Source organism: Gopherus evgoodei, unplaced genomic scaffold, assembly GCF_007399415.2.
Source record: "Gopherus evgoodei ecotype Sinaloan lineage unplaced genomic scaffold, rGopEvg1_v1.p scaffold_79_arrow_ctg1, whole genome shotgun sequence".
In the NCBI taxonomy this organism is placed as follows: Eukaryota; Metazoa; Chordata; order Testudines; family Testudinidae; genus Gopherus; species Gopherus evgoodei.
In genome coordinates, this window is record NW_022060100.1 from 106,309 (window position 1) to 249,428 (window position 143,120).

At 49.2% G+C, this 143,120-nt stretch overlaps 2 protein-coding genes, 1 long non-coding RNA gene and 2 other non-coding genes across 5 annotated transcripts; 4 read left to right on the forward strand and 1 right to left on the reverse strand.

Annotated features, from left to right (window-relative positions):
- Positions 1-3,250: 3,250 nt before the first annotated feature.
- Positions 3,251-3,332, forward strand: TRNAS-GCU. Its single transcript has one exon. It is a non-coding gene; the product is annotated as a tRNA-Ser (tRNA).
- Positions 3,333-12,778: 9,446 nt separating this feature from the next.
- On the forward strand, positions 12,779-12,850 carry TRNAC-GCA. The gene has a single exon. It is a non-coding gene; the product is annotated as a tRNA-Cys (tRNA).
- Positions 12,851-14,062: 1,212 nt separating this feature from the next.
- On the reverse strand, positions 14,063-84,105 carry LOC115643949 (zinc finger protein 879-like). Its single transcript, XM_030547971.1, has 10 exons — positions 83,991-84,105; positions 82,610-82,684; positions 64,666-64,775; positions 58,610-58,736; positions 46,829-46,942; positions 45,117-46,469; positions 33,357-33,445; positions 26,226-26,569; positions 16,895-17,022; positions 14,063-16,526 (listed from the first exon to the last, which is right to left on the reverse strand). The coding sequence occupies exons 3-10, from the start codon at positions 64,744-64,746 to the stop codon at positions 15,655-15,657; spliced, it is 3,108 nt and encodes a 1,035-aa protein (XP_030403831.1). The 5' UTR covers positions 64,747-64,775; positions 82,610-82,684; positions 83,991-84,105; the 3' UTR covers positions 14,063-15,654.
- Positions 84,106-85,189: 1,084 nt separating this feature from the next.
- LOC115643948 lies at positions 85,190-111,086 on the forward strand. The gene is made up of 4 exons (XR_003998406.1): positions 85,190-85,278; positions 86,325-86,441; positions 104,125-104,213; positions 111,048-111,086. It is a non-coding gene; the product is annotated as an uncharacterized LOC115643948 (long non-coding RNA).
- Positions 111,087-139,599: 28,513 nt separating this feature from the next.
- LOC115643950 (gastrula zinc finger protein XlCGF8.2DB-like) lies at positions 139,600-141,895 on the forward strand. The gene is made up of 3 exons (XM_030547972.1): positions 139,600-139,643; positions 140,052-140,569; positions 140,735-141,895. Exons 2-3 carry the CDS (start codon positions 140,060-140,062, stop codon positions 141,218-141,220), a joined length of 996 nt encoding a protein of 331 aa, XP_030403832.1. The 5' UTR covers positions 139,600-139,643; positions 140,052-140,059; the 3' UTR covers positions 141,221-141,895.
- Positions 141,896-143,120: the final 1,225 nt, after the last annotated feature.

The window sequence follows — 143,120 nt, forward strand, 5'->3', positions numbered from 1 at the left end:
GCTGTTGAATTTTTGTGCCTTATTTGTAATATGAATTTGTCTCTTTTCACTTTTCAGCCATTGGGTCTTGTTATGCCTTTCTCTGCTCGATTAAAGAGCCCTTTAATACCCAGTCTTTTCTCTCCCTGAAAGCACTTCAACATTTCAGTGAAGTCACCTTTCAATCTTCTTTCGATAAGCTAAACAGGTTGAGCTCTTTCACTACTCACTAGAAGGCATTTTTCTCCAGCCCTCAGAACATTTGGTGGTTCTTAGCTGCCCCAGCAGAGCAGTTTGCAGGAACCACTGGAGTGGTTCATGGAATGGCTGGTGGAGTGGAGCGGCTCAGACTCCCTGCTTTCAAGAGGGGAAGTATTGCCTCCTAGAGACACCTCGACGGGTGGTGTGTAATTGTCCCAGGTCACTGGGTGGAGGCTCGAGCCAGTTTTGTATTGTGTTATTGAAGCAGAATCCCTAGATACTGAACCCAGCCCTTGTTTCTGCCAACTCAGAGGGGCAGAAGGGTTACAGGAATTTATCACACAACCCTCCCTGTTCCCCAGAGTCCCATGGGGAGAATCTAGGGAAGGGAGAGTCATTCCTCGCCTGCACTCCCAGAAGAGCTGCTAGGACTCCTTCCTGCCAGCTACTCACCCCTGGATTCACCCTCAGCTCCTGGGATCTTTCTGCTCCAAAGGCTCCAGAGTCCGAGGATGGGGAGGGCGTCACTGCACAGTCTGAAACACAAGGGAGGTTTCTGGAATTGAAGGAAGGAGCAGAAAATGGAGAGGAAAGAAACATAGAGAGAAAAAGCCTCCTCTCTCTCCCCTCCCTGTCCCAGCAAGAAATGTTACCAAGGACCAGGATTAGGGGAAATGGTGCCCTGGATAAAACTTAGTCTTTGGCAGTTCACCATCGCCCCTGGACGATACCCCTCCCCCTTTCCCCCCTAGCTCCGGCACTCCCAACCCTTGCATCTCCTTCACCCCCACTCCTGCTGCCTCCTGTGCCCTAAACCCTACACTGTGTCCCCTTTGCCCTTAACTCCCACACTCCCCTCCTGTGACCCCAGCCACTGCCCCTCTCATGCACTCCTTCACCCCTAACCCCTGTGCTCCCTCCTGTGCCCCCAGCTACTGCTCTTCTCATGCACTCCCTTCACCCCTAACCCCTGCGCCCCTCCTGTGACCCCAGCCACTGCCCTTCTGCCCCCTCCTGTGCCCCCAGCCACTGCCCCTCTCCTGCACCCCCTTCACTCCTAACCCCTGTGCCCCCAGCTACTGCCCTTCTCATGCACTCCCTTCACCCCAACCTCTGCGCCCCTCCTGTGACCCCAGCCACTGCCCTTCTGCCCCCTCCTGTGCCCCCAGCCACTGCCCCTCTCCTGCACCCCCTTCACCCCTAACCCCTGCGCCCCTTCTGTGATCCCAGCCACTGCCCTTCTGCCCCCTCCTGTGTCCCCAGCCACTGCCCTTTTCCTTCCCCCTATCCCCCTCCTGTGCCCCAACCCCTGCCCTTCTCCTGCTCCCCCTCCACCCCTAACCCTTGTGCCCCTCCTGTGCCCCCAGCCACTGCCCCTCTCCTGCACCCCCTTCACCTCAACCACTGCACCCCCTTCACCCCTGCACCCCCTCCTTTGTTCCCAACCCCTGCACCCCCTCCTGCACCCACGTGCGGACAGTGACCTGTGTGCATGGAGCAGCTAGCATTGCTCCTCCCTGGGATGCTGCTCCTCTGGGTACCCCTAGAAGCTGTGGGGGTGGGGGTGTGTGAGAAGTGACATCCTCTGAGCTCCCTGCATCCAGGTCACTTTCCTCAGCTGGGCGGCGTAAGGGGAGGGCAGAGAGCAGCAGCAGCTTCTGATGCTCCCCTCACAGCACAGCCCAGGTGGGGAAAGTGACCAGGACGCATGGAGCACATAGTGTTGCTCCTCGCTCCCCCACAACCCTCTATGGGCCCATGGAGGAGCATTGGGCAGGGGAGAGCAGTGAGCACCTTTGCACTGCCACACGGTGCCCTTTGACTCCCTGGAGCCCTGGGCTGCTGCTGGGGGGCCCCACCCCTAGTGCTGGCCAGGCTCCCCAGCACGAACAGCAGAGAACACAGGGAGACTGGCCACACACTGAGCAGTGGTAGTCTGGGCGGCTCGTAATGGAGGTTGGGGGGGCTCAGCCTCCCCAAACCTTGCTTTTCCAAGGGGACAGTGGGGCCCATGACTAGGGGCCCTGGCCAAATTAGGGCCCCCTGCAAAATCTCCCCTATGTCAGCCCCAGGGCTAGAGGAGCTCCCTTTCTCTGCTATGGCCCAGGGGCTGCAACATGAGCACAGAGCTTACTGGTCTCAGGGCCACGGTGGTGCAGGGATAAAGGAGTGACGGTGGGGCCAGTGGGGGAAGGGGTGGAACAGATGTGACAGTGGATGGGCCGTGGGCGGAAGGTGGTGGAGCCACAGACAGAAGGTGGGGGCATGGTTCCGGTGCTGGGGCCCCCACACTTCTTCTCCCTTTCCCTGGGCTTTGGCATCACTAGCCCCTGCTTAGTGAGTAGGGTTCAGTGGTCCCCAAAATGTGGGGAGTGACTCTTAGGGGGACACAGAGGAACATGCATGGGGGCACCTCAGGGCCTGAGCCAGCTCCTGTGGAGGGTAGGAAGAGAGCAACACTCAACCCCACTCTGTCCCAGCTCTTCCCGAACCCCACCCTCAGCCTGGGTCCCTGGCTCCCAGCCAGGTGTCAACCCCTTTACTGCTGTTCACACCCCTCTCCCCAGCAAGCAACAGCCCCACTCCTCCCAGCCCTGGTTCTTGACCATGGCTTCCGAGGGGCCACAGCCATGGCTAAGAGGACACAATGTGAAATGTTTGGGGACCACTGTTTTACGTTGACGTCCTCAATCACTTCTCTGCAGTCCAATAAAAGCTATTCCTCAACCACCTCCCCGTCCATCAGGACGGACTAGGTATGTTCTGCTGCCCTTCACTCATACAGGAAGGAGAATAACATTTCATTCCACTCAATCCTAAAGTGATTTGTAACCCACCACCATCCCAAACTGGTCATTTTGGGGAAGCAGCCCCATCGTGCTGCATAGCTAGGCAGAGTAGATGTGTCTATGCAAACACGGTCTGTCCCTGAAGTCTTTCCCCAGCTCCTCACTAGATGTGAGGGGGGAGCTCATTCAGATCCTGCTTATGCTTAGTACTGGGCAACTCCTTAGTGTCCCTAAGTCTGCCGGCCTTAGATTTCTCTTCCTGTCCCTTTTGTTACAGCTCAGATGAGGTGGCTGAGTGGTTAAGGTGATGGACTGCTAATCCATTGTGCTCTGTATGCATGGGTTCGAACTCCATCCTCACCGGATGCATTTAGTCTTGACTCTTCCTTTATAGACAACCATCTCCCCACTTGGTACAATAACAGACCCAACAATGTTGCTTCTTGCAAACAAAAACCTTCTCAGAAACTCCAACACCCACCCCCCGGCTTTAAATAAAATGTCTAAATCCCAGATTTCTAAAAAATGTCTCTAGTTCTGTATTTCGTAGTTTTTATCTTAAAAGCTAATGTTTCCTCAAGCTGAATAAGGCAACGCTTCAAAGGAAAATGTTAGAAATGGTAGGGGAGAAATAGGAAAGGAAAAAGCCCCTTTTCTCAGGAGATACAAACTCGACTCCCTCCTGTCTCTATCACCAGTGGATTTTGCCTCCCTCCTTCTGAGGTGTAAATAAAATAAAGAGGAGACAAGGTGGTTTGGCACAAACAAAGGTAAGTGTAGTCAGGGTAAAGGTACAGAAAGCTGGGAGAACAGGGGAAAATGCAAACTTAATGAATACAATGAAACAGTGACTGGGTTTGGGAGCTTAACGCTCAGGCCCATAAACCCTCCCTTGGAAACTAGAAAACACTAAACAATGCCCCAACACAGAAACCTTTCCCCACTGTTCAGGTGCTGGCTCTGCGCCCAGGACCTTCCACTCTCTGGCTTATTTAGAGCCGTTGAGGAGGAGAACTGGGGAGTCCAGATGGTGGCTGGGTTTCAGTGCTAGCAGGGAGGCCCTCTGGGATGCTGGACACCCAGGAATGCAGGATGGCAGGAATAGGGGTGACAGGCTTCCTGTTCCTCAGTCTCACGGCGGGACTGAGGAGGTTCTTCACTCTCCTGCTTGGGAGCACTGTGAAGACCTGACCATGGACGGGTGACTCAGAGATTCCCTCCTTCCTCATCACTGCACAACTGTTTGCTTTTGTCTGAGCCAGGCAGAGTTTATCTTCATCATGTTCTATCCATCCACTTCTCAAAGTGTTATGTGGTGAAGCATTCTCCGTTGTCTGTGCTTGGAGATGATGCTTTGACTTCTTTAATGCTATGTCAGAGTTGCTATGAGTGGAGATGAAAGTGTCAAAGACCTGGGAGAGGAATTCAAATGGATCCCAAACACAGTGTGATCATTGGGAGTTTAAATCCCAGGTGCCATCTATTGGCAAAGCCACTTCTAACAAGGTGGCTGTTTTGTCCCCCATTATGGCACAAGTTTGAAATATGGGCAGCATAGAGTCAATATTCATAACATCAACTACAAAACTGATACACATCTAGAGAGAGCTTCATTATAATCAGCCAATCATAAGCTCTCCCTAGACCCCTTCCACGACAACCTTTCTACAGTATTGGCTGCAAATATAGAATAGTGGTCGCAACAGTGATCTATACAGTTACAGATTATGTCAATAACACCACAGGAAATGACAAGGCATCAGTGAGACTGATATTGGCATAGCCTCCAGTTTTGGTGTCCTCATTTGAAAAAGATGTTGTGAAATTGTAGCTAGGGCAGCAAAAAGCCACCAAAAGTTCTGAGGGCTGGAGAAAAATACCTTCTAGTGAGCTATTGAAAGAGCTCAACCTGTTTAGCTTATGAAAAGAAGATTGAAAGGTGACTTCGTTGAAGTGCCTTAATGGAGAGAAAAGATTGGGTATTAAAGGGCTCTTGAGTCTAGCAGAGAAAGGTATAACACCCAATGTCTGGAAGGTGAAAAGAGACAAATTCCTATTACAACTAAGGCACAAATAGTCAACAGCGAGGATGATTCACCACAGGAACAAGCTACCAAGGAAAGTGGTGGATTGTCCATCTCCTGATGTCATTTAATGAAGACTAGATGTCTTTCTGGAATGTGTTTGCCCCAAAAGTAGCTCTTGTGTCATACAGGAGGCCTGTGATATGCAGGGGGTCAGATTAGATGCTCTAATGGTCTCTTCTGACCATAAAGTTGACTAATTTCTAAAAAACTGAGTGTAGCATTGGGAGCAACATCTGATGTTTTCCTGTCTAGCCAGCTTGCTACCTGGAACGAATGCTCCTTGAGTGGGGTGATCCAAAGGGAGTAGCTCAAACTTCCAAAGGGCCTGGCCAAGGGCAGGACATTGGCACAGCAAGGGATGGGTGTGGCAGTGACATCACAAAGGCCTTTTGCAGGACCTCAGACTATTGGTCAAAGGTGGTGGGGAGGTGGTGACCTCACAGAGATGCTGACATCAGCCAGGCAGGACAGGGGCAAGGGGCCAGGGAAACCTCAGAGACCGTTGTGGCTTTGCTTCATCAAGTCTCCTTCTCCAGGTCTCTCTTTGAGCACTGAGAGAGTATTTGGGTTCACGGACGTGAGCGCCAGGAGGAACATCTTTTGAGTTTTCTCCTTCCCTTGTAGTGATTTTACTAGAAAACAGCCATCCCTGTTTAGAAGGTAAGAGGCTCCTGGAGGTTTGAAACCTGTTCAGTCTGATCCATCTGGTGAGAATTGAATTCGAGGCATGGAAAACACGAGCTTAAGGAGGCAGAATTTTATTCTGCACCTGGGATTTTGTCCCTTAGAATCACTGGGGACGTTAGGGTTTCACCTTTTCCTCCCTCTCTCCTTTCTCTTTGTCTCTTGCTTCCTTTATCCTTTCTCCTATTCCATTCCCAACAACAGGAAAGGAGTGTGTGTGTGTGTGTGTGTTAGTTACAGGGAAGTGCTTTGCAGCTCCCCCTGTGGAAGGTTCAGCCAAAAATGTGGGGCTGAAATAGTGCTCCGGCAGTGATCCCCACCAATGACCTGGGCCATCCTTTGGGCTCTCTAGTGAGAACCCTCAGCCTCATGTCCTCAGTCTCTACCCTGACTGGCTGAGCAGGGGGTTATTGACAGGGAGGAGACTCAGGTCCTTGTTGTTCTCTTTTAAGACCAGGGAAATAAGTCAGAACCAGTTCTATGTTTGATGAATTTTGCTGCTTCTCTGCATTAATTGTCTCTGAGCAGTTCATGATTCTCTCTAACATTGCAGTTCTCCTCAAATACTTGCTGAATAATTACTGTGGACTGTTGTTGGTCTGGAGCTCATCTGAGAGCACTTTATGCAGGTCATTCAATGTCTGAAATTCAAGATCCGATGGTTAGTTTGAAAATCAGGGCTCTTGGGTCCTATTCCCAACTCTGCCACTGCCTGGCTGTGTGACCTAAGACAAGTCAATTCTCCTTTCTCAGACATAGCTTCTCCCTCTTTCAAGTAGGGATAATAATGATCTGCTCCTACCTAGCTCAACACACTCACTCTTCTCCAACACACACACTGTCTCTCCCCACACACAAACAGTCTCTACCCCGCCATGCACACTGCAGTTGAAAAGCAGCTGGTAATCTAGTAAGATGCAGGTTTCTCTATCCCACCATTCCATGGGCATCATGTGATGCTGTACCAGCCCTTGAGGCATTGCAAACCCTTCCCAAAACACCCTGCAGCCAGTTGCACAGTAGGATATTACCCACAGTGCACTGCTCTCTGTTGCCATCCAAGAACTGCTAGCAAAAATGTGCTCTGGTGACACAAGGGGCATAGGGAGGACATTCAATAACTGTTTAGTTAAAACACTTTAACTAAAGCAGCAATACCAGTGAGTTGGTGGCTCTTTTCTTTCCTCACCCTGGAGTAAACTCATCTTTTTATTCCATTCTTGATATTTCATGGGATAACAACAGACAACCAAAAAAAGAGGTGGGCAGGGCAGGTCTCGGGGAAGGGCAGAGAGGTGTGAGTGATGGGCAGGGTGGTCTCAGGAGAGGGGCAGAGAGGTGTGGCTGGTTGGCAGGGTAGGTTGCAGGGATAGGTCAGAGGTGGCGATGGCAGCTGGGGGGCAGAGCTTGTGGTAGGGAGTGTAAAGGCACAAGCAGAGGGCAGGAAGGCCTTGGGGGAGGAGAGGAGCGAGTGAAAGATGGACCAGCAGTTCTCAGCCAAAGAGGAAGAGCGGGGGTGGGAAGTGGCCAAACAGGAGCAAGGGGGGAGCACAGGTGGTCCCTCAGAGAGAGGACAAAGGTGGGGGGGAAGTGCCATGGTCTGGGTACCAATGGGTCCCCCACTTCTAGGGAGCTTCCAGTGCTCACACCCAGCCTCCCCAAATGCAAGAGTCATGGGCCACCTATTCTCTGGGTCTTCACTAACCAAGCCCCTCCCCAAGCTATGTTGATGGGAGAAGCCCTCCTGTTGACACAGCGCTATCTGCACCGGGATTAGGCTGATATAACTGCATTGCTTGGGGAGATAAGTTTTTTACACCCCTGAGTAATGTAGTTACACCGATCTAATTTTGTACTGTAGACCTGTCCAAAGAACCTTGGGAGTAAAACTTCACCTGCTTCTCTGCTTTACTGAATCCAAACACAAACAAAGCTTGTCAAGCCCAGATGGAGGTTGGCAGAGAGTCAGGTGTGTGCAGACATGAGCCCTTCAGCAACTGTAGGCATCAGGCTTAGCTGGCTAAAATCAATGTTTTGTATACAGGAGATCCTGGGTTCAAGTTCCACTGGTATCTTCCTGAGTTGATTTTGGGGCACCTGGTGTTGGCTACTGTCAGAAGACAAGATTCAGAGCTAGATGGACCTTCGGTCTAGCCTAGTGTGGTTTTTATTATGGTTTAAATTACACTCACAGGCAATGAGGATAGAGGTACTGAAAGTTTGGGAGTTAGGAGCTGATAGGTTAGTGGTCCAGTCCCCTCACAGACGACTCCCTCCCTCTGGGACAGGAGCAGATCTGAGCTCTCACATCAAATGCTCATTGTGGCTGCCAGAATCTGTGGGCAGCTCGTTTAGTTTATGCCGAGGGTTGAGTCCTGTTTTGTGCACCATGTGAGAGAATGAAAATCCTAAACCGTCCTTTGAAATAACGAATGCAGCAGGACGTGTTTCTGTCCCTGCCCCAAAGCAGACAGACCAATGGAGAACTGCCATGAGTCCAGGGTAATACTCCACTGCGGTTTTACCATTTCCACTTGCTAAACTCCCTCCCAACCTGCTGGGCTCCTAGGACAGGGTACTGAGCCTGAGCCGAGACACGGACACTGCAACTTTACAGCCCAAGCCGCATGACCCTGATTAATCCCAAACGGGCCAGTCGTGGGTGTTTCGTTGCACTGGAGACGTATCCTAATGTTATGTCTACACTGTGATTGACACACTCAGGGCACTTGTCTCAAAGCCCAGGCAGCTGACTCAGGCTTATGGGGTTTGGTCTGCAAGACTATAAAATTACAGTGCAGACATTGGAGCTTAAGCCCACCTTTGAGACCTCACGAGGGGTGAGGGTTTCTGAACCCAGGCTTCAGTGTGAACACAAATATCTGCACCACAGTTTTTAACCCAACCTGATGTGTTGTAATTGATTTAAAATCTAGATCCAAACAGTTACCACGTTGGCAGACGGAGAAATGTCAGGGAGTTGAGTGAAAGGCCACTGCAAGCTCAGCTAATTATGCAGCATGACTTATGGCCCATCTAACAAGCTCCTCAAACAATAACTCCCAATTTTCATTCACATTGTTCTGTTTAGTGTTTTCTCCAAAACACTTTCACTGATCATTTTGGTCAGCTTTGGAAAGTTAGCCCTTTCAGTGCACCAAATATAGATATTGCTGGTGGGGACTGCCCTCTATTGGTCATAAGAACAGCCATACTGGATAGGACCAATGGTCCAGCCAGCCCAGAATCCTATCCTCCCACAGTGGCCAATGCCAGGTGCCTGCAAGGGAATCATCAAGTGATCCATCCCTTTGCCCATTCCCAGCTTCTGGCAAACAGAGGGTAGGGACACTTCAAGAGCATGGTTTTGTATCCCTGCCCATCCTGGCTAACAGCCAATGATGGACCCGTCCTCCATCAACTTATCTAGTTCTTTGTTGGACCCTCTTATAGTCTTGACCCTCACAACATCCTCTAACAGTTTCCCCAGGTTGACTGTGTGTTGGGTGAAGAAATACTTCCTTTGGTTTGTTTTAAACCTGCTGCCTATTCATTTCATCGGGTGACCCCTAGTTCTTATCCTATGAGGAGTAAATAGCACTTCCTTACAGATCCAGACTAACACGGCTACCCCTCTGATACTTCCTTATTTACTTTCTCCAAAACCATTATCATTTTATAGACCTCTATCCTAGCCCCCCCTTAGTCATCTCTTTTCCAAGCTGAAAACTCCCCTCAGTCTTATTAATCTCACCTCACATGGAAGCTGTTCAAAGACCCCTAATCATTTTGGTTTCCCTTTTCTGTACCTTTCCCAATTCCGATATCTTTTTGAGATGCGAGAGGGATCAGCTCCAGTATTCAAGATGTGGGCACACCATAGATTTATAGACAGGCAATATTATATTTGTGTCTTGGTATTCATCCCTTTCCTAACGACTTCCCAACATTTTGTTCGCTTTTTTGACTGCCGATGCACATTGAGTAGATGTTTTCAGAGAAGTATCCACAGTGACTCCAAGATCTCTTTCTTAAGTTGAAGAGCTCATTTAGACCCCTTCAGTTTAAATGTAGAGTTGGGATCATCTTTTCCCATGTGCATCACTTTGCATTGATCCACATTGATTTTTATCTGCCTTTTTGCTGCCCAGTCACTCACTTTGGTAAGATCCCTTTGTCACACTTTGCACTCTCTTTCGGACGTAACTAACTTGAGTTGGTTTGTATCATCTGCAAATGTTGTCACCTCACTGTTTACTCCTTTTTCCAGATCACTTAGGAGTATGTTTAACAGTGCTGGTCCCAGCACAGACCCCAGGGGGACACCACTGTTTACCTTTCTCCATTCTGAAAAATCAGACCATTTTTTTCTTGCCTTTGAACCAGTTACCTATCCCAGGGAGGACCTTCCATCTTATCTCATTTTGCTTCAGATCCTTTGGGGAGAGACTGTCAAAGGTTTTCTGAAAATTTAAGTGTACTATTGTCATGGTATAATTCCCCACTCTGAACCTTAGCATCCAAAAGATGGGGTACCAGCATGAATTCCTCTAAGCTCAATTACCAGCTTAGTAATTGTAGCACTGCCACCAACCAGGAATTCCAGTGCCTGGTACACTCTGGTCCCCACAAAACCTTGCCTGGGGAACCCCAAGACCCAGATCCTCTGGATCTTAACACAAGGAAAGTAAACCCTTTCCCCCACTGTTGCCTCTCCCAGGCTTCCCCTCTCTGGGTCACCTTGGAAGATCACTGTGATTCAAACTCCTTGAATCACAAAACAGAGAGGAAAATTCACCTTCCCCCCTCCTTCTCTTTCCCCCTCCCAGACTCTCCCTGAGAGAAATTAATCCTAACACAGAGAGAAATTAACCTCTCTCTCCCCCTTCCCTCCTTTCTTCCCACCAAGTCCCTGGTGAATCCAGACCCAGTCCTCTGGGGTCTCACCAGAATAAAAAAAACAAATAATCAGGTTCTTAAACAAGAAAAGCTTTTAATTAAAGAGAGAAAAACAGTAAAAATTAGTTTTGTAAATTTAAAATGGAACAGTTACAGGGTCTTTCAGCTATAGACACTGGGAATACCCTCCCAGCCTAAGTATACAAGTACAAATTAAAATCTTTTCAGAAAAATACACATTTGAACTCCTCCCAGCCAAATACATATTTTCAAATAAAGAAAACAAACATAAGCCTAACTCGCTTTATCTACCTAGTACTCACTATTTCAAACTTATAAGAGCCTGTATCAGAGAGATTGGAGAGAGACCTGGTCGCACATCTGGTTCCTCTGAGCCCTCAGAGTGAACAACAACCAAATTCTAACAGCACACACAAAAACTTCCCTCCCTCAAGATTTGGAAGTATCCTGTCCCCTGATTGGTCCTCTGGTCAGGTGACAGCCAGGCTCACAGATTTTGTTAACCCTTTACAGGCAAAAGAGATATGAAGTACTTCTGTTTTATTAACTCTTACTTACCTGTTTATGACAACTATATCCACGGGCTCACCTTTATCCACATGCTTGTTGACTCTCTCAAAGAATTATAGTAGATTCATGAGGCATGATTTTCCTTTACAAAAACCATGTTCATTCTTCCCCAATGTAAGAGGTGGCAGACTCACCTGGTGGCACCTCCTGCTGGTTATCTTGGGAATTAGCTCTCCAGCCATCAAAGTACCCTCTGCAGGCAGGTGATCTCCCTTACCACAGCTGCCCCCCTGTCCCTCCCAGGGTCCCGGTGCCCCTTTTACCCTGGCAGCACCCTCACAGTTCTGGGTCTCCCCCTCTCACGGGAACTCCCACCCACTATCCCCACTTCACCTCAGTCTTGGCTACTGCCAAGTCTTCATCTAGCCCCCATTCACTGGGCCAGACTGCAGTATGAGCCACTCTCAACAGGTAAAGGGTTTTGGACCTGCCACCTCTGCTTCCCCATGGGCTGCCCCATTGCAACCCTGCACCTATTCAGCCTATAGTCAGGCCTACAGCCTGGGGCTTTCCAGGCCAGAGCTCCCAGCTCCTCTGGCCCTTCCCCAGCCCTGCTCCCAAGCTAGATGTCTTGCTTAGGTCCCTGCAGCCAAGCCCTTCTCTCACTACAAGCAGAAGGAGACTGACTGGACTTCTGGCTTACAGCCTCTTATAGGGGCCAGTTGGGCCTGATTGGAGTATGGCCACAGCTGAGCCTATTTTCCTCAGTCAGCCCAGGCTTCTTGCCCCAGCCACAGCCCTCTCCTGGGCTGTTTCAACCCCCGTAGGGCAGGAGCGAGTAACCACCCCGCTACATCCAACAAAGTCCGTTTACCTATATGTCTAATAATTGGGCTCTACAATTTCATACAATGTGCCTGGTACTGAAGTTAGCCTTAGTGGCCTGTAATTGCCAGCAGCCTCTCTGGAGCCTTTGTTATACACTGCTCCAGCCAGGGACTAACGGCAACCCCAGACTTTCCCTTTCTCCCTTCTGGGAAATCAAGTTCAAGTTCTACAAGGAGCTAAAGAAGCCTCAACCCTGTATCTGAATTCATGTCACATATCTTACTACCCGACACAAACAAATGTCATTTCAATCCCAGGTGAGTCCACTTCAGTCATTCCTCAGCCCCATTCCTTCACTCTCCTGCCTTAGCTTAAAGCATTGCACCATCCTGTGGGCATTTCATGTCCCTCCTCAGTTTCACATACAGACACAATTTCCTTTGCCGTTCAATGAACAGCAAAACCTTTCTGTGTCTCTAGTCTGAGCCAGGGCATTCAATTCCATTGAAACCTTCTCTCCTGCAATGGCAACGGTCAGACAGAGGGGACATGGCCACCTTCAGCCCTGAGAGTGAGATCTCACTCTCCTCTTTCTTCAAGCTGCTGCTGTTATTCCATAAAACATGGACCATGGAATAAAAAGCTGAGTTTCCTCCAGGGTGAGGAAAGAAAGGAGCCACCAACTCCCCAAAAAATTCTCTGTGCCCCAGAGATAACCTGCCCCTGCTATTGGAATCACTGATGTGTTTCAGCTACAATGGGGAAAGTATCTGCTCTCACAGGGGTATAGCTCAGTGGTAGAGTGTTTGACTGCAGATCAAGGGGTCCTTGCTTCAAATCCAAGTGCCCTCTAATAAGCCTCTTATTTTTTTTATTTTTATTTTTGAAAAAAGGGAAAACATTTTCATTTCCATTATCCATTATGTTCAAGAGCTCCACTATATGGGGATGCTTGAAATGAATGTAAACACAACATTTCACTGTCCAAATGCATAAAAACCTAGCAAACCTGTCCATCAGCTGAAATCAGTTCCAATCCTCTAAGTGTCGACTTTATGTTTTCATCAATTAAACAAAGGGATCATAGGAATGTACATTTGCAGATTCCTCTTCTCCACGGCTGTGCTGTGCAGAAGAACAAGAACCACGTCCAGTTGGGGTTCAGGAGTCTGACGAGCAAAGGCAACTTGGTGCGGGCTAAAGTCACCAGTACCTTGGCTCCTTCACATTCAATCAGCAGCTGGGCCCCCAAGACAAGTCATGAGAAGAAGACAGTGGCTGTGAGCAGGAAAATACCCACCAAGAAGCTGGCTAAAGCTCTCAAGATCCTCAGGAAGGTCACCATGCTCATGTCTAGAATGTACCGACTGCAGCGGGGACCAAAAAGGCAGAGAAAAGCGCTCAAAAGTTCTAAGCTGCCAAGCCCCAGAAGGTGATCAAAATCCTACTTAAAATCAAGACAGAATAAGGCTAAGGTCATCTCCAAAGCCAGAGCTAAGAAGGTAACACTCAGAAAGAAGTGAAGAGATTTCCATTGGGATGACTCCTGCTCCCCTAATGGATCTTTTATGAATCACCATGGACCACCTGAAGAGATCAAAGTCCTGCAGGACAAACAGCCCCACAGACAGTACAATGAAGTGGTGGCAGTGGGGGGGAGTGTTTCTCTTCCAGAGGGGAAGTGCTGTGTTTTGTGTAACACCTGCCAGGTGAGTGATGCACTGACAGGGCAGCTGCCTACAGCTCCCATATGAGCTCATTCTTTTCGATCTGCTTCTGCTGTTATTTCAGAGCCAGCACTAGTGGGAGTGTGTCCTTGTCACTTCACCAGCTGTAGAATAGGCTCTGTCTGCACCCCAGCTCTGATTAATCCCACTTTTTAATGTATTCCTACTGCAATACTCTCCCAGTTCTCTGCCTCATTCTAACATTCCCATCAGAGACTGACTATGGGGAGGAATGGACTAATTTGCGTGACATTCAGTAAGTTGCCATAGTATGTGACTGAAACCTCTGCTGGAGGAGGGCAGAGCCTGTTATACACATAAAATAGCTAAGCTTTACCAAACTACCTGCTGCACATTCAAACCTTCCTGTACACACACAATAGAAACTGGGGCTCTGAGAAATGGCAATTTTCCTTTAACACAGATCATTGTCTTCTGTTCTTCCAGAGGTATTGAAATAGAAGCACATTACCTTTCAACAGCTGCTATTTCATGAACTGCAGCAGAGCCTCTGCCAATTTATCACCCATAGAGCTGATTGTTTCTAACTGCAGGGTTAGCCAGACCATTCAGTAACATTATCGTTCTGTTTACAAAGCCTTTGGTTAGTGACAAATCATGAGACTTATCCCTTCCTGCTGTAGTTCCACTGACTCCAGTGTTCTCTTTCCCCAGTTCTGGTTCCAAGAAAACAAACAAATTAAAACAAGCTTCAGAACTAACATGCTGTGGGAAAGTGGAAATGTTGATAGCTCAAATAATTCAGTTTCTTCTGCATCTTGTGTGTGTCTATCTGCTTTGTGTGTGTGACCAGTGGGGCTTTTTGTTTGTTCCTGGCAGGTTCAACCATGTCAGATTTGTCTGTGGGGAGGGGCCAGAGAAGAGACACCTTCCAGGTTGGGGTTGGGTAAAGAAATAACAACCTTGTCCCATAAAAAACAAAAAATGTTACAGAAACAATGGTAGGAACAGTGCTAGAGAAACTGGTAAATAATCACAATGCCCAGGCTTGAAGTAATCGGAAATACAGAATTCAAAAAGCAAAGCTCAGGGGAGATTTGGGGTTTATTCTCTGAGCTTCGCCATGTGCTATAGCACAGGGATCACTTTTGGAAGTCTACCATCCCACAACTGGGGAAAGGAAAAGGATTCTTAGGTTCTACCACAGATTGAAGGAGGAGAGTGATGGGGAATAAGGGACTCCCTCTGACTTACCCTAACTACGTCTGTTGTTACGAGTTAAATGTCTTTTTCCCCCTATCCCTGCTCTTTGTTATAGTTCAATATATTTTAAGTGCGGAAAATGATAATAAAAATATCTGCTCCCCAGCACAACCTGAAGCAACATCAGAGCAACTGGGAATGAAACAATTTGTTCCCAAAGAGAGAACTCGATGACTAACAATTGCATTGAAATGGGGGAACAAGATAACCGTGATGCTCAGGGTTAGTTTAGACTAGGAACAGTGATGGAGTTTAGGTCAGGTCAAGGGGAAAACTAATGCCAACCACTGCACTTGGACTGCATCTGCACTACAATTTTTACATGAAGATCACTAACTTGCAAAAGCAGCAAAGAATCCTGTGGCACCTTATAGACTAACTTGAGCAGCCAACGCCATGTACAGTCCTAGTGGATGGAAGGCACAGGTAGTTTTTGCCTCAGTGTAGGTTGTTGGGATCAAACTTCTCTCTCCCCCACCTGGAGCTGATGAACATTCCTGGCAGGAGGGACACACACTCCTATGACTCAAAAGGAAAGGAGTTGATAGAAAAGATCATAGGACTGACCCCAAAGAAGGATGAGCTGCAAAAGGCAGAAGGCGGCAACTTATCTGGTGGAGTTGAGAGACCACGGTGAAGATGATGCAAAAATCACTATGTGGGAATTAGCAAATGTGATTTTTTTTTTTAATTCTTTAGCCAACCCTAGTCATGGGATTTATTACAATTCTCTCTCATGTGGATTTTCTGATGTCTAGTGAGCCTTGAGCAATGACTGAACCTTTTCCCACACTCAGAGCATGTGCAGGGGCTTCTCTCTGTGTGGATTCGCTGATGTTTGATAAGGTTTGAGTTCTGATTGAAGCTTTTCCCGCACTCAGAGCACGTGTAAGGCGTCTCCCCTGTGTGGATTCTCTGATGTCTCATAAGGGCAGAGCTCTGACTAAAGATTTTCCCACACTCAGCACACGAATAAGGCGTCTCTCCTGTGTGGATTCTCTGATGTATAATGAGGTGTGAGCGCTGACTGAAGATTTTCCCGCACTCTGAGCATGTGTAGGGCTTCTCTCCTTTGTGAATTCTCTGGTGTGTGTTAAGGTTTGAGCTCCGATTGAAGCATTTCCCACACTCCGAGCATCCATAAGGTTTCTCACCTGTGTGGATTGTCTGATGTCTGATAAGGGCACAGCTTCGATTGAAGCATTTCCCACACTCAGTGCATGCATAAGGTTTCTCACCTGTGTGGATTCTCTGATGTCTGATAAGGGTAGAGCTCTGATTGAAGCTTTTCCCGCACTCATGGCATGTGTAGCGTGTCTCTTCCAAGTTGATTCTGTTGCTTATTACAAGGTCTGAGAGGCTACTGAAGTTTTCCTCTGGCCTACCCTGAGTCTCACAGGCTTTTGTTTTTTCTCGGAGTGCACAACTCCAGGAAACATTCCCTTTGGATCTTCCTGATAAAGTTCTATGTGGTTCTTCTTGCTCAGCATCTTCCTGATGGGATTTCTCCTCCTCATTCTGATTTACCATCCCATCACCTGATGGGAGACAGAGAGATTCCAGACATAGATCATTACCTGCACCGGAAAGAAAGAAAATCTCAGAGAGAGGAATGGAAAAAGGGATGAACAATCCAAAATATGTGTGGGAGAGATCAAACTATCAGGAGCTGATTTTCCCCAAACCCTTCCCCAGAGAAGAGAGGAAGGGATCAATTTTGGTCTGCATCTCACGAGAACACTCAGGGGAAAGTGAGATCGGGGAGCGACCTGCTGCCAGTTGTCAGTCAGAATAGGTTGGAAGCCATGAGTGACATCTGCCATAATGATTCCACATCTGGAGGGAACAATTCTGAACGTGTAGAGCTCCTAGGGTCTTTGTAGGGCATCCCAAATGTTTCCTGCATTCCCACACAGTTGTTGAGTTGGTTTAACCACGTCCTCACCTTTGCAGGCAGCTCTTCGAAGCATTTCCTTCTCAGAGCCCTGGAGGTCTGGGACCCACGGTTCTTCCTCTCCTTCCAGCTGTGAGATCACATCAGGTTTGGAAACTGGAAAACCTACTACAGGCAAAGAAAACCAGGGAGGTCAGTGGAATTTGTGGGATACTTGTCACAAAGAATAGTCCATGGTTTTAACTCCCAGCTCATTGTTAAGCAGTAACATCCCAAGGCCAGCTTCCTTGGCTCAAAGAGGCAGCAGAGTTATTATGATTTTAAATCATATTCATTACATTAGTGTTAAGGAGCAACTAACAGTGGGTCCCCATTGTGCTAGGTAAAGTACAAAGAGAGAATAGTAGATGGCCCATGCCCTGAAGAATTTACAATCTAAATACACAAGACAGACACAGAATGGGGGAAGGGATAGAACCCACTGTTAGAATAGAGATATTCAGGCCTGCCTGTCAAGCCTATAGTTTAAGAACGTAGGTGTATTTTTATCACTTAGCTACTTACAGGAGTATGAAAACAAAGAATCAAAATCACTGTTTGTATTTGTAAGGGCCTTCTCTTACTGTGACAGTCTGAGGCCTTATTCTTACAGTAAGGCCTTTGGCTAAGCAGCAGGGGCAGCCATAAGCTGAGAAGCCAAGGGTAACATCCTCACATCCCAAACTGGTCACACTGAAATAAGGTGCTATTGGGCTGTTAGGAAGTTGATCCTGTCCTGATAGTGCCCATCACCACCAGATAAAGAAACAGATCTTAAGATGGTTAGAGAAAACTTAGTCTGAAAGCCTGTTTGGCAAGAAATCACTTCTCAATGCTTGTGGTTGTGAAACCGTCATTTTTGTATTCTTTTACCTTCATGGCCACCACTTTTACAATGTTAATCAGTCTGGTTCTCTAATTGTTTTTGTCTGCTGTATAATTAATTTTGCTATGTTTAAGTTAATTAGGGTAGTGGGATACAATTATGTTGGTGCCACTAGGTAGAAATCTTCTTGCTTGAGGCCTGTGTGAACCAAAGTACCTCCATGTTAAAAGCCTTTGTGTTAGCCTCACTAAACTTTTGTAACCTTCTGTATTAATGTGCTGACTGTAACCAGTGTTATGAACTGACTGCTAAACAATAAGGCCGTAGTTAGCAAGACCAGTTAGTACTAGATATTGCTTATGCTAGATAAGACAAATGAAAAACAGATGTTATGGCCAAGGCCATATGCATGAGAAAGTAGCTTACACAATGGAAAAGTACAAAAAGAAAGATACAAGGGTGGGGATATAAATACTGGTGCACCGCCTGCATGTGGGCGTGCAGGATTTGAGATTGTTATTTCTCCCTTGCACCTTATTTGAGCTCATATAAACTTGTGTTTTGCTTCTCCACCCTGGTGTGTTTATTGGTGCGGCACACTGGGCGATGAACCCCACCCCGCTGTTGCTTGGCCTTGGGCACTTTGTGCCGGCAACAGTTCTTGGCGCCCAATGGTGGGCTTGAGGCTGAAAATTAGCCTTGCCCGGATCCCTCTTGGTGTCAATGGATTGCGGCGATGACCGACGCCCAGTGCACACCGGTGACTTCATCGGGGGCCTCGGCAGAGATGCAGTTCGACCGACCCCGAAGGGCACAACGGAGCAACGTGCTCGAGTAGCGGAGAAGCAGTTGAGGGCGATGGTGAGGAACCGGTCCCTTGGACAAGGTAGGAACAGTCCAGTAGTGTGGACTTTTGCCTGAGGCTGGGGAGGCCCAGTCATTGTAATTCGAGGCTGGGGATGCCCAGTCGTTGTAATTCCCATTAGACGATAGAGTGTCATATAATGGGTCAAGGGCATGGTATGGGGCGCCAGGGAAGGTGTACACCCTTAGAATGCATTCTAGTGAATTGGAAGGTGTTTGGCTCGGATCCAATAACTAAGAATAAACTGAAAAAGTTCTGTACAGTAGACTGGCCTCAATATCAACTAGAAGAGCAGAAAAGGTGGCCACCGGAAGGATCACTTAATTATAACACGATCCTCCAATTACTCCTGTTTTCTCAGTGAACGGGTAGCTTCTGAAGCTGTTTGTATGAAGAGCTCTTGTAAAAAAATCCCCCACCATAGCTCCTGTTCTTCCCCCGTCTGGCAGAGTGCAAGGATTCAAAAGCAGGTTAGGGATAGTGCAGAAACAAAGAAGGGAGCTGTCTAGAAAAGGGAGACCCTATGTCCTAGTGCACTCTCTCCATGTTGAAGCTAAAAAGCAAGATCAGATGCAAAATGGTACTGGGGGCCAGTGTGAGTGACTGTTACCGGAAGATGCCCAGAGTACTCTGTGAAGCAAAAGCTCGTGACCAGGACTACTCTAACACAAGCCCGGTAATTAGTGGATCTTTAGGAGATCCGACCCATGGTGGGCTGACTTGGCCTGGCATCGTCCGGTGAGGAAGCTATCTGGATCTAGGAGTGTGTGTACCACCCACCTTCCCTCCCCCTTTCCTTTCCGTGTGGGCTACTGACAGTCTGATCATCTCACTGGATGCAATCAGAGTAAGCGGCGCCGTCTCCCAGAGACTAGCCGACGCTCTTTCCTGAAGGGAGGTGTAGGAGGGTCGTGGTCATCCTTGTTAGCCTCTCCTGTGTGAGTACCCTATAGAGAGAGATCCTTAGTTTATGTGCCGCTAGCGCAGACAGAGCACCCTCCCTGTGTGTGTAAGTGGAAAATGGGTGGGAGACAGTCTAAACATTCCACCTCACCCCCTAAGGGTACCCCCGCATATTACATGTATGTACATTATGGTTCAACAACCTGCAGGTATTTAGAGAATTGGAATATTTACACACGTGAAAATCCATCTAAACAATGCCCACTAGGAGGTACTTCAATCTAGATAAGATCATACATCTAAGAGGAGCGTTTAATCACCAAAAAGCCCTGACAAAGCATGAGCAAATTTGTCTATTGAGGAAAGGAACGGGTTAATTTGAAATTCAGCTTGGCCCAGGTATAAAAAGAAAGTTGCTCTGCATTCAAGGTCAAGAATCAGTGCAGACTATGCTAAGTACAAAGAAAAACTGCTGTCGGCCCCAGCTGGCTGTGAAGGAAAAAATATAGACAGAGGCGAACCAAATGCAATACAAGTTACAGAACTGAAATTACATTTGCAAAGCTTAACTGTCCAGTAAAATCCAACAGTGTGCCTTTGTGACCCTGGAGCCAGTGTGGCTTGGTGACATCGAAGAAGCCACAGGCAGCCGACCTGGACTGGAATCTCTGAAAGAGACGCCGCAGGAAATTCCAGGCTGTAAGAGAACAGCCCTCCCAAGAGCAGAAGCATGTTGAAAATTCTGGACAAGCTGTATACAGAATAATCTCCCGTCCACCTCTCCCCCTTCTCTGAACATTATACACAGAAGTGGCCAGTCTAAACGTTCGTATGTGAGTATGAAAGGAGCTTAGGGCTTGGGGGATTAATGTTTTCCTGAGTGATGTGGGAGTGTTCCCAACACTCTCTGTTGTTGTTGTATTATTTTATTAATGAAGCTTTAAAATTCAGTTATATGGTGTGTTTTCTTTATCTTCCTCCAACGATCCTATAGTGTCAGTCTGATCACCTGACACGAGGGATAGACTGGTAACAAAAATTTGTCACAGTTTGGTAAGCAATTAAGAAGGGGGAAGCCCTGCAAAATTTACACCATCTATTTGTTTTGCCCTTATTATTTTATCTTTGCTCTGCTTGGTACTGTTGGTGTTATATGTTGAAAACTGCATGATTAAAAGTGAGTCCTAATAGAATAAAAAAATGCTATCTGGTTCTGGTTCTGTTTTGTTTAACCGGTTACTGTTGTTTTTCTGCTCTGTTCATTTGGGCGTTAGGAGTGTGGGTGAAACTGAACCTCTCGTTCGTAATTCCTCGAAGTGGAAGCCATGCGTGCGAGGAAGCTCTGAGGTCAAATTGAGATCCTTCTGTCCCGTCCCCTGTAGTGGTCAGTGTATAGAAGTGGGAAAGCCTGGCTTAGACTGTAAGTTCCTCTGCTCTGTGTAATTCTCTTTTCTGTTTAAGTGTCAGCAGACAGATGGATGGGTCTCTGGGTAAACCCTCTAAAGGGGTCTGGATTATATCTTAAGTAAATGGCCTTTGCCCAATGTGCCATGTGTTTTTGTCCAGGTGACAAGCCTCATGAGGGAGGACTTGGGTAGTCTTGTAAGTAAGAATGTTTAAGGGAAGAGTACAGGAGGGGTGGGGGCTAGTTAAAAAGCCCACCCTCCTAGCTAAACTGGTAGTGGAACAAGTTGGTGCCCATGGAAGGGACGGTTCAGCAAAAAAAGCAGGATTGGGTCCAGGTGGGCAGGCAACAGACAGGGAGATTGGAAAACAGATTGGAAAACTTTAAGGGTGTAGTGGAAGGAAGGAGTCAGTAAGTGTAAGCATGGGGATTTCAAATACCCAGGACCTTCTTGAAATGGTAAGTTAAGTTAATAAAAGTGGCTGTTGGAAAACAAGCAAGTAATTTAAGGGAAAGTAAGAAGTTAACTGTAGTTGCTGAAGGGAACAGCAGTTGAACTTTGTAAAAATGCTAAAGAAGAAAGTTCTTGGTGTCTGTAAAATCTTTGTAAACAAATTTAGGCAAAGAAATTAATGGATTGCAATCATTTCATTTGGCTATGAACAATTTAGTTGAATTAGCTAAAGAATGTATACAGTGTTATGTAATTAAAAACCTGGGCTGCCTATGAAACAAATACAAGAAAATATAAGGTCATTCCTCTGTTTCGCCTGAAGTCAACAAGGGTATTTGTATATTTTAAGCAATGATTGTCTGCCCAGAAGGGGTAGACCTCTGTTTTTTTTTTGTCTTTCAAATAATCAAAGAAAACTAATGCCAGCTCAACAGCATTCTACGTACCATGTATTTACTGGCACAATAGGAATTATGTTCTGTGTCCTATGTTCTGTCTTGTAGAGTTTTGTCTTGTGGCTGGAATTGTTGTGTTTAATAATTTCATAGAATAGTCTATTTTAAAATCAAACAAAAAGGTTAAATTAAAATGCAAATACTTGTTTTGTTCAACTTGGAATACAAAGTGTTTGAATAAATCAGAAAAATGTAATATACTAAAGTTTAATGCATTTCCTTAAGTAAAAAAAAAAAAAAATCATTGGCCAAATTGTTAATTGCAAAAATTGTTGTTAAAATTTGCATACCAACAGTCTTTGAAAGCAAAGACATGAAAAGTTAACCCACTCCCCATATTGTACATGGGATCTTTCTGGCTACCTCAGATTTCTAGCCAGAACTGGGGAAGGTGGGAAGCTATTGGACTAAAGGTTAAATTAAATAAACTCCTCGAAGTGGGTGTGCTTGTTCTAGCTTGTTGCTCCAAAGTTCTGTAATAAGGTTATTTTAATAAAAGGGTGTATGTGGCATGTATTAAATAATAAAACTAATGTACTGTATAATGACAATGTGTAGGTGTTCATTGTTGGAGAAAAGGTGTATAAGTAAAAAGTAAAAGTTCCCTTTGCAGGTTAAAAAAAGCCAAAAAAAAAAAAAAAGGACAAAAACCAAAATAAGTTAACTGAAAAAAATAATTAGTTAGCAAGCTCAGGCTATAAATAAAACACTAACTCCATTCAAGGACACTGCTCACAGTTAAGACTTGGCTAACAACCAGAAAAAGAAGGGCTTAAATTTGCCCACGTAGCTATAAAATCTGCAAAACACTGCCAGGCACTAATAAAATGCGTTAGGTTTCTTTTCTCACAGGTAAGCAAGTGCTATCCAAAAACCCTAGCAGCTCTGCCATTCCTTGGAACCAGGAAACTAAATTGATGTAAAGGTCCATCAACAAAAAGCTGCTTTGGCTCCATGCTAAAAAGGCCCTTATTAAGCCCTGCTGACTACCAACACTGCTGTGAAGTGCCAAAGGCTGACTTCTTGGACCCATGATTCTCACTGCAAAAAGACCCCTCCACCTTGGGAGAATTCTCCTATTAATGTTTAGCCTATTTCTCCTTCTAGCTCCACTGTGCCTTCTAGATAGTAGGGAAAAAGTACAAGGTAAAGTGCTAGTAACCTCTCCCTTGTCCACTAACAGACCTACTGTGCCTTTAAATTTTTCTAAAAAAATCAAAACCATTACAGGGTAATGTGCTGGTAACCTCTCCCCTGTAGAATACTAAACCACGACTGTTTTGAAAAAAAAAAAAAAGAAACACTCAAAAATTGCCTAAGTCCAGAAATTCCTGACTAAAAAGAACATTAAAAACTAACCCTGTTAAAAAAAAAAATTATACACTGGCGGGAGAACATTTGTGAAACCTGTGCTTGGGAATGTGGTTTAATTGAAGCTTGGGGTTTATTCTACAGGCTGTGCCCTGTGTCCTGAAAAATAACTAATAATATAACCCTCCCCCCCATGCTATTAATGTCAATGCATTTTAAAAGTACCTGAGAATAGTTAAATAACAGGTGTATTATAGTACTACATCAAGAAAAATGGTATTAAATATCACTAAGGCTGGAAGGGCATTGCAGTGGGATCTAGTATGTTTAGAAATTCGGAATTTCCTGAATAACCAGCTGATGGCCATTCGAAGTAATCTTAAGTAACAGACTTGGCCCACTGCCCTTACAGACACATCAAAAATACCATCTAATCTGTAATCATAAAGACATACGTGGACACTTTCTGGGTGAAAGTGTGGCTTCACAGGGCGGGGTGTCCACTTGTATAGGAAATAAAGGCTGTACTTACGTCCCAGAAAACACACAGAATATTAACAAGCACATCCTGTCAGCCAAACAGACTTTTAAACAGTAAAAGGCCCAGGAAAGAAAACCCACTATTTCTAATTTCCTCTGGGACTGGTTACCCAACCTGGGAGGACTAAGGGGAGGTATTGTTCGCCTCCTGCTCACTGGTGTGGTGTTGTGTATCGTTACTCTCCCCTTGCTTGCTTGCTGTAAAGCACTCCAGCTCCCTAGAGCTTAATTGCTTTTTGTCCTTAAAGTATAAAAAAACTCAGCCAAAAGTTTGTTGAGTGTTCTCAAAGAAGGAAGTTGTTGGTGTCACTAGGCATAACCCTAGGTAACTCGGGAGGGTGGAAAATCACGAGTGCCGATGAAGCCCTCCTGCTCAGGCCTCAATGAACCAATGTTCCTCCATGTTAAACACTTTGTGTAACCTAGTGTAACCTAATATGTTAAAAGCTGTAAAATGTAATGTCAGCAGTTAGTTTTCTGATTGTAACAGCCAGTTCCCTGCTGTAACACACTGGAGCTAAATTGAAGCAAGTTTCAAGGCCGCTTTTAGACACAGCATACATGTCTCTGCAGCAGAAAGAGAGAGAGGAAGGGAAAAGACAAAGGAGTGTGTGAGAAAAGATTGCTGCAGCCAGACAGAAAAGGGAGGGAAAACGGGGAATTGTTAGTCAGCAAAAAAAGTTCTCATGGAATATAAAGGAACAGACTGCTTGTTTTAGCTGTGCTTGATTTGAGGCGTCAGCCTCCCTGCACCGCTTTAAAATCTCAAACTTTGCTTGCTTCTCCACCCTGGTGTGTTTATTGGCGCTACGCACTCTGGGCAACGAACCACTGTTGCTTGCCTCGGGCATCCTCTGTGCCTGCAACACTCCCACAGACTGCTCTCCTTCCCTGGGCCTTTCATCCTCTGCAACAGCGCAGTGGCTGTCTGACCGGAGGTGGGAGAAATCTACAAGTGTCCCGGAAAGCCTCATCAACATACCTCCCTGCCTCCCTTAGTGTCTCCAGTTCCACCATCCTGGCCTCCAAAGCCTCCATGCGGTCTCTGAGGGCCAGGAGTTCCTTGCACCAAATGCACACATACGCCACCTGCCCACAGGGCAGGTAATCACACATGCTACGTTGAGAGCAATAAACAGGATAGCCCCCACTCTCCTGCTGGGCTTCTGCCTGCATTCTCTCTTACAGCTACCTAGGTTAACAACAGGGTTGGTGTTTCAATCAAGAAGTTTGTATTATAGCTTAAATATTTTAAAGAATGGGAAGAGAACCTCGCCCTCTTCCAAACTCCCTCATGAAACTCCTCGTTAGCAGTCCTGTTTGCAAAGCTTCCTGGTCGCTTGCTCACTAAGCACTCCCCTATCACATACCACCTCACCCCCTGCTGTGAGCCACCCAGGGTAGGGGGCTGGGAGCACCCCCAGGACCCCAGCCTTGATTCCTGCACCCCCTCCCACATACCCAGCCCTCACACCCCATGCTCTGACTCCTGCACTCCTCCACACTTCCTCAAACCCACCAAATATGGGAGCTCCTGCACACACACCCCCACATTGCCATCTGCATCCCTCGCATCAAATGGGAGCTGCCCGAAGTAAGCACTCCACACTTAAATGTCCTGCCCCAACCCTGAGCCCCCTCCTGCATCCTAAAACCTGGCCAGATGCTGTACCCCAATCTCCAGCCTGCTCCTGCACCCTCCCTCCCAGGCCCTGCAACCCCTCTCACACCTCCAGCCCTTTCTCTTTCACTGCTCTCAAAAACACTTCAGTTCCCTGCCCTCTCTGATTCCTGTAACCACCCATAACCCCTCCCCTCTCCAGCCCCATGCCCCTCACACACCTCCGAACCCTGACTCCTGCACCCCTCCAAGAAGCCTCCGGCTAACCCTGATTCCTGCCCCCCCCACATCCCACTCTGCATTGCTTGCATGAAACAGGAGCTGTCCCACGTAAGTGCTCCACACCCCAACCACCTGTCCCAGCCCTGAGCCCCCTCCCACACGTTAACTCCTGGCCAGACCTTGCATCCCAATGTTTAATTTTTTTTTTTTTTTTATAAAGGGCTCTTATCCAGAGCGCTTTACAATAGTTAGCTAACAGTACAAACAATATTTGGAAAGATCATTAAGTGATGCAATGAGACGCTCAGCGATTTTCAAGTGGTCTGTGGAAAACTCAGACCACAAAAACAATCAAGGGACCTCACTTTAGCCTCATTTACTTCCTATTACTTATAGGAGGAGGAGGAAGAAAAAAAAGAAAAATAGGGGTGGGAGGGAAATGAGAGAATGTTCTTTTTCTTGCCTGTGTCCCAAGGAGGGATCCCTAAAATGGAGCTGAGCAAAGGGCCCCACTAACGCTAAATCCGCCACTGAGCTTCCTTCTCTGGATACCCCCAGCCAGTATTCAAGGACACATGGACAGTCTGTTTGATAAGAAACCCTGGACCAGCAGCTCTGACTCCAGCAGCCTGCTTGTTACACCCCAAGCACATTCAGGTCTGGGTGCAGAAGGCTCAGGGTTTGAGAGGTCAGGGGTAGGAAGCTTCTGCTGATTATGCCTCACCTAATCCTCAGTTTTACTTGAGCAAACAGGAGATATTTGACGCTGTGCGATATGGCTCCTGTGCTCTGTTCCCAAAAGTGTTCTGCAGTAAGGGAGGGTCTCTGGTAGCGTGTGTGTCACTAGCATATTGGGGTGATGCTGAAACAGGGCAGAATAGAGGTGGCATTGTGTGGCTGGCATGAACCATCTCTCTTCTTTTCCCATTCCAAGAACTGAGGGGAGAGTAACCCTTACCCAGCGAGGTCACATTCTCATAGTTCTCCTGCATGACATCCCAGTAGAGGGCTCTCTGAGTGGGGTCCAATACAGCCCGCTCTTCCCTGGTGAAATACACAGCCACCTCCTCGAAGGTCACCGGCCTCTGAAAAAGCAAGAGTCCAACACTCAGTACCTGCTGCCCCATTCACAGTCCCCCTGTACATGGGGGACAGGAGCCAAACAGAAACTCTGGGTGGACTGCAGTCAGAGTCCCACTCCCACCCTGCTCAGAGCATCCAGTAAACACCAGGGGGAGGGAACAAAGAGAGAGCCCCTCCTCTCTCTCAGCAGAGCCATCACACACCTACTAGCCACAGACTGATTCAGGAGATGGAGCCCTTAGCAGAGTCCAGAGACAGCTCCCTGGTAGGATGACCAACTCCCTCCCCATTCTGAAGAGCTGGATCTGAAGGAAGGGGAATCTCCCTAAGCCTCACAGGTGGGTGCCCCCTTCATATCTCACAGTAGCCGCTGGTTAGTCAGGTCGGGCTCCAGCACTATGAGTCTGGTCAGTTGTCCCAGGACCATGGAGCTGCATTATTTTCTGCTCCACAAAGAGAAAGTTATTCATCTTGCAGTAACTGAGGTTCTTCGAGATGTGTCCCGCTGTGGGTGCTCCACTCTAGGTGACGGTGCACCCCGGGGCTGTCGATCGGAGATTTTTGGTAGCAGTGCCTGGCTGGGGCGCACGCACCCAGATGGTATCTCCTGTCTAGTTGGAATCTTCTTGAGTGTGTGCACCCCACACCCTCCTCAGTTCCTTCTCTACCGTGGAGCATCATACAAGTACTCCAAAGTAGAGGGGAGGAGGGCGGGGAGTGGAGCACCCACAGGGACACACATCTCGAAGAACCTCAGTTACTGCAAGGTAACTTTCTCTTCTTCTTCGAGTGCTGTCCCTGTGGGTTCTCCACTCTAGGTGAATGTGTAGCAGTACCGACTAAGGTTGGTGGGACTTTGGAGATGCGGCAGGGAGTATTGAAGATAGTACTGTATGGCCTACTTTTGCATCTATCGTGGTGTCTTGCATGAGAGCATAGTGTTTTGCAAACGTGTGTTCAGATGACCATGTAGCCGCCTTGCAGATATCAGGAATGGGAACATTGTGTAAAAAGGCAATGGATGCCGACATGGCTCTAGCGGAATGAGTTCTAATGTTATCGGGCAGTTGAAGATTCTTCGCACGGTAACAGGATCTGATGCAGTCAGAGATCCACTTGGATGGACGTTGTTTAGAGACAGTTGTGCCCTTTGATCTTTTGGCAATGGAAATGAAGAGTCGTGGAGACTTGCAAAATGGTTTAGTCCGTTCTAAATAAAAGGCAATTGCTCTCCTCACATCGAGAGTATACAGGGTTGCTTCCTGCGGAGTTTTGTGAGATTTGGAATAGAAAGTAGGTAAGTATATAGGTTGGTTGAGGTGGAAGGTTGACACCACCTTAGGAAGAAATTTAGGATGTGGTCTCAAAAAGTGACAATCCTTGGAGAAGATTGTCTAGGGAGGGTGGGCCATGAGGGCACTCATTTCACCAACTCTCCTCGCTGACGTTATGGCAACTAGGAAAGGCACCTTCATGGACATATGGAGGTGAGAGGAGGTAGCCAACGGCTCAAATGGAGGTTTCATGAAGGCATGAAGTACGAGGTTAAGATTCCATGTAGGCACTGTTGGATGAATTTCAGGGTAAAGATTTTGCAGGGCAGCGAGAAGCGTTTAATGGTGGGGTGTGTAAAGAGTGAGTACCCATCCAATTAGTCACAGAAGGTGGTAAGCACCGCCAGGTGCACTTTGATGGAGCTGATCGAGAGTCCGTCTTGTTTTAGTTTCAGGAGGTACTCTAGAATGTTAGGGAGGGTCACATTATTGGGTGCTAAATGGTTATGCGAGCACCAAAGAGCGAAACATCTCCACTTCTGAAGGTAGGTTTTATGAGTGGAGTCTCTCCTACTGTGCAAGAGGACATGTTGGACCTGCTCGGAACAGGCTAGTTCATGGGTTTGGAACCATGAAGGAACCAGGCTGTGAGGTGGAGCTTTTGGAGCTGGGGGTGAAAGACTTGTCCGTTGTCCTGGTAAAGGAGGTCTGGTCTGTTGGGGAGAGCCCATGGGTGACGGGAGGACATGCGGAGAAGGTGGGGGTACCATGTCTGTCTCGGCCAAGCCGGGGCAATAAGGATGAACTGGGCCTTGTCGTCCGCAACCTTCTGAAGAACTCTGTGTAGTAGAGGGATAGGTCAGAAGGCGTACAGGAGGCAGTTATTCCATGGGATGATGAATGCATCCCCTAAGGATGCAGTCCCGAGTCCCGTCCTGGAGCAAAACGGAGGGCATTTCCGGTTTCGAGTCATGGCAAAGAGATCTATGGATGGCCTGCCCCAGTGGGAGAAGAGCTTTTTGGAGTACTGTGGGGTGCAGTTCCCATTCGCGTTCCATCGAGAAGTGTCTGCTGAGTGTGTCGGCAGTCGTGTTGTGACAGCCTTGTAGGTAGGAAGTGATGATCTGTATTCAATGTCGTATGCACCAATTCCATAGTCGAATGACTTCCATGCAGAAGGAATGTGATCGGGCTCTTCCTTGTCTGTTTATGTAATACATACATGCTATGTTGTGTGTTAAGACTCGCAGGTATTTTTTCTTTATGAGGGGAAGAAAGCAACGGCATGCTCTCCTCACTGCTCTGAGCTCTAAAAGATTTATGTGTAGATGTGTCTCTGATGCAGACCACTGGCCTTGTGCCCTGTGTTCCCCTAGATGCACTCCCCAACCAATCAGGGAAGCGTCCGTGGTGAGCATGAGCGTTGGGGATCGTTGCTGGAAGGAAACCCCTGTGCAGAGGTTTTCTGGACTTGTCCACCATTGTAGGGAAGTTATAACGTGAGGTGGAGGAGTTAGCAACATCCCTAAGGGATGTCTGCTGGGTTTGAAACTGGAGTTGAGCCAGCCCTGAAGGCATCTCATATGTAGCCTGGTGTGTTGAACCACGAAGGTGGTACCTGCCATGTGACCAAGGAGCTGTAGGCAGTTTCTTGCTTGTGTCCTGGGACGAATAGAGAGCGTACGTATGAGCTGCGTGATAGCGAGGAACCTGTTGTATGGGAGCGAGGCCCTGCTCTGGGTTGAGTCGAGATGAGCTCCAATGAATTCGATCTGTTGCGTAGGTATCAGGGTAGATTTTTGAATGTTTATTTGGAGGCCTAGGCTGTGAAAAATGGAGATGGCGAAGCACGTGGTTTGAAGTGTCTCGCCATAGGAGTCGCACCTCATGAGGTAATCGTCCAGGTAGGGGAAAAGTGTGACCTCGTGTTTGCGGAGGTGAGCCACAATCACGGCTAGGGTCTTGGAAAAAACTTTTGGAGCTGTGGAGAGTCCGAAAGGGAGAACTCTGTATTGGAAGTGATCCTGACCGATTGTGAATCGTAGGAAGCGTCTGTGAGCTGGATGTATTGATATATGGAAGTAAGCATCTTGTAGGTTGAGGGCTGTGAACCAGTCCCCTTGATCCAATGCAGATATTATTGTGCCCAATGTGACCATCTTGAATCTTTGTGTCCTCACAAATTGTTCAGTTGGCGTAGGTCTAGTATAGGCCTTCATCCCCCGGTTTTCTTCTGCGTTAGAAAGTAATGGGAGTAGAACCCTGTCCCTTGATGTTGCGCCGGCACAGGTTCCACTGTGCCTAGTTGCAGAAGGTGTGCCACTTCTGTGTGAAGTAACTGTTCGTGAGAGGGGTCCCTGAAGAGGGACGGGGAAGGGGAAAAGGTAGGAGGGTAGGATATGAACGGGATGGAGTAACCGGTCCGAACTATTTCAAGGACCCAATGGTCCTGTGTAATCCGCTGCCAAGCATGTTGGAAATACTGGAGGCGGTGGCCAAATGGACAAGTAAGTGGTGGAATCAAGGGGTGGCCGTGCAGACCCTCGACCAAAGCTTCAAAACTGTTGTTTATTGCCTGGTGGACGGAAGGTGGTGGCTTGATTTTGATTTTGTCTGCGTTTGGGAGGTCTAGTACAATTCCTAGTTGCGTCATATGGTCTGGATTGAGGGCGATAGTACTGATATGTGCGTGGTCTTTGGTATGGTTGGCATAGTTGTCTCCTGGGAAGTGATGGGTGAATGCCCAGGGTGCGCAGTGTCGCTCTCAAATCTTTCATGGTGTGGAGGAGTTGATCAGTTTTTTTCGAAAAAAGAGTTTGACCTTATCAAAGGGGAGGTCCTCCACTTTGGTCTGGAGTTCTTTAGGAATGCCTGATGCAGAGAGCCATGAGGATCTGCGCATAACCACAGCAGTTGCAGTGGTACAGGCTACTGTGTCTGCCGTGTCTAAGGACGCTTGTAGGGCCGTTCTGGAGATCAGTTGTCCCTCAGACAGGATTGATCTGAAGTCTGCTCTTCTGTCCTCTGGGATGTATGAGGCAAATTCGAGAAGCTTATTATAATTATCAAAATCATAGCTGGCGAGGAGAGCAGAATAGTTTGCAATCCTGAATTGTAGTGTAGAGGATGTATAAACCTTGCGGCCCAGGGCATCAAGGCGTCTAATGTCCTTGTCTTGTGGGGTTGGTCGATATTGTGACTGTTTAGTTCACTGTGTAACTGCATCAATGACAAGAGAGTTCGGTGGTGGATGAGAAAACAGGAAGTCTGCGTCCTTTGCAGGAACATAGTATGTACGTTCAATCTCCTTATAAGTTGGTACTAGAAAAGCTGAGGTTTGTCAGAAGATGTCAGCTGACTCCATGAGTGCTTCATTTATAGGGAGCGCGATTTTCGAGGGCGCAGACAGTTGAAGAATTTTAAGGAGTTTCTGCTGATTCTCCTGAACCTCTTCTAAGGGGATATCCTGACTGACTGCAACTCTCATGAAAAGCTCTTGAAATTGTTTGCAGTCGTTTACGGACTGTGGAGGTGGAGGGAGGATGGCTTCATCTGAGGCTAATGGAGAGTTAGGGTTAGGCGAGTCAGGATATGGTGCATAGCTCCCGGACTCTGGAGGGGGCTCAGGCACCCTGGAAGTGGATGGAGGAGGAGATTGAGGCACTGAAGGAAGATGATTGGTAGGAGGATTCTGCCACGGGTACCACTGAGGCCAAGGCATGGGGTAGGAGAACCCAGGCACTGTCCACGGGGGGGAAACATAGGGAAACTGAGGCTGCTGAGCTTGAACCATGATCTGAGGTGGTAAAGGTGCCTGTGGAGGAGAAGCAGGAGGGGAGAACTCCGCTTGCTGCTGTAGCTCAAGGTCACCATCGGTGAAAGCCAGTTCAGGTGGAGAAAGTGGCAGGTCAAGAAAGTAGTCCTCTGTGTCTGGGAGCGGAGAGTGAGGCTCAGGTTGCACTAGAAGGTCACTTTGAGTGAGAAGCTGTTGTTCCTGGTCTCCAGGCTGATCTAAGCTTGCTCTCTGCTCTGGTTCTTTAGTAGGAGAGAGTGGCAGAGTGTCCTGCTGTGTTGAGCCTAGAGGTGCCCTGCAGGGGGTCTGCAGCTAGTGTGCGGGCAGAAGAGTGGGTGGGTGCTGACCCTCTTCGCGGTGCCGAGGCTGACCGCGCTGTCGGCACCGCAGCTATTTTCGTCGCTAAGGCAGAGCGCGCTGGCGGCACCATGGCCACTTTTATCGCTGAAACTGACCAGGCTGTAAGTGCTGCGGCCGTTTTGGGTGTTGGAGCCGAACGCACTGCCGGCACCGCGGCTGTTGCCGGTGCTGAGGAGGAACATGGTGCCGGTGCTGTAGCCTTCGTCAGTGCCGAAGAGAAGTGAGTTGTCCATGCCACAGTCGTTTGTGGCACTGAGGGGACTGAGTCAGTAGGTGCCTTCCCCGCGCGGGAGGTCTGGTCCCTGCCTCTAAGCTCTGTCAGAGCAGTTCCTGAGGCATTAGGAGAGGCTGAAACAGCTGTCTTTCGGGCTGTCAGCACAGAGGGTAGGGATCTCGCCGGAGACCCCCTACCCTTGTTAGAGTCTCGTCTGTGAGACTGTTGAGCTTCTTGCCTCCGCTCCAGGGAGGGTGAAGCCACGCTCCCCACCAGTTCCGATCTGGCTGGGCAGCGTGTGGGGAGCGGGTTCTTCCTTTCCCGTCTCCGACAGTGGCTGCAGGGATTTTTCCATCAGATGATCTTGAGGCGCATATCCCTGTCACGAGGAGCTCTTGACTTGAGGTTCGCACAACGGAAGCACTTCGCGGGGATGTTGGTGTCCCCGAGGCACTTCACACAATGAGAGTGGCCATCTGAGCGTGGCATGGAGTCCTGACAGGAGATGCGTCTTTTGAAACCTGAATGTCCTGGCATTACGAGTTAGAGAAGAGACAATCAATGGGAGACAAGCCTGAGGGTTTTTGTTTTTTTTAACAAAGTAACTAACTATGTAACTATACTAAAGGAAGGGAAACAACTGCGAAGTAATTATTAATTACTTCCCAATGTTCTTTGTTACTGTTTCCTATAGAGATCAGGAAAGAGAAAGTAGCACTGCCCTGAGTCCCGTCTTCAGCAGAGGACGGTTGAGAAGGAACTGAGGAGGGTGTGGGGCGCAAGCACTCAGGAAGATTCCAACCAGATGGGAGGTACCATCTGGGTGCATGTGCCCCAACCAGGCACTGCTACTGAAAATCTCTGATCGACAGCGCCGGGACGCACTGTCACCTAGAGTGGAGCACCCACAGGGACAGCACTCAAAGAAGAACTAGAGCATTTCCACTGCCGAACCTCATGGGTCTGTTCCTAGAATCTAGGCCACTTATTAAATAACTCCCAGCAGGTTTAGCACACCCGTCCTCCTCCCTTTCTCCACCCTGTGCATTTCCTGCAAACCAGACTGTGCAAACCTTCCCATCTCCTGTGTATTTGCTGTCCTGCTCCCTCCTGGAGGAACCCACCAGCAACCCCCTGATAATACCTACCTGAACTGGCTCCTCTGCAGCCATTTCTCTCCCCTGTCCAACAAGAGGATGGGATGAACTGGAGTGAAACATGGACATTATTCCGCAGCCTGGTAGGGTGAGAAGGGCAGTTGTGGAGCTTTCAGAACAGGCTTTAATTCATTTCACAGCATGATTCCCCCAGGCCCTTTCCATGCAGACAGACACCCTAGAGTCTGCCACGCTGAGAAAAGACTTCATCTCTTTGTACAGTGTAGACCTGGCCTCTTCTGCCAGGCTAAACCCACAGAGACATGTTTAACCTCCCTTCTCCCTCCTCCCATCCCATAACAAAGTCTCTGAACACAAGGCTAGAAAAAAGCAGAACCAAAGGAGTCACTGTGGGGGATTCCCTCAGACACTGACCCCACGGCAGCCACACCCCAGCAGGGGGAATATGGAGTCAGGAACTGGATTTTCCTCTGTCTGGTTCTCATCTTTTCTACAGGAAAGTGACTCTATCCAGATTGCAGCAATACATGTTTCTGGGCAGATCAGAGATCTGGAAATCTCTCTCCAAACTCTTCTCTCTCATTGCCCCTTTCAATCTCTGCTACCAGACGGGCAGGCAGAGGGGATGGGAAAAGGAGAAAGAAAGTCCCATTCCTGGGTAGTTTGCTCCCCCCATGGCTGGATTTGCTCCTGCAATTGCTAATTGGATGAGAAATGAGGGGGGTCTGTTTGTGCAGAGTCATTTTAAGGCCAGACCCCAGCATTGTCCCTTCGTTCCTTTCATTTACTTATAGACTCAGACTCATAGGTCAGAAGGGACCAATATGATCATCTAGTCTGACCTCCTGCACAAGGCAGGCCACAGAACCCTACCCATCCACTTTTATAACAACCCCTAACCCAGGACTGAGTTATTGAAATCCTCAAAATTGGTTTGAAGACCTCAAGCTGCAGAGAATCCACCAGCAAGCGACCCATGCCCCATGCTGCAGGGGAAGGCGAAAAACCTCCAGGGCCCCTGCCAATCTGCCCTGGAGGAAAATTCCTTCCCGACCCCAAATATGGCGATCAGCTAAACCCTGAGCATGTGGGCAAGATTCACCAGCCAGCACCCAAGAAGGAATTCTCTGCAGTAACTCAGTTCCCATCCCATCCAACATCTCCCCGCAGACCATTGAGCAGACCTATCTGGTGATAATCCGAGATCAATTGCCCAAATTAAACTATCCTATCATAATATCCCCTCCATATACTTATCAAGCTTAGTCTTAAAGCCAGATAAGTCTTTTGCCCCCACTACTTCCCTCGGAAGGTTGTTCCAGAACTTCACTCCCCTAATGGTTAGAAACCTTCGTCTAATTTCAAGTTTAAACTTCCTAATATCCAGTTTGTACCCATTCATCCTCGTGCCTACATTAGTGCTAAACTTAAATAGTTCCTTCTCCCTCCCTAACGTTAACCCCCCTGATATATTTATATAGAGCAAGCATATCCCCCCGCAGCCTTCTTTTGGCCAGGCTAAACAAGCCAAGCTCTTTGAGTCTCCTTTCATAAGGCAGTTTTTCCATTCCTCAGATCATCCTAGTAGCCCATCTCTGGACCTGTTCCAGTTTGAATTCATCCTTCTTGAACATGGGACACCAGAACTGCACACAATATTCCAGATGAGGTCTCACCAGCGCCTTATATAACGGTACTAACACCTCCTTATCCTTGCTGGAAATACCTCGCCTGATGCATCCTAAAATAGCATTTGCTTTTTTAACAGCCGTATCACATTGGCGATTCATAGTCATCCTGCTATCAACCAATACCCCAAGGTCCTTCTCCTCCTCTGTCGCTTCCAACTGATGCATCCCCAATGTATAACTAAAATTCTTATTATTAATCCCTAAGTGCATGACCTTGCACTTTTCACTATTGTATTTCATCCTATTACTATTACTCCAGTTTACAAGGTGGTCCAGATCTTCCTGAATAGTATCCCTGTCCTTCTCCGTGTTAGCAATTCCCCCCAGCTTTGTGTCATCCGCAAACTTTATTAGCACATTCCCGCTCTTTGTGCCAAGGTCAGTAATAAAAAGGTTGAATAAGATCGGTCCCAAAACCGATCCTTGAGGGACTCCACTAGCGATCTCCTTCCAGCCTGACAGTTCACCCTTCAATACGACCCGCTGGAGTCTCCCCTTTAACCAGTTCCTTATCCACCTTACAACTTTCATATTCATCCCCATCTTTTCCAATTTAACTAGCAGTTCCCCATGTGGAACCGTGTCAAACGCCTTACTGAAATCGAGGTAAATTAAATCAACCACATTTCCTTTAAGTAATCCGTCACCTTCTCAAAGAAGGAGATCAGATTGGTTTGGCACAATCTACCTTTAGTAAATCCATGTTGCAGTTTGTCCCAATTACCATTGACCTCTATGTCCTTAACTACATTCTCCCTTAAAATTTTTTCCAAGACCTTACATATTACAGACGTCAAGCTAACAGGCCTATAATTACCCGGATCACTTTTATTCCCTTTCTTAAAAATAGGAACTACATTAGCAATTCTCCAGTCATACGGCACAACCCCCGAGTTTATCGATTGCTTAAAAATTCTCGCTAACGGGCTTGCAATTTCACGCGCCAGTTCCTTTAATATCCTCGGATGGAGATTGTCCGGGCCTCCGATTTTGTCCCATTAAGCTGTTCAAGTTTGGTCTCTACCTCAGTTGCGGTAATATCCACCTCCATATCCACATTCCCGTTTATCATCCCTCCATCATCGCTAAACTCCTCACTAGCCTTATTAAAAACTGAGGCAAAGTACTTATTTAGATATTGGGCCATGCGTAAGTTATCCTTAACCTCCATTCCATCCTCAGTGTATACCGGCCCCACTTCTTTCTTTGTTTTCTTCTTATTTATGTGGCTGTAGAACCTTTTACTATTGGTTTTGATTCCCTTTGCAAGGTCCAGTTCAATGCGGCTTTTAGCCTTCCTCACTTTATCCCTACATGTTCTGACCTCACCAAGGTAGCTTCCCTTGCTAATCCCACCTTTCTTCCACTCCCTGTAAGCGTTCTGCTTTTTCCTAATCCCCTCTCTGAGTTGCTTGCTCATCCATCTTGGCCTACAGCTCCTGCCCACGGTTTTTTTCCCCTTTCTTGGGATGCAGGCTTCCAACAATTTCCGCAGCTGCAACTTAAAGTAATTCCAGGCCTCCTGCGCATTTAAATCCACAAGTTCCTCCGTCCAATCCACTTCCCTAACTAATTTCCTTAACTCTTTAAAATTAGCCCTCGAGAAGTCGAAAACCCTAATCACAGATGTACATTTGTTTATCCTTCCATCTAGTTTGAACTGAATCAGCTCATGATCACTCGAACCAAGGTTGTCCCCTACCACCATTTCTTCTATGAGGTCCTCACTGCTCACCAAAATCAAATCTAAAATGGCATCCCCTCTCGTAGGTACTTCTACTACTTGATGAAGAAATCCATCCGCTATCACATCCAGAAAAATCTGACCCCTATTATTCTTGCAAGCACTCATCCTTCAGTCTATATCCGGGAAGTTGAAGTCTCCCATAATCACACATTTCCCCTTTATGTTTACTTCATTAAAGACATTAAAGAGGTCTCTATCCATATCCAAATCAGATCCCGGTGGTCTATAGCACACCCCAAGCACTATCTCAGGGGAAGCTCTAGTTGCTTTTTTACCCAGTGTGATTTTTGCCCAGACAGACTCTGTCTTATCCATTCCATTGCTTCTTATTTCATTACAGTTAATCTCATCATTGATGTACAAGGCTACTCCACCACCTTTGCCTTTCTTCCTGTCTTTTCTAAACAGCACATCGCCTTCAATACCTGTACTCCAGTCATGAGTACTATTCCACCAGGTTTCTGTTATCCCTATAATATCCGGTTTCACTTCCTGCACCAGTAGCTCCAGTTCCTCCATCTTGTTACCTAGGCTCCTCACATTAGTGTACAGACATTTTAATTTTTGGCATTTGGCGTCAGTGACATTCTTTCCCCCGTCGTGCACAGACCTTCTACCACCAGCATCACCCGTTAGTCTGGTTTCTACTCCACTATTCCTCCTTGGATCAATTCTTTGGTCCGCAAGGGTATCCCCTCTCACTTTGTTTACTTCCCTCTCCAGGTTATATTCCAGCGTGGAGATCTCCTGAACATCTCCCAACCATCTCCCCGAACTTCCTAGTTTAAAGCTCTCTTGATGAGGTCGGCGAGCCTCCATCCTAGAATTCTATTTCCCTCCTTACTTAGATGAAGTCCATCCTGAGTGAACAGCTGTCTATATGTAAACGCTTCCCAATGACTGTACATCCCAAAGCCTTCCTTATAACACCAATGCCTGAGCCATCTGTTGATCGCCATAATCTTGTCACTCCTTCGTCACCCTGCTCTAGGAACCGACAGAATCCCACTGAAGATCACCTGAGCCTCGATTTCTTTGAGCATCTTCCCCAGTCTGACATAGTCCTCCTTGATACAGTCCAGCGAGTAACTAGCCGTATCATTCGTTCCCACATGAAGGACAATCAATGGATTCTTTCCCGCTCCCGCTAGGATCCTATTCAGCCTCAGGTCCACATCCTGTATCTTAGCCCCTGGCAGACAGCACACCCTTCTGTTCTCCCGATCAGGTCTAGTTACAGGCCTGTCTATTCTTCTCAGTAAAGAGTCTCCAGTCATGTAGACTTGCCTTTTCCTGGCAACAGTGTGATTCTCCGGTCTATCCCCCACACCAGCTGGCCGCAAGTCCTCTCGATTTGTATTCGCCCTTACAATCCTCCTAGGGCTCATACATGGTGTTGCCTCCATTGACTCCTCCCCTCCTTCTGCAGGACTAGTTGCTCATCTCTTTTTCCTTGCCCTCTCTCCTTCAGCAGCCTGCTGTGCTCCATCTTCATTTTCCAACTCAGCAAACCTGTTCCTGAGTTCTATTTCTCCATCGCTGGCCCGTCTTTTCCTCTGCCTGGTTCTCCTAGTCACATGCTTGCACCGTCCACTTTCCTCACCCAGCAGCCCCTCCTCAGAGTTCTTTGGTCCTGCTTCTATCCGCTCGTCTGAGCTTATCCCCTGTGTCTCATCATGTCTGTGTTCCATCATCTACTCAAACCCCCTTCTAAACTCAGCCAGAGTTTCCACCTGCATCTCCAGTTCTCTTATCTTTTCTTCTAGCAGCTCTATCAGGCGGCACTTCATGCAGACAAAACTCCTTTCAGGTGCCCCCTCCAGGACCATGTACATGCCACAGCTACCGCATCCGGTCATCCTCAGTGTGTCTCTTCCTGCTGCCTCTGCCTCAATCATACTCTTCCAACTCTGTGCCTGGCAATCCATGCCTCACACCGCACCACAGGCCACCAACAAGCACGGGGCTGCTGGCAGACCCCTGCCCCTTCCCTTGTCTGACTTCCTGGTTTCTCTGCCTTGGTCTCCCCTGTAACCTCCTCCAACAGAACTCCCACTGAAACTCCCGTTAGCAGCTCTGTTCGCTGGCTCCTGTGCCGCTGCAGCTGTCTGTGGAATGTCTGGCTCAGAATTTAGTATTAACAGGGCCCAGGGCTGCCCTAGGGGGCTAGGACAGCTGGAGAAAGTCATCCCCTGGGCCAGGCAGAGAACAAGCTTTAATTAAGGTAACTTCCCAGCACACAACCCCACTGGGGGAGCAGCAGCTTCCGAGCCTGGTCTCCCAGATCACAATGGAGGCTGCAGCATCTGACCCAGGAAGCTGAACCCCAATATCCTGAGTAGAGAGGGATAGAGCGTTTGAGCAGCTTCCCTTCTTTAGCTCTCCGGGCAGAGCAGCTAATGAGAGCCCCTCCTCACAGAGAGAATTGCTAACCTCATTTGCCCCACTGTCTATCCAGAGTCACTCCTTGTCTTTCCATACAGTGACTCTGGATTAGTATTGGTCTCAGTGAAACCAGATTTCAGAAATGAGTCCAGAATGCTGTGGAAGAGACCATCATGTGGCAGTGCTGACCCCCTTCCCACCTCCCTCACCCCTCCAGATCGAGAACAAGGACTGGGGGCACAAATTTTCTAAACGGAACCAAAAGTTCCTGCAGTTTTCAAAAGAGGAGAAAAGCAAAATCTGTGACTTCACACTAACAGTGTTTGATAAGTGGATAGAAAGTTATCACAGTGACAGGGCATGTGACTGGGGAATGGGCAGTGCTTGGAGCCAGGACTTTGGCACAAGTTGATCAGAGAGAAGGATCATGGTTAGTAGAAGTTCCCACAGCCAATGGCCCACCAGATATTCCTTGGGACCCAACTCCCAGAGTCCCTGGCCAGGGAACCCAGATACCCCTCAAAGCCCCACCAGCCAGCGAATCCCCACCAGACCATGACTGTCAGGTTGAGAATCCCAAAGGGTTCCCCCCACCAAGAGCCCACAGCAGCCAGAGACCCACCTACTGGGAACTCAGTTCCTCACTGCCTGCCTAGGACCCCCCTCCACACCACCACCAGCAGGATCTGCCATGCCATTTGTCTGAGACCCCCTCCTCCACCCAGCAGGACCCCTTGATGCTTTACACTGGGACCCCTCACTCTGATTGCCTGGCATCCCCTAACCTAGCGCTGGGGACACTCTCCCCCAGCTCTGAGCACTGTGCATGGCAACAATCCAAGGAGCCAGCTGGGGAAGCCCAAACAGAGCCCCTGGCACAGCACCAGGCTCCCTCTAAGCCCGTCCCGTCTCCCCAAGAGACACCCACCCCTGCTGTTCTGCAGCCTCCAGCGATACCCACCTCCAGGAACCATAGCCTCAGAGATGGGCACATCACAACCACCTCCCCAAAACCCCAAACCTCCACAACACACCAACCTGACTAGGGTACCCCCTGCCCAGCCACCCAGAGGCCTCCCCCTACCACAATGCCTCTTCAGCTGCAATCTCCCCACACAGACACCTTCTCCACCTCTTCAAGTGTTACCTCACAGAGTGTGAGAAGTGGATAGAAAGTTAACACCACCCCCTGATGGCCAGTCACACAGGCAGAGGGAGCCCTGGGGGATGCCTCTTTAACAGGACAATGGAAGGCCTGGAAGGCAAGAAAAGTAAGAAATGTCGGTGGTCTGTCACTAGCAAATAATGGTCACCATGGATCCACCCCAGAGGTGGCTACATCTTAGCACAGGAGGAATCCACCCCTCACACAGACCCTTTGTCATGGGGTTTGGGATACTTCCGGACCCCGCTGCACTCAGAGCGATGACCTCATCCTGTGCCAGCTGGAGAAAAGAAAAGGGTCCAATCAACTCTGCTGTTACCAGCTGGGAACCACTGATCCCCAAACAGAGGGAGACCTCTGGCTTTGATGTGTATTAAAGATGTGGCTGGTCTCTTTCATTGGCAAACATTTTAACAGAGATAAAGGGGGGAAGAAATGGTTCTCAAAGGAGAGGGGAAAGATCAACACTGGGAAATTTAACACGCTGCAACCTCCAAGATGGAGAATAATTCAGGGCAACAGGTTTTCTCCAAGAAAAGAGAAATTGCTGGGATTGAGGAACATGAATTTGTATCGGGGGTGAGAGGCAAGTGGCACAAACAGGGACAGGATTCAATTAACTCCCCCCACTCGCCACATCCCACCCCCGGGAATTTCCTGGCAGCACAGAGACAGTTCAACGCCCCGCCGCGCCCCACTGACCTTCCGCCACCCGCAACTCCGACTTCTCCCCCACACATGGTGCTCTGCAGGCAGCCCAAAGCCCTTTGAATCCCGGCCCACAGCCGCTGATTGCCCCCCTACCCAGACCCCTGCCCCAACTGCCCCCCAGGACCCCTACCCCCTAACACCGCTGGTCCTTGTCCCCTAATACCCCTCTGTTGGGACCCCTGCCCCTAACTTCCCCTTGGAATCCCAGCCCCTAGCTAAGCCTCCCTTCTCCTTGTCCCCAACTGCCTCCTCATGAGACCCCCCCCAACTTCCCCCCAGGACCCCACCCGCTACCTGTCCCGATAAACCCTTGGGACTTCTGTGCCTATCCAGCTGCTGCCTGTCTCTTGACTGCCGTCCTGAAACCTCTACCCCTTCTCCAACCCCCAGCCCCCTTACCATGCCACTCAGACAAGCGTGTCTGGCTCCGCGCAACTCCAGACACATTGCTGCCATGCTTCCCAGCGGAGCCCACAGCCGCACCACCCCCCGCAGCACCTGCCTTCCAGATTTGAACACCTGAAAATTCAGGAGTGCTTAAGCTCAGTTTGGGCAGCTGTTACTTCATTTCTCCCAAATCAAATATACTGATCCACTGTAACCTGCCGTAGAAAAAGTAGGAGAAAATTGAGCAAGAAATGATTATTACAGGGGTCGGCAACCTATGGCGTGGGAGCCAATTTTTGATGGCACGCGGCTGCCTGCTGGGACTCCACGTGTCATTAAAAATCCTGCCGATGCGGCAAGCCCCGGGGTCCGCGGTCTCACGCCAGAGCTCTGGCCGAGCGCAGCAAGCCGCCGGCCCCTCTCCTGCCTTCCCCCAGAGGCCTGCCGCCACCCGCTGGGGCTGTGCGCTGCTGCGGGACAGCGTTTGGCTCCGTGGGGAGGGAAAGATGCTCCCCGCTCATCTGGAGCCCTGCTGCCACGCGTACAGCACTCTGATGGACAGGGCAGAGCAGGGCTGTGTGCGGGGGAGTGGTGGCGGTGGCAGGGCACCAGCTGAGCGAGAAGCCTCATGGTAAGGGGGCAGGCTCCGGGACTTGGCGGGGGGTTAGCTAAGGGGTGGGGGCAGTCAAGGGACAGGGAGCAGGGTGGGTGGGATCCCACAGGGTGGTTAGGGGTGGGGGTCTCTGGAGGGGGCAGTCAGGAAGCAGGGGGGTTGGATGGGGCATGGGAGTCCTGGGGTCTGTTTGGGGGATGGATAGGGGTCAGGGCAGTCAGGGGATAGGGAGCAAGGAGGGTCCTGGGGGAGCAGTTAGGGTGGGGGGTCTCTGGGGGTGGTGGTCAGGAGACAAAAAGCTGGGGGGGTTGGACGAGTCGGGAGTTCTGGGGGGGCTGTCAGGAGGCAGGGGTGTGGAGAGGCGTTGAGGTAGGCAGGGACCGGGGGGGTGTATGGGTCCAGAGTCCTGGGGGTCCTGTCACGGGATGCAGAGAGATTAGATAGGCATGAGAGTCCAGGGGGGTCTGTCTGGGTGTGGATAAAGGTTGGGGCAGTCAGGGGACAGGTAGGGAGTAGGGTCTAGGGGGGCAGTCAGGAGATATGGGGCAGGGAGGCTTAAATGGGGGTGGGGTACCAGGAGGGAGTAGCCAGGACAAGGAGTGGGGGATTGGGGTTTTGGGGGGCAGTCACTCAGCCCTCTGCCCTGAGCCCTGATCCCCCCCCACACCCTCAGGCCCCTGCCTTGAGCCCTGTACCCCCAGCCCTCTGTAGACTTCTTGACCCCCCCATGACCCCAGCCCTGACTGGCACCCCCACACATACCCAGTCCCCCTACCCTGAAACCAGCATCCCGCTCACATGCCCCCAGCCCTCTGCCCTGACTCTTGCACCCCCCCCATTCCCAGCCCCGCCCCCACATCCCATGCACCCCACACCACCCCCACTCCCACCATGAGCACCAAATGGGAGTCACATTCCCACCTGCACTGTGCCGAGTCTTCATCTACTCACTCTCATTTAGGGGTTCGCGTGCTGGTCATACTTTGTAATGTGTTTTAGAAGGTCTCTCTCTACAAGTCTATACATTATATAACTAAACTAGTGTTGTATCGTAAAATAAAAGTTTTCAAAATGTTTAAGAAGCTTCATTTAAAATTAAATTAAAATGTTGATCTTATGCCACTGGCCCGCTCAGTCCCCTGCTGGTCTGGGGTTCTGTTCACCTCGGCCGGCAGTGGGTTGAGTGGGGCCTGCGGCCAGGACCCCAGCTGGGAAGTATATGGCAGACAGAATCCCAGACCGGCAGCAGGCTGCGTAGGGCTGGTGGCTGGGACCCCAGACTGGCAGTGGGCTGAGTCGGACCAGCAGCTGGGACCCGAAACTGGCAGCGGGCTGTGCGGTGCCAGCACCCGGGACCCCAGATCGGCAGTGGGCTGCGTGGGGCCAGCAGCCAGGACCCCAGCTGGCAAGGGTCTTGCAGCCAGAACCCTAGACCGGCAGCAGGCTGCGTGGGGCTGGTGTCCGGGACCCCAGACCGGCAGTGGGGTGAGCAGGGTCAGCAGCCGGGACCCCAGACTGGCAGCAGGCTGTGCGGGGCCGGCAGCCGGGACCCCAAAATGGCTGAGCTGCTCAGTGGTTCCATCCGCCAGCTCCTGTCAGCCGGGATCCCCGCTGCTGGACCCGCTCAGCCTGGTGCCTGTCTGGGGTCCCAGCTCTGTCCACATACATTGGGGACCTACCTTCTCCCTGGTTCTGGCCCATTCTCTTCCTCTCTCTGCACTGAGCTGAGAGTAGGAGTGGATCGAGCACAGGGCTAGGGGTGAAGGGTCTGGCCAGGAGCTAGAATGAAGGAGGGGGACTCAGGGTTGGGGCAGCAGGTTTGGGTGTGGGGCACTCACCTGGGAAGCTCCCATGTGGTGTGAGGGGTGCAGGTGGGAAACGTGAGTGGTGGTGCAGGGGCTCCCGTTTGGTGCTTGGGGGGTAGGGTGGGGATGTGCAGGGTGCATGGGATGTGGGGGAGGGGCTGGGGATGTGGGGGGGGTGCAAGAGTCAGGGCAGAGGACTGGGGGCATGAGGGGGTGCAGGTGTCAGAGTAGGGGAGCTGGGTATGTGTGGGGGTGCCAGTCAGGGCTGAGGTCATGGGAGGGGATAAAGGAGTCTACAGAGGGCTGGGTGGTACAGGGCTTAGGACAGGGGCTTGTGGAGATGCAGGGCTCAGGGCAGAGGGATGAGTGTGTGGAGAAGGGGTCTGTGGAGAAGGGGTCAGGGCTCAGGGCAGAGGGCTGACTACCCCCCAGAATCCCCAACTCCCCCACTCCTTGCCCTGACTACCCCGTCCTGGGACCCCTGCCCCTTATCCCCTGACTGCCCTCCTAGTACCCTACCCCCCTACCTGTCTCCTGACTGCCCAAAACCTTATCCACACCCCCACACCCAGATAGACCCCCTGGACTCCCACGCCTTTCTAACTGCTCCCCGCCCCCTGACAGGACCCTCAGAACTCTGGACCCATACAACCCTCCCGCTCCCTGCCTGCCCCAACCCCTTTCCACACCCCTGCCTTCTGACAGGACCCCCTAGAACTCCCCACTCATCCAACCCCCCACAGCTCCTTGTCTCCTGACCACCCCCTCCAGAGAACCCCCCCCACCCTAACTGCTCCCCCAGAACCCACCCTTCTCCCTGTCCCTTGACTGCCCCCACCCCTTAGCCAACCCCCCCCCACTGGCCCCGGACCTAGGGGAAGGCGGGGCAGGTGGCAGCGGCTTGCTGAGCTTGGGCTGGCACTCCGGCCTGGGATTGCAGACCCCGCAGCTTGCCGTGTCAGCAGGATTTTTAATGGCACGTGGAGTCCCAGCAGGAAGCCGTGTGCCATTAAACATTGGCTCGCGTGCCATCTTTGGCACACGTGCCATAGGTTGCCGACCTCTGAAATAAAGTATCATCTCCCCACCCTCAACCTTCCTTTTTGGCCCACCGCTGATTTGGCGGGGTGGCGCTGGGGAAGGAGAGTTTGTTTCCGCAGGGCTGGGTAGCCCTGGGTCGGGGTGTTTCTACAGGGCTGGGAGATTTCGGCCCCCAGCTGTTTTCTTTGGAGTAATGTGGCCCTCGCCGCTTTACGAATTGTGCAGGCTGGCGTAAGGTTTCTCACCTATGTCGATTCTCTGATGTTTGATAAGGTGTGAGCGCTGATTGAAGCTTTTCCCACACTCAGAGCATGTGTAGGGCTTCTCCCTTGTGTGGATTCTCCAATGTGTGACTAGGGCAGAACTCTGACTGAAGCTTTTCCCACACTCAGAGCAAGTGTAGGGCGTCTCTCCTGTGTGGATTCTCTGATGTGTGATAAGGTGTGAGCGCTGTTTGAAGCTTTTCCTGCACTCAGTGCAGGTGTAGGGCTTCTCTCTTGTGTGGTTTCTCCGATGTCTGATAAGCTTTGAGTGCTCACTAAAGCCTTTCCCGCACTCAGAGCATGTGTAGGGCGTCTCTCCTCTGTGGATTTTCCAGTGTGTGGTAAGTTCTGAGCGCTGTTTGAAGCTTTTCCCGCACTGAGTGCACTTGTAGGGCTTCTCGCCTGTGTGGATTCTCTGATGTGTGATAAGGTTTGAGCGCTGATTGACGCTTTTCCCGCATTCAGAGCACGTGTAGGGCGTCTCTCCTGTGTGGATTCTCCAATGTGTGATAAGGTTTGAGCGCTGTTTGAAGATTTTCCCACACTCAGTACATGTATAAGGCATCTCTCCTGTGTGGATTCTTTGATGTGTGATAAGGCGTGAGAGGTATTTGAAGCTTTTCCCGCACTCAGAGCACGTATAGGGCTTCTCCCTGGTGTGGATTCTCCGATGTCTGATAAGCTTTGAGTGCTCACTAAAGCCTTTCCCGCACTCCGTGCACGTGTAGGGCATCTCTCCCATGTGTGTTCTCTGATGTGTGATAAGGTTTGAGCGCTGTTTGAAGCTTTTCTCGCACTCAGTGCACGTGTAGGGCTTTTCACCTGTGTGGATTCTCTGGTGTGTGATAAGGTTTGAACGCTGATTGAAGCTTTTCCTGCACTCAGAGCATGTGTAGGGCTTCTCCCTCGTGTGGATTCTCTGATGTCTGATAAGGTTTGAGTGCTCACTAAAGCCTTTTCCGCACTCAGCGCATGCATAGGGCGTCTCCCCTGTGTGGATTCTCTGATGTCTGATAAGGTATGAACGCCAATTGAAGCGTTTCCCACACTCATGGCATGTGTAACGTGTGTCTTCCGAGTTGATTCTCTCACTTGAAATAAGGTCTGAGAAGCTACTGAAGTTTTCCTCTGGCCTCTGCTCAGTCTCACAGGCTTTTGCTTTTTCTGGGTGTGCACAAATCCTGGAAACATTCCCTTTGCATCTTCCCAATAATGTCCCATGTGCTTCTACTTCCTCAGAATCTTCCTGCTGGGGTTTCTCCTCCTTGTTATCACTCACCATCCCATTACCTGATGGGAGACAGAGAGAATCCAGACATAGATCACTCCCTGCCCCTGGGAGAAGAAATGTCAGAGAGAGGAATGGAAAAAGGGATGAACAATCCAAAATGTGTGGGAGAGATCAAACCTATCTGGAGCTGATTTTCCCTAAGCTCCTCCCCAGAGGAGAGAGGAAGGGATCGGTTTTGGTCTGCATCTCACCAGAACTCTAAGGGGAAAGCGAGATTAGGGAGGGACCGGCTGCCAGTTGTTAGTCAGAATACGTGGGAAGCCATGAGTGACATCTACCTAATGATTCCACATCTGCAGAGAACAATCCTGAACTTGGCAGAGCTTAAAAAGTATTTGTAGGGCATCTCAAATGTTTCCTGTATTCACAGACAGTTCTTGAGTTAGTTTAACCACTTCCTCACCTGTGTAGGCAGCTCTTGGGAGCACTTCTTTCTCAGAGACTTGGAGATCTGGGACCCACGGCTCTGCCCCTCTTTCCAGCTGCAAAATGACATTAGGTTTGGAAACTGGAAACTCTATTCAGGGCAAAGAAAAGAAAGGAGGTCAGTGGAATTGGTGGGATACTTGTTACAAAATATATTCCATCCTTTAAGCCCGGCTCATTTTTAAGCAGTAACATCCCAAGGCCAGCTTCCTTGGCTCAAAGTGACAGATGAGTAATTATTATTCAAAAATCATCTCCATTATCTTAGTGCCTAGGTACCAACTAACAGTGGGTCCCCTCTGTGCTAGGCAAAATACAAACAGAGAATAGTAGATGTCCCACGCTCTGAAGAATTTACAATCTAAATAGACAAGACAGACACAGAATGGAGGAAGGGGTGGAACCCACTGTTAGAATGGAGATATTCAGGCCTGCCTGTAAAGCCTAGACTTTAAGAAGAGAAAGTTACTCACCTTGCAGTAACTGAAGTTCTTCGAGATGTGTCTCCCTGTGGGTGTTCCACTCTAGGTGACGGTGCGTCCCGGCGCCGTTGATCGGAGATTTTCGGTAGCAGTGCCTGGTTGGGGCACACGCACCCAGATGGTATCTCCCGTCTAGTTGGTATCTTCCTGAGTGCGTGCGCCCCACACCCTCCTCAGTTCCTTCTCTACCGTGGAGCATCAAACGAGTACTCCAAAGTAGAGGGGAGGAGAGCGGGGAGTGGAGCACCCACAGGGACACACATCTCGAAGAACTTCAGTTACTGCAAGGTGAGTAACTTTCTCTTCTTCTTCGAGTGCTGTCCCTGTAGGTGCTCCACTCTAGGTGAATGTGTAGCAGTACCCACTAAGGTTGGTGGGACTTTGGAGATGTGGCAGGGCGTACTGAAGATAGTACTGTATGGCCTACTATTGCATCTGCCGTGGTGTCTTGCATGAGAGCACAGTGTTTTGCAAATGTGTGTTCAGATGACCATGTAGCCACCTTGCAGAGATCAGGAATGGAACGTTGTGTAAGAAGGGAATGGATGCCGACATGGCTCTAGTGGAATGAGTTCTAATGTTATCGGGCGGTTGAAGGTTCTTCGCACGGTAGCAGGATCTGATGCAGTCAGAAATCCACTTGGATAGACATTGTTTAGAGATAGCCATGCCTCTTGATCTTTCGGCAATGGAAATGAAGAGTCGTGGAGACTTGCAAAATGGTTTAGTCCGTTCTAAATAAAAGGCAATTGCTCTCCTCACATCGAGAGTATGCAGGGTTGCTTCCTGCGGAGTTTTGTGAGGTTTGGGATAGAAAGTAGGTAAGTATATAGGTAGGCTGAGGTGGAAGGTTGACACCACCTTAGGAAGAAATTTAGGATGTGGTCTCAAAAAGTGACAATCCTTGGAGAAGATTGTCTAGGGAGGGTGGGCCATGAGGGCACTCATTTCACCAACTCTCCTCGCTGACGTTATGGCAACTAGGAAAGGCACCTTCATGGACATATGGAGGTGAGAGGAGGTAGCTAACGGCTCAAATGGAGGTCTCATGAGGGCATGAAGTACGAGGTTAAGATTCCATGTAGGCACTGTTGGATGAATTTCAGGGTAAAGATTTTGCAGGCCAGCGAGAAAGCATTTAATGGTGGGGTGTGTAAAGAGTGAGTACCCATCCAATAGGTCATGGAAGGTGGTAAGCGCCGTCAGGTGCACCTTGATGGAACTGATCGAGAGTTCGTCTTGTTTTAGTTTCAGGAGGTAGTCTAGAATGTTAAGGAGGGTCACATTATTGGGTGCTAAATGGTTATGTGAGCACCAAAGAGCGAAACATCTCCACTTCTGAAGGTAGGTTTTACGAGTGGAGTCTCTCCTACTGTGCAAGAGGACATGTTGGACCTGCTCGGAACAGGCTAGTTCATGGATTTGGAACCATGAAGGAACCAGGCTGTGAGGTGTAACTTCTGGAGCTGGGGGTGAAGGACTTGTCCGTTGTCCTGATAAAGGAGGTCTGGTCTGTTGGGGAGAGCCCATGGGTGACGGGAAAACATGCGGAGAAGGTGGGGGTACCATGCGTGTCTCCGCCACGCCGGGGCAATAAAGATGACCTGGGCCTTGTCATCCGCGATCTTCTGAAGAACCCTGTGTAGTAGAGGGATAGCTGGGAAGGTGTACAGGAGATAGTTGTTCCATGGGATGAGGAATGCATCCCCTAAGGATGCAATCCCGGGTCCCGTCCTGGAGCAAAACGGAGGGCATTTCCGATTTCGAGTCATGGCAAAGAGATCTATGGATGGCATGCCCCAGTGGGAGAAGAGCTGTTGGAGTACTGCGGGGTGCAGTTCCCATTCGTGTTCCATCGAGAAGTGTCTGCTGAGTGCGTCAGCAGTCGTGTTGTGACAGCCTTGTAGGTAGGAAGCGATGATCTGTATTCGATGTCATATGCACCAATTCCATAGTCGAATGGCTTCCATGCAGAGGGAATGTGATCGTGTTCCCCCTTGTCTGTTTATGTAATACATATATGCTATGTTGTGTGTTAAGACTCGCAGGTATTTGTTCTTTATGAGGGGAAGAAAGTGAAGGCACACTCTCCTCACTGCTCTGAGCTCTAAGAGATTTATGTGTAGATGTGTCTCTGATGCAGACCACTGGCCTTGTGCCCTGTGTTCCCCTAGATGCGCTCCCCACCAATCAGGGAAGCGTCCGTGGTGAGCATGAGCGTTGGGGATTGTTGCTGGAAGGAAACCCCTGTGCAGAGGTTTTCTGGACTTGTCCACCATTGTAGGGAAGTTATAACGTAAGGTGGAGGAGTTAGCAGCATCCCTAAGGGATGTCTGCTGGGTTTGAAACTGGAGTTGAGCCAGCCCTGGAGGCATCGCATATGTAGCCTGGCATGTTGAACCACGAAGGTGGTAGCTGCCATCTGACCAAGGAGTTGTAAGCAAATTCTCGCTTGCGTCCTGGGACGAATAGAGCGCGTACATATGAGTTGCGTGATAGCGAGGAATCTGTTGTATGGGAGCGAGGTCCTGCTCTGGGTTGAGTCGAGATGAGCTCCAATGAATTCAGTCTGTTGCGTAGGTATCAGGGTAGATATTTGAATGTTTATTTGGAGGCCTAGGCTGTGAAAAATGGAAGTGGCGAAGTGTGTGGCTTGAAGTGTCTCTCCATAGGAGTCGCCCCTGATGAGGCAATCATCCAGGTAGGGGAAAAGTGTGACCTCGTGTTTGCGGAGGTGAGCCACAACCACGGCTAGGGTCTTGGAAAAAACTCTTGGAGCTGTGGAGAGTCTGAAAGGGAGAACTCTGTATTGGAAGTGATCCTGACCGATTGTGAATCATAGGAAGCGTCTGTGAGCTGGATGTATTGATATATGGAAGTAAGCATCTTGTAGGTCGAGGGCTGTGAACCAGTCTCCTTGATCCAATGCAGGAATTATTGTGCCCAATGTGACCATCTTGAATCTTTGTGTCCTCACAAATTTGTTCAGTCAGCGTAGGTCTAGTATAGGCCTCCATCCCCCGGTTTTCTTCTGCGTTAGAAAGTAATGGGAGTAGAACCCTGTGCCTTGGTGTTGCGCCGGCACAGGTTTCACTGCGCTTAGTTGCAGGTGTGCCACTTCTGTGTGAAGTAACTGTTCGTGAGAGGGGTCCCTGAAGAGGGACGGGGAAGGGGAAAGGGTAGGAGGGTAGGATATGAACGGGATGGAGTAACCGGTCCGAACTATTTCAAGGACCCAATGGTCCTGTGTAATCCGCTGCCAAGCATGTTGGAAATACTCGAGGCGGTGTCCCTCAGACATGATTGATTTGAAGTCTGCTCTTCTGTCCTCTGGGATCTATGAGGCAAATTCGAGAAGCTTATTATAATTGTCAAAATCATAGCTGGCGAGGAGAGCAGAATAGTTTGCAATCCTGAACTGTAGTGTAGAGGATGTATAAACCTTGCGGCCCAGGACATCAAGGCATCTAAGGTCCTTGTCTTGTGAGGCTGGTCGATATTGTGACTGTTTAGTTCGCTGTGTAACTGCATCAATGACAAGACAGTTTGGTGGTGGATGAGAAAATAGGAAGTCTGCGTCCTTTGCAAGAACGTAATATTTACGTTTAATCTTCTTACAAGTTGGTACTAGAGAAGCTGGGGTTTGCCAGAGGGTGTCAGATGCCTCCATGAGTGCGTCATTTATAGGGAGCGGGATTTTCGAGGGCGCAGACCGTTGAAGAATTTTGAGGAGATTGTGCTGCTTCTCCCGACCTCTTCTAAGGGGATATCCTGACTGATTGCAACTCTCCCTGAAAAGCTCTTGAAATTGTTTGCAGTCGTCCACGGACTGTGAAGGTGGAGGGAGGATGGCTTCATCTGAGGCTAATGGAGAGTTAGGGTTAGGTGAGTCAGGATATGGTGCTTAGCTCCCGGACTCTGGAGGGGACTCAGGCACCCTGGAAGTGGATGGAGGAGGAGATTGAGGCACCGAAGGAAGATGATTGGTAGGAGGATTCTGCCACGGGTACCACTGAGGCCAAGGCAGAGTAGGAGAACCCAGGCATCGCCCACGGGGGGGGGGGGGCAACACAGGGAAACTGAGGCTGTTGGGCTTGAGCCGTGACCTGAGGTGGTAAAGGTGCCTGTGGAGGAGAAGCAGGAGGGGAGAACTCCGCTTGCTGCTGTAGCTCAAGGTCACCGTCGGTGAAAGCCAGTTCAGGTGGAGAAATTGGCAAGTCAAGAAAGGAGTCCTCTGTGTCTGGGAGCGGAGAGTGAGGCTCAGGTGGCACTAGAAGGTCACTTTGAGTGAGAAGCTGCTGTTCCTGCTCTCTAGGCTGATCTAAGCTTGCTCTCTGCTCTAGTTCTTTAGTAGGAGAGAGTGGCAGAGTGTCCTGTTGTGTTGAGCCTAGAGGTGCCCTGCAGGGGGTCTGCAGCTGGTGTACGGGCAAGACGAGTGGCTGGGTGCCGACCCTCTTCGTGGTGCCGAGGCTAATCGCGCTGTCGGCACTGCAGCTATTTTTGTCGCTGAAGCAGAGCGTGCCGGCAGCACCGCGGCTGCTTTTAGCGCGGAAACTGACCAGGCTGTCAGTGCCGCGGCCGTTCTGGGTGTTGGAGCCGAATGCGCTGCCGGCACCGCGGCCGTTGCCGGAGCTGAGGAATAACGTGGTGCCGGTGCTGTAGCCTTCCTCGGTGCCGAAGAGGAGTGAGGTGTCAGCGCCGCAGTCGTTTGCGGCGCTGAGGGGACCGAGTCAGTAGGTGCCTTCCCCGCACAGGAGGTCTAGTCTCTGCCTCTAAGCTCTGTCAGAGCAGTTCCTGAGGCATTAGGAGAGGCTGAAACAGCTGTCTTTCAGGCTGTCAGCACAGGGGGTAGGGATCTCGCCGGAGACCCCCTACCCTTGTTAGAGTCTCGTCTGTGAGACTGTTGAGCTTCTTGCCTCCGCTCCAGGGAGGGTGAAGCAACGCTTCCCCACCGGTTCCGATCTGGCTGGGGAGTGTGTGGGAGCGGGTTCTACCCTTCCCATCTCTGACAGTGGCTGCAGGGATTTTTCCATCATGATGATCTTGAGGTGCAGATCCCTGTCACGGTGAGCTCTTGACGTGAGGCTCGCACAATGGAGGCACTTCGCGGGGATGTGGGTGTCCCCGAGGCACTTCACACAATGAGTGTGGCATAGAGTCCTGACAGGAGATACATCTTTTGAAACCTGAAGGTCCTGGCATTATGAGTTAGAGAAGTGAGTCTCAATGGGAGACAACTTTGAGGTTTTTTGTTTTTTTTTAAGCAAAATAACCTATGTAACTATACTAAAGGAAGGGAAACAACTGGGAAGTAATTAATAATTATTTCTATGTTCTTTGTTAGTGTTTCCTATAGATATCAGGGAAGAGAAGATAGCACTGCCCCGAGTCCCGTCTTCAGACGAGAACAGTTGAGAAGGAACTGAGGAAGGTGTGGGGCGCATGCACTCAGGAAGATTCCAACTAGACGGGAGATACCATCTGGGTGCGTGCACCCCAACCAGGCACTGCTACCGAAAATCTCCAACCAACGGCGCCGGGACGCACCGTCACCTAGAGTGGAGCACCCACAGAGACAGCACTTGAAGAAGAACTTACAAGTATTTTTATCACTTAGCTAGTTACAGGAGTATGAAAATAAACAATCAAAATCTCAGTCCGCCTGCATGTGGGCCTTCTCTCACTAGATTAGTCTGAGGATTTGATCTTAGGCTAAGGCAGTGGTCCCCAAGCTTTTCTGTCTGGCGGGCACCGGAAAATAAACCACCAAGGACTGTGGCCAGAGGACAAGCATCCGCTGAAATGCCGCCGAGAAGCGGCAACATCAAGAGGCATCGCTGCCGAAATGCTACTGATTTTTGGCTTCATTTCGGTGGCAAAGCCTCTTGATGATGCTGCTTCTCAGTGGCATTTTGGCAGATGCTTGTCTGCTGGCCACTACGTGGGTGCACACAGATGCCCTCCTGGGCGCCATGGCACCCACGAACACCACGTTAGAGACCCCTGGGCTAAGGCCTTTGGCTAAGCAGCAGAGGCAGCCATAAGCTGGGAAGCGAACAGTCACATCCTCACATCCCAAACCAGTCACATTGGAATAAGGTGCTATTGGGCTCTTAGGAATACGATCCTGTCCAGATAGTGCCCATCACCAACAGATAAAGAAACAGATCTTAAGATGGATAAAGGGAAACTTAGTTTGACAGCATCCGGTCTGGCAAGATCTCACTTATCAATGGCTCTGGCTGTGTAACCCTCATTTCTGTATTGTTCTATCTTTATAGCCCCCATTTTTCTCTTGTTTATGTGTCTGGTTCTCTAATTGTTTCTCTCTTCCGTACAATTTATTGTTCTAGGTGTAGCTGAGAATATTACTATATAAACGGGTCAAACAGCAGGGGGAAGGGAAATTGGAATCACGTTTGTTAAATGGGCGGAACGGGAACAGGGACATAGGCAAGGTTCTACGGTGTCAGAGCTGGAAAGGGGCACGGGGTAAATGCTCCGTGGCATCACAGATGGGCAGGGAGACACAGGGTAAATGGTCTGTGGCATCAGAGCTGGGAAGGGGAACGTGATGGGTTGGGTCACAGAAACCCCTCGGGACTGCCACTTGATGTGCTGAGACTACCTCTGAGCCCATTTTCCCTGCCAGCTTGGGACTTCAGTACTGTCTTGTTGAGCCAGACACGCCAGCCTGCTGCAACACAGACACAGGTCTGAACCATGTCCCCCCAAAGCTGCAGACTTAACTGAAAACAGTTTAAGAAGTGCTCCTCTCTCCAGCAGGTACCAAGTTCCAATGGGATCCAAACCCCAAACAACTCTGTTTTACTCTGTATAAAGCTTATACAGGGTAAATTCATAAAGTATCCACCTTCTATAACACTAACAGAGAGATATGCACAGCTGTCTGCTCCCCCAGCTACCAATTACTTGCTCTGGGTTAATTAATAAGCAAAAGCGATTTCATTAAATATAAAAAGCAGAATTCAAGTGGTTCAAGTAATAACAGACAGAACAAAATAAATTACCAAGGGAAATCAAACAAAAACACGCAAATCTAAACCTAATACAGTAGGAACTGAATACAGATGATAATCTCACCCTCAGAGATGTTCCAATAAGCTTCTTTCACAGACTAGACTCCTTTCTAGTCTGGGACCAATCCTTTCCCTTGGTACAGTCCTTATTCTAGCTCGGCTGGTAGCTAGGGGATTTCTCATGACTGCAGCCCCTTTTGTTCTCTTCAACCCCTTTATACACCTTTGGCACAAGGCGTGAATCTTTTTTCTCTTTGGTCCCTGCCTCCTTCTAAATGGAAAAGCACCAGGTTTAAGATGGATTCCAGTACCAGGCGACATGGTCACATGTCCTGTGAGGCCCCTTCTTCCCGGTCTGACTCACAGGCAGGCTTGCAAGTAAACGGAGCAATTGTCCTAGCTGATGGGAGCCATCAAGATTGTAAACTTACATTAATGGCCCACACTTTGCATAACTACAGTAGGAGGTCAGACTTACATTTTATAGTCCTACTTTCAGCTATACGAATGATATATTCATACAGCTAGGATGAACACACTTAGTAGATTATAAGCTTTGTAATGATACCTTACAAGAGACCTTTTGCATGATACACATTCCAGTTATATTATATTCACACTTATTAGCATATTTTCATGAAATCATACTGAGCGCAACGTCACAGGGGACATGGGGTAAACACTCTGCGACGTCACAGCAGGGAATGGAACACTATGGAACGGTCTCTATTGACAAATAGAGATAAGCCCAACTGGTGTGAAGGGCTTTGGAATATGCTTGCTTGGAAACTAACCCCAATAAACATCCCATTCTCTGCCTTTCAGACTTCTGGTCATTTGCTGCTTGCTGTCTGCGTGACAAGAACCAGGAAAGCGGGAGGGTGAAGGGAAAACACTAATAAAACTGACATGACCTGATAACTAAGAAGTAAATCTTTAAGGAAGGTTTTAATACACTTTGGAACAGATCAGGGATTCCCAAGTGGACTGATGAGGGGCTGATGGTAAATACACATTTAGATCCTTTTCCTGTTTTATATCTTATTCCCATAAGGCTTAACCTCTGGCACTGTCATGGATCCATAGGATCTGGGCAATGTCCTGGCTTTTAAACAGTCCTTGGGAGGTGCCCCTTGTGTGCGCCAGACTCCCAAGGGGTTCCACTCTTCCACAAGGACAGGCCATGTAGCTTCAACACCTGAGACTGAGCCTCTGGCTTCAACACTCCCATTTCAACCTGCGAGCTCTGCTGGCAGGTCCAGCTGAACTACACTTCTGTTCAGAGACAGTTCCTCAGTCATGCTTCAATGCACCTCAGAAAGTTCTTGCTGTGACACTGGGCAGACTTTTAAAATATAGCAAGGTTTATTAGTCAACCGACACACAGCACTGGAAAGTCTTTTCATTAGCACAGAGAAGCAAAGACAACAATATAGTCCATACTGACCAATGCCCTTGAGCTAAGCTGCTGTAGAAAACTGTTTTGTTTCCTCTCACTTTGCCTGTCCATTTGTCTTCGCTCCAGTAGAGCTCCCTGCATCTGCAAGCCCAGATTTTCCTCTTCCCAAGAACATAACAAGCCCATGGATGCTTCACTCAGCTAAGTGGAGATCCTCCCATGGACAGGTGACAATTATTTCCTTGTCTCTGTTGGGCATTCCACTGATGTAAGTTGGTCCCAGACAGTCCTTAATGATCCAGTCATATCACCCCATGACAACTATGTGACAACACACCTCACGTCTCCTGCTCTTTATAATCATAGCAATACCAATCACAGCAGGAAACTGAGGTGTGTATTGGCATCATACAAGTATCACCAAAATTCCCACCTCTATCTCACACACACTACTCATAGCCCCTGGAGAGAAAGCAAAGTACAGGAACTGGATGTTAGTCCAGCAAAACACAGTAGAGGACAAGCTGCAATCCTCACACACTGGTCAAAAAGGAGAGGCATGTGGGTCCCTGCCCATAGACAGGGGCTGGCTAGAGGCCTGATACCTGAGGGGCCATTCCTTTAGCAGACCATGGAGGCAGGTCAAAGGCTTAGCTACCTCTGACTGTGACATTGCAAAAGCACATTTTGGGGAATTAGGAAATCCAGTGACTCAGGTGTAATGGGAGGGAGAATTAAACTCCCCCAGTATGTGGAGGCTGGGGAATTAAACACTAAAACTCAGGAGCAACAGCCCCTAATTCTTCTGGAAAAGGTGACTGTAAGAAACAAGAACTGGGCCACACAACATCAGGAGGGACAGGCTCAGAGATCCAAAGAGCCTGGAGGGAAGACAGCTTGTGGCTGCTGCAGATGGGGAAAGAAGGACACAAGACTCTCTCCAAACTCTCACTCCCGTTGACCCTGACCTGATTTTATCATCTATGTCATTTGGGTAATTTTATGCTCGCTAGAGGTAAACATTATCTGAGTATTGCTTATTAGCTTGGAACATGCGTGGAGGGGCAAGGAGGTGAACATAGATAAATGGGTTATTAAGCTTGCTACAGTTAAGGGCCTTGTATTAGGTGGAGGCTTTGTGGAAGAAATTATGCTGAAGTCTGGGATTTACCTGAACAGGCCTAAGGAGAGAATCCCAGGTCAGATATTTTGCATCTTCATTTTGACAGACTAAGGAGTAACTACAAACAGGTGCAATATGCCACAGGATTCTGAAAGAAGGAGGTTTGGGGCAGGCTTTAGCAATTAGGTTGCTATGCGCTATCTCAGCAGTTGGACGCATTTATATATTGGAATTATTAATAACTAAGTGATGTAAATTATGAGTATTAAGGCTTGATGCTAAATGATTAACTACCCAAAGGCCACATAGGGGTTGGGGCAGCTATTGACATTCCTGTAATCAGAGTAGAGGAGCAGATATGGTATACAGCCAACCTATTACCATAAGGAAGTGGATAAATTACCTCTCCTTGTGACCATTTTTTTCATTTTGTCGGGTCCCTGAGACAGTGAAAACTGAAGCAGGGCCTCCCTTGCCCCTCGATCTTTGTTTCCACCTTGAAAGTATGCACAGTGCAAGACCCTCTTTACTATACTGATCTTAGTCTAATTGTTACGTGTATTGATCCTTGCCTATGATTTAAATTATAACTGTCTGTATGAAATCAAGTTTCTGTCTGTTTCACCAAATTCCATCTTCTCAATTAACTTTGAGGAGCCATGTACAAGGGCAAGTTGTACCCCAACATGTAATCTTATAGGTGCAAAAATTGTACAGGCTACACTACCACCCTGGGATATCATCAACATTTGCGCCTGGGCAGTGGCAGTGCTATAGGAGGGAGGAATGCAACAAGGACTCAGGATCGGTGGCTGGGGTCACTGTGCATAGAGATGGGGAGGTTATATGGGGAGGGAGGTAATGAGTGGGAGAGGGTGGTGAAGAGTTAAAATAGTATTTGGGGGAGGAAACGTATAATGAAGTGAAACTGAACAGAAAGAAAACTGGAGTGCAGGCTCGAAAGCAACAAGGTTTGAGTAGGGATTCGGGGTTAAAGGTCTGGGATCCCCCATAGCTCTAGATCCCCAAACTTCTCCTCCCTCCCACTGACCCACCCAGCCCACTTCCTGGGTGCCCCTCCTCCACACACCCCTTCTCTTCGTCTCATTACTCTCAGCCGGCACCACCTCCCGCCACCTTGGGAGCTTCTTGTGTTCCCTCCTCGTCTCTTACTACCTCCTTCTTAGCTCTAACCCTGCACACACCCTCCCCATGTCCTGGCACCCCAGAATTAGCTACTCTTCCCCTCCTCTCAGACGGCTCTGGTCTCCTTTCACCGTTCGGCTCTTGAATGGCAACATTATTACCAGTTCTATTGAAAGAGGAGCTCATCTGACTGTCACACAAGCCATGCGTCAGTCACACACCTATTTACTCAGTTTAGAATTCTACATCCTCTTAAAAAGACTGAATTTTTAATAATTTTTAAAACATTTTTATTTATTTTTTATATTTTTTATAATTTTATTAATTAATTTAAAAAAGTTATTAATGTAGTTATTAATGTAGCCAATAAGCATACATTAAATGCAATTTCAAAATTACTGATGACAAATGTCTAAAAATTATTCTAGTGGGTGGGAGATAAGGCAAAAAAAGGCAGGCAAGGAAACTTGTCAAAACTTGGATGATGGATAACGGTATAAAGTTATTACTACTCAGGTTCTTCAGAGACCCCACAGCTTCTAATAACCTAGGGGACAGGACTCCTTACCCAGCGAGGTCACCGTCTCATAGTTCTCATGCATGACATTCCTGTAGAGGGCTCTCTGAGTGGGGTCCAGCAGAGCCCCCTCTTCTCTGCGGGAATACACAGCCACCTCCTCGAAGGTCACCGGCCCCTGAAAGAGCAAGAGTCCAACACTCAGGACCTGGTGCCCCACACTCATGGGGGAGAGGAGCCAATAAAATGGAAGCTCTGGGTGGCTCACAGTCAGAGTCCCACCCCCACCCCGCTCAGAGCAGCCAGGAAACGCCAGGGTGAGGGGATGAAGCAAGAGAACCTTGTCTCTCCCAGCAGATCCATCACCCCCCTACTAGCCACAGACTGATACAGGAGATGGAGGCCCTAGCAGGGTGCAGGGAGAGTTCACTGGCAGGAAGCCCAATGCTGTTCTCATTGTAAAGAGCTGGACAGGGCCAGACATAGTGGGGGGCAGACTACATGACGGTCCCGGGGGCCCTTGCTGAGGGGGTTCCTCCAGCAGGAGTATCCTCTCTCCCCTCTCCCCACTTCTCTTCAGCTGTCTGACCTACAACTGTTCCTGTAGAATTGCCCTCTCCCGCCACTTAGAGCTGCCCCTGCCAAGCTGCTCCCAGGGGCCTCCTGTGTGCTGCGCAGGGGGGGTTGCTAATATTGGGGTGGCCCCACCCTCCTGCTTCTGTGCCCAGTCTCTGCTGAGCTGAGCTGGGGGGACAAGATTCTGTGCTGCTGCCTCTGGGAAGGAGTGGGAGCTGTGGCCCCTGCTGCTGTGTGAACGAGCCTTCGGACTAGTGAGTGCCGCTGCGCTGGAAATGACAGCGGGCTGTGTCTCACACTCCCCCAACAAACATCCCCCCCCCACAACAGACACTTCAATTACTGTTATTACTTCTTTTTACTTCCTGTCAAAATGCACAATGTACATATAGTCTCTGTAATTTTATTCTTTCACATTTGGTCAGGATGATAGTGCTGTTAGTTTAGCTTTTTAACTGGTCTGTGCATTTTGTCATTTTATTTCTGTCTTATGCTTAAATTCGGTTCTTTGAGTAATGAGTTCTAAAATGCCTCACCTGTCCTGGCTGGTGTAATTATCATTAATACTGTTATTACCGTATTGTGCTTTGTCATTCATTATTTAAAATGCTACTAGCAAACAACAGACTGTACATTTTGCTTGTACTTACCTTAGCAGGGCTTGATTGAAAAAAATTAGCTAAACTCAAAACTTCAGACACTGTGCAGATGAAGACCACTTATCTTCAGATTGTATTTTTAGTCTGTGATGAAGCAGGGAGTGGGGAGGACTGACATGGAGATGTTGCGGGGGAGTTTTACTGGGACTGTCTGCATTGGGGATGGGATACCAGGGTGTGACTTCACTTGAGGGACAGTAGCTGATCATGTAACCTGAGCCCAAGGGGGGGGATGAGGCCAGGTGACACCTTCTGCCCTGGAAACTGGACAAAGGCTGGAGGAGGAGCCGGGGGGTGTGGCTGGAAGAGATGGCTGGAGGGGATTTTTCAGTTTGGAGCTGGCTGGGGAACTGAGTCTGGCTCCCTACCCCCCGCCCCAAGAGGGACCTGACCATGGGGTCCTGTTGTCTGTACCTACAAACTCTGGTTTGGACTGTGTTCCTGTCATCTAATAAACCTTCTGTTCTACTGGCTGGCTGAGAGTCAGAGTGAATGGTAGGAAGTGGGGGAGGTGCAGGCAACTGTCTCCCTCAAACTTCATGATACAGTTAAATCTGGAAAATAACTTAAAATTCCTATGAAAATAAATGCAGCTCCAAGTACGATACTAATAGCAAAGATGGAGTCAAATGTTAGTGAGCCACATACATGATTGTGATCAGCAAACATAAATGCCAAAATTACTAGAAAATAAATTACCTTTCTTAATAAAAGAGAAAAAACCTTAATCATGTATGTAAATTAAGTAAATATGTTTTCAGTGGAGTGAAAAATAATTGACTAAAATAGAGGAGATGGCGGCAGTAACACAGAGTGTGTCTGTTCAGTAAAATCTGCTTCCTTTCTCCATATTTATTTATCTCTGCTAAAGAGAGGGTGCAAAGTATCAAACTTGTGTTTCTGATACCTGCATTAAAGCTCCAGAACTGATACCTCAAGGCTTGGGATGGGAATATCTTGCTGTGTTATCTCCTGATTGTCCTAAATTTACTATGTGGCTGTAATTGGAGTCCCGTATATATTTATCTTTCTTTACATAACAATGAGATACACTGCTCATCAGTGAATTTCTAAGTTATTTTCTGTAAAAAACGCTAAAGTTTTCAGGTGCCTCAGTAGCCACTGAGATCACAATTAACGTTGCCCCTCTCCACAAAATCTGAAATGGCCCCTGGTGAGCCAGGAGCAGCCACAGAGCTGCAGGGTATCTCGGGTTCTAGCAAGAGGCAGCCCCCATGTGAGAGCACAAAGCCCGTTGTGAGCTGCAGGCAGAGCGCCGGGCACCACAAGCCACAGCAGCAGTGTAGGAGTAAGGGTGGGAACGACAGTCAATGATTTTAGTTTACTGTTCATTTACTATGTGGTGTTATAAATAAATAACACGATATGTCATATAGAATCACTGTATGCTAAATAGGGAATCAATCGATCGGTATGTAGCAAGAATAATCATGTATTTGGTATCTAAGTAAATAGGGTTGAAACACAAGGCCTGTAGGTTGAGACCTGCAAGATTTTAGCTTTGCTATTTTAGGCCTTGGAGCTAAGAAACGCTGACAGAAGTAAATGGCCGAGGAATAACTCGATGCCCTAAGATGATGGGAGAAGAGGTACCAAGTGGTAACAGGGTGAACAATTAGCCAGAAGATTAATTTTAAATAAAAAAATTATGTAAGGCACATTTGGAAACAGGTGCCTTTAACCACAGGATACAGGTGGTGCGTCAATGCTAAGGAGGTATAATCAGAATCACATTATAAAAAGGGGGTGCCCAGAGCAGGAAAACTGAGCTCCCTACGGAACCATCCCTCCACTGATGATCATTCCATGAGAGACACATCAGACCCTAATACTATTGTTCAGGATGTGAGTAGAAGTAGAGTTGTAACTTTTGCACAGGTCTTCATAGAATGTCTATATCAGGGGTCGGCAACCTATGGCACGCACGCCAAAGACGGCACACGAGCCAATTTTTAATGGCACACTGGAGCCTGCCAGGACTCCAGCATGCCACTAAAAGTCCTGCCCAGCCCGGCGCGCTCTCCTCTGTCTCCACTTCCCCCACGGAGGCAGGGAGCAGAAGCATAGCCGTGCGCACGGGGTGGGCAAATGGCCCCACTCTCTCGGCATGGGAAGCCGCAGGGTCTGCCCTCCGGAGCCGAGCGCAGCAAGCTGCTTGCCCCTCTCCTGCCTTCTCCCCTCCCCTGGAGCCCTGCCGCTGCATGCAGCACTCTGGGCTTGGGGCTGTGCGCTCCCGAGGGCAGCGTTTGGCTCTGCAGGTGGGCAGACATGCTCCCCGCTCAACCGGAGGGGTGGGATTGTGTGCTCCTGCGGAGCAGCATATCCAGTTCTGTGTGGAGCCTCATGGCAAGGGGCCTGGAGCTGGGGGGTTGGGTAAGGGGTGGGGGCAGTAAGGGGAGAGGGAGCAGGGTGGGTTGGATGGGGGGGTCGGATGGGGCATGGGAGTCCCAGGTTTGTGAGGGGGCAGGGGGTGGATAAGGGTCAGGGGACCGGGAGCAAGGAGGGTCCTGGGGGGGGGGAGTTAGGGTGGGGGGGTCTCTGAAGGGGGTGGTCAGGGGACAAGGAGTGGGGGAGTTGTATGAGTTGGGAGTTCTGGGGGTCCTGTCAGGAGGCAGGGGTGTGGAAAGGGGTTGGGGCAGGCAGAGAGTCGGAGGGCTGGATGGATTGGGAGTTCTGAGGGTCCTGTCAGGGGGCAGGGAGTGGTTGGATAGGCATGGGAGTCCCGGGGGTTTGGCTGGGGACAGGGCTGTGGATAAGAGTTGGGGCAGTCAGGGGACAGGTGGGAGGTAGAGTCCAGTCTGGGGACAAGGAACAGGGAGGCTTAGTTAGGAGGTGGGGTCCCAGGAGGGAGTACTCAGGGGACAAGGAGCAGCGGGGTTGAGAGTTGTTAGGGGGGCAGTCACTCAGCACTCTCCCCTGAGCCCTGACCCCCCACACACACACACCACGCCCTCTGCCCTGAGCCCCGCACCCTTCCCAGACTCCTGCCCTGAGCCCTGTACCTTCCTCATACATACCCAGCCCTCTGCTTGACTCCTTCATCCCTTCACCTCCTCAAACCGCAAGCCTAGCCCTGACTCTGGCACCCCCACCCATACCCAGCGCCCCTTCTGTCCTGACACCTACACCTCCTCACATACCCAACCCCCAGCCCTGACTCCAGCCCTCTGCCCCCAGCCCTCTGGGTCCTGGCCACCAGCCCCGCACAGCCCGCTGCCGGTCTGGGATTCTGACTGACAGATCCTTGCCAGGCGGAGTGCCGGCTGCAGGCCTCACTCAGCCCGCTGCCGGCCTAAGTGAACAGAACCCCAGACCAGCAGCGGGCTGAGCGGGCCGGCAGCATAAGATCAACATTTTAATTTCATTTTAAATAAAGCTTCTTAAACATTTTGAAAACCCTGTTTATTTTACAATACAACACTAGTTTAGTTATATAATATATAGACTTCTAGAGAGAAACCTTCTAAAAAACATTAAAATGTATGACCGGCATGCGAAAGCTTAAATGAGAGTGAATAAATGAAGACTCGGCACACTGCTTCTGAAAGGTTGCCGACCCCTGGTCTACATGCCTGGGTATTCCTAGCCTTAACTGTAACTTTAATAAAACTTGTAAAACTGACCAGACCTTGTGCTTGTGAATGTCTGTGTGGTCACTACCCTTGCTCTGTGTGTGCTCCTAGAGACTGAAAATTTGAAGCAAGTAGCAGAGGCGACCTTCACTCTGTGAAGCTTGACACTGTCGCCACCAGAGCCAAACCCGCGGCGGTGCAATGCTGCATTACAAACTGCACTTTACATACAATAAAAGGCTGCACAATACACCACACACCAGGCCACCCTCACTTCTGCGCTGCTGCTGACGGGGGCATTGCCTTCAGAGCTGGGCGCTCGGCCAGCAGCCGCCGCTGGGAGGCCGCCCTGCCAGTGCTGAATTTGTGCCAGGGCTGAGCTCTGGCGCCTCTTTCAATACAGATTAAGCACTAGAGAGATGTATCGGGGTCTGGACGTGATGGTGGGGAGCCTGTGAGGGCCAGGGGGGATGGTGGCAACAAAATACAAGTTCACCCAGGGCGCCATTTTCTCTAAGGCCAGCCCTGGAGCTGGGTATGGAGGAGGGGCATATCCCCTAAGGCCGTGGTTCTCAACTAGAGGTCCCTGGACCCCTGCAGGGCTGCGAGCAGGTTTCAGGGGGTCCTCCAAGCAGGGCCCGTGTTAGACTCGTTTGGGGCCAGGGCAGAAAGCCCAAACCTCACTGCCTGGGGCCGAAGCATGGGGCCATGAGCCCTGCCACCAGGGACTGAAGCCAAAGCTTGAACAATTAGCTTTGCGGGGGGCCTGTCACATGGGGCCCCAGGCAATTGCCCTGGTTGCCACCCCTAATGCCAGCCCTGGCTTTTATATGCAGAGAATCAGGCATATGCAGGGCAGTGGAGTTTTTATAGCACGTTGGGGGCCTTAGAAAGAAAAAGGTTAAGAACCCCCTTCCCCCAAGCCTCACTGGTGGGTGCCCCCTCACATCTCAGAGCAGTCGCTGGTTAATCAGGTTTGGCTCCAGCCCTGGGAGTCTGGTCTGTTTTCCTAGCCCCACCTGGGGGGGTGTTTCCTGTTCCACAAATTAGAGCATTTCCACCCTCTAACCTCATGGGTCTGGTCCTAGAATGGAAGCTGCATATTAAACCAGTCCCAAGAGGTTTGCCACACCCTGGCCTCCCCCCAATCTCCACCCTGGGAATTTTTTGGCAAACTCCAACCTCCAAACCAGACTGCCCAAACCTCCCACCTCCTGTGTATTTGCTGTCCCTCCCCTCCAGCAGGAACCCACCAGCCCCCTCCACAGATAATCCCTACCTGAACTGGCTCCTCCGCGGCCGTTTCCCTTCCCTGTCCCATGGGAGGATGGGATGAGCTGGAGCGAAACATGGATGACATCCTGCAGCCTGGCAGGGTCAGAAGAGCAACTGTGGAGGTTTCAGAACAGGCTTTAGTTCATGTCACAGCACGATTCCCCCAGGATCTTTCCCTGCACAGACACAGCCTAGATTCTGCCATGCTGGGAACATGCTCCATCTCTTTATTACAGGGGAGACCTGTCCCTCCTGCCAGACTAAGCCCACAGGGAAATTTTTCAGCCTCCCCAGTAATAAAGTCTCCTCTAGAAAGGAGCAGAAGCAAAGGGGCTGGGCAGGCTCCATAGGGACACAGGCTCCTCCCTTCCCCTCCTATTCGGCCATGTCCTGTTTCTGGCAGAGATCGACCACCTCATCTCTCCCCCAGAGGCAGCCATGTCTGTGGGCTCCTCCAACCAGCACCGACTAACCACAACCCACATTGGGGGAATGACACAGAACAGCAAATTGCCATCTAACCAAGGACAAATTGCTGCAGATAAAAAGGGCTGGGTTCACATCCCAAAGCTGAGCAGAACTGAAATGGCAATTGGACAATTACAGAGAAAATAAGGCAAAATAAGAGACTAGAGAGTCAATAATTGTAGGGAAAACGAGGGAATCTCCTTGGATTTTCTAGCCACATGTGGGGAGGGGGGAGAAGGGGAAGAACTAGAGAGAATTGTTATCAGGTCTTGAGACGGAAAGAAATGGCACAAACAGGAAAAGGATGCAAGTAGCTCACCACTGTAACCATAGGCATGTGCAGCACATTTCATTAGCGTGTGCACCCAGGGAGCCCCACCCCATCTACTGCCCCCCTCAGAACTGCCCCTGCTCCTTGTCCTCTGACTGCCCCCTCCTGGGACCCATCCCCCTATCTAAGCCTCCCGGCTCCTTGTCCTCTGACTTCCCCCTCCTGAGAGCACCCCCACTGTAACTGCCTTCCTAGGACCCTAACCCCTACCTGTCCCCCTGACCCTTATTCACACCCCCGACCCCAGACAGAGCCCAGGGACTCCCACTCCTATCCAACCACTCCCTGCCCCCGACAGGACCCCCAGAACTCCTGACCCATCCAACTCCCTCTGCTCCCTGCCTGCCCCAACTCCGCTCCACCCCCCACCAAGCACCCCCTGAGCCCTCAACCCATCCAACCCCCTGCTCCTTGTCCCATGACTGCTCTGTCCAGAGACCCCTCCAACCTGCTAATCACCTCCCCCAACTATCCAAACACCTCCTTCCCAACCTCCTGGCAGCTCTGCCCAGTGGCTGCTCCCACCCACACCCTCAAAGTGGCAGAGGAGGTTCCCTCTCCTTCGGTGGGAAGGTTGCCTTGTGGTTAAGGCACAGGACTCAGGCTCAGGCGTTCTGGGTTTGAGTCTCTGCTCTGCCACAGACTCCCTGCTTAGCCTTGGGAAAGTCACTGCACCTCTTTGTGCCCTAGAGCCCACCTGCCAAATGGGGCCAATGCTGATCCTACATCCTGGGCTAAATCCATTCATGGCTGGGTGATGGTGGGGGAAATGGAGATCCCAACATGGGGAGATTGGGGCTGAATTTCTCCACAGCCGGAGAGTGGAAGCCAGCTCCACAGGGGGGATGGGAGCGAGAGGGGCTCAGGCCAGCTACACACAGAGTGGGGTCAGGGCTTCAGCCTTGCAACTTCTGTCACTAAGGTGGCTGGGGCTCCCGGGCTGGGGACTTCAGCCCCACATCTTCTGCCAGGGTCCAGGGCTTCTCCCTGCCGAAAGGTGGCTCCTCTCCCCATCCATCCCCCCAAGTGCAGCTCCTGCTGGGGTCTGGGCTTCTGCCCCCTCCTCCCAACCCAGCCTGGCTTCTCCTCCCCTGCCCCACCTTGGCGCTTCTCCTCCTTCCTCCCTCCCACTGCAGCTCCTGCAGGGGCCCAGGGCTTTTCCTCCCCTCACCCCCCAGTGTGGCTCCAGCCCAGTCCAGGGCTTCTCCTCCCACACTCCAGCTCGGCTCCTCTCCCCCACCCTCCCCGGTATCTGGAGTTTCTCCTCCCCAGTCTCTGTCCCCACCTGGGTCCCAGCAGGGCCGGGGGCAGATCCTGAGAACAGCGGCTCCGCTCCGGCTCGGGCAGCTCCAGCGCTGCTGGCAGCACGTGGAGATTCAGGGAGCAGCTGCTCAGCCCAGGCTCCAAGTCACAGTGTGCCAGAGCCCCGCCCCCAGGCTCTGGGCTTTGTTCTCCTGCCCCCTTCTTCAAAGCATCCCCTAAGCCCAGCTGGTCCCTTCCTGTGTTTGCACACACCTCCCGGGGTGGGCTGCAGCGCTCGCTGGGGTTGTCTCCAGTGGCTGAAGTTGCCTCCATCTCTGCTCACCTCGGGGGGGAGGGAGGAAGAGAGGAGATGGTCCCAGGGTGTGCAAGCAAAATTAGGGGGCAGGAAAAGGAGGACTGTTTGGAAAGGTGGGTTTTATGCAGCGGGAGTGTGATCCAGATGGAGTCAGAAGAAGTTGGGCAGCAGAGGCTCACGGAAATTGAGGGGAACCCCCTGGGTGTCCCAGTGTTGGCCAGAGATTGTGCAGCACCTAGCGCAATGTGGGGTCCCTATCTCAGTCATGGTCTGTGCAGCACCTGGGAGTCCTGATGTCTATTTCCTGATCACAGGCGCTGGGAAAAGACAGACGGAAAACCTCGGTACCTGAAGAGTTAATGCAGCCCTGTGTGCAATCCCTGCTGGGCGACGCTGCTACTCTCATGAGGGGTTGGATTAGTAGACCAACAGCACAATCCCAGTCCCATGTGGTCTAGTGATCTGGATTCCTGGTTTTCACCCAGGTGGCCTGGGGTTCAATTCCCAGTGTGGGAATAGTGCAGAGCTTTTGCTCAGAAGGGAGGAAGGGCAAGGGGGAAGGATCCTAGAAGCAGGGCATTTGGACAGTGTGGGGAAGGGATCCCAGAAGTGGGGGTGGGGAGCAGAGGTCTGAGGGGAGATCAGGAATGAGTCCCAGCATTGTGGGAAGTGGGCAGCATGGAGAGTCCAGGCCTGCCAATGGGGACGGGGAAGAATGACTCTGTCCTTCTGAACTCACCACCAGCAGAGTAGGCAGGCTTGGAAGGATTACGTATTTGTTGGCAAATGTCAATTTCTGTGTAAACACACAACCCAATGGCAAAATATTTCCATTGATAATAATAAAAATTGACAGATGGGCAAAGAAAGAAACATGCTGCTTGAGAATTTATCCTATTCTAATCCTATAAGGTTCCCTTCTGCCTTAGGTGCCATCATGTGGGTGTTTCATTTCCCTTTCCATTTTCACACAGAGACACAATTTCCTTTGCACGGGTCCATGAACAGCAAAATCTTTCTGTGTCACTTGTCTGAGCCAGGGCACTCAATTCCATTGAAACCTTCTCTCCTGCAATGGCAATGGTCAAACAGAGGGGATGTGCCCACCTTCACCTGTGGCAGTGAGATATTCCCTCTTTTCTTTCTTCAGGCTGCTGCTGTTATTCCATGAATCATCAAGGATGGAATAAAAAGCTGAGTTTACTCCAGGATGAGGAAAGAAAGGAGCCACCAACTCCTTGAAAAATCTCAGTGCCCAGAGAAAACCTGCCCCTGTTATTGGAATTCCTGATGTGTTGATAGCTTGTTTATTTACACTGAGGATTGAGTCCTACTTTGTGCAACGTGTTTGAGAATGAAAATCCTAAACTACCCTTTGAAATAACGAATGCAGCAGAATGGGTTTTTGTCCCTGCCCCAAAGCAGACAGACCGATGGAGAAATACCACGAGTTCAGGGTAATACTTCACTGTGGTTTTACCATTTCCACTCGCTAAACTCCCTCCCAGCCTTCTGGGCTCCTAGAACAGGGGACTGAGCCAGAGCCAAGACACGTACAATGCAACTTTACAGCCCAAGCCGCTATCATGGATTAATCCGACACGGGCCAGTCGTGGTGTTTCATTGCACTGGAGACATATCCTAATGTTATGTCTACACTGTGATTAAAACACCCAGGGCACCTGTCTCAAAGCCCGGGTCAGGTGCCTCAGGATTATGGGGCTTAGGCTGCAAGACTATAACATTATAGTGCAGACAGATGGACTTGAGCCCAACCTCTGAACCCCAGGAGGGGTGAGGGTTTCTGAACCCAGGCTTCAGTGTGAACGCAAATATCTGCACCACAGTTTTTAGCCCCTCAGATTTAGCTCCATGGGCCCAAGTCAGATGACCCAGGCCAGCCACGCTGCCATCTTTGTCCTAGGAGAGATGGACTCTAAGGGTACGTCTCCATTGCAATGTCAGTCCGGGTGTGGCATGCTGTGCTCAAAGCAGCACCTGGAAGCCCCATATTCACCACTCTCATATAATGATGATACGGTTTGTACAAAGTCTGCCTGCTGAGGTATCATTTCAAAAGTCTTGATCTGTTGAACATAAATATTGTGTTGGTCTGTGTGTGTAGCATTGGTTGGGAAGTTATGAAGTTTGCTGTGTGTGTGTTACTGAGATATGTTATGAGGTTGGGAAATGCCCACCACCAGCCTTCCAGGTGCGACAATGGAGGAGCCAGACTCGTTGCTGGCCTGTTAAAGGGATCCACACTCCCAAGGACTATCCCAGGAACTGTGTACAATGCAGACTTCTCCGAGATAGCACAGCAACAATGGACACTGCTTGACTCACATCCTACCAAAGGAGCTTTCTAGAAAGTTGGAAGAAACTATGAAAGAAGGGTAGAGACATCATGACTTGGCCTCTCTCCCCACAACTCAACAGCTGGAAACACATCTGGAGGACAAAACTGATTCAGAAATCAGAAGAGAAGAATACTAATACATTCAAACCAAAGTCCCCAAACAGACTAGTATTGGTTTTTCAGCAGAAAATTTTCATTTTGGGGAATTTTCTTTTCCCAGTCAGACTTTGCCAAGGGAAGCAGGGAGAAAATATTGGAGTTGCCTCCTTCAGAACAGCTTGGCCTAAACACTAGCTCTGGTTCACTGTTGTGGCCTTGCTCAGGATGGGGATATTTTAATTATTTGGGGAGGTCCCAGGGTGTTTGGGGGAGATTATGAGGATGTTACCTTTCCAAAGAAAAGCTAAGAAAAACAGGACTAGAGAAAAACATTTTAGAAATGTGGGATTTAGACATCTTATTTAAAGCAATGCGGTGGGGGGGGGGTCCTGAGTTTCTCAGAAGGTTTTTGTTTGCAGGAAGTAACATTGCTAGAGCTGTTATTATACCAAAGGGGGAGATGGTTGTCTATAAAAAAGGGCGAAGATTAAATGCCTCTGATGAGGATGGGATTCAAATCCATGCGTACAAAGCACAATATATTAGCAGCCCATTACCGTAACCACTCGGTCACCTCATCTGAGCTGTCAGGAAACGGACAGGAAGAGAAATCTAAGGCCGGCAGAGATAGGGACACTAAGAAGTTTTTAAATACTAAGCATAAGCAAGGTCTGAATGAGCTCCCCCCTCACATCTAGTGAGGAGCTGGGGGAAAGACTTCAGGAACAGACTGTGTTTGCACAGACACACCTACTCTGCCTAGGTATGCAGTATGATGGGGCCGGTTCCCCAAAATGACCAGTTTGGGATGGTGGTGCGTTACAAATCACTTTAGGATTGAGTGGAATAAAATGTTATTCTCCTTCCTGTATGAGTGAAGGGCAGCAGAATATACCCAGTCCGTCCTGATGGAGGGGTAGGTGGGTGAGGAATAGCTTTTATTGGACTGCAGAGGAGTGATTGAGGATGTCACCCTAAAACAGTGGTCCCCAAACATTTCACATTGTGCCCTCTTAGCCATGGCTGTGGCCCCTTGGAAGCCACGGTCAAGAACCGGGGCTGGGAGGAGTGGGGCTGTTGCTTGCTGGGGAGAGCGGTGCGGACAGGGGTAGAGGGGTCGATGCCGGGCTGGGATCCAGAGTCTCAGGCTGAGGGTGGGGTTGGGGAAGAGCTGGGACAGAGTGGGGCTGAGTGGTGTTTCCTCCCTGCCCTCCATGGGGGCTGGCTCAGGCCCTGCGGTGCCCCCATGAATCTTCCTCTGTGTCCCCCTAGGAGTCACACCCCACATTATGGGGACCAATGAACCCTACTTGCTAAGCAGGGGCTAGTGATGCCAAAGCACAGGGAGAGGGAAAACTAGTGTGGGGGCCCAAGCTCCAGAACCATGGCCCCCCCGTTCTGCTGTGGCTCCGCCACCTTCCACACCTTTCACCCATGGCCCCATCCACTATCACCTCTATTCCACTCCTTCCCCCACTGGCCCCATCCTATCACTCTTTTACCCCTGTCTCGCTGCGGTCCTGAGACCAGAGAAGCTCTGTGCCCCTGCTGCAGCCCCTGGGCCGTAGCAAGGAGTGGTAGCTCCTCCAGCCCTGGGGTCACCGTGGGGGAGACTTTTCCAAGGGGACCCAATTTGGCTAGGGACCCTAGTCATGGGCCCCACTGGCCCCTTGGCAACGCAAGGTTTGGGGAGGCTGAGCCTCCCCCGAGCCTCCATTACGAGCCGCCCAGGCTACCACTGCTCAGTGGGTGGCCCGTCTCTTTGTTTTCTGCTGCTTGTGCTGGGGAGCCTGGCCGGCACAAAGGGTGGGGCCCCCCGGTAGTCACCCAGGGCTCCAGGGGGTCAAAGGCCACTGTGTGGCATTGCAAAGGTGCTCACTGCTCTCCCCTGCCCCAATGCTCCTCCATGGGCTCACAGAGGGTTGGGAGGAGTGAGGAGCAACACTATGTGCTCCATGCGTCCTGGTCACTTTCCCCACCTGGGCTGTGCTCTGAGGGGAGCATCAGAAGCTGCTGCTCTCTGCCCTCTCCTTACGCAGCCCACCTGAGGAAAGTGACCTGGATGCAGGGAGCTCGGATGATCTCGCTTCTTGCCTCCCCCCTCCCCACTGCCCCTGCTAGGGAAGGCTGCTGTGTGCTGTCTTTATGGCTGTACTTTCAGTGATGCAGGTTTCTCTATCCCATTGTTCCAGGGGCCTCCTACTAGATTGCCAGCTGCTTTTCAACTGCAGTGTGGAGACTGCTTGTGTGTGGGGAGAGACAGTGTGTGTGTTGGGGAAGAGTGAATCTGTTGAGGTAGGTAGGAGCAGATCATTATTATCCCTACTTGAAAGAGGGAGAAGCTAAGGCTGAGAAAGGAGAATTGACTTGTCTTAGGTCTCCCAGCCAGTCAGTGGCAGTGTTGGGAATAGGATGCAAGAGCCCTGATTTTCAAACTAATAATCGGATCTTGAATTTCAGACATTGAATAACCTGAATCAAGTGCTCTCAGATGAGCTCCAGACCAACAACAGTGACAGTAATTATTCTGCAAGTATTTGAGGAGAACTGCAATGTTAGAGAGAATCATGAACTGCTCAGAGACAATTAATGCAGAGAAGCGGCAAAATTCATCAAACATAGAACTGGTTATGACTTATAAAGAGAACAAGGACCTGAGTCTCCTCCCTGTCAATAACCCCCTGCTCAGTCAATCAGGGTAGAGACTGAGGACGGGAGGCTGAGAGTTCTCACCAGGGAGCCAGAAGGATGGCCCAGGTCACTGGTGGGGATCACTGCCCGAGCACTAGTTCAGCCCAACATTTTTGGGTGGACCTCCCAGAGTGGGAGCTGCAGAGCACTCCCCCGCAACACACACACACACACATGCAGGCACCTCCTGGTGTTGGGAGAGGAACAGGAGAAAGGACAAAAGCAAGAGACGAAGAGAAAGGAGGGAGGGATGGATGGAGGAAAAGGTGAAACAAAAAAGGACAAATCCTAATATCCCCAGTGATTCTAAGGGACAAAATCCCAGGTGTGGAATAATATTCTGCCTCCTTAAGCTTGTGTATTCCATGCCTAGAATTCAACTCTCACCAGATGGATCAGACTGAACAGGTTTCAAACCTCCAGGAGGCTCTTACCTTGTAAACACAGACGGCTGTTTTCTAATAAAATCACTAAAAGGGAAGGAGAAAACTCAAAAGAGGTTCCTCCTGGCGCTCACTGCCGTGAACCCGAATACTCTCTCAGTCCTCAAAGAGAGACCTGGAGAAGGAGACTTGCTGAAGCAAAGCAACAGGGGTCTCTGAGGTTTCCCTGGCCCCTCACCCCTGTCCTGCCTGGCTGATGTCAGCATCTCTCTGTGAGGTCACTACCTCCCCACCACCTCTGACCAATAGTCTGAGGTCCTGCAAAAGGCTTTTGTGATGCCACTGCCACACTCCCTCTCAAAGGTAGGGGGAACACCCATGAGGGCCTGCTTGTAATTGCCAGCTGTGAGAGGGGGTGTGCAGCAGTGGTTAGTGAAGGGGCCTGGAAAGAAGGACTGCTGGGTCCCATCCATACTTCTGACACTTGGTGTGACCCTGAGCCAGTAGCTTCCCCTCACCAGGCCTGTTTCTCATCAGTAGGGTTGAGGTTGCAGTCCCAACAGCCCGGAGGGTTGGGAGCCCCTAGGAAGGTGTGTGAAGAGCTGGGATGTCAGGACCCCAGAGGCGCTGTCACCCCCACACTAGGGTGGTGTTCTGCACTCCCTGCTGCTGGCCAAGTTTCTCTGTCCCTTGGCAATAAGGCCCTATGCTACCAGCACTCCTAGCTACCTTTGAGATGCCACTGACTTTCTGAGGAAACTACAATCCATTGGTGATCCTGCAGAAAACACCATCCTGGCCACTATGGAGGTAGAAGCCCTCTACACCAACATTCCACACAAAGATGGACTACAAGCCATAAGGAACAGTATCCTCGATAATGTCATAGCATACCTGGAGGCTGAACTTTGGGACTCTGTCCTCACCCACAACTATTTCACATTTGGGGACAAGGTATACTTTCAAGTCAGCGGCACTGCTATGGGTACACTCATGGACCCACAGGATGCCAATATTTTTATGGCTGACTTAGAATAACGCTTCCACAGCTCTCGTCCCCTAACCTCCCTACTCAACTTGCGCTACACTGATGACATCTTCATCATCTGGTCCCATGGAAAAGAAGCCCTTGAGGAATTGCACTATGATTTCAACAATTTCCAGATCACCATCAACCTCAGCCTGGACCAGTCCACACAACAGATCCACTTCCTGGACACTACAGTGCTAATAAGTGATGGCGACATAAACATCATCCTATATAGGAAACCTACTGACCACTACACTTACCTACATGCTTCCAGTTTTCACCCAGACCACACCACACAATCCATTGTTGACAGCCAAGCTCTAAGATACAGCATTTGCTCCAACCCCTCAGACAGAGACCAACACCTACAAGATTTCTATTAAGCATTCTTATAACTACAATATCCACCTGCTGAAGTGAAGAAACAGATTAACAGAGCCAGAAGAGTACCCAGAATTCACCTACTACAGGACAGGCCCAACCAAGAAAGTTACAGAATGCCACTAACCATCACTTACAGCCCCCAACTAAATCCTCTCCAGCGCATCATCAAGGATCTACAACCTATCCTGAAGGACAATCTCTCACTGTCACAGATATTGGGAGACAGGCTAGTCCTTGCTTACAGACAGCCCCATAACTTGAAGCAAATACTTACCAGCAACCACACAACAAAAACACTAAGCCAGGAACCTATCCTTCAACAAAGCCGATTGCCAACTCTGTCCACATATCTATTCAAGGGACATCATCAGAGAACCTAATCACATCAGCCAAGCTATCAGAGGTTTGTTCACCTGCACATCTACCAATGTGATATATGCCATCGTGTGCCAGCAATGCCCCTCTGCCACGTATATTGGCCAAACTGGACAATCTCTATGTAAAAGAATAAAAGGACACAAAGCAGACATCAAGAATTGTAACATTCAAAAATGAGTTGGAGAACACTTCAATCTCCCTGGGTCACTCATTTACAGACTTCAAGTCACATTATTACAACAAAAAAACCCTTCAAAAAAGGCTCCCACGAGAGACTGCTGAATTGGAATTAATTTGCAACTTAGATACCATGAAATTAGGCTTGAATAAAGACTGGGAGTGGATGGGTCATTACACAAAGTAAAACTATTTCTTCATGTTTATTTGTCCCCCGCACTGCTACTCACATCTTCCTGTCAACCGTTGGAAACGGGCCATCCTGATTATCACTACAAAAGGTTTTTTTTCTCCTGCTAGTTGCTCACCTTAACTGATCACTCTCGTTATAGTGTGTATGGCAACACCCATTTTTTCATCTTCTCTGTGGGTATATATATCTTCCTACTCCATTTTCCACCGTTTGCATCCAAGGAAGTGGATTTTAGCCCACGAAAGCTTATGCTCAAATAAATTTGTTAATCTCTAAGGTGCCACAAGCACTCCTCATTCCTTTTGAAGATAAATTAATGGAGGTTAAGTCCATGAAAGGCTATTAGCCAGGATGGGTAAGGAATGGTATCCCTAGCTTCTGTTTGTCAAGAGGGTGGAGATGGAGGGCATGAGAAAGATCATTTGATCGTTACCTGTTAGGTTCACTCCCTCTGGGGCACCTGGCATTGGGAACTGTTGGCAGATAGGATGTGGGGTTGGATGGACATTTGGTCTGACTCAGTATGGCCATTTTTATGTTCTTATGAAGGGAGGGGCAGAGCCTTGTGGAAGAAGGGAAAGAATTGACAAGGATTTGTAGGGGATCTTAATGTATGTCAGTCTGTTAGCAAGAGTTAGGCCAGCTGTAACCCTAATGACATGAGACTTGTAGAAGAGAGGGTAGTGTGAAGCGAGTAGGAAAAACTGTGTGAGAAGTTATCACGACCTTGCACTGATAATCAAATACATAGACTGGTGCCTAGAAGTGAGAAAAATTAGATAGCAGGATAGCCTATGTATAAACAAAATGCAGCTATTGCTCATTATTTGTCTGTATTATTGCTTGTTATTGTCTGTAACAAAGGTAGAAGTGCTTGCTGTAATTGTTTACCTGTTGAGAGACCTGTCCAGGACTGGGGCAACCCTGTGTCCTAGGACACTCCCTCTCTCTATTGTAATTGCTTGAGAAATAATAAAGTATTTGATTTTGCTGCACCCAAACAAAAAGCGAGAACTGTGTTTTTCTCCGACAGAGGGAATGAACAGAACAGGTAACCATCAAATGATCCACCCTGTCAACCATTCCCAGCTTCTGGCAAACAGAGGCTACAGACACCATTCCTGCCAATCCTGCCTGTGACACTGCCAGATGAGGTGTTAGCTCTTGCAAAAGCCCCCATGTCTTCACTGAACAGGGACAAACACACAGTGGAATCAGTCTGACTCACTTGTGTTAGAATTGTTAAAACAGGTATTAGGACTATAAGAATGTGTTTACACTTTATTGAATGCTTGTGAGTTGCTGCCTGGGTTAATATCTGACTAGTTGCATTGTGAGCCAGCTGGCTGCAACCTGTTCTGGTGCCACAGGGGCTCTGGTGGGTGAAAGGCAGAACTGCAGCTCTTCTCAGGCAGAATGTATCATCTTCAAGCCAAAAAAAGAAATTATGCGCTGGACGTGAATTCTGTGCATATGCAGCGGTGCAGAATTCCCCCATGAGTAACTCACACCTGGCACAAACATAACCTGCTCACTCCCATCTCTTCTCCCTATGTGTCGAGTCCCAGAGCTGCTGCTGTCATTAATGCACACAGGTTTTCACTCCCGTTAGTGCTGGCAAGACCCAATCCAGTAACAGGACTGAACCCTTATTTTCCTATTACATGGGGCAGTCTCAGCTCAGGGGGAGGTGAGATGGGGAGGGTGCACAAAGGGGAAAGTTGTTGTACTCATGTTGGTTCCAGGATAGCAAAAAGGTATTTTTAATTGGTCCAAAAAAAGTTACCTCACTCACCTTGTCTCTCCAAGAGATCGGAAAGTGGCAGAAGGAGACAAACAGGAAGACAGAGCTCAGGACTCTAAACCAAACATTTCAAACCCCTGGAAGAAACTACATTTCCCTTCTGCCCCTGTTTGGATTCTATATGAGGGACCACCTCATTCCTCTCACAGCAGTAAAGGGAGACTACAGCTAGCCCCAGATGGTCTTTCCCAATCCTGGCATGTTTGTTGTGACAGTTTGTGCGTGGTGGGTGCACGGGCTGGGTACAGCTGGACCCATTTGCAGATTGGAAAGTCAGGGCAACTCTAGCACAGCTTGGGGGCTGTGGGCAGGGGGAGCAGTTCTGGAGCTGGGCCTCTGTCCTCTCTAGCTCCCATGGGCAGATGGCTCCGTCAGCATCAAGTGGGTCCATCACTGCAGGGGAAGGTTGGGGTAGTGTCTGAGCTCAGGGTGAGAATTGGAGGGGGGTCCATGCTCAAGAATGGGGGATGGAATTCACCTTCCCATCCCTCTGCAGAGCTCAGCAACTAGGGCCTTATCCAGTGAAGTGAATTTCACTCTGGGTGACTTTGAGTCAGTCACAGAAAGATCCTTGTGCCTTCAGTTCCACACTGGCCACAGGAGTTTACTAGTTCTCCCTTCCCAGACGGCCGGGGGCAGCCAGGGATAATTAATGAGTTATGGGAATTAGAAGATGAAAATTCACTAAGAACAATGATATTGCTGTGTTTATTATTAAATCCCCAGATTTAATCCCCACCAATCCCCATCCTCCTTCCGATGAGCTATAAATATCTAAGGGACTCAGCTACTGATCCTGCAGGCAGTTCCTGCCCTTCCCCACTTTCTAAAGCAGCACTTTTAACAACAGGGCAGGGAAACATGTAAATACTTTGAACCAAATTCCAGAAGCTGCTGAGCATGGAGAAGTTCAAATGAAACAAAGGTTCCATCTCTCCAAGGACCTGGCTCCTAGTGCAAAATAAAAGACATTCCCCAGAAATCTGAAATGGCCACTTCATAACTGACAAAATGTTATTAACCTGTTCACTTCTGGGAATTATCAATAAGAGAAACAACCCAGTGACGGTGATATAATGAGGAAAAGATCTCATGTGTCTTTAGATTACACCGATTTGTAATCTGGAACTATATACACTAAAATGCCTAAATCGTAGCCCTACGGCAATTGCCTGGTGTCACTACATGGCACAATTTAGGTTGGTGCCTTAGCTGTGAATTTCCGTCCCCTAACATATTGTAATTGCTATTAACTGGGTTTGACAAAATTCATTTTGTTTATTTCTTTCTTTTAATTTCAACAGATAGCGATATTTATTTTTAAGCCCTTTTTTCAAATGTTTACAATTTCAACGTTCAGAGCTGTGGGAAGTTATGGGGGTCGTCAGACAACAATCAACATTTACTGCAATTTATTCATAAAAATTTAATCCTTTCAAGCATAATTTTAAGTAATGAAGTACTTGAATTCTTTCACTTCCTAGACTGGAATGTTTCATTTCATGATAATTACACCCTCCCTGTGATGTATTTCACTCTCGGTACCCAAAACCCCTCTTGATATAGCTCATGTCTGGGAGCTCTGCTGAGGCGAGTGGCATTATGATCAGAAGATGACACTCTGACCCATGAGCAGAGACATATGGGGGAGGGTGGAGGTTGAGGTAACATGGAGGCTACCAGAGTTGAACGTGGCCGTAAGAGCAAAAGCCCTCTCAGCCTCTCCTCTCTCCCACCTCCCAGAGTCAGTAATTCTGAGAAATTGTTCCCTGAAATCTAAATAGCCCCCATATGAGAGACAGTGATTAAAGCAGGTACCTTAGGGGCTGCAGCGCCAACCCCCTGCCTTGACAAGGGGGATGAAGAATCGCTGTAGAAATGGGTTAGGCTGGGAGAGGGCACAGCTGAAGTGTGACTGGGAGCTCAGTTGACCAAGAGGCCAGAACTCATACGAGGGTTGGGAGAAAAAGTCAACAGGACTGGGTAAAGGCATTTCAGTGTACTTTCTCCATTAACCTTTCTGCTATGTATTTAATTCAGAAACATCTGAATACTCTGGAACGAAGTTGGGTTGATGTGTTTTCACTTACATTGGTACAGTTTTAATTAGGTGCTTAATCAGATGCTCATGCAACACAAAGCAGTCAATAATGGATGTGCTTTCATTCATTAACTTGACTGTGTGCTGTGCATCGCTTTAAAAAAAAATTGGTGTGAGCGAGTGTCAAAATTTTAGGCATTAAGAAAAGGAAATTAAGTGTCAGCTCATTTCTCATGCATTTAGGCCTTTTGCCCTAAAACGCGCATTTGACTCTGACGTTGCTTTATCCGCCACACCAGAAAATGCTATAGGGAACCCGGTCATTACAGCCAACCTTCACTAGGTACTGTTCTACCAGCTATGGGCCAATATTCAAATGATTCTGTTTGTCTTATCTTTCATTCAGCTTTGCAATTCTTTGATCCCATCTAAAAACTGGAAGTGAAATAACTGAAGCAAGTTAAGAAGAGAGCAGTATCTGGCATGGGTGGGGGTAAAACAATAAAGGGAAAGAACCGACTATGCAAAAAGGAACACCGCAAACTATCAAAGCCCCAGACCTCCGTCCAATTGAACCCACCCCAGCCAGGCATATCAAGCTGGGTCCTTGAAAAATCGCTCAGCCCGTCTGGCAGTGAACGCTGCGTGTTCCAGGCAGAAATACGGTGTGTGCATCTGCTCTGCTGACGTGCTGCTTTGGTACGGAAGGCACCACAGCCACAAGGAGCAGAGACATGGACTCCTACAAAACACATTCCCAGATACACCTCCAATGCTGCATCCCCTCCCCACCTCCTCTCTGTCTGCCATCCCCCTCCCTACCTCCACATGGTCATTCTCAGCCTATTGCTAACACTTCCTCCCAGCCTTCAGCACTATAAATAAACAAAACATGGTGTTACAAAAGGTAGATCATGCCACAGAAACCGGATCTGGATGTCAGTGAGGTTTTTGATACAGTTCCACATGGGAAACTATTCGTTAAATTGAAGAAGATGGGGATTAATATGAAAACCGAAACGTCAATAAAGAATTGGTTAAAGGGAGTCTAGAATGGGGTCATATTGAACGGTGAGGTGTCAGGCTGGAGGGAGTTACTAGTGGAGTTTCTCAGATCAGTCTTGGGACCAATCTTACTCAACACTTTTATTAGTGATCTTGGCACAAGAAGTGAGAGTGGGACACAAAGCCGGGAGGGATTGCCAATAGGGAGGAGGACAGGAAAATCATACAAGAAAATCTGCATGGCCTTGAAAGCTGGAGTAATAGAAATGGGATGAAAATTACTAGTGCACAAATTCTAGTTGTTAGTCTCCAAGTGCATAACTTTGCAAGAAGCTTGGGATTTATCAATTGGAAGTGACAGAGGAGGAGAAAGACCTGGGTGTATTGGTTGATCACAGGATAATTATGAGCTGCCAATGTGATGCAGCCGTGAAATAGGTTAATGCAGTCCTAGGATACATCAGGTGAGGTTTTTCCAGCAGACACATGAGAGGGTTAGTACTGTTATAAAAGGCACCGATGAGACCTCATCTGAAATACACCTCTACCTTCTGCCCTTAATCTCTCTGAGTCTATAAACTGTGCTTTCTGCTGCACAAACACTGATGGAGATCAAGGCCCCATCGTGCAGCACATGGCAGAGAAACTGACTGAGATCAGCACCCTCATTCTGCTGGGCACTGCACAGACAGAGAGGGACAGTCCTTGCCCCAAAGAAATCACAATCCAAGGAGACAATGGGTAGGAGGAAAACAGAGAGGGGCTGTGACTTCCTCAAGGTCACAAAGCAGGTCAGGGACAGAGCCAGGAACATATCCCGTTAACGCCAGAGCCACGTCACCGGCAGCTTGGAAAGGTCCTCAGACCCCATTGTACTAGGCTGGAGGAAGAGGTGGTTTGTCCATGGATGCACAGGCTGTCTTGGCAGGGCAGCTCAGCTGCGGTCCCTGCACACAGCTGGGTATGTGTGTCACGGGTCAGGAGAAGTCAGTGTCCATCCTGTTGGGCTGTGCTCCTGGTTCATACCTCCAGCACTCACTGCTGCCCCTCCCTTAGCAGCTGCACTGGTCAGCCAGCCCCAGGCCTCTGTGAGGTCACTGCCCCTCCCACCCCACCACTTCAAACCTTCAAATAGGGACATGGTGCACCAGTGCCAGAGTGCATTACTGTAAATTCTGTCTGTACTAAGGTTTGCACCAGTGCCTAAAACACCAGTGTGGAAGAGACCTTCAGTGCCCAAAACAGCAGTACGGTGGCACTAGAACTGGGATCTAGTTCTAGCTCTGTCACAGATCTTGCACACATCAATGTTTCTCCTCCCAACTTTAGTCTCTTTACCCAGATGCCCACTCACTGGGGTCTCCTGTCTCTCCACAGCTGCTCACCACTAAAATCTGTGTGGGTGTCACCAGAGCTGAGGTACTTCAGCTCTGGAATATTCTTACAAGGGGGGCTGTGGAGTTTTTTTTCCTGGAAGTTTTTAAGAACAGGTAGGACAAACCTCTGTCAGAGATAATCAACATGTACTTGGTCCTGCCTCGGGAGAGACAGCTGGACTTGATGACATCTTGAGGTCCTATCTAGCCCTACATTTCAAGGATGCTATGTGATATATACGTATAAAACAAAATACAGAGAAAAACCGCACATCAACCTGATGTCAGGCCATTCAAAAAACAACAAAACAAAAACTACATTGCACAGCACAAAATGACACAATACTAAGGAGAAGAAAGCAACACAATGCAAACTAACACACCTTAGGACAAAAGTACACAATGCAAAATAGCTCAACTCAAACCAGCATAACACAGACACCAAACAAGCTAAGGCAAAACAACACATCATAAAACTATGCAACACAACGTGGTGCATCATAGTTCCAAAAGGCACCACACAAAACAGCTCAGTGTACAACAGAGCACAGCACAAAAGATAATTATTTCAGTGTAGACTTGGAAGGGATCTTGAGAGGGCGTCTACTCCAGCCTCCTGGGCTGAGGCAGAACCAAGTATCCCTAGACATTCCCAGACTGGTGTATCCCTAACCTGGGCTTAAAAACCTCCAGTCAAGGAAATTCCACAGTCTCCCCTGGAAGCCAATGCAAGGCAAACACAGGCCAGACCAACGCTGTACACATACACGCTGGGTTTATGGATAAGGGGAGAGGCAAAAACTGAAACAATCTGGGTTCAGTTCCCGGTTTTGCCCCAGATTCTCCATGCAAACTTGAGCAAATTACTTCAGCTCTCTGAGCTTCAGTTTCCTCACCTGTAAAATGGAGAGTCACCTCCCACCATTGGCCTATTTAGCCTTTCAGCTTTTTGTGGTAAGGCCTGTCCCTGTGGGCATGCCGACACTGCAGTCAGACACCGGCGGCTGGCCCATGCCTGCTGACCTAGGCTCACACGGCTCAGGCTATGGGGCTGTTTAATTGTGGTGTCCATGTTCCGGCTTGGGCTGGAGCCCAACGTCTGGCACTCTCCCACCTCGATGGCTGGGTCCTACAGGGCTCTTATCGGACTGAGATCTGGACCCTACAGCCTGGCTCCAGCCCAAGCCCAGACATCTATACTGCAATTAAACAGCCCCTTTGCCTGAGCCTGGTGAGCCTGAGTCAGCTGGCATGGGCCAGTGGGGGGGTTTTAACAGCAGGGTAGAGATACCCTGGGTGTCTTTTCTGCACCTGTCACAATGGGGACCCTGATCTTGGTCAGTGTCTGTGCAGAGCCCTGCACAACAGGAAGCCTGATCTCAGCTGGGGACTCTGCAGCTCCCAGCATTACAGGATCCCTGATTTTGTTTAGGGCCTCTGCATCAACTGGGAAAATGTGAGGGCAGGATCTCTGTCAGGGTCTGTGCAGTGCACAGTACAGTGCAATGTCAGGCCCAACGGGGACACAGATCTCAGTCGAGGTCGCTGAAGTGCCCAGCACAATGGATGCAGCAGTTTGGGTCACATTCGTGCGCTGCCTGGCACAAGAAGGGCCGGGATCTTGGTGTAGGTCTCAGTTTTACCTGGCACAACAGTGTGGTCTGATCTCACCTGGGGTCTCTTCAGCGCCTGGCAGAACAGGGTCCAGATCTCAGTCCGATAAGAGCCCTGATCTCAGTTAGACACCTGGATAGAAAAGTGGAAAGATTTTCAAGAATTTGATATCAGTATTTCAGAAAATGGGACATAAACTAAATATTTGCCAATATAAGGGACAAGCATCAACATGTGGGGAGATTTTATGTCACCATTCAACAGTTCAAGAGAAAAGAGGGGAAACTGGAGGGGATTATACAGGGACATTGAATCAACAACAGAATGGGACGGATTCTTCTTGCCTCACACTCACAGGGCCAGGAGGGAGCCCTGGGTGATGTCTTTTCACAGGGGAAAGGAGCAGGGGCTGGAGTCAGAACATTGCTGGCTGTGGGCAGCAGCTGGCAATGGGGTCTGGGAATGTGACAAGCAGGTGATGTGAGGGGGAAGGAGTAGCTGGTCTAGGAAACCTGGGGCTAGGCCGTCTCTATGTGGGACATTTGCTCCTCCCTCCCCTTCCTGGACCTTCCCACGCCTTGTTGCCAGCAGAGAGGGCCCCCCCCAGCCCAGCCGTGTCCCTGTCTCAGGGCCCCCCCAGCCTCTGCCCATTAACCCTCTGCCCAGTTCAGAAATCACTCGGGGGAACCATTTCCCACCTACACAAGGACAAATCACTGCAGGTGAAAATGGGGGGAAACACCCCAAACCTGAGATCTGAACTGGCCATTGGCAAAGGGGAGAGAAAATGGGGCACAATGGGGGGAGGGGAACAGGGAACTTCTCAGGGTTTGAGGGAAGGGGGGGGTCACCTTGGGTGCTGCTCGTTGCTGTCTAGGTAGAAAGGGGGCAGGTTGGGAGTGGAGGGGGGGTCCCCACGGGAGGGAGCAGCGGTAACCCGAGGGGATCTCAGCCCCCCCTTTCTCTCCCCGCTCCTCGGGGGTCACCTGCTTCCCCCCCGGGCCATGTCCGGGCTGCACAGACATTTCCCACCCGCCCCTTTCCCAGCCCCCCAGCCCAGTCTCACCCCCCAGCCCCCGCCCGGCCCCCCGCGGGACCCCAGTGGGGCCGGACCCCTCCCCCCGCAACCCCCCGCGGGGCCCCAGGGCAGAGCCTGGCCGGGCCCGGGGGGCGCTGGGCTCCTGCGGGGACAGCAGCTCCGAGCCCCCAGCGGGCGCTGCCCCCCCCCCAGGAGCAGATCCCTGAGCTGCGAGATGCCGGGGTCCCGCCCCCCCGGACACTGGGGCAGAGTCACCGCCCGGCCCGGTCCCCCCCGGGGCTCGTTGCGGGACCTGGAAGCTGCAGCTCCGCAGCGGGGCGGGCAGAGCCCTGGGCGGCCCCAGGGCGGCTCCAGCGGGGCAGGGCCTGGGCCGGGCGCGGGGGGGTTAACGGGTCTCACCGGCACAAACCCTCCTGCTCCGCCCGGCCCGGCCCCAGGCACCAGCAGCGGGTGACGCGGCCTCTGCGCATGCGGGACTCTCCTCCCGCCCGATCTGCGCATGCCCAGAGCCCAACAGCACAAACCCTTCTCCGGCCCCGGGAGAGGCTCCAACGGCCCCAGCTTTGCTTGTGCTCTCACCTAACGTCACTTCCGGTCCAGTGAGACTCAGGAACTACATCTCCCAGCCTCCGTCGGGGGCGCTTCCGCTCTCTCCAGCCCAGGGAAGGGAGGTCCCCGGGGCCATCCTGACCCTCCCCCAACGTGTAATCTTTTCCCCTGGGCCCGCCCCCTGTCCCAGCTGGTGCCTCTCAGACCCCCGCCCCCGCCTTTTCCCGGGGAGCGGCAGAGCTGGGGGGCTTGTGACCCCCACGTAATAACCGCCCCCCCCAAACCCCAACCCTGAACGCCCCCCGGCAGGAGCGTGTCCGCCCCACGCGTGTCCCCGCCCCGCGCTGTCCCCGACCCCACCGCGCTGCAGGGCTGGAGCAGCCCCCGCGCTGCGCTCCGGGCCCAGCCATGGCCCCGCTGCCGGTGTAGTAAGGGCAGAGAGAGGGCAGCAAACGTTACTGGGCATGCTCAGTGCAGCCAAAGTCGGGAATCGGCAGCAGGATCTGTTTCTGTGGTTACACCGGACACTGCGGGGGGGGGAGGGGAGCTGTTACACCGGACACTGCGGGGGGGGGGAGCTGTTACACCAGACCCTGCTCCTGCTTTTCCCCTGGGGACCCACGGCCCCTCTCCTGCCCCCCGGCCCTGCCCCCGCCCCTTTGCACCAGCAGCGGGGCCATGGCTGGGCCGGGAGCTCAGCGCGGGGGCTGCTCCAGCCCTGCAGCCCGCGGGGCAGCGCGGTGAGGCCGGGGGCAGGGCCCAAGGGAGTGGGGACACGCGTGGGGCGGACACGCTCCTGCCGGGAGGGGGGTTCAGGGTTGGGGTGTGGGGGGGGTGGTTATTACGTGGGGGTCACAAGCCCCCCCAGCTCTTCCGCTCCCCGGGAAAGGCGGGGGGGGTTCTAAGAGGCACCGGCTGGGAGAGGGGGCAGGATCAGGCTCCAGGGACCTCCCTTACCTGGGCAAGATAAAGCGGAAGCGCCCCCGGGGCAGACTGGGAGATGTAGTTCCTGACTCTCCCTGGACCGGAAGTGACGTTTGGTGGGAGAGAACAAGCCGGGTTGCCAGCGCGCGCGGGCCGTTGCTGGTCTGCCTGGCTCGCGCGGGGCCGTTGGAGCCTCTCCCGGGGCTGGAGAAGTGTTTGTGCCGTGGGGGCTCTGGGCATGCGCAGATCGGGACGGAGGAGAATCTCGCATTAACACCCCCCCGGGGCCAGGCGGAGGCTGGGGGGTGAGACCGGGCTGGGGGGCTGGGAAAGGGGCGGGTGGGAAATGTCTGTGCAGCCCGGACATGGCCGGGGGGGCGGGGGAGAAGAGCAGGTGACCCCCGAGGAGCAGGGAGAGAAAGGGGGGGGCTGAGATCCCCTCGGATTTACCGCTGCCCCCCCCCGTGGGGACCCCCCTCCTCTCCCGTCCTGCCCCCTTTCTCCCTAGAGAGCAACGAGCAGCACCCAGGGTGACCCCCCCTCCCCCAAACCCCTGAGAAGTTCCCTGTTCCCCTCCCCCCATTGTGCCCCATTTTCTCTGCCCTTCGCCAATGGCCAGTTCAGATCTCAGGTTTGGGGTGTTTCCCCCATTTTCACCTGCAGGGATTTGTCCTTGTGTGGGTGGGAAATGGTTCCCCCGAGTGATTTCTGAACTGGGCAGAGGGTTAATGGGCAGAGGCTGGGGGGGCCCTGAGACAGGGACACGGCTGGGCTGGGCTGGGGGGCTCCTCTCTGCTGGCAACAGGGCATGGGAAGGGCCAGGAAGGGGAGGGAGGAGCAAATGTCCCACATAGAGACGGCCTAGCCCCAGGTTTCCTAGACCAGCTACTCCTTCCCCCTCACATCACCTGCTTGTCACATTCCCAGACCCCATTGCCAGCCGCTGCCCACAGCCAGCGACCTTCTGACTCCAGCCCCACTCTTTTCCCCTGTGAAAAGACATCACCCAGGGCTCCCTCCTGGCCCTGTGAGTGTGAGGCAAGAAGAATCCATCCCATTCTGTTGTTGATTCAATATCCCTGTATAATCCCCTCCAATTTCTCCTCTTTTCTCTTGAACTGTTGAATGGTGACATAAAATCTCCCCATATGTTGATGCTTGTCCCTTATATTGGCAAATATTTAGTTTGTGCCCCATTTTCTCCTCAGTTCTGAAATACTGATATCAAATTCTCAAAAATCTTCCCACTTTTCTATCCAGTTGTCTGACTGAGATCAGGGCGCTTATCGTACTGAGCATGGCCCTGTTCTGCCAGGCGCTGCGGAGACCCTAACTGCGATCTGGGCCTAGTTCTGCCAGGCGCTGAAGAGACCCCAGGTGAGATCAGACCCCACATTATGCCAAGTAAAACTGAGACCCGGACTGAGATCATAACCCCCCTTGTGCCAGGCAGCGTATGACTGTGACCCAAACTGATGCGTTCATTGTGCTGGGCACTTTAGAGACCTTGACTGAGATCTGTGTCCCCGTTGGGACTGGCATTGCACTGACCCCGACCGAGATCAGGCTCCACCACTGTACTGGGCACTGCACAGACCCTGACAGAGATCCTGCCCCCAGATTTTGCCAGATGCTGCAGGGACCCCAAACAAAATCAGAGATCCTGTAATTCTGGGAGTTGCAGAATCCCCGACTGAGATCAGGCGAAGGGGCTGTTTAATTGCAGTGTAGATGTTTGGGCTCAGGCTGCAGCCAGGCAGTAGGACCCTGCAAGGTGGGAGGGTGCCAGACCTTGGGCTGCAGCCCCAGCCGGAACTTGGACACCACAATTAAACAGCCCCACAGCCTGAGCTGTTTGAGCCGAAGTCAGCGGGTGCAGGCCAGCCGCCGGTGTCTGCAGTGTGGACATGCCCACAGGGACAGAGAGGCCTTGCCCCAAAAAGCTCAAAGGCTAAATAGGCCAATGGTGGGAGGTGACTCTCCATTTTACAGATGGGGAAACTGAAGCTCAGAGAGCTGAAGTAATTTGCTCAAGTTTGCATGGAGAATCGGGCAAAACTGGGAACCGAACCCAGATTGTTTGAATTCTTGCCTCTCTCCTTAACCCCAAGCCCAGTGTGTGTGTGTACAGTGTTGTTTTGGCCTGTGTCTGCCTTGCATTGGCTTCCAAGGGAGACTGTGGAATTTCCTTCACTGGAGGTTTTTAAGACCAGGTTAGAAATTCACCAGTCTGGGAATGTCTAGGGATACTTGGTCCTGCCTCAGCACAGAGGGCTGGAGTAGATGACCTCTCAAGATCCCTTCCAAGCCTACATTGAAATAATTCTCTTTTGTGCTGTGTCCTGTTCTACGCTGAGCTGTTTTGCATGGTGCCATTTGGAACTGGGGTTGCACCATATTGTGTTGCATAGTTTTATGGTGCATTGTTTTGCTTCAGCTTGTTTAGTGCCTGTGTTGTGTTAGCTTGAGTTGAGCTCTTTACCACTGTGTACTTTGCCCTAGGCTGTGTTAGTTTGCATTGTGTTGCTTTCTTCTCCTTTTATTGTCATTTTATGCTGTGGAGTGTATTTTGTTGTTTTTCTGAATTGCCTGACATTATGTTGTGGTGTTCTTGTTTTTTTTTCTGTATAGTTTGGTTTTATACGTGTATATTTCATGGCATCCTAGAAAGGTAGAGCTGGACAGGACCTCAAGCTGTCATCAAGTCCAGTTCTCCCTACTGAGGCAGAGCCAAGTATACGTAGATTGTCTCTGACAGAGGTTTGTCCAACCTGTTCTTAAAAACTTCCAGGAAAAGAGACTCCACAGCTCCCCTTGTAAGACTATTCCAGAGCTGAACTGCCTTAGCTCTTGTGATACGCCCACAGATTTTAGTGGTGAGCAGCTGTGGAGAGAGAGGAGACCCCAGTGAGTGAGCAGCTGGGTAAAGTTGGGAGGAGAAACATTGATGTGTGCAAGGTCTGTGACAGAGCTAGAACTAGATCCCAGTTCTAATGCCGCCGTACTGCTGTTTTGGGCACTGAAGGTCTCTGCCACCCTGGTGTTTTAGGCACTGGTGCAGGCCCTTAGTACAGACAGAACTTACACTAGTGCACTCTGGCACTGGTGCACCATGTCCCTGTTTGAAGCTTTGAGGTTGGAGGGGGACAGTAATCTTACTGAGGCCTGGGTCTGGCTGACCAGTACAGCTTGTAAGGGAGGGGCAGCAGTGAGTGCCGGAGGTTTGAGCCAGGAGCACAGCCACGCAGAACTGGACACTGACTTCTCCTGACCCGTGACCCGCACCCCAGCTGTGTGCAGGGATTGCAGCTGAGCTGCCCTGCCAAGACCGCCTGTGCATCCATGGACAAACCACTTTTTCCTGCAGGCTAATACAATGGAGTCTGGGGACCTTTCCAAGCTGCAGGGGATGGCGCACTGGAGTTACTGGGGTCTGTTCCTGGCTCTGTCACTGACCTGCTTGGTGTTCTTGGGGAATGCACAGCTCCTCTCTGTTTTCCTCTTACTGATTGTGTACGTTAGGATTGTGATCTCTTTGGGGTAAGGATGGTCCCACTCTGTCTGAGCAGTGTTGGTCACAATGGGGGGGCTGATCTCAGAGTCTCTGCCATGAGCTGCACTTTGCAGTCCTGATCTCCTTCAGTGTCTGTGCAACACAGAGCACAGTTTATAGACTCACAGACTTTAAGGGCAGAAGGTAGAGGTGTATTTCAGATGAGGTCTCATCAGTGCCTTGTATAACAGTACTAAACCTCTCACGTGTCTACTGGAAATACCTCACCTGATGTATCCTAAGACTGCATTAACCTATTTCACGGCTGCATCACATTGGCAGCTCATAATTATCCTGTGAGCAACCAATACACCCAGGTCTTTCTCCTCCTCTGTCACTTCAATTGATAAATCCCCAGCTTATTGCAAAATTATGCACATGGAGACTAACAACTAGAATTTGTGCACTATTAATTTTCATCCCATTTCTATTACTCCAGCTTTCAAGGCCATGCAGATTTTCTTGTATGATTTTCCTGTCCTCCTCCATATTGGCAATCCCTCCCGGCTTTGTGTCCCCCTCTCACTTCTTGTGCCAAGATCACTAATAAAAGTGTTGAGTAAGATTGGTCCCAAGATTGACCTGAGGAACTCCACTAGTAACTCCCTCCAGCCTGACACCTCACCGTTCAATATGACTCCCCTTTAACCAATTCTTTATTGACCTTTCGGTTCTCATATTAATCCCCATCTTCTCCAATTTAACGAATAGTTTCCCATGTGGAACTGTATCAAAAACCTTACTGACATCCAGGTCAGGTTTCTGTGGCACAGTCTACCTTTTGTAACACCATGTTTTATTTATTTATAGTGCTGAAGGCTGGGAGGAAGTGTTAGCAATAGGCTGAGAATGACCATGTGGAGATAGGGGAGGGGATGCAGACAGTGGGGTGGTGGGGGGGATGTGGCATTGGAGGTGTATCTGGGAATGTGTTTTGTAGGAGTCCATGTCTCTGCTCCCAGTGGCTGTGGTGCCTTCCGTACCAAAGCAGCACATCAGCAGAGCAGATGCACACACCGTATTTCTGCCTGGAATACGCAGCGTTCACTGCCAGACGGGCTGGGCGATTTTTCAAGGACCCAGCTTGATATGCCTGGCTGGGGTGGGTTCAGTTGGGCTGGGGTCTTGGGCTCTGATAGTTTGCGATGTTCTTTTTTGCATAGTCAGTTCTTTCCATTTATTGTTTTACTCCCACCTATGCCCAATGTCACTCTCTTCTTAACTTTCTGTTATTTCACTTCCAGTTTTTAAATGGGATCTAAGAATTGCAATGCTGAATGAAAGATAAACAAACAGAAGCATTTGAATGTTGGCCCATAGCTGGTAGAACTATTCCTAGTGACGGTCGACTGTAATGGTGAAAGGACTCGTCAGTTGTTTGCTCTCTGAGCAACATGTCACCAGCCAGGGCTTGCAGTCGTTCAGGAGTGGTGCACTGGATTGTATTTAGGAATCTCAAAATAAAAGGTGAAGACGGCTGGTTCACAATATCCAATGAAATCTTGCAAACAATTATACAAATGGACCCTGCTGCTGCTATTAAAGCAACATGGTAATAATAGTGATTCAAAACTGACATTAAAATTCTGAGAGAAACACATTAGAAATGAACTGACACCTTCTTACCATTTCTTAATGCCTAAAATTTTGACACTCCCTCACACCTTCTTTTTTTAAAAGTGATGCCCAGCACATAGTCAAGTTAATGAATGAAAGCACATCCATCATTGACTGCTTTGTGTTGAATAAGCATCTGATTAAACACCTAATTAAAACTGTACCATTGTAAGTGGAAATGCATCAACTTAGCTTCAAGGTGTTCAGATGGTAATGAAAAGTTTCTAAATTAAATACATGGCAGAATGGTTAATGGAGCAAATACACTGAAATGCCTCTACCCAGTCCTGTTGACTTCTCTTAAACCTGCCATGAGTTCTGGCCTCTTGGTCAGCTTGGCTCCCAGTTTGACATCAGCTGTGCCCTCTCCCAGCCTAACCCATTTTTACTGAAATTCTTCATCCTCCTCATCCAGGCAGGGGGTTGGCGCTGCAGCCCCTAAGGTACCTGCATTAATCACAGTCTCTGGAACTGGGGCTATTTAGATTTCAAGGAACGATTTATCCGAGTTACTGACTCTGGGAGGTGGGAGAGAGGAGAAGCTGAGAGGGTGTTTGCTCGTAGGGCAACATTCAACACTGGTAGGCTCCATGTTACCTCATCCTCCACACTCTCCCATGGTTCTCTGATCATGTGTCAGTGTGTCACCTTCTCACCATAATGCCACTGGCCGCAGCAGGGCTCCCAGACAAGAGCTACATCACAAGAGGGTTACGGTACTGAGAGTAAAATACATCACAGAGAAGGTGTAATTATCCTGAAATGAAACATTCCAGTCTAGGAAGTGAAAGAATTCAAGTACTTCATTACTTAAATTATGCTTGAAATGATTAGATTTTTATGAATAAATTGCAGTAAATGTTTATTTCACTGCACACAGACAGATGAAACAACATTTGTATAGGTAATATACAGAAATGCTTCTGGATAAAGTGGAGTTTGGTTTAAGGATATTTACACTGTATATTTTGGGTGTGACATTGACAATTTCTCTTTGAACAGTTATATAATTTGGCTTTTGGAATCTCAGCAGTTACTATAATTAAATAATTGTTGTCTGATGACCCCCATAACTTCCCACAGCTCTGAACTTTGAAAGTGTAAACATTGAAAAAAGGGCTTAAAAATAAATATCGCTATCTATTGCAATTAAAAGAAAGAAAATAGACAAAATGAATTTTGTCAAACCCACTTAACCGCAGTTGCAATATGGTAGGGGATTGAAATTCACAACTAAGGCACCAACCTTAATTCTGCCCTGTAGTGACACCAGACAATCACCGTAGGGCTACGAATTAGGCATTTTAATGTATAAAGTTCCAGGTTACAAATCGGTATGATCTAAAGACACATGAGATCTTTCCTCAGGATATCATCGTCACTGGGTTATTTCTCTTATGGGTAATTCCCAGAAATGAACAGATTATTAACATTTTGTCAGTTATGAAGTGGCCATTTCAGATTTCAGGGGAGTGCCTGTTATTTTGCACTAGGGGCCAGGTCCTTGGGGAGACGGAACCTTGGTTTCATTTGAACTTCTCCATGCTCAGCAGCTTCTGGAATTTGGTTCAAAGTATTTACATGTTTCCCTGCCCTGTTGTTAAAAGTGCTGCTTTAGAAAGTGGGGAAGGGCAGGAACTGACTGCAGGATCAGTCACCCAGAGTGAAATTCACTTCACTGGATAAATTCCTAGTTGCTGAGCTCTGCAGAGGGGTGAGGAGGTGAATTCCATCCCCCATTCTTGAACATGGACCCCCCTCCAATTCTCACCCTGAGCTCAGACACTACCCCAACCTTCCCCTGCAATGATGCACCCATTTGATGCTGCCAGAGCCATCTGCCATGGGAGCTAGAGAGGACAGAGGCCCAGCTCCAGAACTGCTCCTCCTTCCCACAGCCCCCAAGCTGTGCTAGAGTTGCTCTGACTTTCCAATCTGCAGATGGGTCCAGCTGTACCCAACCCGTGCACCCACCACACCCAAACTGTCACAACAAACCTCCCAGGATTGGGAAAGACCATCTGAGGTTGTCTGCAGTCTCCCTTTGCTGCTGTGAGGGGAATGGGGTGGTTCCTCACATAGGATCCAAAAATACCCAGGGGCAGAAGGGAAATGTAGTTTCTTCCAAGGGTTTGAAATGTTTGGTTTCGAGTCCTGAGCTCTATTTTCCTGTTTGTCTCCTTCTGCCACTTTCAGATCTCTTGGAGAGACAAGATGGGTGAGGTAATTTTTTTAGAACCAATTAAAAATACCTTTTTGCTATCCTGGAACCAACATGGGTACAACAACTTTCCCCTTTGTACCCCCTCCCCATCTCACCTCCCCCTCAGCTGAAACTCTCCCATGAGATAGGAAAATAAGGGTTCAGTCCTGTCACTCGATTGGGTCTTGCCAGCACTAACAGGAGTGCAAGCCTGTGTGCATTAATGACAGCAGCAGCTCTGGGACTCGACACATAGGGAGAAGAGATAGGAGTGAGCAGGTTATGTTTGTGCCAGCTGTGAGTTACTCATGTGGGAATTCTGCACCATTGCGTATGCACAGAATTCACATCCAGCGCAGAATTTCTTTTTTTGGCTTGAAGATGATACATTCTGCCTGAGATGTGCTACAGTTCTGCCTTTCACCCACCAGAGGCCCCTGTGGCACCAGAACAAGCAGCATTCAGCTGGGTTCATCTTGGTGGTAATTTGTTGCCCCGAGCTCTACCCCAAATGGGAAGAGAGTTAGTGGGTGCTACTTGGGAGAGTCCTGAGACACGGCTGCCTCGGGGGGTGGGGACAGGGTGGTCATTCTCAACTCACAAGAGGGTGTGGAAAGGGCACAGGAGGAGCAAGTGTCCCCTATGGAGACTGCCCAGCCCCCGGTTATCCAGTCCCAGATGCTTCTTCCCCCACCACACCCCAAACCTCTTCACCCCTCCATCCATCAGTTGCCAGTCTTCCCTCGCTGCTAGCCCTTCCTGACTGGCAGAGACCCTCTAAGCCAATAGTGTGTCAGGGCTCAACTTTCTGGCTGAGTCCTCCGGGCATTTTCTTCCTCTCTTGGGGTACCATACCACAGGGGCCCCACAAATCTACATTGCTTAGGCTTTGGCTTCGGCCCTGGGTGGTGGGTCTCAGGACCCTGGACTTCAGCCCCGTGCGCTGGGACTTAAGTTTTCTGCCCTCGACCTCAGTGAGTCTAATGCTGGCCTTGCTTGGCGCCCGCCCTGAAACCTGATAGTGGCCCCTGGCCAGCCGAGGTCCCCTGATTGAGAACCACTGCCTTAGCCCACGAATCACAGCAATGTTCAGGTTACTGCCAGTCATAGAATCATAGAATATCAGGATTGGAAGGAAGCTCAGGAGGTCATCTAGTCCAACCCCCTGCTCAAAGCAGGACCAATCATCCCAGCCAGGGTTTTGTCAAGCCTGTCCTTGTCCCAAAGGACCAGTCACTTACTGAGGTTAATTCAATCTTAGATCTCACAACAAAGACAATACTTGTAGCCAGTCCTGTAATAACCTGTATTAAGACTTATTTAAAAGGAAAGGAGAGTTGTTTACGAAGTTAAAGCAGGTAATCCTAAAGTTGCAGATAAATTACAGTCTTAAATTTCAAAAGGTAGTCGAAGCTTCTATAATAAGCAAGCCCTATATCTTCCTTAGGACTAACCCCGGCAAATCAGCTGGGAATCTCTTATGCCTAGAAACTTTGCCCTCCCCCCCCCCGCCACCCCCGAGTCCAAGCAGCATACAGATAATAAGTTCCTTCTGTATGGGTTTTTTTATCCCTTTCCTGCCATGTACTCTGAGCTGCAGACTCTGCTAATGGGAAGTCAAGAGCACAACAACAGTCTTTTGTCATCTCTAATATCGCAGAATACTCTATCTTGTGTTGATGGACCTTTCCTGCCAGGCAGGGTGTAATGCATTTGGTTGCCAATCAGCTCTTCACCTAGGTAAAGTCTCTCTCCTGTCTGCTGATTTACAAAGCCACAGAGGCTCACAATGCAACTAGTCAGATATTAACCCAGGCAGCAACTCACAAGCATTCAATAAAGTGTAAACACATTCTTATAGTCCTAATACCTGTTTTAACAGTACTAACACAGGTGAGTCAGACTGATTCCACTGTGTTTGTCCCTGTTCAGTGAAGGGGCTTTTGCAAGAGCTAACCTCTCATCTGCCAGTGTCACAGGCAGGATGGGCAGGAATGGTGTCTCTAGCCTCTGTTTGCCAGAAGCTGGGAATGGTTGACGGAGTAGATCATTTGATGGTTACCTGTTCTGTTCATTCCCTCTGTCGGAGAAAAACGCAGTTCTTGCTTTTTGTTTGGGTGCAGCAAAATCAAATACTTTATTATTTCTCAAGCAATTGCAATAGAGGAAGGGAGTGTCCTAGGACACAGGGTTGCCCCAGTCCCGGACAGGTCTCTCAACAGGTAAACAATTACAGCAAGCACTTATACCTTTGTTACAGACAGTAACAAGCAATAATACAGACAATAATGAGCAATAGCTGTATTTTGTTTATACATAGGCTATTCTGCTATCTTATTTTTCTCACTTCTAGGCGCCAGTCTATGTATTTGATTATCAGTGCAAGGTCGTGATAACTTCTCACACAGTTCTTTCCTACTCGCCTCACACTACCCTCGCTTCTACAAGTCTCATGTCATTAGGGTTACAGCTGGTCTAACTCTTGCTAACAGACTGACATGCATTAAGATCCCCTACAAATCCTTGTCAATTCTTTCCCTTCTTCCACACTCCCCCCCTTTTGTACTTCCAGTACAATAGATATTCTCAAATCTCTATTTGCATTAAGCCAGTGATTTCTGATTCTACATCAGATGTTTCAACCTTAGGGGTTTTCATTGGATATAATGGCAATTCATGCTTAGTATGGACATGAAAGATATTTCTATTATTATGTCTTTTACAACAACAATAACATAATCCTAGACTAACTAACAGCAATGTAAGCAATATTATTCCCATAGCAATAATATGATGAGGTTGTTGTGCAGTTTTGGTTACAAAGCACAATGCATCATACTTAGTACACAAAGTAGACACTCTATAAGCTGTATGAAAGGCATTCTTTTCAGCTTGATATATATTTTGAAGCATGTGAATTTGCCCTTATATTTCAGAGATTCTTTGAACCTCTGGTACCAATGAAAGCAAATTTTGAAATCGATCAGGTACTAAGCTGGTCCAATTAAAGGGTATCTGAAAACTAAAGGCTACTTGCAAAATTCTATCTGCAGGCCAATGAACAATATGATTGCCTGCAGTGGTAATGAGATTAACATGTATATCTTGCAATGTGGTGGTTTTAACATACACACAGCTATCATGAGCTTGAAAAAGTAGGTGTCCTGTCAGGATAGTTCTTTGTCTTCTACCCTCCCAGTAAACGTTATCACGAACAGTGACAACTTCCCCTGGCTTCAGTTTATGGATACACTGAAGCTGTAGGGGTTGTAACAGCCAAAATGTCCATTGACTCCCTATTCCTATCCAAAATATCAGGTTTTATTCTAGGGGCACTGACTATAAATCAGTACGGTTTACCAGGTGGTCTAATTTCCCAGATGTCTCGGTGAAGAATCCAGTCCCACATGCATCCTCCCATGGAGCCATCAGGATTCGGTATGTGGGAGCCCACACCTCCCTAACCGGTCCAAATGCTTGGAAGGAGCACTGTGAATGTCCACACTTCCACTCAGAAAGTGTCCAAGTATGTCTCCGTGACCACAGATCAGATGGTACTCCTGATGTGTCTGTAAGGGCAGTGGGCCAAGTCTGGTGCTCAAGATCACTCCAAAGGGCCATTAGCTGGTCATTCAGGAAATCCTGACTTTCCAAACATGCTAGATCTCACTGCAATGCCTTCCCAGCCTCAGTGATATTCAATACCATCTGTCTCAATAACTTCTGGGTCATAGAACTAAGGGTGGAAATGACATGTAACTCACCAACTCCAGCCTGTACTTGGGTTAGCTGAGCCTCAGAGATAAGGCTGGTGATCTTTTCTAGTTGGTCCAATTACTCATCATGTTCTTGGCTTTTAAGAATATTCCGAATGGTTGCTGCACTATTGGCCCCATCCCATAGGGATCTGGTCAAATCCCTCTTGTTCCAGAGGAAATAACCCAGGTCCTCTGTTGCGCTAATCTAATGGCAGCCCGTTGTGAGCAATTTGGGTATGTAGAGATGATCTGGAAAGTGGATATGGGCAATGTAAATTTGACAGTCCCTAGTGTTGTATTAATCATAGTCCATTGATATCCTAATACATCTCTCTTTGTTGTAGAGCTACACCACATCTGTTGGTTATATACCTTTATATATTTCTGGGAGGCATTAATGTTAATAGCATAAGAGGGTATGTATTGCAATAAGGTACAGGTTACATTATCAGTCACTGGAATGATTTCAATACAGGTCAAATTTCCAGTGGCAGAACAAACTCTTTGGGTATTTGTTTGATTATTCATTAATTGGGTAACCAAATAACAATAAGGGCTTCTTTCATGTAACACAGTACAAATTCCAGGAATAGCCATCATATCTACTTCACTATGGAACCCATCAATTTCAATGACAGATTCTTGGGGTTCATTTGTAATGATATCCTAGATTTCTGTTTCCACTGATTCATTTATTTTCCACTCATTTTATTCACTTATATGGGATATCCTGAACTTTAAAAATATTTTTCTTTTTTTTCCAAACAATCTTCAAATAAATCACTAAAATGTGAAGGCCTTGGCCATTGGTTTTCTCAAATATATGGCATTGTCTGTATTTGGATGTATTACAGGGGTAATATTGTAATGGAGGGGATGGCAGAGGCAGTGGCAACAAAGTGCCTTTGGTACTTGTCATTTAAAATCCAATTAGAGAGAGCAATATATGCTGAAGTATTTATCCAAAACACAGGACACAGCCTATAGAATAAACCCCCAAATCCAATCAATACCACATTCCCATGCAAGGTCCCCCAAATTTCTTCCTGCCAGTGTATAATTCTTCGTTTCTTCAGCAGGATCAGTTCTTAATTACTTTCTAGTCAGGAATTCCTGGACTTTGGCAATTTCAGTGGAGTGAGTGTTCCTTCTTTTTTCCCGAAACAGTCGTGGTTCAGCATCCTACAGGGGAGAGGTTACCAGCACATCAGCCTGTAATGGTTTTGATTCTTGCAGAAAAATCCAAAGGCACAGTAGGTCTGTCAGTGGACAAGGGAGAGGTTACTAGCACTTCACCTTGTCCTTTTTCCCTGCTGTTCAGAAGACACAGAAGGAGAAATAGGCTAATCATCAGTAGGAGAATTCTCCCGAGGTGGAGGGGTCTTTTTGAAGTGAGTGTCATGGGTCCAAGCAGTCAGTCTTTGGCACTTCACAGCAGTGTTGGTACTCAGCAGGACTTAATAAGGGCCTTTCCATCAGGGAGCCAAAGCAGTCTTTCATTGGTGGACCTTTCCATAGATCCAGTCTCCTGGTTCCAAGGAGTGGCCGGGCTGCTAGGGCCTTTGGGAAGCACTTCTTTACCTGTGAGGAAAGAAACCTAACACATTTCATTAGCGCCTGGCAGTGTTTTGCAGTTCTCATAGCTGCTTGGGCACATTCAAGCCCCCCCTTTTCTTGGTTGTCAGCCAAGTCTTAACTGTGAGCACTTCCACTCACTGTCCTTGAATGGGGCCAGTGTCTTTCTTTAGCCTGAGCTTGCTAGCTATTTTTCCCAGTTAATTCATTTTGTTCTTTTTCCTTCTCCCCTTATTGGCCTTTTTTTAACCTATAAAGGAAACTTCCAGTCTTTACTCTTACACCTTTTTCCCAACAATGAACACACAAACATTGCCATTATACAGTACATTAGTCTTCTTATTCAGTGTATGCCACATATACCCTTCCACTAAAATAACCTTATTACAGAGCTTTGGAGCAAGAGGCCAGGACAAGCACACCCACTCTGAGGAGTTCACTCAATACAACCTCTAGTCCAATAGCTTTCCACCTTCTCCAGCCCTCTGGCTAGAACTCTGAGGTAGCCAGAAGGATCCCTTGTACAATATGGGGAGTGGGTTAACTTTTCATGTCCTTGCTTCCAAAGACTGTTGGTATGCAAATTTTAATAACAATTTTCAATTAAAGATTTGACCGATAAAGTTTCTTTTCTTACTTAAGGAAATGTATTAGACTTTAGTAGATCACATTTTCCTGATTTATCCAAACACTTTATATTCCAAGTTGAATAAAACAAGTATCTGCATTCCAATCCAACCCCTCTGCCTGAGTCCAAACCAGACCATCCCATGAAAACACTAAACACAACAATTCTGCCCACCAGACAAACACCACAAGACAGACATAGAACACAAAACATAATTCCTATTGTGCCAGTAAATGCATGATCCGTTGAATGCTGTTTAGCTGGTATCAGTTTTCTCTGATTATCTGAAAGACAAAAAACAGTGGTCTACCCTCCTGGGCAGTCAATCATTGCTTAAATATACAAATACCTTTGCTGACTTCAGGCAAAACAGAAGAATTACCCCATAATTTCTTCTATTTGTTTCATAGGCATCCCAGGTTTCAGTGGCTTCTACCTGATCAATTGGATAATTTACATTAATACAGATGCTTTCTGGCTTGCTTTTGGATCCAAAGCTATCCACAGCGTAAAGATTCTTACCTTAAAAGGGACATAATTAACTTTACCAGAATTTATTTACAAACATTTTAAAGACACCAAGAGCCTTCCTCTTTAGCATTCCTTTCTGAACGCTGGGTAAAGACCATTTATTTAACATATAATCCAAAGGACTATCCTTAGAGGGTTTCTGCTGAGACCCACCCATCCCCTTTTGTGGCACTCAAAGAGAGAATTAAACAGAAAGGAGGGAATAATGGTCTAATCCAAAAAACTCCAAGCCAGCAATCTCTGCTTACACTGACTGCTACAGGGGACGGAACAGAAGAATCTTAATACAACCTCAGGGCTTCTTCGCCAGCTATGGCTTCCACCCTGAGGAATTACGAACAAAAAGCTCAGTTCCGCCACACACCAACACCCAAAGGTATAAGACAGAAATACAGTAACCAGGTAACCAGAATATAACCAGAACCCTATTATTTCCTTATCCTATTAGGGCTCACCTTTAATCATACAGTTCTTAACATATAACACCAACAGTACCAAGCAAAGCAAACATAAAATAACAAGGGTAAAACAAATAGATGGTGTAAATTCTGCAGGACTCCCCCCCTTCTCAATTACTCACCAAACTCTGACAAATTTCTGTTACCAATCTATCCCTCGTGTCAGGTGATCAGGTTGACACTGCAGGATGTTGGGGAAGATAAAGAAAACACACCATATGGCTGAATTTTAAAGCTTCATTAATAAAATAATAAAACAACAATGGAGAGTGTTGGGAACGCTCCCACATCACTCAGGAAAAACATTAATGCCCCAGACCCTAGGCCATTTTCATACTCACACATGTCCAGATTGGCCACGTCTGCGTATAACGGTCAGAGAAGGGGGAGAGGTAGACGGGAGATTATCCTGTATACAGCTTGCCCAGAATTTCCAGCATGCTTCCGCTCTTAGGAGGGCTGTTCTCTTACACCCTGGAATCTCCAGCGGCGTCTCTTTCAGAGATTCCAGTCCAGGTCGGCTGCCTGTGGCTTCTTCAGTGTCACCAAGCCACACCGGCTCCGGGGTCACAAAGGCAGACTGTTGGATCTCACTGGACAGTTAACCTTTGCAGATGTAATCTGAGTTCTGTAATTTGTATTGCCTTTGGTTTGCCTCTGTCTATATTTTCTTTTTTCACAGCCAGCTGGGGCCGAAAGCAGTTTTTCTTTGTACTTAGCATAGTCTGCGTTGATTCTTGACCTTGAACGCAGAGGAACTTTCTCTTTATCTCTGGGCCAAGCTGAATTTCAAATTAACCTGTTCCTTTCCTCAATAGACAAATTGCTCACATTGTCAGAGGCTTTTTGGTGATTAAAAGCTCCTCTTAGATGTATGATCTTATCTAGATTGAAGGTACCTTCCAGTGGGCACTCTTTAGATGGATTTTCACTCTTGTAAAGATTCCAATTCTCTAAATACCTGCAGGTTGTTGGACCATAATGTACAGACATGAAATAAGATGGGATACCCTTATGGAGTGAGGTGGAATGTATAGACTGTCCCCCACCCGTTTTCCACACACACACACAGGGAGGATGCCCTGTCCATGCTAGCGGCACATAAACTAAGGATCTCTCCCTATAGGGTACTCACACAGGAGAGGCTAACGAGGATGGCCACGACCCTCCTACACCTCCCTTCAGCAAAGAGCATCGGCTAGTCTCTGGGAGACGGTGCTGCTTACTCTGATTGCATCCAGTGAGATGATCAGACTGTTAGTAGCCCACATGGAAAGGAAAGGGGGAGGGAAGATGGGTACACCCGCTCCTAGACCCAGATAGTTTCCTCACTGGACGATGCCAGGCCGAGTCAGCCCACCATGGGTCGGATCTCCTAAAGATCCACTAGTTGCCGAACTTGCATTAGAGTAGTCCTAGTCACGAGCTTTCGCTTCACAGGGTATTCTGGGCGTCTTCCGGTAACAGTCACTTATAGTGGTGTATATACACACACACCAAGGCCTTTATTCCAAATACCACGATGCATCTGTACCTTATGTCCGGACCTAATACCATGAGGCGGTATAACAACCCCTCTTTAGGCGGTAAAAACCCCTCAGCACTGGTGCATACCTAATGCATTTCCCTCTGCATTACCTTGTTGGCCAACCCAGCAGTTTCCCAGTACTGCTAAACTAAACCTTATTGGGGCTTTTCCCCAAATATCATTCTGCATCTGATCTTGCTACACAGTCAATAAGTTCAGATGGCGTGAGCCCAACAGAGACAGACATCCGTACAGACAGTCCTCCTCCGACACCCCAATAGAGATTTCAAAAGGTCCCATACCTCTCTTGTGGCTCCATGGGATTCGAAGGGGAACGATCCATAGCAGCCGTCTGTGGGTCCGTGGGCGTTGCCATCCCGGACGAGCCCCCAAATTGTCGGAGAAAAACTCAGTTCTCACTTTTTCTTTGGGTGCAGCAGATTCAGATACGTTATTATTTCTCAACCAACTGCAATAGAGGGAGGGAGTGTCCTAGGAGATAGGGTCGCCCCAGTCCCGGACAGGGCTCTCAACAGGTAAACAATTACAGCAAGCATTTATACCTTTGTTACAGACAATAACAAGCAATAAGACAGGCTATAATGAGCAACAGCTGCATTTTGTTTATACATAGGCTATTCTGCTCTCTTATTTTTCTCACTTTCTGGGCATCAATCTATGTATTTGATTTTCAGTGCAAGGTCATGCTAACTTCTAACACAGTTCTTTTCTCCTTGCCACACACCATCCTCGCTTCTACAAGTCTCACGTCATTAGGGTTACAGCTGGCCTAACTCTTGCTAACAGACTGACATGCATTAAGATCCTCTACAAATCCTTGTCAATTCTTTCCCTTCTTCCACAGGGCTCTGCCCCTCCCTTCAAAAGAACATAAAAATGGCCATACTGAGTCAGACCAATGGTCCATCCAACCCCACATCCTATCTGCCAACAGTGGCCAATGCCAGGTGCCCCAGAGGGAGTGAACCTAACAGGTAATGATCAAGTGATCACTCTCCTGCCCTCCATCTCCACCCTCTTGACAAACAGAAGCTAGGGATACCATTTCTTACCCATCCTGGCTAATAGCCATTCATGGACTTAACCTCTATTAATTTATCTTCAAAAGGAACAAGGAGTACTTGTGGCACCTTAGAGATTAACAAATTTATTTGAGCATAAGCTTTCGTGGGCTAAAACCCACTTCATTGGATACATACAGTGGAAAATAGAGTATGAAGATATATATATGCACAGAGAACATAAAAAAATGGGTGTTGCCATACACACTATAATGAGAGTGATCAGTTAAGGTGAGCTATTAGCAGGAGAAAAAACCTTTTGTAGTAATAATCAGGATGGCCCATTTCCAACTGTTGACAGGAAGGTGTGAGTAGCAGTAGGGGGGAACAAATAAACATAAAGAAATAGTTTTACTTTGTGTAATGACCCATCCACTCCTAGTCTTTATTCAAGCCTAATTTCATGGTGTCCAGTTTGCAAATTAATTCCAATTCAGCAGTCTCTCGTGGGAGCCTGTTTTTGAAGGTTTTTTTTGTTGTAATAATGTAACTTTGAAATCTGTAAATGAGTGACCAGGGATATTGAAGTGTTCTCCATCTCATTTTTGAATGTTACAATTCTTGATATCTGCTTTGTGTCCATTTATTCTTTTACATAGAAACTGTCCAGTTTGGCCAATGTACATGGCAGAGGGGCATTGCTGGCACATGATGGCATATATCACATTGGTAGATGTGCATGTGAACAAACCTCTGATAGCGTGACTGATGTGATGAGGTCCTATGATGGTGTCCCTTGAATAGATATGTGGACAGAGTTGGCAATGGGCTTTGTTGAAGGATGGGTTCCTGGGTTAGTGTTTTTGTTGTGTGGTTGCTGGTAAGTATTTACTTCAAGTTGTGGGGCTGTCTGTAAGCAAGGACTGGCCTGTCTCCCAACTTCTGTGATAGTGAGAGATCGTCCTTCAGGATAGGTTGTAGATCCTTGATGATGCGCTGGAGAGGATTTAGTTGGGGACTGAAAGTGATGATTAGTAGCATTCTGTAACTTTCTTTGTTGGGCCTGTCTTGTAGTAGGTGACTTCTGGGTACTCTTCTGGCTCTGTTAATCTGTTTCTTCACTTCAGCACGTGGATATTGTAGTTGTAAGAATGCTTGATAGAAATCTTGTAGGTGTTGGTCTCTGTCTGAGGGGTTGGAGCAAATGCTGTATCTTAGAGCTTGGCTGTAGACAACAGATTGTGTGGTGTGGTCTGGGTGAAAACTGGAGGCATGTAGGTAAGTGTAATGGTCAGTAGGTTTCCAGTATAGGATGATGTTTATGTCACCATCACTTATTAGCACTGTAGTGTCCAGGAAGTGAATCTCTTGTGTGGACTGGTCCAGACTGAGGTTGATGGTGGTATGGAAATTGTTGAAATCATAGTGCAATTCTTCAAGGGCTTCTTTTCCATGGGACCAGATGATGAAGATGTCATCGGTGTAGCACAAGTCGAGTAGGGACGTTAGGAAACGAGAGCTGAGGAAGTGTTGTTCTAAGTCAGCCATGAAAATATTGGCATACTGCGGGGCTACGCGAGTACTCATAGCAGTGTCGCTGACTTGAAGGGATACCTTGTCCCCGAATGTGAAATAGTTGTGGGTGAAGACAGAGTCCCAAAGTTCAGCTCCAGGTATGCCATGACATTATCGGGGATACTGTTCCTTATGGCTTGTAGTCCATCTTTGTGTGGAATGTTGATGTAGAGGGCTTCTACCGCCATAGTGGCCAGGATGGTGTTTTCTGCAGGATCACCAATGGCTTATAGGTGCTGGTTGGGGGAGCCCACAGACATGGCTGCCTCTGGGGGGGAGATGGGGTGGCTGATCTCTGCCATAAACCAGACATGGCTGAACAGAGAGAAAGGGGGGAGCCAGTGTCCCTATGGAGCCTGCCCAGCCCCTTTGCTTCTGCTCCTTTCTAGCATTTTGTTCAGAGATTTTGTTACTGGGGAGGCTGAAAAATCTCCCTGTGGGCTTAGCCTGGCAGGAGGGGCAGGTCTCCCCTGCAATAAAGAGATGGAGCATGTTCCCAGCATGGCAGAATCTAGGCTGTGTCTGTGCAGGGAAAGATCCTGGGGAAATCGTGATGTGACATGAAGTAAAGCCTGTTCTGAGACCTCCACATTTCCCTTCTGGCCCTGCCAGGCTGCAGGATGTCGTCCATGTTTCGCTCCAGCTCATCCCATCCTCCCATGGGACAGGGAAGGGAAACGACTGCAGAAGAGCCAGTTCAGGTAGGGATTATCGGTGGAGGGGGCTGGTGGGTTCCTGCTGGAGGGGAGGGACAGCAAATATACAGGAGGTGGGAGGTTTGGGCAGTCTGGTTTGGAGGTTGGAGTTTGCCAAAAAATTCCCAGGGTGGAGAATAGGGGGAGGCCAGGGTGTGGCAAACCTCTTGGGACTGGTTTAATATGCAGCTTCCATTCTAGGACCAGACCCATGAGGTTAGAGGGTGGAAATGCTCCAATTTGTGGGACAGGAAACACCCCCCCTAGGTGGGGCTAAGAAAATGGACCAGACTCCCAGGGCTGGAGCCCAACCTGATTAACCAGCGACTGCTGTAATTTGTGAGGGGGCACCCACCAGTGAGGCTTTTTCTTTCTAAGGCCCCTAACGTGCTATAAAAACTCCACTGCCCTGCATATGCCTGATTCTCTGCATATAAAAGCCAGGGCTGGCATCTGAGGTGGCAACCAGGGCAATTGCCTGCGGCCCCATGTGACAGCCCCCCCGCAAAGCTAATTGTTCAAGCTTTGGCTTCAGCCCCTGGTGGCAGGGCTCATGGCCCCATGCTTCGGCCCCAGGCAGTGAGGTTTGGGCTTTCTGCCCTGGGCCCAAGCGAGTCTAACACGGGCCCTGCTTGGAGGACCTCCTGAAACCTGCTCGCAGCCCCCCAGAGGTCCAGGGACCTCTAGTTGAGAGCCACGGCCTTAGGGGATGTGCCCCTCCCCCATACCCAACTCCAGGGCTGGCCTTAGAGAAAATGGCGGCTTGGGTGAACTTGTATTTTGGTGCCCCCCATCGCCCTGGCCCTCACAGGCTCCCCACCATCACATCCAGACCCCGATGCCTCCCTCTAGTGCTTAATTTGTATTGAAAGAGGTGCCAGAGCTCAGCCCTGGCATAAATTCAGCACTGGCAGGGCAGCCTCCCAGCGGCGGCTGCTGGCCGAGCGCCCAGCTCTGAAGGCAATGCCACCGCCAGCAGCAGTGCAGAAGTGAGGGTGGCCTGGTGTGTGGGGTATTGTGCAGCCTTTTATTGTATGTAAAGTGCAGTTTGTAATGCAGCATTGCACCGCCGCGGGGTTGGCTCTGGTGGGGACAGTGTCAAGCTTCACAGAGTGAAAGTCGCCTCTGCTACTTGCTTCAAATGTACAGTCTCTAGGAGCACACACAGAGCAAGGGTAGTGACCACACAGACATTCACAAGTACAAGGTCTGGTCAGTTTTACAAGTTTTATTAAAGTTACAGTTAAGGCTAGGAATACCCAGGCATGTAGACCAGGGGTCGGCAACCTTTCAGAAGCAATGTGCCGAGTCTTCATGTATTCACTCTCATTTAAGGTTTGGCGTGCCGGTCATACATTTTAATGTTTTTTAGAAGGTTTCTCTCTATAACTCTATATATTATATAACTAAACTGGTGTTGTATTGTAAAATAAACAGGGTTTTCAAAAATGTTTAAGAAGCTTCATTTAAAATGAAATTAAAATGTTGATCTTATGCTGCTGGCCCGCTCAGCCCGCTGCTGGTCTGGGGTTCTGTTCACCTAGGCCGGCAGCGGCCTGAGCGAGGCCCGCGGCCGGGACCCCGGCTGGCAAGCGTCCGTCAGCCAGAAACCCAGACCGGCAGCGGGCTGTGCGGGGCTGGCGGCCAGGACCCAGAGGGCTGGGGGCAGAGGGCTGGAGTCAGGGCTGGGGGTTGGGTAAGTGAGGAGGTGTAGGTGTCAGGACAGAGGGGGCGCTGAGTATGGGTGGGGGGTGCCAGAGTCAGGGCTAGGCTTGCGGGTTGAGGGGGTGAGGGGATGAAGGAGTCAAGCAGAGGGCTGGGTATGTATGAGGAAGGTACAGGGCTTGGGGCAGGGGCCTGGGGAGGGTGCGGGGCTCAGGGCAGAGGGCGTGGTGTGTGTGGGAGGGGTCACAACTCAGGGGAGAGTGCTGGGTGACTGCCCCCCTAACAACTCTCAACCCCGCTGCTCCTTGTCCCCTGAGCATCCCCTCCTGGGACCCCACCCCCTATCTAAGCCTCCCTGTTCCTTGTCCCCAGACTGGACTCTACCTCCTACCTGTCCCCTGACTGCCCGAACTCTTATCCACAGCCCTGTCCCCAGCCCAGACCCCCGGGACTCCCATGCCTATCCATCCACTCCCTGCCCCCTGACAGGACCCCCAGAACTCCCAATCCATCCAGCCCCCCAACTCCCTGCCTGCCCTAACCCCTTTCCACACCCCTGCCTCCTGACAGGACCCCCAGAACTCCCAACTCATACAACTCTCCCACTCCTTGTCCCCTGACCACCCCCTTCAGAGACCCCCCCACCCTAACTTCCCCCCCCAGGACCCTCCTTGCTCCCAGTCCCCTGACCCCTATCCACCCCCTGCCCCCTCACAAACCCTGGGACTCCCATGCCCCATCTGACCCCCCCATCCAACCCACCCTGCTCCCTGTTCCCTAACTGCCCCCACCCCTTACCCAACCCCCCAGCTCTGGACCCCTTACCATGAGGCTCCACACAGAGCTGGATACGCTGCTCCGTGGGAGCACACAATCCCACCCCTCCGGTTGAGCGGGGAGCATGTCTGCCCCCCTGCAGAGCCAAACGCTGCCCTCGGGAGCGCACAGCCCCAAGCCCCAGAGCGCTGTGCGCAGTGGCAGGGCTCCAGGGGAGGGGAGAAGGCAGGAGAGGGGCAGGCAGCTTGCTGCGCTCGGCCCCGAAGCGCAGAACCCACGGCTTCCCGTGCCGGGAGAGTGGGGCCATTTGCCCACCCCGTGCGCACGGCTATGCTTCTGCTCCCTGCCTCCGTGGGGGAAGTGGAGACAGAGGAGAGCGCGCCGGGCTGGGCAGGATTTTTAGTGGCATGCTGGAGTCCTGGCAGGCTCCAGTGTGCCATTAAAAATTGGCTCGCGTGCTGTCTTTGGCACACGTGCCATAGGTTGCTGACCCCTGATATAGACATTCTATAAAGACCTGTGCAAAAGTTACAACTCTGCTTCTACTCACATCCTGAACAATAGTATTAGGGTCTGATGTGTCTCTCGTGGAATGATCATCAGTGGAGGGATGGTTCCGTAGGGAGCTCAATTTTCCTGCTCTGGGCACCCCCTTTTTATAATATGGTTCTGATTATACCTCATTAGCATTCACGCACCACCTGTATGCTGTGGTTAAAGGCACCTGTTTCCAAATGTGCCTTACATAATTTTTTTATTTAAAATTAATCTTCTGGCTAATTGTTCACCCTGTTACCACTTGGTACCTCTTCTCCCATCATCTTAGGGCATCAGGTTATTTCTCTGCCATTTACTTCTGTCAGCGTTTCTTAGCTCCAAGGCCTAAAATAGCAAAGCTAAAATCTTGCAGGTCTCAGCCTACAGGCCTTGTGTTTCAACCCTATTTACTTAGATACCGAGTACATGATTATTCTTGCTACATACCGATCGATCGATTCCCTATTTAGCATACAGTGATTCTGTATGACATAACGTGTTAGTTATTTATAACACCACGCAGTAAATGAACAGTAAACTAAAATCACTGGCTGCCGTTCCCACCCTTACTCCTACACTGCTGCTGTGGCTTGTGGTGCCCGGCGCTCTGCCTGCAGCTCATGACGGGCTTTGTGCTCTCACACGGGGGCTGCATCTTGCTAGAGCCTCAGATACCCTGCCGCTCTGTGGCTGCTCCTGGCTCACCAGGGGCCATTTCAGATTTTGTGGTGAGGGGCAACTTTAATTGTGATCTCAGGGGCTACTGAGGCACCTGAAAACTGTAGCGTTTTTTACAGAAAATAATTTAGAAATTCACTGATGAGCAGTGTATCTCATTGTTATGTAAAGAATGATAAATATATACTGACTCCAATTACAGCCACATATTAAATTTAAGAGTAAATTTAGAACAATCAGGAGATAACACAGCAAGATATTCCCATCCCAAACCTTGAGGTATCAGTTCTGGAGCTTTAATGCAAGTATCAGAAACACATGTTTGATACTTTGCACCCTCTCTTTAGCAGAGATAAATAAATATAGAGAAAGGAAGCAGATTTTACTGAACAGACACACACTGTGTTACTGCCGCCATCTCCTCTATTTTAGTCAATTGTTTTTCACTCCACTGAAAACATATTTACTTAATTTACATATGTGATTAAGGTTTTTTCTCTTTTATTAAGAACGGGAATTTATTTTCTAGTTATTTTGGCATTTATGTTTACTGATCACAATCATGTATGTGACACTAACATTTGACTCCATCTTTGCTATTACTATCGTACTTGGAACTGCATTTATTTTCATAGGAATTTTAAGTTACTTTCCAGATTTAACTGTACCATGAAGTTTGGGGGAGACAGGTCCCTGCTCCTCCCCCACTTCCTGCCATTCACTCTGACTCTCAGCCAGCCAGTAAAACAGAAGGTTTATTAGATGACAGGAACACAGTCCAAACCAGAGCTTGTAGGTACAGACAACAGGACCCCTTGGTCAGGTCCATCTTGGGGTAGGGGGTAGGGAACCAGACTCAGTTCCCCAGCCAACTCCAAACTGAAAAATCCCCTTCAGCCGTCTCTTCCAGCCACACCCCCGGCTCCTCATAGACTCATAGACTCTAGGACTGGAAGGGACCTCGAGAGGTCATCGAGTCCAGTCCCCTGCCCTCATGGCAGGACCAAATACTGTCTAAACCATCCCTAATAGACATTTATCTAACCTACTCTTAAATATCTCCAGCGATGGAGATTCTACAACTTCCCTAGGCAATCTATTCCAGTGTTTAACTACCCTGACAGTTAGGAACTTTTTCCTAATGTCCAACCTAAATCTCCCTTGCTGCAGTTTAAGCCCATTGCTTCTTGTTCTATCATTGGAGGCTAAGGTGAACAAGTTTTCTCCCTCCTCCTGATGACACCCTTTTAGATACCTGAAAACTGATATCAGGTCCCCTCTCAGTCTTCTCTTTTCCAAACTAAATAAACCCAATTCCTTCAGCCTTCCTTCATAGGTCATGTTCTCAAGACCTTTAATCATTCTTGTTGCTCTTCTCTGGACCCTCTCCAATTTCTCCACATCTTTCTTGAAATGCGGTGCCCAGAACTGGACACAATACTCCAGTTGAGGCCTAACCAGCGCAGAGTAAAGCGGAAGAATGACTTCTCGTGTCTTGTTTACAACACACCTGTTAATGCATCCCAGAATCATGTTTGCTTTTTTTGCAACAGTATCACACTGTTCACTCATATTAAGCTTGTGGTCCACTATGACCCCTAGATCTCTTTCTGCCATACTCCTTCCTAGACAGTCTCTTCCCATTCTGTATGTGTGAAACTGATTGTTCCTTCATAAGTGGAGCACTTTGCATTTATCTTTATTGAACTTCATCCTGTTTACCTCAGACCATTTCTCCAATTTGTCCAGATCATTTTGAATTTTGACCCTGTCCTCCAGAGCAGTTGCAATCCCTCCCAGTTTGGTATCGTCCGCAAACTTAATAACTTTGGTATCCTCCTCCAGCCTTTGTCCAATTTCCATTGCAGAAGGTGTCACGTGGTCTCATCACCCCCTTGGGCTCAGGTTACATGCTCAGCTATTGTCCCTCAAGTGACGTCACACCCTGGTATCCTATCCCCAATGCAGACAGTCCCAGTAAAACTCCCCCGCAACTTCCCCAGGTCAGTCCTCCCCACTCCCTGCTTCATCACAGACTAAAAATACAATCTGAAGATAAGTGATCTTCATCTGCACAGTGTCGGAAGTTTTGAGTTTAGCTAATTTTTTTCAATCAAGCCCTGCTAAGGTAAGTACAAGCAAAATGTACAGTCTGTTGTTTGCTAGTAGCATTTTAAATAATGAATGACAAAGCACAATACAGTAATAACAGTAATAATGATAATTACTGCAGCCAGGACAGGTGAGGCATTTTAGAACTCGTTACTCAAAGAACTGAATTTAAGCACAGGACAGAAATAAAATGATGAAATGCACAGACCAGTTAAAAAGCTAAACTAAGAGCACTGTCATCCTGACCGAATGTGAAAGAATAAAATTACAGAGACTATATGTACTTTGTGCATTTTGACAGGAAGTAAAAAGAAGTAATAACAGTAATTGAAGTGTCTGTTGTGGGGTGTGTGTGTGTGTTGGGGGAGTGTGAGACACAGCCTGCTGTCACCACCAGCACAGCGGCACTCACTAGTCTGAAGGCTCGTTCACACAGCAGCAGGGGCCAGCAGCTCCCACTCCTGACCCAGAGGCAGCAGCACAGAATCTTATCCCCCTACCTCAGCTCAGCTCAGCAGATACTGGGCACAGAGGCAGCAGGGTGAGGCCACCCCGACATCAGCAACCCCGCCTGCGCAGCACACAGGAGGCTCCTGGGAGCAGCTTGGCAGGGGCAGCTCCAACTGGCAGGAGGGGGCAGGGCTGCAGGAACAGTTGTAGGGCAGACAGCTGAAGAAAAGTGGGGAGAGGAGAGACAGGACACTCCTGCTGAAGGAACCCCCTCAGCAAGGCCCCCCTGCACCGTCATGTAGTCTGCTCCCCACTAAGTCTGGCCCTGTCCAGCTCTTCACAATGAGAACAGCGTTGGGCTCCCTGCCAGCAAACTCTCCCTGCACCCTGCTAGGGCCTCCATCTCCTGTATCTGTCTGTGGCTAGTAGGGGGGTGATGGATCTGCTGGGAGAGACAAGGGGCTCTCGCTTCGTCCCCTCACCCTGGCGTTTCCTGGCTGCTCTGAGCGGGTTGCGGGTGGGACTCTGACTGTGAGCCACCCAGAGCTTCCATTTGATTGGCTCCTCTCCCCCATGAGTGTGGGGCACCAGGTGCTGAGTGTTGGACTCTTGCTCTTTCAGGGGCCGGTGACCTTCAAGGAGGTGGCTGTGTATTCCCCCAGAGAAGAAGGGGCTCTGCTGCACCCCACTCAGAGAGCCCTGTACAGGCATGTCATGCAGGAGAACTATGAGACGGTGATCTCGCTGGGTAAGGAGTCCTGTCCCCTGGGTTATTAGAAGCTGTGGGGTCTCTGAAGAACCTGAGTAGTAATAACTTTATACCTTTATTCATCATCCAAGTTTTGACCAGTTTCCTTGCCCTCCTTTTTTTGCCTTATCTCCCACCCACTAGAATAATTTTTAGAAATTTGTCATCAGTCATTCTGAAATTGCATTTAATGTATCCTTATTGGCTACATTAATAACTACATTAATAACTGTTTTTTAAAATTAATTAATAAAATTATAAATAAATAAAAAATAAAAATGTTTTTAAAATTATTAAAAATTCAGTCTTTTTAAGAGGAAAATATGCCTCCTGTAGAATTCTAAACTGAGTAAATAGGTGTGTGACTGATGCATGGCTTATGTGACAGTCGGATGAGCTCCTCTTTCAATAGAAGTGAATATAATGTTGCCGTTCAAGAGCCCAACGGTGAAAGGAGACCAGAGCCGTGTGAGAGGAGGAGAGGAAGGGGAGAGTAGCTAATTCTGGGGTGCCAGGACATGGGGAGGGTGTGTGCAGGGTTAGAGCTAAGGAGGAGGTAGTAAGAGACGAGGAGGGAACACAAGAAACTCCCAAGGTGGGGGGAGGTGGTGCCGGCTGAGAGTAATGAGACGAAGAGGAGGGGTGTGTGGAGGAGGGGCACCCAGGAAGTGGGCTGGGTGGGTCAGTGGGAGGGAGGAGAAGTTTGGGGATCTAGAGCTGTGGGGGATCCCAGACCTTTAACCCCAAATCCCTACTCAAACTTTGTTGCTTTCGAGCCTGCACTCCAGTTTTCTTTCTGTTCAGTTTCACTTCATTATACGTTTCCTCCCCCTAATACTATTTTTACTCTTCGCCACCCTCTCCCACTCATTACCTCCCTCGCCATATAACCCCCCCATCTCTATGCACAGCGACCCCAGCCACCAATCCTGAGTCCTTGCTGCGTTCCTCCCTCCCATAGCACTATCACTGCCCAGGCTCCAATGTTGATGATATCACAGGATGATAATGTAGCCTGTACAATTTTTGCACCTATAAGATTACATGTTGGGGTACAACTTGCCCTTGTACATGGCTCCTCAAACTTAACTGAGAAGATGGAATTTGGTGAAACAGACAGAAACTTGATTTCATACAGACAGTTATAATTTAAATCATAGGCAAGGATCAATACACGTAACAATTAGACTAAGATCAGTACAGTAAAGAGGGTCTTGCACTGTGCATACTTTCAAGTTATGGACACCATTGGAAACAAAGGTCTAGGGGCAAGGGAGGCCATCAGAAGGGAGGCCCTGCTTCAGTTTACACTGTCTCAGGGACCCGACAAAATGAAAAAAATAGTCACTAGGAGAGGTAATTTATCCACTTCCTTATGGTAATAGGTTGGCTGTATACCGTATCTGCTCCTTTACTCTGATTACAGGAATGTCAATAGCTGCCCCATCCCATATGTCGTCTTTGGGAAGTCCATCATTTAGCATCAAGCCTTAATACTCATGATTTACATCATTTAGTTATTAATAATTCCAATATATAAATGCGTCCAACTGCTGAGATAGTGCATAGCAACCTAATTGCTAAAGCCTGCCCCAAACCTCCTTCTTTCAGAATCCTGTGGCGTATTGCACCTGTTTGTAGTTACTCCTTAATGTGTCAAAATGAAGTTGCAAAATATCTGACCTGGGATTCTCTCCTTAGGCCTGTTCAGGTAAATCCCAGACTTCAGCATAACTTCCCCACAAAGCCTCCACCTAATACAAGGCCCTTAACTGTAGCAAGCTTAATAACCCATTTATCTATGTTCACCTCCTTGCCCCTCCACGCATGTTCCAAGCTAATAAGCAATACTCAGATAATGTTTACCTCTAGCGAGCATAAAATTACCCAAATGACATGGGAGTAAGTCATAGATGACAAAAACCGGTCAGGGTCAACGGGAGTGAGAGTTTGGAGAGAGTCCTCTGTCCTTCTCTCCCCATCTGCAGCAGCCGCAAGCTGTCTTCCCTCCAGGCTCTTTGGATCTCTGAGCCTGTCCCTCCTGAGGTTGCGTGGCCCAGTTCTTGTTTCTTACGGTCACCTTTTCCGGAAGAATTAGAGGCTGTTGCTCCTGAGTTTTAGTGTTTAATTCCCCAGCTTTCTTCACACACTGGGGGAGTTTAATTCTCCCTCCCATTACACCTGAGTCACTGGATTTCCTAATTCCCCAAAATGTCCTTTTACAATGTCACAATTCAGGGGTAGCTAAGCCTTTGACCTGCCTCCATGGTCTGCTCAAGGAATGGCCCCTCAGGTATCAGGCCTCTAGCCAGCCCCTCTCTATGGGCAGGGACCCACATGCCTCTCCTTTTTGACCAGTGTGTGAGGATTGCAGCTTGTCCTCCACTGTGTTTGCTGGACTAACTTCCAGTTCCTGTGCTTTGCTTTCTCTCCAGGGGCTGTGAGCAATGTGTGTGAGATAGAGGTGGGACTTTTGGTGATACTTTTATGATGCCAATACACACCTCAGTTTCCTGCTGTGATTGGTATTGCTATGATTGTAAAGAGCAGGAGACGTGAGGTGTGTTGTCACATAGCTGTGATGGGGTGATATGACTGGGTCATTAAGGACTGTCTGGGACCAACTTACATCAGTGGAATACCCAACAGAGACAAGGAAATAATTGTCACCTATCCATGGGAGGATCTCCACTTAGCTGAGTGAAGCATCCATGGACTTGTTATGCTCTTGGGAAGAGGAAGAACTGGGCTTGCAGATGCAGGGAGCTCTACCAGAGCGAAGACAAATGGACAGGCAAAGTGAGAGGAAACAAAACAGTTCTTCTTCGAGTGATTGCTCATATCCATTCCAGTTAGGTGTGTGCGCCGTGCGTGCACGTTCGTTGGAAACTTTTTACCCTAGCAACTCCAGTGGGCTGGCAGGTTGCCCCCTAAGTGGCGCCGCCATGGTGCTCGATATATACCCCTGCCGGCCCACCCGCTCCTCAGTTCCTTCTTACCGCCGTGTCGGTCGTTGGAACTGTGGAGCGCGGGTTTGCTGTCCTCCATGTCCCTAGCTCTCCTTCGCTTTTATGGTATCATAGTTGTAGTTAGTTGTAAATAGTTATAGAAGTATAGTTAGTTAATTGTTGTTTGTAATATAGTTGTATACTTATTAGCGGGTTTGGGCTGTAGCCCTTCCCGGCACCCGGCACTGCGCCCATGCCTGATTCGCTGGGGTTTAAGCAATGCACGGCCTGTAATGCATGGCCCGACGCTTGCCTAAAGTGCCTGGGGGAATCGCACATTTCAGACAAGTGCCGCATTTGTAAGGCTTTTAAGCCTAGGACAAAAAAGGAGAGGGACCAGAGATTAAGGACTCTCCTAATGGAAGCGGCACTTAACCCGGTAACCTTGACACAGAGCGTCGCCTCTATGCCGGCACCGGAAAGACACTCCAGCACCGTCCTTCCCCGGCACCGGGACCCGAAACAAGGCCCTCGAAGTCTGCGACTCCATCCAGGCAGACTCGAGCGGAGCTCCCGGCGCCTTACCTCGGCCGCGGCACCACCAGCAGGGATCCCGTCGACTCCGGGCCCTGAAGGTCCATCGAGTCTGGTCCCTCCTAGCTCCCCCGTAAGATCTGGGGTTGAGCTATTGGTCCCGTCGACGCCAGAGACTTTTGCTTCGGCACGGGACCTGATTGCTCTTATGGAGCCTACCCAGCCTCAACCCCCAGTACCCCCGGTGCGGGTTGTATCCAGAGGCAAGCCGGCGATGATGCGAGCACCGTCTCCGGACTCACCCAGCCGGCACCGATCGCTGTCGAGGTCCCAACACCATGGACGCTCTCGCTCCCGGCGCTGCTCGCAGTCCCGGCATCGCTCCCCTTGGCGGTACCAGTCGCACTCGCGGCGCCGGTCATCCTCCAAACAGTCCCGGTCTGGATCAAGTCACCGCTACCGGCACCGGGACTCTCGGAGCCGTTCCCGTCGGCAATCAGCTCCCCGGTCGACCTCTCGGCACCGAGCTGGTGGCAGGTCCCAGTCCCAGTTGACCTCCCGGCACTGTGTCGGTGGCAGGTCCCGATCCCGGCACCGAGTCAGGGGCAGGTCCCGGTCCCGATCCCGGCACCGGTATGATTCCCAGTACCGGTCCCCGGCACCGAGAACATCTTCGGCATCAGGACTAAGGGATCCCTACCAGCCGTGTTCGGCCCCTCCATGGCCTTCCAGACAGCCATCTGTCTCCTCACAGACAGACAGTGTATATGTGCTAGATACAGACAGCCACGCGGCCCTCTTTCAGGACCCTCCTCCGCAGGACCAGGGACTGCAGCAGTCAGGGTTCTGGACACACTAGGCGTACCACCAAGCCCAGGGCCCTCAACAACTTCCTCCTCAGCCTGCGACAGCTGAGCGCAGGGCGCCGGAGGCATCGCTGTATCACCCCCCTCCCTCTCCGGAAGGGGAGGACAGGTCCAACCAGCAGGACCCTGAGCTCCCTCCGGAGTCAGAGGCACGGGTTCAGACAGAGCCCCCCGTGGACGCTCTTTTGCCAGGGGTCTCCTCATCGTCCTCTCCCGATGAGGCAGTGGCAGGCACATCTTCCACCAGCCCTCCCCCACTCGACCTCAGGGTGCACCAGGACCTCCTCAGGCGCATAGCACAGAACTTAAACCTGCAAGCTGAGGAGGTCTCCGAGATCGAAGATCCCGTGGTGAGCATCCTCTCGGCAGATGCTCCCACCAATGTCGCCCTGCCCTTTATTAGGACTATCCAGGCCAACGCCAATACCATCTGGCAGTCGCCGGCCTCCATCCCTCCTGCTGCACGCGGCGTGGAGCGTAAATACATGGCTCCCTCCCAGGGGTTATGAGTACCTCCATGTTCACCTGACACCGTGCTCCCTCGTAGTGCAGTCGGTGAACGAAAGGGAGCATCACAGACAAGAGGCTCCAGCACCCAAGTCCAAGGAGGCGAGGCGTATGGACCTCCTAGGCCGCAAGGTCTATTCGGCAGGTGCCCTCCAGCTCAGGGTCTCCAACCAACAAGCCCTCCTTAGCCGCTACGCCTATAACTCCTGGGTGGCAGCGGATAAGTTTAAGGAGCTGTTGCCACAGGATGCGCGTCAAGAATTTGCGGCAATTCTTGACGAGGGCAAGAAGGTCACAAGGACTTCGTTGCAGGCCTCCTTGGATGCAGCAGACTCGGCCGCTCGAATCCTCGCCTCAGGGGTTACAATGCGCCGCATCTCCTGGCTTCAGGTTTCTGGCCTTCCACCGGAGCTCCAATATACCATCCAGGACCTCCCGTTCGAAGGTCAGAGCCTGTTCTCGGAGAAGACAGACCCCAGGCTAAAAAGCCTGAAGGACAATCGGGTCATCATGCGCTCCCTAGGGATGCACACGCCCGGGACATAGCGCAGACCCTTCCGGCCGCAACAACAGCAGCAGCGCTGGCCGTATCCCCAGTTCCGCCAGCGGCAGGACCTCAATAGGTGCCGTGGCAGAAATGGCAGGCGCAGACAGTCGGGCAACCAAGGGGGGCAGAACCCGGGCTCCTTCAAAGGCCCACCTGGGCCCAAACCTTCGTTTTGAAGGTGCGCCCGAGGGTGCAGTACCAGTTTCCCTCATGGATCCTTCCCCCCCGTTTTCCAACCGCCTTTCGTTTTTCCTCCAGGCATGGACCCAAATAACATCCGACCGCTGGGTCTTACGCACTGTGCAGACAGGACACCGTCTGCAGTTTACTTCTTACCCTCCCTCCCGCCCCCCACCCTCGTCCCTCTTCAGGGGTCCCTCTCACGAGCAATTCCTCCGCCAGGAGGTGCAGACGCTCCTCGACAAAGGAGCCATAGAGGCGGTTCCGGAGAACGAGAAGGGCAAGGGGTTTTATTCCCGCTACTTTCTGATCCTCAAGGCCAAGGGAGGCCTCAGACCTATCCTCGACCTGCGGGAACTCAACAAACATATGGTGAAGTTGAAGTTCTGCATAGTATCCCGTGGGGACCATTATCCCATCTCTGGATCCTGGAGACTGGTACACCGCCCTCGACATGCAGGACGCTTATTTTCATATCGCCATATTGCCGCAACACAGACGTTTCCTTCGGTTCGTGGTCGACCGCCATCATTACCAATTTGCGGTCCTCCCGTTTGGCCTCTCCATGGCCCCGAGGGTATTCATGAAATGCATGGCAGTCGTTGTCGCATATCTTCGGCGCAGTCGCATTCACGTGTTCCCTTACCTCGACGACTGGCTGATTCGAGGCACATCAGAGCTGCAGTTTCGCAACCACATTCACAGGATCAGCGGACTCTTTGCTACCTTGGGCCTCATTATCAACATGGACAAGTCCACTCTGCTCCCCACGCAGAGGGTAGAGTTAATCAGTGCCATTCTGGACTCCACCTTGGTCAGGGCCCTTCTGCCGTTGCCCAGGTTCCAGTCACTGTCAGCCATCATTTGACGCTTGCAGGCGGCCCCCCGACCTCTATAAGGACATGCCTAACCCTCTTAGGCCACATGGCGGCCTGCACATTTGTGACAGGATATGCGTGGCTCCTCATGAGGCCTCTCCAATCTTGGCTCATCACACAGTACCGGCTGACCAGACATTCACTGGACACAGTTATCACCATCCTCCAGGGAGTACTGGATTCCCTCCAGTGGTGGCTAGACCAGTCCGTCGTGTGTGCGGGGCTCCCATTTCATCCGCCCCAACCCTCGCTATCCCTAACAACGGATGCCTTAGACCTGGGCTGGGGGGCCCACCTCGGAGCCCTGAGGACACAAGGCCTGTGGTCCCCTCAGGAAGTGGACCTCCACATCAACATACGGGAGTTGAGAGCGGTCCGTCTTGCTTGTCAAGCGTTCTCCCATCAGCTTCGAGGTCGCTGTGTCGCGGTATTCACCGACAACACGACGACCATGTACTATGTCAACAAGCAGGGTGGCACGAGATCCTCTCCCCTATGTCAGGAGGCGATGCGGCTCTGGGACTTTTGTATAGTCCACTCCATTCACCTCACAGCTTCCTTCCTCCCTGGAGTACGGAACACGCTGGCAGACCATCTGAGCAGATCCTTCCTCTCACACGAGTGGTCCCTTCGCCCGGATGTCGCCCTCTCACTCTTCCAGAGGTGGGGTTGTCCCCGGGTGGACCTCTTCGCGTCCAGGAAATGCCAGGCGTTCTGCTCCTTTCAGGGCCGGGAGCCCGGGTCGGTAGCGGACGCCTTCCTTATCCCGTGGACGGCCCACCTGTTCTACGCGTTCCCTCCATTCCCTCTGGTCCACAAGGTCCTTCTGAAGATGCGCAGGGACAGGGCCCGCGTGATTATGATAGCTCCAGCGTGGCCCAGGCAACATTGGTACCCCATGTTGCTGGACCTGGCCATAGCCGACCCAGTCCCCCTGCCCCTTCACCTGGACCTGATCACCCAGGACCATGGCAGGCTCTGTCACCCGGACCTCCAGTCACTGCACCTCACGGCGTGGCTCCTGCGTGGCTGACCTGGTCCGAATTACGCTGCTCTACCTCGGTACGTGAAGTACTCCTGAGAAGCAGGAAGCCTTCCACCAGAGCGACGTACTCGGCCAAGTGGAAGCGTTTCTCCTGTTGGTGCATGGAGAGGGGTTTCCTCCCTATGGAGGTTTCTATCGCCAATATTTTAGACTACATCTGGTCCCTCAAGCAGCAGGGCCTGGCGATATTGTCCCTTCGGATTCACCTGGCGGCTATCTCCACATTTCATCCGGGAGAGGATGGCCGCTGTTTTTTTCTCACTCGACGGTGACTAGATTCCTGAAAGGACTAGAAAGTCTCTACCCCCAGGTCTGACCCCCTGTCCCTACCTGGGATCTCAACCTGGTTCTGGCTTGGCTCATGGGCCCTCCTTTTGAGCCGTTAGTGACTTGCTCCCTGCTCTGTCTCTCTGGAAGATTGCCTTTCTAGTGGCCATCACCTCAGCTAGACGGGTGCCGAACTCCGGGCCCTCACGGTAGATCCCCCGTATATGGTCTTCCATAAAGACAAGGTGCAGCTGAGGCCGCACCCTGCCTTTCTCCCCAAGGTGGTCTCAACCTTTCACGTCAACCAGGAGATCTTCCTCCCCGTCTTTTTCCCGAAGCCTGATTCGTCACACAGGGAGCAAGAACTCCACTTGCTTGTTGTCCGTCAGGCCCTCGCGTTTTATGTGGAGAGGACCAAACCATTCCGCAAATCTCCCCAGCTCTTCGTGGCAGTAGCAGACCGAATCAAGGGGCTTCCCATTTCCTCACAGAGGATATCCTCGTGGGTAACGTCCTATATCAGGACCTGCTATGACTTGGCTCACATCCCTATGGGCCGTGTGACTGCACACTCTACCAGGGCGCAGGCGTAATCGCTGGCTTTCCTCGCCCGCGTGCCCATCCAAGAGATCTGTAGGGCAGTGACCTGGTCATTGGTTCACACCTTCGCTTCCCACTACGCCCTGGTCCAGCAGTCCAGAGATGGTGCGGCCTTCGGCTCTGCAGTGCTCCATGCCGTGACTTCTCACTCCGACCCCGCCGCCTAGGTAAGGCTTGGGATTCACCTAACTGGAATGGATATGAGCAATCACTCGAAGAAGAAAAGACGGTTACTCACCTTTGTAACTGTTGTTCTTCGAGATGTGTTGCTCATATCCATTCCACACCCGCCCTCCTTCCCCACTGTCAGAGTAGCCAGCAAGAAGGAACTGAGGAGCGGGTGGGCCGCCAGGGGTATATATCGAGCGCCATGGCGGCACCACTCTAGGGGGCGACCTGCCGGCCCACTGGAGTCGCTAGGGTAAAAAGTTTCCTACGAACGTGCACGTGTGGTGCGCACACCTAACTGGAATGAATATGAGCAACACATCTTGAAGAACAACAGTTACAAAGGTGAGTAACCGTCTTTTACCTGCCCTGTGGGCAAGTGGCTTACGTGTGCATTCGGTGCAAGGAACTCCTGGCCCTCAGAGACCGCATGGAGGCTTTGGAGGCCAGGATGGTGGAACTGGAGACGCTAAGAGAGGCAGGGAGGTATGTTGATGAGGCTTTCCGGGACACTTGTAGATTTCTCCCACCTCCGGTCAGACAGCCACTGTGCTATTGAGGAGGATGAAAGGCCCAGGGAAGGAGAGCAGTCTGTGGGAGTGTTGCAGGCACAGAGGGTGCCCGAGGCCAGCAACAGTGGTTCGTTGCCCAGAGTGCATAGCGCCAATAAACACACCAAGGTGGAGAAGCAAGCAAAGTTTATTTGAGATTTCAAAGCGTTGCAGGGAGGCTAACGCCTCAAATCAAGCACAGCTAAAACAAGCAGTCTGTTCCTTTATATTCCATGAGAACTTTTCTTGCTGACTAACAATCCCCCGTTTCCCCTCCCTCTTCTGTCCGGCTGCAGCATTCTCTTCTCACACACTCCGTTGTCTTCTCCCTCCCTCTCCCGCTTTCTGCTGCAGAGACATGTATGCTGTATCTAAAAGCAGCCTTGAAACTTGCTTCAATTTAGCTCCAGTGTGTTACAGCAGGGAACTGGCTGTTACAATCAGAAAACTAACTGCTGACATTACATTTTACAGCTCTTAACATATTAGGTTACACTAGGTTACACAAAGTGTTTAACACATGGAGGAACATTGGTTCATTGAGGCCTGAGCAGGAGGGCTTCATCGGCACTCACGATTTTCCACCCTTCCGAGTTACCTAGGGTTATGCCTAGTGACACCAAGAGGAGCAGAGGGAAATCTTCCCATAATTGGGACCCTCCTTCCAGATGGTGTTGGGGTAACCTCTTGCACTGAGGTTACTTTGTCAGGGGAGGGAACTCCAGTCATTAAGCAAATGCAGCTGTTAGTAATGGGAGATTTGATCATTAGAAACAAGGATCGCTGGGTTTGTGATGACCGGGAGAACCGTATGGTGACTTGTCTGCCTGGTGCAAAGGTTGCTGATTTCTCGAGGCCTCTCGATAGATTTATTTGTAGTGCTGGAGAGGACCTGGTGATCATGGTACATGTAGGCACCAATGATGTAAGGAACGGTAGGTGAGACGTCCTGGAGGCCAAATTTAGTCTGCTAGGAAGGAGACTGAAATCCAGGATCTCTATGGTGGCATTCTCAGAAATGCTTCCAGTTCCACACACAGGGCCAGGTACGCAGGCAGAGCTTCAGAGTCTCAATGCGTGGATGAGATGATGGTGTGGAGAGGAGGAGTTTAGATTTATTAGTAACTGGGGAAACTTTGGGAATGGGGGAGCCTATACAGGAAGGATGGGCTCCACGTAAACCAGAGTGGAACCAGACTGCTGTCACTTAACATTAAAAAGGTTGCAAAGCAGTTTTTAAACTAAGAGATGGGGGAAAGTCAGTGGCTGCAGAGGAACTCGTGGATGGGACAGAGACTTGTCTTAGAGAAGAATCTAGTGATATAGATTTTTCTAGTTTTAGTCAGGAAGAGAGACTGGAAGAGGATAAAGTAGGTGCCAAATCAGACGAGAATCACGCACAAAAGAATCAGACGCATCAGAAAAGGGCAGACAAATAAAGAGTGACAAGTTTTTAAAGTGCTTGTACACAAATGCTAGAGGTCTAAATAATAAGATGGGTGAATTAGAGAGTCTCGTGTTAAAAAAGGATATTGACCTAATAGGCATCAGAGAAACCTGGTGGGTGGAGTGAGGACAATCAATGGGACACAATCATTCCAGGTTACAAAATATATTGGAAGGACAGAGCAGGTCATACTCGGGGGGTGGGGAGGGGAGTGGCAATGTATGTTAAAGAAAATGTAAACTCAAATGAATTAAAAACCTTAAATGAAACAGCATGTTCCATAGAATCTCTATGGATAGTAATTCCATGCTTTAATAAGAATATAACAATAGGGATCTATTATCAACCACCTGTCAAAGACAGTGATAGTGAGGATGAAATACGAAGGGAGATTAGAGAGACTATCAAAATAAAGAACTCCATAATAGTGTGGGATTTCAGTTATCCCCAGATCAGGACAAAATGCAGAGACAAAATTTCAGAATATTTTAAATGACTGCTTCATGGAGCAATTGGTAGAAGAACCCACAAGGGGAGAAGCAGCTCTCGATTTAGTCCTGAGTGGAGCGCAGGATCTAGTCCAAGAGCTAACTATAACAGGACCGCTTGGAAATAGTGACCATAATGTAACAGCATTTTAACATTCCTGTGGTGGGAAGAACAGCTCAACACTGTGGCATTTAATTTCAGAAAGGGGAACTATGAAAAAATGAGGGGGTTAATTAAACAGAAATTAAAAGGTACAATGACTAGAGTGAAATCCCTGCAAGCTGCATGGACACTTTTCAAAGACACAATATTAGAGGCCCAACTTAAATGTATCCCCCAAATTAAAAAACACAGCAAAAAAACTAAAAAAGAGTCACTGTGGCTTAGCAACCATGTAAAAGAAGCAGTGAGAGATAAGGCATCTTTTAAAAAGTGGAAGTCAAATCCTAGTGAGGTAAATAGAAGGGAGCATAAGCACTGCCAAATTAAGTGTAAAAATATTATAAGAAAAGCCAAAGAGGAGTTTGAAGAAGGGGCTAGCCAAAAACTCAAAAGGTAATAACAAAATGGTTTTTAAATACATCAAAAGCAAGAAGCCTGCTAAACAACCAGTGGGGCCACAGGATGATTGAGATACAAAAGGAGCCCTTAAAGAGTATAAAGTAATTGCGAATAAACTAAATGCATTCTTTGCTTCAGTCTTCATGGCTGAGGATGTTGGCGAGAGTCCCAAACCTTTTGTGGGTGTCAAATCTGAGGAACTGCCACAGATTAAAGTGTCAGTAGAGGAGGTTTTTAGAACTAATTGATAAACTTAACTGTAACAAGTCACTGGAACCAGATGGTATTTACCCAAGAGTTCTGAAGGAACTCAAATGTGAAATTGGGGAACTATTAGCTATGGTTTGTTACCTGTCCTTTAAATCAGCTTCTGTACCCAATGACTGGAAGATTGCTAATGTAACACCAATATTTAAAAAGGGCTCTAGAGGCGATCCTGGCAGTTACAGACCGGTAAGTCTAACGTCTGTACCAGGCATATTAGTTGAAACAATAGTAAAGAATAAAATTGCCAGGAACGTAGAAGAACAAAAATTGTTGAGCAAAAGTCAACATGGTATCTGTAAAAGGGAAATCATGTCTTACTAATCTATTAGAGTTTTTTGAAGGGGTCAGCAACCATGTGGACAAGGGGATCCAGTGGACGTAGTGTACTTAGATTTCCAGAAAGCCTTTGATAAGGTCCCTCACCAAAGGCTCTTACATAAATTATGTTATCATGGGATAAGAGGGAAGATCTTTTCATGGATTGAGAACTGGTTAAAAGACAAGGAACAAAGGGTAGGAATAAATGGTAAATTTTCAGAATGGAGAGGAGTAACTAGTGGTGTTCCCCAAGAGTCAGTCCTAGGACCGATCCTATTCAACTTATTCATAAATGAGCTGGAGAAAGGAGTAAACAGTAAGATGGCAAAGTTTGCAGATGATACTTGTGATGATGCGGTTCTTGCGGGACCCAACTGAGAGTGCCAATTCAGGACAAATCGCTTAAAACAGGGCAGTCACAGCCCAAGGCTGGGGTTTTTCCACCTCTAAGGCAAACCAAACCAGACAGAGGACTTTGGTTTCACCCCACTGTTTAACCACAAGTCACACAAGCAATTCCCTTAGACACTTCAGTCTTCCAGTATCACCAGCAGTGCCACTCGTCCTGGGGATGAATGGTTATGAAAACCAACACCCCAATAAAAGAAAAAGGTTCTCTCGATCCCAAAGAATCAAGCCCCAGACCCAGGTCAATATACACATCAGATCTTACCCACAAATCACGCTATTGCCAATCCTTTAGAATCTAAAATCTAAAGGTTTATTCATAAAAGGAAAAAGATAGAGCTGAGAGCTAGAATTGGTTAAATGGAATCAATTACATGCAGTAATGGCAAAGTTCTTAGTTCAGGCTTGTAGCAGTGATGGAATAAACTGCAGGTTCAAATCAAGTCTCTGGAGTACATCCCCTTCTGGGATGGGTCAGTCAGTCCTTTGTTCAGAGCTTCAGTTTGTAGCAAAGTTCCTCCAGAGGTAAGAAGCAGGATTTAAAACAAGATGGAGATGAGGCATCAGCCTTTTATAGGCTTTTCCAGGTGTAAGAACGCTTCTTTGTTCTTACTGTGGAAAATTACAGCAAAATGGAGTCTGGGGTCACATGGGCAAGTCCCTGCATACTTTTCTGAGTTACAAGGCATATCTGCCTTCTCTCAATGGGTCAGTTGAATAGCTGATGGTCCTTAATGGGCCATCAAGCATGCTAGACAGAGCAAACACCAACTTGTCTGGGATGTCTCCCAGAAGCACAGCATAAGTTTGAAATACAGACAGTATAGAGCCAATACTCATAACTTCAACTACAAAATGATACATACATATAGACACCATAATTATAACCAGCAACCCATAACCTGGGTCTTGGACACCTTATATGACCCCCTTTACATAAGATTTGGTGCCACTACAGGACCTTGGTTGCAACCATGTCCTGTATGGTCCCAGATTATTATCAATAATGTCACAATACTAAACTGCTCAAGATAGTTAAGACCAAAGCAAACTGTGAAGAACTTGAAAAAGATCTCACAAAACTAAGTGACTGGGCAACAAAATGGCAAATGTGTATAAATATAAAGTAATGCACATTGGAAAAAATAACCCCAACTATACATACAATATGATGGGGGCAAAATTAGGCTAATCAGGAAAAAGATCTTTTTGTCATTGTGGATAGTTCTCTGAAGACATCGAGCAGTGTGCAGCGGAAGTCAAAAAAGCAAACAGGATGTTAGGAATTATTTAAAAAGGGATAGACAGTAATACAGAGAATATCTTATTGCCCTTATATAAATCAATGGAAATAACTAATTTAGACCCCATCATTTTATATGTATATTTGGGATTATGTTTTCCACTGGGCTGCACTATGTGTTATCCTGTCATTTAGTACTGCTGAGATCCTGCATTCAGTAATATCCCTGCCCTTCCTGTTCCCTTTCTCCACTGAACCCCACACTTATGTTTCCACCTTCCCCAGGACTCTCTTTGTCTCTGGACCCGTCTGTCAGCAAGAAGCAGTGCCAGGGAGACTTGCCCTCTATCTGGAGACTTTGATTTCTGGGTCATGGATTTACTTTCAGAGTATTTTAGGAGACTCTTTGAAATTGAGTGTCTGTGACATTAAGCACACTACAATCTGGACTGTTGAACAGCTCTGTCCCCTCAGTTCCCCAAGCTAGGGTGCCTTTTCCACTGCTCTGCTGTGAGAGCAGCCACTCCTGGGCAGTTCACACGCAGTCTCCAGCATGTAACTCACTCCCAGCTACACAGTTTTAAGTGCTGCTAGTCAGCAACTCCCGAATTACAGTACCTCACAGGAGAACCCAGAAAATTCTCTGCTCCCAGACTTCCCCCAGAAATGTGCATCTTGCCCTGTCCAGCACACTCCTGAACAATGGGAGCTCATATGAAATCTGTTGTTTCATCAGTGGAAAATGCCATGCACCAGTCTTTTTGTTCCAAATGGAGTTTCCAACACACTTTAATCCAAACACACTGGTTTGATTAAAAAAGGAAACAAAATTATTAACTACTGAAAAAAAAGATTTGAAGTGACTGCAAGTAATGAGGCATAAAAGTCAGAATTGTTTACAAAAGAAATGCAAGATAAAACACAAACTAATGTTTAACTTAACAAGCTAAAATAGGTTTAAATCAAATGTTTCTCTCACCATCTGCTGAAACAGGCTGGTTTTCCTTTCAGCCAGGACTCCCCCTAAGCTGCCCCTGCTGCCTACATTCAGTTCTTCAGGAGTTTTCATGAGCAGAGGGAAAGGGGGGAGAGAGAGAGTCTCATGTATTTTCCTCACCTCTTTTTATAATTCAGTCCTTTGTACTAGAAATCACTTCAGTTCCCAGCCGAGTCATGGTGACAGGCTGTCATAGATACGAGCTTCAAGTGATCCCTGTGATGAAATGTAAATGTCTTCTTCACACCTTCCCCCTGGTGGAGAATGGCTATTTGACCAGCTGCTTGCCTTGCTTTCTCTGAGGAACTTAAGGTTAGGGTTGTTGCCGGCACAGATAGTGCCCGAGGGCAAGCAACAGCAGTTTGTGGCCCAGAGTGCCTAGCGCCAATGAACACACCAGGGTGGAGAAGCAAGCAAAGTTTATTTGAGATCTCAAAGTGGTGCTGGGAGACTTGGCACACCTACACAAGCGGCTTTTCCCTTTTTATAAGTTTTTTTTTCCTCCACCCCCCTCCTTTCCCTGTAGCAGTTACATTACGCAATCTTGGCTGCAGAAGCTCATTAGTAATATTCCCTTCTGCAAGTTATCTTGTAGGCCTTATCACTACTGCTTTAGACTGGTTTGAGCTGCGCTGCAACTGATAACTTACTGTCACACATTTAATTGCACAGCTGCTAGCTTTCTAGATTAAGTAGAGTTCAACATGGAGGAGCTTTGGTTCACTGAGGCCTAGAACAGGGGGGCTTCATTGACACTCGTGGCCTTCCCCCCACCCGAGTTACCTAGGGTTATGCCTAGTGACACCAGCAACTTCCTCCTTTGAGAACATTCAACAAACTTTTGGCTGAGTTTTTTTATACTTTGAGGACAACAAAGCGATTAAGCTCTAGGGAGCTGAGGTCATTAATGAGGGGGTATATCAGGATTTTCTGGGGAACAGGAGGTACAAATTCTATGTAGGAGTGCTTTACAGCAAGCAAACAAAAGGAGAGTAATGATACACAACACCACACCAGTGAGCAGGAGGTGAACAATGCCTCCCCTTAGTCCCCCTAGGTTGGGTAACCAGTCCCAGAGGGAATCAGAAATAGTGGGTTCCCCTTTTTCGGCCTTCCACTGTTCAAAAGCCTGTTTGGCTGACAGGATGTACTTGTTAATATCCTGTGCATTTTTTGAGACATAAGTACAGCATTTATCTCCCATGAGGGCGCACATCCCGCCCTGTGAAGCCACACTTCCTCCCAGGAAGTGTCCACATATGTTTCCATGATCATAGATTAGATGGGATTTCTGATGCCTCTGTAAGGGCAGTGGGCCAAGTCTGGTAATTAAGATTACTTTGAATGGCCATCAGCTGGTCATTCAGGAAATTCCGAATTCCTAAACATACTAGATCCCACTGCAATGCCTTTCCAGCCTTAGTTATATTTAATACCATCTTTTCTTGGTGTAGTACTATATTACATCTGTTATTTAACTGTTTGCAGGTACTTTTAAAAGGCATTAACATTAAGAGCATAGGAGGGGGTTACATTATTGATTACTTTCCAGGACACAGGGCGCACGCAGCCTGTAGAATAAACCTCAAACTTCAATTAATACCACATACCCAAGCATGGGTTCCACAAATGTTCTTCCACTAGTGTATAATTTTTTGTTTTTTTACCAGGGTCAGTTCTTAATGTCCTTTTTAGTCAGGAACTCCTGGACTTTGGCAATTTTAGTGCAGTGAGTGTTTTGTTTTGTTTTTCAAAACAGTCATGGCTCAGCATCCTGCAGGGGAAAGGTTACCAGCACATTACCCTGTAATGGTTTTTATTTTTCTAGAAAAATTCAAAGGCACAGTAGGTCTGTTAGTGGACAAGGGAGAGGTTACTAGCACTTTACCTTGTACTTTTTTCCTGCTGTCCAGAAGGCACAGTGGAGCTAGAAGGAGAAATAGGCTAAGCATCAATAGGAGAATTTTCCCAAGGTGGAGGGGTTTTTTTGCAGTGAGAATTATGGGTCCAAGCAGTTAGCCTTTGGCACTTCACAGTGGTGTTGGTAGTCAGCAGGGCTTAATAAGGGCCTTTTTAGCATGGAGCCAAAGCAGTCTTTTGTTGGTGGACCTTTACATCAATCCAGTTTCCTGGTTCCAAGGAGTGGCAGGGCTGCTAGGATTTTTGGGTAGCGCTTGCTTACCTGTGAGAAAAGAAACCTAACACATTTCACTAGTGCCTGGCAGTGTTTTGCAGATCTCATAGCTGCTTGGGCACATTCAAGCCCCCATTCTTTTTGGTTGTCAGCCAAGTCTTAACTGTGAGCAGTGTCCTTGAATGGGGCCAGTGTCTTATCTTTAGCTTGAACTTGCTAGCTAATTATTTTTTTATTTTTTTCTGTTAACTTATTTTTTTTGTCGTCCTTCTTGGCTTCTTTTAACCTACAAAGGAAACTTTCACTCTTTACTTATACGCCTTTTTTCCAACAATGAACACATTAACATTGTCATTATACAGTACATCAGTTTTATTATTTAATGAATGCCACATATACCCTTCCACTAAAATAACCTTATTACAGAGCTTTGGCGCAACAAGCCAGGACAAGCACACCCACTTTGAGGAGTTTATTTAATTTAACCTCTAGTCCAATAGCTTTCCACCATCCCCAGCCCTCTGGCTAGAAATCTGAAGTAGCCAGAAAGATCCCATGTACAATATGGGGAGTGGGTTAATTTTTTATTAACAATTTGGCCAATGAAGTTTTTTTTTTTTTTTAAGGAAATGCATTAGACTTTAGTATATTACATTTTTTTGATATATTTAAACCCTTTTATTTTAAGTTCAACAGGACAAGTATCTGCATTTTAATTTAACCTTTTTGTTTGATTTTAAACTCGACTATTCTATAAAAATATTAAACACAACAATTCCAGCCACAAGACAAACACCACAAGACTGAACATAGAACACAAAACATAATTCCTATTGTGCCAGTAAATGCATGGTACGTTGAATGCTGTTCAGCTGGCATCAGTTTTTTCTGATTAACTGAAAGACAAAAAAAACAGAGGTCTACCCCTTCTGGGCAGACAATTATTGCTTAAAATATACAAATACCTTTGTTGACTTCAGGCAAAACAGAGGAGTTACCCAATATTTTCTTGTATTTGTTTTATAGGCAACCCAGATTTTCAATTACATTACACTGTATACATCCTTCAGGTAATTTAACTAAATTGTTCATAGCCAAATCAAATGATTGCAATCCAATAATTTCTTTGCCTGAATTTATTTACAAAGATTTTACAGACACCAAGAACTTTCTTCTTTAGCATTTTTACAAAGTTCAACTGCTGTTCCCTTCAGCAACTACAGAGTTAACTTCTTACTTTCCCTTAAATTACTTGCTTGTTTTCCAACAGCTACTTTTATTAACTTAACTTACCATTTCAGGTAGGTCCTGGGTATTTGAAATCCCCATGCTTACACTTACTGACTCCTTTCTTCCACTACACCCTGAAAGATTTCCAATCTGTTTTCCAATCTCTCTGTCTGTTGCCTGCCCGCCTGGGCCCGATCCTGCTTTTTTTTTTGCTGAACCGTCCCTTCCATGGGCACCAACTTGTTCCACTACCAGTTTAGCTAGGAGGGTGGGCTTTTTAACTAGCCCCCACCCCTCCTGTACTCTTCCCTTAACTTACAAGACTACCCGAGTCCTCCCTCGTGAGGCTTGTCACCTGGACAAAAACACATGGCCCATTGGGCAAAGGCCATTTACTTAAGATATAATCCAAACCTCTTTAGAGGGTTTACCCAGAGACCCATTCATCTGTCTGCTGACACTTAAACAGAAAAGAGAATTACACAGAGAGCAGAGGGAATTACAGTCTAAGCCAGGCTTTCCCACTTCTATACACTAACCGCTACAGGGGACGGGACAGAAGGATTTCAATTCGACCTCAGAGCTTCATCGCACGCAATGGCTTTCACCTCGAGGAATTACGAACGAGAGGTTCAGTTCTGCCCAACACCTAACGCCCAAATGAACAGAGCAGAAAAACAACAGTAACTGGTTAAACAGAACAGAACCAGAACCAGATAACGTTTTCTTATCCTGTTAGGGCTCACTTTTACTTTGCAGTTCTCAACATATAACACCAACAGTACCAAGCAAAGCAAACATAAAATAACAAGGGTAAAACAAATAGATGGTGTAAATTCTTCAAGGCTTCCCCCTTCTTAATTGCTCACCAAACTGTGACAAATTTCTGTTACCAATTTATCCCTCGTGTCAGGTGATTAGACTGACATTACAGGATTGTTGAGGGAAGATAAAGAAAACACACCATACAACTGAATTTTTAAAGCTTCATTAATAAAATAATAAAACAACAACGGAGAGTGTTGGCAGCGCTCCCACATTACTCAGGAAAACATTAATGCCCAAAGCCCCTTTCATACTCACACACGTATGTCCAGACTGACCACGTCTGTGTATAATGTTCAGAGAAGGGGGAGAGGTGCACAGGAGATTAACTTGTATACAGCTTGTCCAGAATTTCCAACATGCTTCCGCTCTTGGGAGGGCTGTTCTCTTACACCCTGGAATCTCCTGCGGCATCTCTTTCACAGATTCCAGTCCAGGTCGGCTGCCTGTGCCTTCTTTGGTGTCACCAAGCCACACTGGCTCCAGGGTTACAAAGGCACACTGTTGGATCTTACTGGACAGTTAAGCTTTGCAAATGAAATCTTAGTTCTGTAACTTGCATTGCCTTTGGTTTGCCTCTTGTCTATATTTTTTTTCTTCACAGCCATCTGGGGCCAAAAGCAGTTTTTCTTTGTACTTAGCATAGTCTGCGTTGATTCTTCACCTTGAACGCAGAGCAACTTTCTTTTTATCCCTGGGCTAAGCTGAATTTCAAATTAACCTGTTCCTTTCCTCAATAGACAAATTTGCTCACGCTGTGTCAGGGCTTTTTCGTGATTAAACGCTCCTCTTAGATGTATGATCTTATCTAGATTGAAGTACCTTCTAGTGGGCATTGTTTAGATGGATTTTTACACGTGTAAATATTCCAATTTTCTAAATACCTGCAGGTTGGTGAACCATAATGTACGTACATGTAATATGCAGGGGGTACCCTTAGGGGGTGAGGTGGAATGTTTAGACTGTCCCCCACCCATTTTCCACTTACACACACAGGGAAGGTGCCCTGTCTGCACTAACGGCTTATAAACTAAGGATTTTTCCCTATAGGGTACTCACACAGGAGAGGCTAACGAGGACGGCCACGACTCTCCTACACCTCCCTTCAGCAAAGAGCGTCGGCTAGTCTCTGGGAGATGGCGCTGCTTATCTGATTGCATCCAGTGAGATGATTAGACTGTTAGTAGCTCACACGGAAAAGAAAGGGGGAGGGAAGATGGGTACACACACTCCTAGACCCAGGTAGCTTCCTCACCGGATGCCAGGCCGAGTCAGCCCACCATGGGTTGGATCTCCTAAAGATCCACTAGTTACCGGGCTTCACAGGATACTCTGGGCGTCTTCCGGTAACAGTTACTCACACTGGCCACCAGTACCATTTTGCATCTGATCTTGCTTTTTAGCTACAACAGGGAGAGAGTGCACTAGGACATAGGGTCTCCCCTTTCTAGACAGGTCCCTTCTTTGTTTCTGCACTATCCTTAACCTGCTTTTGAATCCTTGCACTCGCCAGACAGGGGGAAGAACAGGAGCTACAGTGGGGGATTTTTTTTACAAGAGCTCTTCATACAAACAGCTTCAGAAATTACCTGTTCGCTGACAAAACAGGAGTAATTGGAGGATCGTGTTATAATTAAGTGATCCTTCCGGTGGCCACCTTTTCTGGTCCTCTAGTTGATATTGAGGCCAGTCTACTGTATAGAACTTTTTCAGTTTATTCTTAGTTATTGGATCCGAGCCAAACACCTTCCAATTCACTAGAATGCATTCTAATGGTGTACACCGTGCCTGGCGCCTCATACCATGCCCTTGACCCATTATATGATGCTCTATCGTCTAATGTGAATTACAGCAACTGGGCGTCCCTAGCCTCGAATTACAACGACTGGGTGTCCCCAGCCTCGGGCAAAAGTCCACACTACTGAACTGTTCCTACCTTATCGAAGGGACCGGTTCCTCACCATCACCCTCAACTGCTTCTCCACTACTTGAGCTCATTGCACCGTTGTGCCCTCCGGGGTCGGTCGAACTGTTTCTCCACCGAGGCCCCCGGTGAAGTCACCGGTGTGCACTGGGCGTCGGACATCGCCGCGATCCATTGACCACCAGGAGGGATCCGGGCAAGGCTAATTTTCAGCCTCTAACCCACCGTTGAGCGCCAAGAACTGTTGCCAGCACAAAGAGCCCGAGGCCAAGCAACAGCGGAGGGGCGGGGTCCGTCGCCCGGTGTGCCACACCAATAAACACACCAGGGTGGAGAAGCAAAACGCAAGTTTATTAGAGCTCAAATAAGGTGCAAGGGAGAAATAACAATCTCAAATCCTGCACGCCTGCACGCAGGTGGGGCACTAGTATTTATACCCTGTCACAGAGTGTGGGGGAGTCCAGCCCTGCACCCCTCTTCCAGGGACCCACAGTGACTTTCGGCCAGCCAGTAAAACAGAAGGTTTATTGGACAACAGGAACACAGATTACAGCAGGGCTTGCAGGCACAGTCAGGACCCCTCCACCGAGTTCTTCTGGGCTTTCAGGGTGCTTGGATCCGAGCTAGGATACCCTGAATTCTGCCCACACAGCTCCAAGCCCAAACTCAAACTGCTTCCCCCCTGCCACTCCCTTCCTTTCTCCTTCCTGGGCAAAGGTGTTGACCTTTCCCCTCCCTTACCTAGCTCAGGTTGCAGGCCCTGGCATCGTCCATCCCCTAAAGTCCTCCCCTGCTCTCCCACTCCCCACACAGACAGTCCCTACTGCATCACATCTCTCCCCCCTTCGAGACTGAACTGAGCAGGGTCACTCTGCCCAGTGACCTGGGGAAGTTCAGGGCCCCCTCTCTGGGACAACGCATCCGCTGTCAGGTTGGCACTTCCCTTCACATGGACCACATCCATGTCATAGTCCTGCAGGAGCAGGCTCCACCTTAGGAGCTTGACGTTGGCTCCTTTTATCTGGTGCAGCCAGGTCAGGGGAGAGTGGTCGGTATACACGGTGAAGTGTCGCCCAAAGAGATATGGCTCTAGTTTCTTAAGGGCCCATACCATGGCCAGGCATTCCTTCTCGATGGCCGCGTAGCTTTGTTCCCGGGGTAGCAGCTTCTTACTCAGGTACACGATGGGATGTCTTTCCCCCTTTTCATTCTCCTGCATTAACACCGCCCCCAGTTCCGTGTCTGAGGCATCGGTGAACACCATAAAGGGTTTGTCAAAATCTGGGTTTGCCAGAACTGGGCCGCTAACCAGAGTCTCCTTCAGCGCCCTGAAAGCCTCCTGGCACTGCTCAGTCCAGATTACCTTGTCTGGCTTCCCCTTTTTGCACAGTTCAGTAATGGGGCCGGCTATGGCACTAAAGTGGGGCATGAACCTTCGATAGTACCCCGCCATCCCAATAAAGGCCTGGACCTGCTTTTTGGTTTGGGGAGCAGGCCAGTCTTTGATCACCTCCACCTTGGCTGGTTCCGGCTTTAGGCAGCCACTCCCCACCCGATGGCCCAGGTAAGATACTGCAGCCATCCCCACCTTGCACTTCTCAGCCTTTACTGTTAACCCAGCCTTTTGGAGTCGGTCCAGGACTTGTTTAACCTGGGACATGTGGTCCTCCCAGGTCTGGCTGAAGACGCAGATGTCGTCAATATACGCCGCGGCAAAACTCTCCATCCCCCTCAGTAGCTGATCCACCAGGCGCTGGAAGGTGGCCGGTGCTCCCTTGAGGCCGAAGGGCAGGGTCAGAAACTCATAGAGCCCCAGAGGGGTGATAAAGGCCGATTTCCACCTGGCATCTGCGTCCAGCGGCACTTGCCAGTAGCCTTTGGTGAGATCCATAGTGGTGAGGTACCGAGCACCTTCCAGCTTGTCTAGGAGCTTGTCAGGCCTGGGCATAGGGCAGGCATCAGATATGGTGATGGCACTGAGCTTTCGATAGTCCACACAGAACCGGATTGACCCATTCTTCTTGGGGACCAGCACCACTGGCGAGGCCCAAGGGCTGGAAGATGGCTGGATCACCCCCAAAGCCAGCATGTCCCTGACCTCTCTTTCAAGATCCTGGGCAGTTTTACCAGTGACCCGAAAAGGGGAGCATCTTATAGGGGGATGTGACCCGGTCTCCACCCGGTGGACCGTCAAATTAGTGCATCCAGGCTGGTTGGAAAACAGCTGTTGGTATAGATGCAGCATCCCCCTGATCTCAGCGTGCTGGCCCGGGGTCAGCTGATCAGAGAGGGGAATCGCCTCCAGGGGGGAACCAGCTTTTGTCCCAGGGAATAGATCTACTAAGGGGTCATCTCCCTGTCCCTCCCAATGTCCACACACGGCCAACACCACATTCCCCCTGTCATAGTATGGTTTCATCATGTTCACATGGTACACCCGACAGTGATGTGCCTGGTTTGACAACTCCACCACATAGTTTACCTCATTCAGTTGCTTGATAACCTTGAAGGGCCCTTCCCAGGCCGCCTGGAGTTTGTTTCTCCTCACGGGGATGAAAACCATCACCTGATCCCCGGTGGCGAAGGCACGGGCCCATGCCGTGCGGTCATACCAGACCTTCTGCCTTCTCTGGGCTCGGGCCAGATTTTCCCTGGCCAGGCCCATGAGCTCGGCCAGTCTTTTCCGGAAGGTCAGGACATACTTCACCACTGACTCTCCCTCGGGAGCGGCCTTCCCCTCCCTTTCGTCCCTCATCAGGTTTAGGGGCCCCTTTACCCACCTTTCATACAACAGTTCGAAAGGTGAAAACCCGGTAGATTCCTGGGGTACCTCCCTGTACGCGAACAGCAGGTGAGGTAAGTACTTGTCCCAATCCTGCGGGTGCTGGTTCATAAATGTTTTTAGCATTATCTTCAGCGTCCCGTTGAATCTTTTTACCAGCCCGTTGGACTGGGGGTGATATGCTGAGGCCCAGTTGTGCTGGACCCCACATTTCTGCCATAAGGACCGGAGCAGGTCCGACATGAAGTTGGACCCCTGGTCCGTTAAGACCTTCTTGGGGAACCCCACCCGGCTGAAAATTGTCAGCAGCGCATCTGCCACTGTGTCTGCTTCGATAGAGGACAAGGCCACCGCCTCGGGGTATCGAGTGGCAAAATCCACCACCACCAGGATGTATTTCTTCCCTGACCGGGTCATCTTGCTGAGGGGTTCCACTATGTCCATGGCCACCTTTTGGAAAGGTTCTTCTATGATGGGTAAAGGCCTCAAAGCCACTTTCCCCTTATCCCGGGCCTTCCCCACCCTCTGGCAGGAGTCACAGGATTGGCAGTACTGTCGGACATGGATAAAGACCCCAGGCCAGTAAAAGTTCTGTTGCAGCCTCTGCCTGGTGCGTCGGATTTCCTGGTGCCCTGCGAGAGGGATGTCATGGGCCAGGTACAGCAGCTTGTGACGAAACTTTTGGGGAACCACCAGCTGCCTCCTGATCCCCCATGACTCTACTTCCTCTGGGGGAGCCCATTCTCGGTACAGGAACCCCTTCTCCCACAGGACCCTCTCCTTGCAATCTTTCCTCATGGTCTGTACCGCACTAAGGTCAGCCCGGTCCCTGTGCTTCCGCAAGGAGGGATCTTTCTGCAACTCGGCCTGGAACTCAGCAGCTGGGACAGGGATGGGGACCGGCTCTCTCTAGCTGGCTGAGTCTGAGGCCACAGCCTCTCTGAACCGTGCCCCTGGGCTTTCCCCGCTCCCTGGGTTAGGGTCCTGCACCTCGGGTCGAGTACCTTCCCCGTTGTCAGGGTGCAGTGCCCTTTGCCAACTCTGACTACGAGTCACGACCAGGGCACTCTGGGTGTTACTAGGCCAGTCCTCGAGGTCCCCTCCCATTAACACATCAGTGGGCAAATATTGGTGTACCCCCACATCCTTGGGGCCCTCCTTGGCCCCCCGTTTCAGGTGTACCCTTGCCACGGGCACCCTGAATGGGGTCCCACCCACGCCCATCAGGGTCAGGTAAGTGTCGGGCACCATCCGATCTGAGGCCACCACCTCGGGCCGGGCCAGCGTCACCTCTGCGCCTGTTTCCCAGTACCCAGTGACCTTCCTTCCATCTACCTCCAGGGAAACAATGCACTCCTTCCAGAGGGGCAGCCCCGCGCCCACCCAGTAAACCAAAAACCCGGAGCCTGGAGCATCCACAGGTGGTATGTTGCCAGCCCTGCTTTCCTGGGAACGTAGCCCCTCCTCCAATTGGGTTTTTACCCAGTCCACCCTCTGCGGGTTGGGTCTGCTTGGTCTGTTCCCTAGCTTGGGGCACTGGGTCCGTATGTGACCTCGTTGGCCACAGCGATAGCAGCCCACGTCTCGTGGGTCCCCTTGAGTGGGTCGGAGGGACCTGCCGCTGGATGTTCCCCTTTTGGGGGGGTTCTTCATAGGACCCCGCTGGGAGGTCCCATGATGACTCTCTGCATTGAGGCAGGCTTGCTCCTTTGAGACTCCTCCCTGCCAGCCCCTGCCCGACTGTCCACAAATTGGTCAGCCAGCTGGCCTGCGTGCTTTGGGTTCTCCGGCTTCTGGTCCATCAACCACAGCCTCAAGTTGGACGGGCACTGCTCGTACAGGTGCTCCAATATGAATAGGTCAAGCAGGTCCTCTTTAGTTTGCGCCCCAGCTGTCCACTTGCGGGCATACCCCTGCACCCGGTTGACCAGTTGTAGGTATGTGACCTCACGGGTTTTACACTCTCTCCGGAACTTTTTCCAGTACATCTCAGGAGTCAGCCCAAACTCGCGGAGCAGGGCCTGTTTGAACAGTTCGTAGTTCCCTGCCTCCGCCCCTTTCAGTCGGCTGTACACCTCCACGGCTGTGGAGTCCAGTAAGGGAGTGAGAACTGCGATCCTGTCTGCAGGGTCAACCCTGTGCAGCTCGCAGGCATTTTCAAAGGCCGTCATGAAGGTATCTATGTCCTCCCCCTCCTTACGCCGGGGCAGCAAGTGCTTATCAAAGCTCTTTGTAGGCTTGGGTCCCCCCTTCCTCACCGCAGCTGGGGCCTCACTTCTCCTCAGCTGGGCCAGGTCCAGCTTATGTTTACGCTGTTTCTCCTTCTCCTTCCGCTCATGTTTACGCTGGTTCTCCTCATGTTTACGCTGTTTCGCCTTCTCCTCCAGCTTTTGCCTCTTTAACTCGAGCTTCTTCCTTTTATATTCCAGCCGAATCCGCTCCACGGATGCCGAGCGTTGCCGGGAGGATCCCCTGCTGGCCGGGGGTGTCACGGTGCCCTCGGTATACACTGGGCTCCTCCCCGCCCTTCCCCTAGGCCTAGGAAGGGGGGGCCTTGGGAAGCCCTCGTCCGGCAGCTGACCATTCCCAGAGGGGACAGACACTGGTGCCTGCGCTGCATCTGCCCGGCTGCTTCCCTCAGAGACAGGGCTCCGTTCATTCATGCGGTCTCCCTGCTCTGGCTGGGCAATCAGCTGGTCCTTGGTGGGCCTCCCTTGGTGCAGCCCCCTCTGCTTGCACAGCTCCACCAGGTCACACTTGCGCCACTTGGCATACATCTTCCTGCTGGCCACTTACAGGCCGGGGTGCTCGCCGCTCCCCACGGTTTGCAGGGGGACCCCTAGTCCACCAGCCCTTCTTTAGGTCACCACCTCTCTCCCAGGGTCGAGCTGCAGACTCCTCCGCCCCTGGGACCGCTCACTGCAATCCCCAGGGGGACCCTGTTACTGCAAAGTCCTTCTCACTGGGCACACACTCCCAAGGGTTAACCACCCCTTCGTTTTACTGCTCCCCAGTCACTTACTGCAGGAAGCGTCGTTCACGGGGTGCAGTATCTCCCACCGCTGCCACCAGTTGTCACGGAGTGTGAGGGAATCCGGCCCTGCACCCCTCTTCCAGGGACCCACAGTGACTTTCGGCCAGCCAGTAAAACAGAAGGTTTATTGGACAACAGGAACACAGGTTACAGCAGGGCTTGCAGGCACAGTCAGGACCCCACCACCGAGTTCTTCTGGGCTTTCAGGGTGCTTGGATCCTAGCTAGGATACCCTGAATTCTGCCCAAACAGCCCCAAGCCCAAACTCAAACTGCTTGCCTCCTGCCACTCCCTTCCTTTGTCCCCTTCCCGGGCAAAGGTGTTAACCTTTCCCCTCCCTTACCTAGCTCAGGTTACAGGCCCTGGCATCGTCCATCCCCTAAAGTCCTCCCCTGCTCTCCCACTCCCCACACAGACAGTCCCTACTGCATCACATCCCCTCCCCTTGTATTTTTCTTTTTTACTTTTCCATTGTGTAAGCTACTTTCTCATGCATATGGCCTTGGCCATAACATCTGTTTTTCATTTGTCTTATCTAGCATGAGCGATATCTAGTACTAACTGGTCTTGCTAACTACGGCCTTATTGTTTAGCAGTCAACTGATAACACAGGTGGTTACAGTCAGCACATTAATACAGAAGGTTACAAAAGTTTAGGAGGCTAACACAAAGGCTTTTAACATGGAGGTACTTTGGTTCACACAGGCCTCAAGCAAGAAGATTTCTACCTAGTGGCACCAACAAAATTGTATCCCACTACCCTAATTAACTTAAACCTAGCAAAATTAATTGTACAGCAGACAAAAACAATTAGAAAACCAGACTGATTAACATTGTAAAAGTGGTGGCCATAAAGATAAAACAATACAAAAATGAGGGTTTCACAACCACAAGCACTGAGAAGTGATTTCTTGCCAGCAGGCTGCTTTCAAACAAAGTTTTCTTTAACCCTCTTAAGATCTGTTTCTTTATCTGGTGGTGATGGGTGCTACCCGGACAGGATCATCTTCGTAACAGCCCAATAGCACCTTATTTCAGTGTGACTGGTTTGGGATGTGAGGATGTGGCCCTTCGCTTCTCAGCTTATGGCTGCCCCTGCTGCTTAGCCAAAGGCCTTAGCATAAGAACAAGGCCTCAGACTGTCACAGTAAGAGAAGGCCCTTACAAATACAAACAGTGATTTTGATGCTTTGTTTTCATACTTCTGTAAGTAGCTAAGTGATAAAAATACACCTAAGTTCTTAAACTATAGGCTTTACAAGCAGGCCTGAATATCTCTATTCTAACAGTGGGTTCTATCCCTTCCCCCATTCTGTGTCTGTCTTGTGTATTTAGACTGTAAATTCTTCAGGGCATGGACCATCTATTATTCTGTGTTTGTACTTTACCTAGCACAATGGGGACCCACTGTTAGTTGCTCCTTAGCACTAATGTAATGAATATGATTTAAAATCATAATAACTCTCCTGCCACTTTGAGCCAAGGAAGCTGGCCTTGGGATGTTACTGCTTAACAATGAGCTGGGAGTTAAAACCATGGACTATTCTTTGTGACAAGTATCCCACAAATTCCACTGACCTCCCTGGTTTTCTTTGCCTGCAGTAGGGTTTCCAGTTTCCAAACCTGACGTGATCTCACAGCTGGAACGAGGGGAAGAACCGTGGGTCCCAGACCTCCGTGGCTCTGAGAAAGAAGTGCTTCCAAGAGCTGCCTGCACAGGTGAGGACTTGGTTAAACCAACTCAACAACTGTGTGGGAATGCAGGAAACATTTGGGATGCCCTACAAAGACCCTGTGAGCTCTCCAAGTTCAGGATTGTTCCCTGCAGATGTGGAAACGTAATGGCAGATGTGACTCATGGCTTCCCTTCTATTCTGACTGACAACTGGCAGCAGGGCGCTCCCCGAGCTCACTTTCTCCTGAGTGTTCTCGTGAGATGCAGACCAAAACTGATCCCTTCCTCTCTCCTCTGGGGAAGATTTTGGGAAAAATCAGCTCCTGATAGGTTTGATCTCTCCCACACATATTTTGGATTGTTCATCCCTTTTTCCATTCCTCTCGCTGAGATTTTCTTTCTTTCCTGTGCAGATAGTGATCTATGCCTGGATTCTCTCTGTCTCCCATCAGGTGATGAGATGGTGAGTCAGAATGAGGAGGAGAAACCCCATCAAGAAGATGCTGAGCAAGGAGAACCACATGGAACTTTATCAGGAAGATCCAAAGGGAATGTTTCCGGGAGTTGTGCACTCCCAGAGAAAACAAAAGCCTGTGAGACTCTGCACAGGCCAGAGGGAAACTTTAGTAGCCTCTCAGACCTTGTAACAAGCAAGAGAATCAACTTGGAAGAGACACGCTACACATGCCATGAGTGTGGGAAAAGCTTCAATCAGAGCTCTACCCTTATCAGACATCAGACAATCCACACAGGTGAGAAACCTTATGGATGTGCTGAGTGTGGGAAATGCTTCAGTCAGAGCTCAAACCTTATCACACATCAGAGAATCCACACAGGAGAGACGCCCTACACTTGCTCAGCGTGCGGGAAAATCTTTAGTCAGCGCTCAAACCTTATCACACATCAGAGAATCCACACAGGAGAGACTCCTTATACGTGCACTGAGTGCGGGAAAAGCTTCAATCAGCGCTCACACCTTATCACACATCAGAGAATCCACACAGGAGAGACACCCTACACATGCACTGAGTGTGGGAAAAGCTTCATTCACCGATCTGCCTTTATCACACATCACAGAATCCACACAGGAGAGAAGCCCTACACATGCTCTGAGTGTGGGAAAAACTTCACTCAGTGCTCTGCCCTTATCACACATAGGAGAATCCACACAGGAGAGACGCCTTATACGTGCGCTGAGTGTGGGAAAAGCTTTAGTCGGAGCTCGCACCTTATCACACATCAGAGAATCCACACAGGAGAGACACCCTACACATGCACTGAGTGTGGGAAAATCTTTAGTCAGCGCACAAACCTTATCACACATCAGAGAATCCACACAGGAGAAAAGCCCTACACATGCTCAGAGTGCGGGAAAATCTTTAGTCAGAGCTCTGCCCTTATGAGACATCAGAGAATCCACACAGGAGAGAAGCCCTACACATGCTCTGAGTGTGGGAAAAGCTTCAATCAGACCTCAAACCTTATGAAACATCAGAGAATCCACACAGGAGAGACGCCCTACACATGCTCTGAGTGCGGGAAAAGGTTCAGTCATTGCTCAAGGCTCACTAGACATCAGAAAATCCACATGAGAGAGAATTGTAATAAATCCCTTGACTAGGGTTGGCCAAAACAATTTTAAAAAAATCACATTTGCTAATTCCCACATAGTGATTTTGCATCATCTTCATCGTGGTCTCTCAGCTCCACCAAATCAGTTGCCTTCTTCTGCCTTTTGCAGCTCACCCTTCTTTGGGGTCAGTCCTATGATTTTTTCTATCAACTCCTTTCCTTTTGAGTCATAGGAGTGTGTGTCCCTCCAGCCAGGAATGTTCATCAGTTCCAGATTAGGGAGAGAGGTTTGATCTCAACAAGGTACACTGAGGCAAAAACTACCTGTGCCTTCCATCCACTAGGACTGTACATGGCGTTGGCTGCTCAAGTTAGTGATCTTGGCGTAAAATGTTGTAGTGCAGATGCAGCCCAGGTGCAGTGGTTGGCATTAGGTTTCCCCTTGACCTGACCTAAACTCCATCACTGTTCCTAGTCTAAATTAACCCTGAGCATCACGGGTTCCCCCATTTCAAAGCAATGTTCCCCCATTTCAAAGCAATTCTTAGTCATTGAGTTCTCCCTTGGGGAACAAATTGTTTCATTCCTAGTTGCTCTGATGTTGCTTCAGATTGTACTGGAGAGCAGATATTTTTATTATCATTTTCCGCACTTAAAATATATTGAACTATAACAAAGAGCAGGAACAGGGCAGGAATAGGGGAAAATGTCATTTCACCCATTGGAACAACAGACGTAGTTAGGGTAAGTCAGAGGGATTCCTTTATTTCCCATCACTATCCTTCTATCCGTGCTAGAATCTAAGAATCCTTTTCCTTTCCCCAGTTGTGGGATGGGAGACTTCCAAAAGTGCTTCCTGTACTATAGCACATGGTTAAGCTCAGAGAATAAACCCCAAATATCCCCTGAGCTTTGCTTTTTGAATTCTGTATTTCTGATTACTTCAAGCCTGGGCATTGTGATTATTTACTAGTTTCTCTAGCACTGTTCCTACCACTGTTTCTGTAACATATTTTGTTTTTTATGGGACAGGGTTATTATTCCTTTGCCTAACCCCAACCTGGAAGGCCAGGGTGTCTGTTTTCTCTGGCCCCTCCCCACAGACAAATCTGACAGTGTTGAACCTGCCTGGAGCAAACAAAAAGCCCCACCAGTCACACACACAAAGCAGATAGACACACATAAGAAGCAGAAGAAGCTGAATTATTTGAGCTATCAACATTTCCGCTTTCCCACAGCATGTTAGTTCTGTAAATTGTTTTAATTTGTTTCTTTTCTTGGAACCAGAACTGGGGAAAGAGAACACTGGAGTCAGTGGAATTACAGCAGGAAGGGATAAGTCTCATGATTCGTCACTAACCAAAGGCTTTGTAAACAGAGCGATAATTATCAGAGGGGTAGTCATGTTAGTCTGGATCTGTAAAAGCAGCAAAGAATCCTGTGGCACCTTATAGACTAACAGACGTTTTGGAGCATGAGCTTTCGTGGGTGAATACCCACTTCGTCAGATGCATGCAGCTGACCAAGTGGGTATTCACCCACGAAAGCTCATGCTCCAAAACGTCTGTTAGTCTATAAAGAGCGATAATGTTACTGAATGGTCTGGCTAACCCTGCAGTTAGAAACAGTCAGCTCTATGGGTGGTAAATTGACAGAGGCTCTGCTGCTGGTCATGAAATAGCAGCTGTTGAAAGGTAATGTGCTTCTATTTCAATGCCTCTGGAAGTACAGAAAACAATGATCTGTGTTAAAGGCAGGTTGCCATTTCTCAGAGCCCCAATTTCTATTGTGTGTTTACAGGAAGGTTTGAATGTGTAGCAGGTAGTTTGGTAAAGTTTAGCTATTTTATGTGTGTAACAGGCTCCTGCCCACCTCCACCAGAGGTTTCAGTCACATACCATGGCAACTTACCGAATGTCACAGAAATTAGTCCATTCCTCCCCATATTC

Coding starts and splice junctions, on each gene's coding strand:
- LOC115643949 (XM_030547971.1), bottom strand. CDS start 64,746: ATGTCATCCATGTTTCGCTCCAGCTCATCCCATCCTCCCATGGGACAG. Junction 46,943..58,609: donor TGAGACGGTGACCTCGCTGG/GTAAGGAGTCCT, acceptor TGCCCTGAATAG/AGTTTCCAGTTTCCAAACCT. Junction 16,527..16,894: donor TCGAAGAGCTGCCTGCAAAG/GTGAGGACGTGG, acceptor TTTCCGGTGCAG/GTAATGATCTATGTCTGGAA.
- LOC115643950 (XM_030547972.1), top strand. CDS start 140,060: ATGGTGAGTCAGAATGAGGAGGAGAAACCCCATCAAGAAGATGCTGAG. Junction 140,570..140,734: donor GGAAAAGCTTCAATCAGCGC/TCACACCTTATC, acceptor AACTTCACTCAG/TGCTCTGCCCTTATCACACA.